The 107321-nt window shown below is 26.1% G+C and overlaps 3 protein-coding genes and 1 long non-coding RNA gene across 4 annotated transcripts; all 4 read right to left on the reverse strand.

Moving 5' to 3' along the window:
- Window positions 1–37409: 37409 nt before the first annotated feature.
- Window positions 37410–38075, reverse strand: LOC122856219 (A disintegrin and metalloproteinase with thrombospondin motifs 5-like). Its single transcript, XM_044157911.1, has 3 exons — window positions 38011–38075; window positions 37792–37926; window positions 37410–37698 (listed from the first exon to the last, which is right to left on the reverse strand). Exons 1-3 carry the CDS (start codon window positions 38073–38075, stop codon window positions 37410–37412), a joined length of 489 nt encoding a protein of 162 aa, XP_044013846.1.
- A 260-nt stretch (window positions 38076–38335) lies between these two features.
- Window positions 38336–39521, reverse strand: LOC122856220. The gene is made up of 4 exons (XM_044157912.1): window positions 39470–39521; window positions 39205–39395; window positions 38999–39094; window positions 38336–38926 (listed from the first exon to the last, which is right to left on the reverse strand). The coding sequence occupies exons 1-4, from the start codon at window positions 39519–39521 to the stop codon at window positions 38336–38338; spliced, it is 930 nt and encodes a 309-aa protein (XP_044013847.1).
- A 679-nt stretch (window positions 39522–40200) lies between these two features.
- Window positions 40201–41433, reverse strand: LOC122856221 (venom metalloproteinase 3-like). The gene is made up of 5 exons (XM_044157913.1): window positions 41153–41433; window positions 41017–41069; window positions 40826–40952; window positions 40608–40745; window positions 40201–40522 (listed from the first exon to the last, which is right to left on the reverse strand). Exons 1-5 carry the CDS (start codon window positions 41431–41433, stop codon window positions 40201–40203), a joined length of 921 nt encoding a protein of 306 aa, XP_044013848.1.
- Window positions 41434–47787: 6354 nt separating this feature from the next.
- LOC122856906 lies at window positions 47788–82136 on the reverse strand. The gene is made up of 3 exons (XR_006374164.1): window positions 82065–82136; window positions 57219–57270; window positions 47788–48280 (listed from the first exon to the last, which is right to left on the reverse strand). It is a non-coding gene; the product is annotated as an uncharacterized LOC122856906 (long non-coding RNA).
- Window positions 82137–107321: the final 25185 nt, after the last annotated feature.

A 107321-nucleotide genomic window follows, 5' to 3' on the forward strand; every position in this document is an offset into this window, starting at 1 on the left:
ACCATTAGCAGCAAATGTGTACAGTGTACTTCAGTCAACTTGTAATTTAACCGATTTGCAGACCGACTCTTGAAACACTACTTCGAAACATTTGAACTTGAACAAAGTCTTGGAATGTTTTTTCATATTATATTTAACAATAAAAAAAAAAAAATTATTTTTTTTATAATTTACCTATTATTTATGATGATTTATTTGTTTATATTTTTATAATTATTTTCATTTATTTTAATAATTAAAAAAATATAACAAAAAAGTCAAAATTATAGTGTGCATTATGATGAAAATAAACTGGCCTTATTAGAAATGAAAATAAAAAAAAATAAAAATGAGGGTTTAATGATGATGGGTAGTATCGTTTCGCATCTCGTTACCAATTGCCTGAAGGCTAGTTGGAGTGTCAAGCAGGATGTTTATTGTTTTCTCAATTTTTGATGGACAATAAAATAATAAAAAAAAAAAAAAATAATCTCGTTTTAATTTATGAAGTGGTGTGCGTCATCATGATATAAGAAATTACTGAGAGAATATTTTCGACTCGCATTGTTAGTATGTCAATTGAAAATATTACTGCTTCAACGTCTGCAACAATCTATTGTTGTTATTTTTTTTTCTATTGCGATAATTATTTTTGTTTTTAAATCTCGTAATTGCTCATTCAGTAGGTGTCACAATTCGCCACCTCTATCATTCTTTTTTTTCTTTTTATTCTTTAGTATCTTTACTAAAAAAAAAAAACAAACAAAAATGGTAAATTGTATGCCATTAAATGACAATAACAAAATTCCCTTGGGCCAAAATTAATATATCAAAAGAAAAAAAAAAAAAAAGAATTATCTAAACTAAATTGAAATTAAGTTACATGATAAATATACACTTTTTTTTCCATTTTAAAAAGATATACATTTTTTTTTTTTTTCATTTATTTATTTATATTTTTTTTCACTCAGATTTTTTTTGATGGAAATACATGTTGAGAGCAACTAAACACGAAAAAGCTTGAGGCCATTATACTCTCAAGTCTCTTTTTTTTTTTACGAATAAAATATTGTAACTACGAGGGGTTGTAAATTTTTTTGTATTTCTCGTACTCTAGATGGTCGATGGTTTTTTAACAAAGTATATAAAACAGCCCCCGGATAATCGACACAAAGTCGAAATCTTCAAACATTTTTACAAAGAGAATTATCATTCATGTTTTTTATTTAATTTTATATATAACTTTTTCTAGCATTAATATAAATACATCATTTTTTTTTTCATAACAAAGATGTTTTTTTTTTACTGCATCATTAGTATAAACTACCCCTAGCCTAATAAATATATATTCATTTGAATTATTAGAAATTTAATAAATTTTATTTGTTAAATTTATTTATATATTTTATGTTAAACAATAAAATTATATTTCAGTCTTGAGTTTAGCAATTTGATACGTGTAATATAATGTAAGATAACGTGTGTATTAATGTGTTTATTGCCCCCGGGGACAGACAGTAGTAGACAACTGATGGTAAAACAGAAAGATACGTGAGATAAGTACCCCATCAGAAATTTCCATAAATGTCCAATTAACTAAATTACCAGATAAATAAAATAAGGGGGATATTTTTTGTTTATTTCAATTTTTTATTATCGATATTAATATACATTGAACTCAATATATTATGTACATCTGCTTGTAATATTTTTATTTTAAATATTCATCACAATCGAAGGTGTATTTAATTTGTATATAATTTATAAATCTATGTATTATTTTACTGGATATACATAGCATATGGTTTCGGTGTCGGAATGATTTACGTGAATTAACACATTTACTTTAAGACCCTAAATTTAATCATCAATCATTTTTTATATATTTTTTTTTAAATTGTAAAAAATTTCTCATACTCAGATCAAAAGTAAATCGAAAAAATATTATAGAAAAATTTAAATATTATTATGTGGTGAACTTGGAAAATCTTTAAAATTATTATGTGATAAAGGTAGTTTGAATTCAAAGTCACTTGACTAAGATCCGATTAGCTGGTAGTTGCAGAAATTGGAAAATGTGGATGATTGTGGTTTTCATTCGTCTTGAAAATCCAAATGCTGCAAATGTTTGATAACGTTGCTTTTGATATTTCATGTTTACGTATATATATATATTTATTTTATCGTATGATCATTGCTATATAATATTTGTGGAAAATTCAATATATTTGTGTCTATATAATCTATAAATTGCATAAAGTTATATTATATATTTCACGGTTATTACATTAATATAATAAAATTTATATATGAATAAAAAATTGAGAGAAAAATAAATGCAATGTAAAAGCAGATGTTTGGAGACACCTGTTCTCTTCGATTGCAGATTTTTTACCTCAAATCGATAAGCAACAACCCGTATTGAATTCAAGTATTTTTCCCAAACTAATTAGTCTTATTTTTTAATAGCCAATAATATATATCAATGACCAAATTTTTGGATTTAATTGATAAAAATTTTGACGTTAATTAGACGTGTAATTTATCATTTATTTATTTTTTTAAAAATAATTTTTGTATTTATTACAATGCTATAGTTGATGTTCATAAATAAATAATAATTAGTTGATGAAATTTTTATTGATTTACGGTGTCAAAATATTATGATGATAATTGATAATTTAATTTATGAAATTAAATAATATGATAGATGTTAAATAATTATATTATAAAATATTCTGTGGATATTGAATCGCACGATTGTTTAACGTACGTTAATTAGTCCAATTAGGAGTGACGTAGATTGTCACTAATTAATTCGGTTATAAAATATATATATAAAAAAAGGTACCTGATCGTGTATGTATCGGTGGAACGATCAACCGGCGGATGTCAGCAACCCGTCTACAGTGTGTATATTTATTAACTCCAACTAAAAGATATTCCTTAAACTTTTGACTTGTATACATCCATTTACTTTGACCATCAGCTATATACTCATTTTATTCTCAACTCATCAGACTTTAAAGAGCTTGCATTTAATAAATTAAAAATATAAATTTATTTATGTAATTTAAAAATTTAAAATAAACGAAAAAATTAAATTTACCTGTTAATTTATTGACTTTAAATTTATCAAATTTTATCTATAAATAAATAAATGAAAATTCTAAAAATTACAAATAATTAAAAGTATTTTTAAACGCTAAAAATTCATTCATCTAATTTTTTTTTAGTATTTAAAACCAATTTGCTGATAGAGATATTTAATTCTTTTATTTTTATGTATTTAAAAAATTTTCTATTTACGTTTTTTTTTTTATAAATTTATCTGGTATTATAAATAATACATACTGGCGATAATAATTACTTATTTTATGATATCTTTATCCTTCATTTTAATGATAAAAAAAATTTATTCCCTCTTTTTTTTTTTTACCAACAATCTAATAACAACTTCGTTATGGTGCTTGTTGTTCATCTCGTTAATTCGATGTATTATGTTATTCAAATTACACGTTAATCATCTGCGACTATTACCATATTAATTTAAAAAACATGTATATGAAAATATTAACTTGTTTTTTCATTTTTTTATACTGATTATTTTTATATAAATATATACAGCATTGTGTACGTGACATGAATATTTTTACAGTACAGTAACAAAGTAATGCATTTTTTTTTTTTTGCAATTATAAATTTATAATTATCTAGTTTATTTACTTATTTTTTTATATGATGTAATAATTGGCACCCGGATAAATTGTCTCATCATCGTATGATTATTATTTTTTTTTATATTTTCATTTTGAGTTTCCAAGTGTCACTCGGTTCGTTGTTGATATCACTGTTTCCATAAGCGAGACACTGACTGAGCTGTCTCAAGGGTAGCCAATACACTGAGGAAAAAATAAAAAAAAACTAAAAGAAACAAGTCAAAAAAAAAATATTTGTATTCTCATATTTATCCAGCGTGTTATTTGAATTTTTTTTTATTTCAATTATTTTTTTTTTGCCTGGGGAAAATCAAGCAAGGCTTTGCTTTGTATTTTATTTTTATATTTCAAACATATTGATCTTTTCTTCTCTGTGTCATTAAAATTTTTAAAAGAGTTTTTTTTTTTTTTTGTTTGTAATTTCATTTTACAAATAAATTAAAAATAAAATAATTATTAGTTGCATAAAAATAATGATTAATTGGAGTCGAACATCATGAGCTTTTGTTATAAAGCTCGTTTGTAAATTTCTAATTGAAAACAGGTGCCTTGTTTTTTATTAAAAAAAAAATATTAAATAAAATAAAAATACATGAAAGTTGTGAATAGAGCTTTTGAAATAAAATTTATGTAGAGTCTGGAGTCAACGTTGTGTCTATGAAATAGCTCTGGGTCGATGAAAAGTCTCGTGAGAGAAGGAGGTATAAGGGTGAAATTTTGTACAGTTACATGCAAACATATGGGCCCTATTGTGTGTGCCCCAATGGGTAACAAACTCAGTTATACAAACTCTGGTTTTGTCATTCATGTTACGATTTTTATATTATTTTTTTTCATAACAAACATATATTTTTTATTTTAATCTACAAATAAATAAACTTTATTTTATTTTAAATTAAAAAAACTACTAAATTTTTCCATCTATATTAATTTAATAATACATAGAACAAAATAAACATCATAAAAAAAATGAGATAACTTATTTCTATTTAAAAAGAAGCAAAAATATTTGAACAAAGTAAAATTAGCTAGTTTAACGGTATCTGAATCGAGAGAAGAAAAATAATAATACACAGTAAAGACAAAAAAAAAATGATATCAAAAAGAAAAATAAATGTATAAAAAAAAATAAAAAAAAGGAGAAGTGATGAAGAAGAGAAGTAACACTATCGCTCATCGCATGATTCCCTGGAGGGTTACAGATAGCCCCAGAATCGTTCGCGGAGACAGGTTTTGCCTTTTTCTGGGCTACCAACCAACACCCTCGTCTTATCACCTACCAAATAATGGAAGCATATTGAATAGATAGGCCTCAACTGATGCCCAATGTATCTGATCCCAACGTCCCTAAGGAATATTAGAAATCGTACCCTCCTCTCTTTCATTCTCTTTTTTTATATATATATATATATTTCTCTCTTACGTTCTTTATTTTACATCAAATAAAAAAAATAGCACACAGCATGTCCACTGTCTGGAAAAAGTGTTTTCAAATAAATCCAACGAACCCTAAGTCAAATATATTTTCTATATACCCTTTAAATTTAAAGCGAAAACTTGAAAAATCTATTGGCATTTGATTTTTTTTATTTTTTTATATTCGTATGCTTTTTTTTTTTATATAATATATATATTATTTTTTTCATTGAAATATTTGTTGATTAATTAAATTATTTGACTGGAGTTTTTATGTTTATTTGATATATATTTTTTTTAATTCCTAATGGTATTAAAAGTAAATTAAAATTTTGTATATATTAAAAAAAAAGCTCTGTTTGCTTGTTTACATATTAATTGACAAATGCAGACACAAAGATAGCTGGAAAAATATTTTATTTGGATAAACAGACAAGAGTAGAATGCAAATATACAAATGCAGTTTATTTACTATGCAGTGGTTGTTTTTTTTTTTTTCATTAGAATTGGTCGTTGTCATATTCCCGAAATAAAAAACTTTATCTAGATTTGTTCTTAACTTCAGCATGTTGGTGCTTTTAATCTTTTAAGTCTCTTGAGGGCTACTGTCACTTCAACTGGTCTTAATATTTAGGGTGCGTATATTCACTTTGACTTTGTCAGGTTCATTAGTATGATTAATCGACGGCAAATATGAAATAATAATTACGGATTGCTCTTGATAAAAGTCAAGATTATTTTACTTGATTAATGTCATTGAAAAGTAGTTTTTAATTTTTAGCGATAAATATTCATTTAAAACGAAATATTTTTATAGCCAAATATCATCTAAAATATAAAATTATGATTATCAATATTTATCTAATCAATTTATTTTATGAAATAATGGAAATCACATCATTGATGAAATTTAAATCTAAATCATTTTCAGACGACCAAACTCTTGTAAATCATTTGTAAATTTTTTAAAATATCATAAAAATAGGTTTTAGATTTTTTTTTTAGCACGAAATAATTTTTTTAGGATGTCTCTCCTCACAGGGGCTGTGAAGGGTGGCAATTTCCAACCCCCTAGATATTTTTAAAATATATGGAATTAATTTTTTAAAATATTTTAAATACCAAATAACTCTGTCCCTCCTTACAGGATTATTCTTATAATTTTATTTGATACAAAAATATAGTTATTTAATATTTAAATTAAAAAAAAAAAAAAAACAAGTATCAATTGACAATTTTTGTAAATGTAATTATGGACCACCCATATAAAACCGTTAATTAAGATCCCAACACAGTTTGTCGTGCTAACGAGAAGCTTATCTTTTCAACGATATATAAACTTCCGCGAATCTTGATACAGATATACCCTCGAAATAAAAAAAAAAAAAAAAATTCAATCATTGATAATTAAGAGTTTTCATTTAATCTCATTATAGATTTATTCTATATTCATCACGTGACAAAATCTTAAGAAATTGAAAATCCTTAAGTGTCGTCAAAATACATATATATATGTCTTTGAAATCAGTGATGAATTGCTTGTACATTTATCGTATTTTATTCTGATCACGTGTATTCGTTGCATTCACTGATATATTTTTTTGCTCTTATTTCTTTCGCTCCCTTAATTTTTTTTTTCAATTTTTTTTTATTTTCGCTTCTCATCTTCTACAACGAGCCTTTGGATGCTCCTCTTCTTAAACCATTATTAAGTTTGATCCAGACATTCCAATGAGACTGGATCTGATCCGAATAATACGCCATGATTTTAGTATATACCCATTGAAATCTCGTCTACCAACTTTCTAAGCCAAATAGCATCTCAAAAAATTCAAAAACAAATCACTTCACTGAATATTTTTTCATATTAAAAATTTATTAATTTTTATTAATAAATTTTATTCAAAAAAAATAAGAAAAACAACTTGAATAAATTCGTATTCATATCTATGATTTTAATTAATGTTATAGTTTTTTAATTTTTTCATTCTGTTGAATGTGTTTTGTTGTCATTTTGTTTTATTTAAATTTTTTGTTCTATTTTTTTTTTTGTTGCTTTGAAACCACTGATGTTTTTATTAACATATATATTTATTTATTCGTTTTCATTTGAGAAAGTAAAATACATATATAGTAATATAATGTCATGAAAACCAACTAAACCATTCGACGATCATCTGAATAATGCAAAGACGCTCAGCTAAGTGCCTCGACGAGATAAGCCTGGCTCGATGGAGAAGCGCACTTAGTGAATCCGATCGTTTTTGCGCCTTCTGCCCCCGATTTACCAACACAAAGTTTCACAATTTCATTTTATACTTTGTGTGTCTCACCAATGCATCTACCTTTAATTGTCCACTTGGCTTTTTTTTTTATTTTTTTTTTCAATTTTGTTTTTTTTTTTTTTTGGCTAAATTCTCATTTTTTATTCATCAAACGAGTCGATTAAAGAAGAAGAAAAAAACAAAATGAATAAGAAATAAAATTAAAAAAAAAAAAATTTAAATAGTTTCGGAAGGAAATATGGTGAATCAAAGGACACCCAATTGAAACTGATTTAGTTTAACTTGTAAACGAGTTAGGAAACGCGAAGCTTGTTCAAAGGTAATTTTTTTTCTAATTTTTTTTTTTTTATTGACCATCGGCTATTTATTTTTTTTTCAACAAAGAAATTCCTCTTTTATTCTTTTTTTTTTTTTTATTATTTACTCTTTCATTCTCACCTTTGGAATTTTAATTACATGATGGAATATTATATAAGGCAAAGCTTTACACGTTTTCAGTTGATTAATTCTTTATAATTTTTAAATTGAATAATTTTTATAAATTAATTAACATTCAACAGATAATATTATTTAAACTGTAAATATTTAACTGAAATAATTTTTAAATATTTATAAAAAACACAAATTGTTTTTATATAAATGAAAAAAATAAAACAAGTTGGTTAACGACAGCTTGATGATGGACTGTTTGATATACTTTTTTTTCTTGTTTTTATTATTTAAAAGTATATTTTTTTCTGTCATCCGTCGAATGAATGACGTGCTTTGAATTTATATGACAATTCTACCATGTTTAAAATTGTCTTTGTCTTTTGATTGTCATCGCATGGTAAACGCGTGTCTCATCGCCTTCTCAATACCTCGAGAATTTTATCGTATCTTATTCGATCGTGTTTTCATTAACATTTAATTTTTCTATATTGTTTTAGCAAAAAAAAAAAAAAAACATTTTGATTTATTGACATGAATTAATAATAAGATTAACAATCTACTTTTATTGTTACAAACAATTTTAAATGTCATTCTGTATATACTGTTCATTTGAAATGTGATTAATTAACTAATTACATTTTCAATCAATTTATCAAGTATTCCATATGTATACTACTCATGTTTATATTTAAATATTTTCATTAATTGCCTGAGAAAAATTTTATTATAAAAAAAAAAATTACTTTCGAGTAATGATATACACACGCAAAGTTATATACTTTTTTTTTTTGCAAGATCTTGAAAATTGATTAGTTGAAAAAATTCATGAATAAACGTTTATGCTGAAAGTCAAGTCATTTTTTTTTTGTTGTGACTTTTAGAATGAGCATTTTGGGTTTCCTAAAATTTGTTAAATTTTTTAAATTTATTTATTTATAAAAATGTATTATTCATACAATGTAATTATCGATTTTAGTAATGTTTTTTGGATGGTTTTTAAGACAAGAGTATAAAGGTTAGTCGTTAAGAAAAAAAAAAAATTACCCTACAATTTTCAACCCATGATATGATAGTTATTAGAATGTATCTATTTATTAAATGATACTATCTTGTTTATTTTTCCTTCTTCAACATTATAGTATTTTTTAAATAATTTTTTCTCAAGTATAAATATTTATTTATCTATATATTTTAGCTTCATATAATGTTCATGAATTCAAACTATTTGAAAATTTTGAAAAAACAATTATAAATACATCTTTTATCAAATCTAAATCTCTCAACATTAATATTGGCTCACGATAAACTAAATTATTGAATAAATAATATTTCCAACAAGTGGCACAGGACGAGGTCCTACAACACCACGTTTACTCCAAAATTCAAATGTTTTTATTGACCACCAATAGCAAAGTATTAATAACATTAAAATACCAATTGTTAATTCCAATATCATGATGATTTATGAACATTTAATTGTCTATTTTTTTAAACTATTATTGTCATTTAATTTAATTACCATTACAGCTTAAAAAATATTATCAAGTCCTGTAATTTTTGTACAAGCAGACTGCTCTTTTATCAAGCTAAAATTAATTTATATATTTATTTAATTGACATGTCATCGTGACTTAAAAAAAAAAACCAAGATAAGATTAAACAAAAAAATTCAGACTTATTATTTTCACAAATAAAATAGGTCATACTAATACAATATTGTTTTGATAAAAATAATGATGAAGATTTAAAAATAATTTAATAAAATAAAATAGACTCAATAAAATAAATTGACATTGTTTTTTTTTTATTAGCAAAATTACATAGTTACAAAATTGTTTTAATATTTTAATTGAATTACAAATGAATTGAAAAATGAGTTGACATTGTTTTTTTTTATTAGCAAAATTACATAGTTATAAGTGTTTTAAAACAACATAACTTCTCAAAGCATTAACAGTTATACTTGTTGAACTCACACCTAATACAACGAGCTTTGGAAAATTAGAAATCAATGAAAAACCAGCATCATCAATAAATCGACAATCGCTGACTTACTGTTAAATTTTTCAAAAAAGTTACATAATTTAGTATACAAGCGTTATTAATTTGAGGTACATTAGATACTTGTAACTCTTTCAACTTTGTTAATTGTTCAAAATGTAAATCTTCATAGAAAAAAATTGCATCAGGTATATCCAATTGTTTTAAACTTTGTCTCAACGTTGGTATTGCAATATTAAAATTATTATTAATTTTTGAATTAAACATATTTAATGTTTGGAGATTTTCAAATCTTTGTATCATCTAAAAAAATAAAAAAATAAATTAAATAAAAATTCACATTGATAAAAATTAAAATAAACTCACCAAAGCAAAATTAGTGGAACAAAAATAATTATTATTTGCACGAATTGACATTTCAAATAATTCAACAGTGTTATTAGCACTTTAAAAAATAGCATCATTAAAATATTTTGGATGATGTATACGTATTGAGAATTTTTTTAATTTTGTCATATTGACAAGCAGCATTGACAAATTGACAAATCATTATTATTTTCACCATAAATATAAATTCGAAGTTGAGTTACATTAATACAATGTGCAGCAATAGCATTAATTGTTCTTGGTGAACATTTATCATCAAATGATAATTTTGATAATGAACGTCCACAACGTATAACAAATGTTTCCAAAATAATACTTTTATCTTGTGGTAATGAATTATCACCGAAATAATAATCATTACTGAGTGCATCAAGTTCCTCAATACATTTCCAGCCACGTGTACTGATGCCCTTCCATTTTTCACACACTAAATAACAAAAATAATTTTAGTAATTAATAAATTAATTTTTAATTATTTAATAATGATTTTTATTAATTAAAATTTTTATATTACCAGCTTCTGCAAGGAGATGTTCTTGAATATTTAAGTATTTAAATATTTCTTTAAGACATTGAATATTGAGATCATCAATTGAAGTTCCTGTTGAATTTACAGTATTTGCATTGACTCCAATGACCTCCATTGGAATTTCCTGAATAAATAATCAATAATTTTTTTGATTATTAAAAATTGATTTAAATTTAAAAAAAAATTGAATGTGTATTTTTTTTTTTTTTTTTTAAATGATAATTTAATAATAAATAATTAATGATGAATAATGGAGTTTTAAAAATTGGTTGATGATATAAAATAAAAATTAAATGATTAATAAATTGTTGAAAAAAATAAACTTACATTTTCTTCATTGAAAAAATTTTCCTCGATATTATTATTCATATCTAATTCAACTGGATCTGCGATATTATTATTCATATCTAATTCAACTGGATCAGCGATATTATTATTCATGTCTATTTCAATGAAATCTTCGTTATTATCGTTAGACATTATTAAATATTCAACTTTTTTTATTATTAATAACAAAATCAATTAATAATAATTAAATATTTTTTTTTCAATAATATCGTTGAGAAAACTTGTGAGTTTATCAAAATATATCACTGAGAATATTCGGTGCGCTTTGCTCGGCTACACTGGTTGGTATAAAAATAATTTTTGATAAATTAAAATATATATTTTCTGTATTTTTAATTTCCTTGCTTTACAACAACGGTGATATTTTAATTTATTATCAGAGTTCCACCTTTGTAATATTTATTTATTTATTTTTTTTCTCACAACTAAGGTATTTATTTTATTTTTAAAAATAACTTGAAGCTTTGTAAACGTTTAGATATTTTGAAAAATACAAAAGACAATTTGATAAAGAATAAAAATAAATATTATTTTCAAAGTAAAGGAAGCATTTCTTTTTTTTTTTTTTTTTTTGCGACACACCAGATTGTAAAACTTAAAATCAAATTCATTAGTTTACTGGTTTTTAAAACGAAAACGTCGTGAATAAAGAAAAAAAAAAAATGTCGCGTCCTGTAGGTGTGTAAAAAAAAAAAAAATTGTGTTTATATTTTTATAATTAATAATAAATTAATTTATTATTAAACGATTATTATTCAATTTATTATTAATAAATTAATAATAAAAAAAATTGAATAATTCTTTTAAAATAAAACACATGTGATTATTGATGTGATTTAAGTTTGTGACAAATTGACATATCACAATAAAAAAAAATATTATCAAGTTTTATTAACGTAAATTTGTTTTAATTTATAATTTTAGAATTAAAATATGACTACTACGATGATGCAGATGGTGATGTTGAAATTAGGAACAACAGATCAGCTGATGCACCACCGGAAGTTATATTCATACCATCAAGTGAATCCTTGGATATTATTAACAATAAGTAAGTTGATGAAGATAATTACCAATATATATATTTTACTTGATATACATATATGATAAATATATAATACTTATGAAGAAAAAATAGTATTTTCACTTTTTCACCGGAGTATTGAAATTTTTTTTAGCTTTATGTTCTAGATATGCATAATCTAGGTAGACAAAATTTTAATTATTATTTTGATATTTATTTTTTTAGAAAATACATGAATGAAAATCCTGATATCATAATTGACTTTCGCGAAATTGTAGAAGATGAAAAGGTCAAGTATCAATGGAAGATAACAAGTCTGGAAACTCCAGAGTTTGATGAATTTGTGACATCTGTTGGGAAGATCTTTGTCAAGTTTTTTCCAAAAGTTCTACCTCAAACAACGTATTATCGGCGAGGAGATGTTAAATTTTTTATTACAGTTAAACCTGATAAAAAATTCACATCTGATATGATGACAAAAAAAATCATCAAAAGCTATGTGTTTTTACATAAAAAAAATAAATTCATGGTTGAAAATATCAGTACGTATAAAATGATTTACATATATATATATATTTTTTTAATTGAATTTATAAGAGCGCATGTTAATTAAATTTTTGTTTTAGAGAGAATTGAAAATTTGATTATAAAAAATCCTGCAATGCCACGTTTGCAATTTGAAACACAATTGCTACAAGAGTTACCATCACTTGCCAATGCCATCTCTGTTGTTACGAATGGCAAAATTTCAACAGTTTTTCTTACATTCAAGGTAATTATTTAAAAAAAAAAAAAAAGTTTATCAAGTATATCGTAATTTTTTATTTCAATGTATACTGAAAAGTAAAAATTAAACGAATTTCTGATATTTTTTCAGGTTCAAACTAACTATTTAGGTGAACCAGTAGATGGCCTTGCTGATGAAGCACAGTTATGGATCTGGTCAATTAAAAGTCAAGCAAAATCAGTATCCGATATAATAAAAGATTCGAAAGTTCTTTTGGAAATTGAAAAAATATTTACCAAAATAACCAATGGACCAAAAGTTCCAATATTTGAAGTTTTACCTTTTAATTACTCAATTTCAACCAATGATCGTCATTGGCAGTCAAAGAAAAAACAGCTTCTTGCAAGCTATAAATCGAGAATAAATGATATATATTTAGCTACCAGTTGAAAAATGTAGACTTTTTTTTTTTTTTTTTTTTTTTTTTTAACAAACACCAGTTGACTAAATGTTTGAAAAAAATTCAAACAAAATTGAACAAACAAATTTTTTAAATTAACAAAAAGAAAAAGGAATCATGTAACATCATCATATACAATCGATTTAGTATTTTTTTTCATCTTTTATTATTAATATTTTTTTCCTTCTTTTTTTTACATTTTTTTTTTTTTTAACATTTTTTCTTTAGTAACTCTTTGAATTATAAATAAAAATTTAGACAAATGATAGATAGAAAAATTAGTGTAACTCCTGTGAATTAATTTGTAACTACAAGTTGTAAGATTAAATTTAAAAAAAAGGAATAACATGATAAATATAAAATTGTCTGAGTCTTTTTGACAAATGACTGAATGATGTGAGCTTGTTGAAAGAATCAGATATTTTACTATGTTAAAATAATATGAGAATTTCTAAAGATTTAAAAAACAATCCATTTATACATAATAAGGTAAATAAAAATTAATTACTTTTAATAAATAATTTTAAAGCTACTGATAAATATTATATTTTATGGATCAATAGTTTTGGAGAAGGACCGAGAAATTGTATTAGTAAGATGATTTAAAATAAATAAATAATGAAAATGACTAGATGATTTGCTTATCAACAATCAAAAGTTGGACTGATTAAAATTTTAGAACGATATCGTGTTGATGTTTGTGATAAAACAGATACACCATATAAAATTAATCCAAAAACTTTTACAACGAATCCACTCAATGACATTTATTTAAAATTGACTAAACTTTAATTTTTTTAATGAGCATTTATTTAATTACATAAAATTATATCTTTGATTTAATTATTAGAAAAACTATCACATTACCTATCACTATTACCTAACACATTAAAAATTGACTTTGATAATTTTAAAATCTAAAAAAATAAAATAAATATTATTAATTTACTATTAATAATACATATACATTTGTTAGTGATTCGCTAGACGTTTCAAATTTGTATATAAATATACTATAAAATATAAATATAATGTATAAGTATACTCGTTTGCATCATTAAAATTAGCATTGATTGTCCAGTCAACATCGTAAATAGCGTAAGAAAATTTTTCAAATTGCAAATAACATAAAAAATATAACGATATTTAAAAATTAATTAATTAATTAAATTAATTTAATAAAGTAAATATAAAGTCAGTATAGCTAAATTTTAACTTCATTACCATTAATCATTATCATTATCAATTGTTTGTGATAATATTTTATTTTTATATCTATAACTTAGTATTTTTATTTGTGAAGATGTTATCATCATCATGTCTAAAAAAAGTATGTATGTAGGGTCACCCAACAATATAAAAGTATCAATCCACACTAATAATAATTGAAAACTTAATACCAATTTAAAGAGTATATCAATCAATATCGTGGAGAAATCCAATGCTTATTGATAGTTTGGGTGGTTTTGTAAAAATCAGTGCGGACGAAGGGAGAACATCATACTTAAAACAGTGCATATTATATAGATTAAAGAAATCTGTCTGTAAAAAACTACGAATAATATTAACAATGAAGGAATGATTTTTTTTTAAATTTATTTATAAACTTACTTGGTATTAGTCTTGTATTTTTTAATAATATTCTTTTCAATTTTATTTTGAAGTTGATAAGATTCACGTATCAATTTTGGAATTAGAGCAAATTTACGTAAAGTTTCTATCAATTAAAAATTTATTTTATTTTAAATTAATACCTCTAAAAATTTTTTCCATAAAGCTCATATTTTAAAAAGTATCATAAGTCCATTTGCCATCATTAGCTTCGTTTGTTTCTTTGATTTCTTGTCTCAATTTATCTTGATAACGCTGATGCTGTTGAAGCTAATTATCAAAATAAAATTAATATTATTATATTTAATTACTTGATGTCAAATACTCACACGAAGTTTCGAAACCAGCCAAAAAAAATATAAACAATTGTGATGCCAAAGAACTATCAGTTAATTTATCATTAGAAATGTTACCTGGATTATCTTCAATCTCCATGAGATATTGAAGAAAATTATTTCTTGTTATTTATTTATTTATTTATTAAGTTAGTAAGCCCAGTGGTAGTGAAACCAATAAAAGGCTACAGGTTGTTACAGTAATTGGTTAAGATTAATAATTAATTGTTATGTTATTTAATCTTCGATAGCTCATTGTTTGTCTCATTGTAGCTTTAGATTCATTGTAGCTTAAAAAATATTACCAAGTGCTGTAATTTTTGTACGAGCTGACTGCTCTTTTATCAAGCTAAAATTAATTTATGTATTTATTTAATTGACATGTCATCGTGACTTAAAAAAAAAAAAAAAACAAAGATAAGATTAAATAAAAAAATTCAGACTCATTTTCATGAATAAAATAGTAATACTGATACAATATTGTTTTGATAAAAATAATGATAAAGATTCAAAAATAATTTAATAAAATAGAATAAAAAGAGACTCGATAAAATAAATTGACATTGTTTTTTTTTTAATTAGCAAAATTACATAGTTACAAAATTATTTTAATATTTTAATTGAATTACAAATGAGTTGAAAAAAAAAATAATAATAATACTTTGACATATATTTATGGGAACAGTAAAATTTTAACTTTGATTGAAAGATTTGTCACGCTTGCTGCAATTTCGAAAAATATTTGATGCTGTAACACCAGTGTGTTCAACATTTAAATATTTAGGTTTTGATGAATTTTCAAGAACATCGACAACGCCAATGTCAGTGACCTTTGTCTCTGAACATATTATTTCTTGCAAGTGTTTTAAAACAACAAAACTCCTCAAAGCATTATCAGTTATATCTGTTAAACTCACATCTAATATAACGAGCTTTGGAAAATTAGAAATCACCGAAAAACCAGCATCATCAATAAAACGACAATCACTGACATTTAATATTGTTAAATTTCTCAAATAAGTTACATAATTTAGTATACAAACGTTATTAATTTGAGGTACATTAGATACTTAAGTACAATTTATTGTAACTCTTCCAACTTTGTTAATTCTTCAAAATGTAAATCTTCATAGAAAAAAATTGCAATGGTAAAAATAAAAAAAAAAAAAAAATGTACCTATATACAACACACAATTTCTCCCTCTAACTGTATGCAAGATCTTAATCTTCGATTGACTCGTGTCACTTATAAATATTTTATGCAAACACTGTGATTTACGGACCACTGGACGATATATTTATTTTATTATAATAGTCATCAGGCTACGCCGAACTTAGTTGTATATCTATTTTGAATTCTTTAAAAAATTAAAAACAAAAAAAATATGTTAAAAAAATTTAATTTCTACATTCTGATAAATCGGAAAACAACATTAGGAACCAATGCATTATTTTTATTCTTTTCTTCTCGATAAAATATATTGTTTGATGAAAAAAACCCAAGAGATGATGAAAAAATTCAATATCTACATCCTGGTGAACCAGAAACCAAAATTACAAACTAAAGGAATATTAATCTCTCTTTTTTGAAAAAAAATATATTGAATAATAAGAAAAACCCTGAAGATAATTGGAAAAATCATTTTGACCTCCCGGTGATCGTATGAGGTAACTTGGGTAATTTTTTCGTGGACTTAAACCCTCCTGAGCTCAAACTAAATAACTATGTTAAGTTTTATGTAAATCAGGCCAATAGTTTACGTAAAACTGCCTTTCCAAGGATCCGGCCACATCTTCTTATTATATAGATCAATTAGCGAATCAGAGCAATTCTGCTAAGCAAAGGGACAAAAAAAAAAAGTGAGAAAAAAAAGCTCTGGACGTTGGTCGTGACTCGTGAGTATCACTACTACGACGAAAGTTTCCAATGAACATTTTGTAAATGGGGTAAATGGATCCTTTTCCCCAACTCAAAAGCTTGCTGAAGGTTTTCTTATTCTTCCTCAATAAATTTATAGCTATTATTTCAAGTCTACTTGCATCTAAACATTTTCATAAATAATTATGATATCACTGCAGTTTTCGATTGACTCTATACAAAAAGCCGAACCTAGATATTGCAACAACTCATGAAAACAGCCTTATGTTACGAGAAAGTAGGGTAGGGTCATGTGACATGCGCAAAGCTGTGTTTTGTGGACCACCTGAATCAGCTGGGCTGATCTGGGCTATCTGGATCATCTGGATGCTAGATCTGCTAGACGCATATACGTGCTGTACATGGTTGCAACAGGTTGGAATTTAACTTTACAACATATAAATATTTATTTTTGTTGATCAAGTTGGTGCAAAGGTAACAAACCGCATTTTATTTACGTACATTTGAAAACACCGTATATTATCAAGTACTTTCAAGCAAGTTTTTAAAATTTAGTATTTGACATTAGAATTATTCACCGGATTCTTGACTGAAAATAAAAAATGGAGAGTAATCCAAGTGATCAGATGAAAATGGAGACTGAAATCGACGAGCAAAAATCAACATGGTCCTGTTATGACGATGTAAGTTTTAAATTATATATTATATCAAGATTAAGTAAATAGTCGCAAATTAATTAAGTTTTTAGCTTATGTAATTGTTTATTGTTGATTATAATTCATAAACAACAATAAAAAGTCAAATTAATACTTCAATTCATCAATACATCAGTATTAAATTTTAATATTAGGAGTTTTCGAAATTTTTTTTTATAGCACTTGGAAAAGTATGATATAGTCTATATACATCAGAATTGTATATATGATATGTATAAATTTTATATAATATAATACATATATGTACTAACATACTATAGTTTTGGGTATACTCTAAATAATTTATACGTAATCTAAATCAAATTTTATATACAAAAAAATAATTTTTTTTGAATTTTATGCATGTAAAGCGACCCCGCGCCCTCGACGAGTGTTTGAATATATTATTGTGTAATTTAATTATAAACGATTTTATTCATCATAACTATAATTGTTATCAATCACTTTTCTTATTTTTTATTTTCATATGAATAAAAATATATCATCATAAGACATGTTGATGAAATATTTTTTGAATAATATTTGTTGATAAACGTAGTAACCACACGTAGCAACCCACACAAACTTTTCTTTATTGATAATATTTATATTTCTATTAATAAATATAATTACATGTATAGATAATTTTTAGAAATCAACAATACATAACAGGAGTCTGAAAGTATGACACTAGGGTAGAAATTAGAAAAGTAATACATACAAAAAGTAAGCACACACACAAAATACTCTTTACCCATAAAAAAAGATTACAGCAATTTTAAAAAACTCTATTTGTATATTTTTTTTTTAAGCCATATCAAAAATACAATGAAAAACAAATTAATATTAAGAATGCAGATTCAACAAATGCATAATTCATCTCTATCATGACAAAGTAGGAAGTTGATATAAAATAGTTACCAAAAATAAACATTATAGCAACTATACAACAACACATGTTAAAAAATTTTGACCAATCACATTACGAATAGAATGCAGTTAAGTGTCTTTTTTGCAATAGAAAAAAATTTGGTAAATTAGCAAGTTCGTTAATTTTAATAATAAAAAGTATATATGTAGTTTAATAAAAAAAATATTTATTGAATATAGAAAATATAGTTTTTCAGATAGAAAATACATATTTATAATTATATACATATATATAATTTCAAATACAAATTTATTTTTCGAAATTATTTTGAACAAAATATAGCTTTAAAAGTATAAGCTATAAAAATTTTTATTTTAATTACTTACCAGAATGATTGCATCAATCATTTTATATATTAGATCATTTAAATGAATACGTACTCCCTTTTTTTATTATTTATCAAATTTACATTTAAAAAAATAATAACAAAAATGTATAAATTAAATAATAAAAAATTTTTTTTCTTATAGCTTCAAGATGAATTCAATAAAAATAGGAGCAATTGGGTAGAAGTTGGTAATGATCAGATGCGTTGTTATACTTGTGACGATGAAACTAAAGATACTTTAAATAATAATAATTATTATAATTGCAAGATAATGAGTTTGCATAAAGCACTGAAATTGCCTTGTTTTTCTGTGTATAACATGAGAAAACTAATAACTAGAGATCCACGACTCGAAAAAAGTAAGAAAATAACAACACCGTAATTTTTAATGATAAAAACCAAATTTTGTAATATATATTATAAATACTAATGATGATATTTAATTAATTTTTCAGTATGCACAGATGAGCTGAATAATTTCGTCTATTCACGCTATAAAACATATACATTCAATAAGGGTAAAGCTCGTTCAGACAATGAATTACATGAAAAAGAAAATGATTTTAAATACGTAATTAATCTTTGTGGATTTCATTTGAAGACTCTAAATGTAGAATATTCTTTTTCTAAAATAATGCCATTGATCAATACTAATTGTCCTAATCTTAATGAACTTATATTACAATTCAAAGAAATTAAAGATCAAAATTTTGAAAATTCTTTTTTTAATATGTCTCATCTTGAAGTACTAAAGATTAATTGGCAATGTGAAAATTCAAGTTTACCATTGACTTTAGTCAAGTCATTAGAACAAGTTGGTGGAACCTTGAAAGAGTTATGTCTTTCACGTGATCAAAATAAAAAATATCTCTGCTTACCAGATTCATTGGCTTCCGTAAGTTTTTAAATATTATATTACTATAAAAAAATTTTATCTAATTTTTAATAAATAAATTATTCATTTTTCAGGCATTTCCTCAGTTAATAATTTTGGAGAAGTTAAATATAATTAATTTTGAGCCAAGCCAATCATTACTCCAGTCGATAAGTGAAATAAAAAGTTTAGTTCATCTGAGACTCATGTGTTCTTGGCTGAACAATGATCCAGTATTTGATAAACAAATTGATATGTATCCAATTGGGAATCTACAAAATCTTGAGACGTTATTTATTAATTATGATTGTGGCGTTGCAGATGAATTTTTGATTAATCTTTGTAATAATGCTAAAAAATTAAGGCATTTAGATATAATTGGTAAAAATATAACAGATAATGGTATGATTGCACTTAATAATTTAAAAGAGTTGGAATCGCTCAAATTTAATTTGAATGAATCAGAAAATAATGAGTTTATAACTGATCAATCAATTCAATGTTTAGTTTATGAAAAATTGAAATATTTGTATTTATCCAATTGCACTAAAATTACTAATAGATCGATAGTTAAACTTTTCAAAAACTTGCCAAATTTAAATATTTTATATGTCAGAAATACAAACGTTACTTTTGAAGTTGCCGGAGAATTGTTAGAAATGTTCGAATTAACAAAACATCATAAAAAACCAATATTTGTTTATGTATCTTTTGAAGATCGTGATGATATGTTCAAATTATTAGCACTATCAGATGTTTTTATTAAGTCTAATTTTAATACTCGCAAGTACATCGATATACTGTTTTAGATATTTATTTTAATTGAAAAATTAAAAAAAAAATGATAATTCAACGTATACTGACTTATTAACACACTTGATGTGTGTTTATATATCTACAATTATTTTGAAGAAAATAAACAAGCTACTTAAAAAAGAAATTTATTAATTTTTGTTTGCTCATTCTATGTTTCTAATACGGTCTTGTCTTTTTCAAAAAAAAAAAAATACATAGGCAAATACCATTATATTTACATTATAAAATACCTTTTTGCCCATCCGATGCCCATCCTATGTTCCTGATACGAACTTGTCTTTTGAAAATTAAAAAAAAAAAAGACAAGTTCGTATCAGGAATATAGAATGAGCAAATAAGTATTTTTTTTTATGGAAAAATTACTTTCTTTATTTTATAATACTTATAAGTTAATTATATACGAATAAAATGTATGATTATTATTTATTTATTTTGTAATGAAATATAAATTCAACTAAAATATTTTAAATTTAATTAAAACTTGAATAATCATTTTTTTTTCTCTCATTAATTATCGATTTTAGTAAATATTTTTTTGAATGATTTTTAAGACAGGAATAAAAAGGTTAGTCGTTAAGGAAAAAAAAAACTTACCCTACAATTTTAACCCATGAAATGATAGTTATTAGAATGCCCGTCTATTATTAAATGAAACAAAGAGTCAAGAGCAAAAAATTCTCAACAATGTTTTAGGTGATTGACTCAATTTTTATAAATTTATTCTCAAAGAGACCGACTGTTGTGCTCCGAGTAGAAATTAAAATAAATAAAAAATTGAAAATACGATTTATTTTTTTTCGCGATAAATAATTCTTAGCCAACGATGAAAATTTTTCTCCAAATAGTTGATACTTGTCTTTATTTACCTGCAAAATTTTAGAAAAATCTATCGATGCATTTTCTCAGAAAAAATTTGTCTATAGAAATCTAAAAAAAAAATTGTTCTGGTATATAAAAAATTGCGATAATATTAAATAATGTCAATTTCAAAATAAAAAAATGGATAAATAAATGAAATAAAATATCAGTTACATTACTAGATATTTCAGTGGGTGTATATCGGTATACAAGACCCAGAATGAGCATTATCCAAACGATCCAAGATTATCGAGTCACGAGAAGAATCGCAAAAGCCAAAGAATTTAAGTTGACTTCTGCTGCAAAAGGCATATCTCGTTTATGTTTCTTCTGTGTTTCGGCTCTTTGTGCATAAATATATAACATATTTTATTTTATACTTAAAACATAGTATTATTATTTTATTTATTTTTCTATTTTTATACTCTCTTGTTTATTTTTCCTTCTTCAACATTATATAGTTTTTTAAATAATTTTTTCTCAAGTATAAATATTTATTTATCTATATATATTTTTGCTTCATATGTTCATGAATTTAAACGTGCTTGTAAATTCTGACGTTATCGTTAGTTAAAATACAAACGAGACAGATCAACCACGACAATTTCCCAATGAGATTTTGACATTTTTAATAAAGATAAAAATTTTATTATTTGTTTTAAAAAATACTACGCGTATTTTAAAAAGTAATTTTTTTTTTCATTTTGTTGGGTAAAAAAAAGGTAATGATTTTACACCTCTGGGCATGAAGCCATCTGTTTAACAGCCATTTTTATGTTTTTTTTATCAAATATGATCTTTACATGAAAATATAAGGTATTAGGTTTTTTTTTATTACAAGTATATAATAATATCGAGAAACCGATACAATTTTATTTTATTTTTTGGATCTTGTCTTTAGCCAGGGGTCAATACCAATCGTTTTATCGCTCATGTGAATTTATTGTGATAAAAATGAAGAAGAAAAATATGTGAAAGATCAAAATAAAAAATAAAAAAAATGTTATTATTTTCTTTATATATATTTTTTTGGTATAATAAAGTAAGGGGTCGTTATTATACTGGTACCAGACAGTGGTCTCGGACTCTTGGTTGATGTCGTATATACAAGCGTGTCCAACCGGTTGCCTGTTTCTCGATTAACTCCCTCATTTTTGTATATACTTATCGATAAATATAATACCTTGTAACCCGCGCCATTTCCGTATTTACGCAGATGTTTTTACAACACCTATATTTTTTTTTTCCATCTAAATATTTTTTAAAATTTTAATTTTCTATTTTTTATTATTTTTCAATTGGACAGTCTCTCTTTTTCTCTCCTCGTGTCTCATATTAATACAAATTTATAAATTGATTAAGATTACCATTTATCTTTTTGTTAATAATATTAATTTTGTTTTTATCCTGTTTGATTTATTTAAAGTCCTCTTTTTGTAGAATTAAAAGGTATTTATTTATTTTTTTTTTGTTTTATTTTAAATGAAATAATATTATATACATTGAGATGATTTAATGAAAATAAAAATTGATAAAATCACTGACAATTGCCATGGACATGTCCATGTGAATTGGACAAGCTGCAAGTGAACCAAACTGACACGTTCTAATACCCGTTGTGAATTACTAATCCTTTAAACGGATTATCAATTAAACATGTCGTACTCGAGACACTAAGAGTAAAATATATAAACTGAATTGGAGATGTATTTGGTTTCTCCTTTCAGATAATACTTAATATTGCATTACAAATTTAAAAATAATAATCATAATATTCTTACAACATATTAATTGTAATATAACAATGATTTTTATATTTTATTATCAATTTTTTATTGTGTTTATTATTAAAAGTGTTATTATTTTTTTTTACACTTTTTTTTCGCTTCGAAGTTATTCTATATATGATATTTTTTTTGAATAAAATTTGACAATAAATTTACGAGTAGTAGTGCAAAGAAAAAAAAAGAAAAATATGTCAATCATGTTGAATTCATGCTCCGATTGGTACTAATGCATTATGTTGGTATATATTGTTTTGGAGAGGGACAGGAGAATCAAAAGTAAATGCATCTGTTGAGATACACTGGAATCCCCTTAACAAGATACATGTCAAACGGGTGTCAGACAGAAGTGTATATATATGTATCAACTAAGAGATTAGAGTACGAAAATCAATTTTATCATCTGTCTAAAAATTATGTTATAACAAATTTTTATTTTTCAATTATTTCATAATAACCATGAATATATTTTAAATACTTTTGATGAACTTTTAAAAGCTTGAAAATATCTTGATTTTTTTGTATTTTTATTCATTTATTTATTTTTTATTTAAATATATTTTGATATTTATCGTCGTGTTTAGACTTTAGTTATATGTAGTATTTGTACTTTTTTCACTACAGCTTTTGTAAAAATATTTTTCTGAATTTTCTTCGCGATTACTTTGAATTTCTCCGTGACTACTCTGATTTTTTCCCGTGTTGACCCATGCGGAGAAATGAGGAGAGAATTTTTTTCTCCGAAAATTACTAACGTGGTGAAATGTAAAAAGAAATATTCTTAAACTTGATAAAAAACTTAAAAAATATAGTTGAAATGTAGTAAATAGTGTAGTCATCATATTTTGTCGGTGTAGTCATTGTAGTTATGTATATTTTTTATTTATTTTGAATTAGTTTTCATAATTTTCATCAGTCTGATCATAGTGCTATTTTAAACTTGACATTTGTAATAGTAAAAAACTTTCATTGATAACTGGAAGTTTTAACGTGATTAAGTTTAAAATCGTTTTTTTTTATTTTGAGAATAATTTAATTTTTAAATTAAATTATTCTCACAATAAAAAAAAACTGTATCAAATTAATTTATATATATATTTATTGAGATATTTGACTTGATTGTCAAGCAAATTTTTAAATAATATAATTTATATTTTATAATTCTTTAACAAGAATAATATACAAATGAAAATTTGATCTAAAGAGAATGAGTAAATGGAGTGAGCATCACCGAGCAACCAACCAAACCAACCCCCAATGTTGGTTGGCTGGATTCATTAAGACTTTTATCGTGAAAACACAGCTGCCCGTCTATGTACCAATTCACTTAACGTAACCAATCTAAAAATGCTCATCAGCAATTTAAAGTGAATGGGTAAAAAAGAAGAAAGTATAAAAGAGGATAGTAGAGAAAACATCGAGGTTGGATCAGTGAAAAAAAAAAAAAGGCAACTTGCGTGGGTTTGAAGAAATAAAAAAATAAAATAAATATGTATAAAAGATAGAAAAAAGAAAAGGGTAGAGTAAAAAAAGATGTAAAAAAAAAAACATAGTAAACTAGACAAGAGAGAAGGGATGAGACTTGTCGCGCACCAGTATTACCAGGGTGGAACGGCTGGCGGTGAACCACGGTGGTGGTTGTGGCGTATTTTTTTTTTGTTAGTCGTGTATTGACGGAGAATGAGAAAACCTTCAGCGAGCTTTTGAGTCGGGGAAAAGGATCCATTTACAAAATGTTCATTGGAGACTTTCGTCGTCGTAGTGATACTCACGACCAACGTCCGGAGCTTTTTTTTTTTTATTTCTTTCTCATTTTTTTTTTTGTCCCTTTGCTGAGCAGGATTACTCTGATTCGCTTTGGCTTGCAGATTTTACTGGCTTCTTCACGATCCGCCTGTTTTTTTTTTGTTAACCAAGCCATCAGAGTTTTTTTTTTATTTTTTTTTCTCTCCGTCAAGCTCGAGGCAATGTTAGATTACATTTTCACTACATGGCCCTTTTACAATCAATCATCATATTACTGTTGATTTTTTAAACAAAATATTAAATTCAAATTTATATTATAAAAAAAACTAACAATAATTAACATTAGTTGATTAATTGATTTAAAAAAAAAACATAATCTTTATCCTATGTATTTTTTTAATGCACCGAGACCTAAACAAACAATGTGATAAGAAATTTGAATGAAAAAAGAAAAAAAAAATTAAGATGTAGTGCAGTGCGAAACGATATAATTAGTCAAATGATTTTATATATATATATATTTTTTTTTTCGATGGAAAAATGCTGATAAAAGGATTAACTTTATCTCACACTGTACGTACATCCCAATGAGATGACTATTATAATAGGGAAAATAAATATATCGTCCAGTGGTCCGTAAATCACAGTGTTTGCATAAAATATTAATAAGTGACACGAGTCAATCCAGGATTAAGATCTTGCATACAGTTAGAGGGAGAAATTGTGTGTTGTATATACATCTTTTTTTTTTTACCCTTGAGCATTTGTATTCTTTACATGATACATATATAAAATATTATATACAAAAATACATGTATGTGTGGTAGTGTGATCAGCCACTTTATCTATTTCAATTTTATATTGTTTGTATTGGCTTTTCCCACGAAAATATATACAGCTCCCTCATTCATCTATCTACTTTTCGTATTTCGTCTGTCTATCAGTAAATAGCAATAATGCCAATTGACACGTGCCACAGTGTCACACCAATACAAACATTTCAAAAAATAAAATTAAAAAAATCATAATATAATATTTAAATTATTTAAAAAATCAAAATTAATTTAATAAAATTTTAAACTTTATATAAATATTATTTAATTAATTAAAAAATAATTTTTTAATTTTTTAAATTATATATTAATAAAATTAACCAGAATTTTTAAAATGAAAATTTTATTAATTTAAGTAAAGCTATTTTTTTAAATAGATGAATAAATTTTTTTTTTTTAATTTTTTTTCATATAATTATTCAAGTTTAAAATTAATTATTTATGTCATTATTATTAAATAATTTTTTTTATGAAATATTATGACTATATCAGTGGACCACCAGTCTAAAAATGACACGTGTCATTTTCTTGATGTATCTACGTTCAATGTTATAAGCTCACTGTATGTATATCATCCCTAATAATATATCCTTCTTATGGCTCTATATTTTTGTGTTATAAATGTTAAAAGTATAGGGAGAGTTAGTGAATCTCATGGGAGCACGCGTTTGTCAATGTTTGCGAGTGTCGACACCCAGCTACTTATGCAAATCATTTAATTTAACCCCAGGATCACGATTGTATCTTGCAAACCTATTCGTATTCATTGCTTTTGAGTTTAGAGTGGGGTCGAGTATACATCTAGATGTACATTCATATATAAAAAAAAAAAGTACCAAACGAGAGACCAGAGAGAAATTGTTCAAAAGAAAAAAAAAAGCATATAAAAAGATTGTATATTGAAACAGACTTTATATTCATTTCAAGACAATAAAATACATGATATAAACTGGATGATTGACTCTGTAATGAAATATAAATTCAACTAAAATATTTTAAATTTAATTAAAACATGAATAATCAATTTTTTTTCTCCTCATTATTTAATGATAATAATTATCATGATGATAGTATTAATATCTACATTTAAATATAAATATCATTAAACAAAAAAAAAAAAAAAGAAGAAGCCACTTGAATATTAATTAAAAATATCTTTTTTTTATAAATTCTTTTTTTAGTAAAGCCATGATCTAATAAATAATTTACCAAGCAATTTATTTTTTGATTGATAATAAAAGAAAAAAAAAAAATGTTTTATTTATTCATTGATAAATATTTTATTCAGCTAGTTTAAATTTAATATACTAAAAGTAACACTTATGTTAAATCTACTGTCCAATGTTATACAATTTTATTTGATCAATTTGAATTGCTGTAAAATGGTCTGTTTAAATGATGTATCGATCCAAGTACATATATGATTTACATAAAACATTTAACAGGTATATAAAAAAATAATAATAAATAAAAATTGAGTTTATTTAGCTCATCATACACATAACACATTAAATGAAAAAAAAAATAAAAGAATTTTCCACCCTATATTTTTTCATGAGTGTTGGTATTTTACCACACTCGTGCAAATTGCAATACATGTATCGATTTATCATGCCATTAAATAACACACATATCGAGATTGATATTAACATGTATGTATATTTTTTTTAACACAGTGTTAGTCACATTCATTCAGTTGGAAATTAACACAATTGTTAATGCAATAATCAAGTGTGTTTCAATGTTCAATGATTTTATATTATTTTTGTGTGAATGACTAGAAAAAGAGAGGTGTTTAAATCAACCTCAACAATAAACCTGTTAATTTTTTTATTTATTTTTTTTTTAAACTAGTCATTGCTATGACTCTATCAACTCTACTTGACTATTAATAATTAAATACAACTATGTATTTATTATCATTTGCAAAAAAAAAAAAGAATATAATTTATTATCTTTTTTTTTTTTTTTTTATATTTTAACTTTAATTTTTGTTATCGTCAGAAAACAAGGTATTCATGTTGGTGACTTGTTCAACTTGTTCATTTGTCACTGGTCATACAATATATATTTTTTTTTTTTTAAATTTTTTTTATTATCGTTGTTTTTGTCGTTGAATTTTATCTTTTATTTTGCGTTCAGGTTTTTATTTATTTTTTGTTTGTTTTACAATTTTTTTTTGTATCATATACAAAAGCAAATGAAAAAGTTCAGGTTTTATTTTTTTAATTTTTTTGCATGAACATGGTGATAGGCTGGGAGAGGGATGATAGTGGTATATATTCATTTTTTGTCTAGGCCGTTTGTCAAACTCTTTATTGCCGTCGTCAGGGGCTATATATTCATAGCAAAACTCGAATGTTTTGTTAAAAGTGCGACGTTTTAGTTTTATGATGTGACCTCATGAGTCAGTACAACATTTTGTGCTGTTTATTGTATTCATGGTGAATGTATGTATGTGAAAAATATGCTTTTGGCATGGTTGACAAGCACATTGCTACTCACCTGTAAACGACGTCACTGACGACCACAAATAAAAAATATATATTCATCTTTTATTTTTTCATATTTGTATAATTTTTTTTTTTTTTTCAAGCTTTTATCTTCTAAATATTTTTATGCATTTTTTATTATTTTATTTATCTAGCATAAATGTCAAATAAAACAGAAAAAAAAAAAAAAACCAAGTAATGATCCTTGAATTAAATGTAAACTAAAATTTGGAAAATAAAAAAAAATTTTATTTTCATTTTTTTTCATTTTAAATATATGGAAGTGAGACTTGACTTTCATATAAAGCATTTCAACAAATAGAACAGAATGAACTACTGACATTTATGAAAATTTTAAAAAAAAAAAAAAAATTATTATGACAAGTTTTTAAAGTCTTTCTGGTTATGACATTTTCATTTATGTTTTATATATATTTTTTTTTTCATTTGAAGGCATTTAAATTTTAATTAGTATTCAATTTATTTATAATAATTTTTTAAACTTTTTCATAAATTTAAATATTTAAAAAAGCAAGTTAATAATTTTTTAAATTAATTTTTCGTTTAAAAAATTAACTAATTTACTTTGAATTGCTCTAGTTCATTTACGTGTATTTTTATTAATACAAAAAGCTGCTCTTTTTTATAAATTGACATTTTAGCAAAACAAAATTTCATGTGATGAAAATAATCACACAGACTCTCCCTTCTCCCTGAATGAATGAAGCACTAAATTGATCCAGAGAAATCTTTTTTTTCTTTCTTCACTTATATGATTTGGCAGAAAAAAATAAAACAATGTTGGAGTGTTTCTAACGTATTGAATAGCCCCAACATATAAAAGTCCCATGTACTTACTTATGTATATTACGAAACGTTCGAAATGAAATTGTCTCGCATCATGCGGGATAATGGCCATATACTTTATAGGGATTTGAGTCAATGTGCAATGTGAGCTACTCATATACAGACCACACGCCCTAATGGTAGCTTCTTTACGAGTTGATTTATTTATCGAGACTCAAGCCAACACCAGGACGAATGTGTTGTTGTTGTTTCTTTTTTTTTTTTTTTCTATTTTATCTCTCTTTTACTCTTGTATTATATTCAGTGACAAGGCCACCGCAGTATTACCGTTCAATGGAAAGGCAATGCTATAGCTATAGGGGAGGTTAAATTCACCCCAAAAACATTGATGCAATATAACACTTTGTTTATATGTGTGTGTATTTTTCTCGTCAGCAAAAAAGAGCTACGTAAATCCACATACGTCAATCTATGAATTTATTTACTTACTTATATTATAACAACCCTCTATCACTATATATACATACTTATACAATTCAAAATATATATTAATGTATATCATTTTTATTGACACAAAGTTTTGCCCTACTTGCGAATTATTATTGGTAATCGTAGTGTAAATAAATATAAGGTTTAATTTACACGGTGTTATTTATGTTTTTGTAAATTCGTGGGAATTTTCTTTTTTTCATTTTTAAATATATATTTAAAATTATAATTTTCTAAATGGAAATTAATATAGTTTAGATTTTTTATCAATGGAAATTTGTAAATATTTTTTTTTTTTTTCGTTTTATAATTGTTCATTGATGATATAAATATTTACCCTTTGACATTGGTTTTTATTTTTCCTTGGGAATATCATTGTCTTTTAACAAACAAAAATATTTAACTCATCAAAGATGGATAACCCGAGTAAATGTATCTAAAATATCTTGACAAGCGAAGAAAAAAATAAATAAAATGATGAATCTGTTACGGAAGCACTTATGACATACGACGACCTGAGTCGTTGGCCGTGTGATGAAGGGTGTCCCAGTTGTCCAAGTAAGAACATCCAAACGACAGGATAAAAAAAAAAAAAGTTATAAAACTGTGTGCTATACAAACGAATGAGATTTTTTTTTTTGGGCGGAGGTTAAATCATGGCACAACCCCGTGCTTTGTTTTCCGCATGAGTGCCAACATCCGGGGTGATCATCTATGAAATTAACTTGCGCTCACCTCTCATTTTATCCCCCTTCTTTTTTATTTTTTATTCACGACATTTCCATTACACAGACCAACCAGAAAAATGTCAAAAGTAACTTGGTTGCTGCATAGTTGATGATAAAGCGATCCTCTCAAGAAAAAAAAAGATTATCTTTATCCAGTCGACTCATATACCAAAAGATCGTTAACTTAACGACTCAAATTTTCATATTTATTTTATTATATATATATTCTTTTTTCATCATGTTAAACTGTGCTAGGAACTAACATCTTTTTGTAATATTAGCAATGTTTGAAGTATGTTTAATAAGAGGGTCAAAGAGAAGGAAAAAAAATATAAATACGTCAAGGATCCACTCGATCATCTCTCGTCATACTGACGGCTGTATAAATATCTTCTCTCCCTTCTTTTTCCTTTTTTTTTTGTTTCTGGTCATAAAAGATATCGACAATGTAATTACTACGAATCGTGCATCAAACACGTACAAGAAATATTCCATCAATTTTCAATGTGAAAATACGAATCGTCAATATATCATATCATCAAAATTCTTCGAAAATACATATGTCACGTGTTGAGGATTTTGTGGTTTCATTTTTGACTGATAAATCCGTTTATTCTTCAGTTTATCACGTATTTTTAATATTTTATTAATACTATCATATTACTTAAATTTGGTAATTCAAAATTTAGCAATTAACATTTTTTTTCAGTCCAACAATTTTTGCATACATCTCAAAAAATTATAAACATTTTTTTTTCTATTTGGCTCGAACACACACGCAGTATATTATTTAATTTTTTTTTTTTTTTTAGCCATACAGCTGTATATGAATTATTTTTTTTAACTTTCATTATCATTTTTTATTTACTTAACATTATTTTTATGAGTTTATTTTCATTCTTATTCTCATTAGTGTCACCCTTTTATTATTATTTTATTTATTTTTTCGTTGAGATCGGTTTAACGATGTTGAATAATATAAAAAAAAAAAAAAGATATGTGCGGTGACGTATGTAAGTAGACGGATGAAAAGTTTGACGAGGCGTGCATGCGTTTTTTTTTTTTTTTTAGTATGTGCGTGCTCGTTGGTGCGATGAAAGTCAGGGATTATTTCGCGTGACGTGGAGTCTTATATTATACTTGCAGTATAAGCAAAAGGTGATGTGACAGAATATTCTTTGCCATTGCAGCTGCTCTCTTGGGTATCGTGGGGAAGTTCAGATTTTTTTTTTTTTTATTTATTGTAACATTTACTTGATTTTTTTTTCCTTTTGAAAAATATGATTTTAAAAACTTCTATATAAAGTTCTTCATCTTTGATGGGCACAATATCAATTGAATGTCTTATTTATCTTTTGCTCAACTACTTTGAATCATAAAACTATCAAAAAGTTATTTTACAAAAATGTTTATTAATATATTAAAATTTTAAAAATATTTTTAAGATAAATTTTTTTTTTATTTGCTTTATCACAAATAATTTTATGAATAATTTTTCAATATATTTAATGTATTTTCTATATTGTATTTTATTTGACTTTTTAAATTTTCTATTTATCGTAGAATATTTTTTTTTTTTCAATTTTGTTATGATAAAAAATAATTGATATAGTAAAAAAAAAAAAAAAAATATTAGTAGACTTAGTGAGGTCAGTTGTTCATGTTTTCCACGTTGAGTATATGATCATGTATAATTGTATATTCAGGTAACATTGTATGACGTCAGTTTAAGTAGAAATGTAAGTGGTTGTAGACAAGTTGCACGTCCGGGACTATTGGATATCATAAGCAACACCCGTTACCTAATGAAACTACAAATCTCTTGGCCTTTAAAGGCAACAGCTGTTTTCATTTTAACTACTAGGCACTATGTTTGCCACAAAACATTAGCCTTTTTAATAATCAAAATATATACACCTTCAACAACATCACAATAAAATTTAATAATCAATTTTTTTTACTTTTATTATCGCAGTTTTTAATTTACTTGACTATAATATCATCAAATAATTATTTCCACCGACACAGTTATTTTTATTTCGTCAAAAACTCTTTAAAAATTATAGATAAATTAATAATTATTTCCTACTTTTACAAATTAATAATTCACTTGTGTTACGTTATTATTTCTCCTCGAAAAATTAATAATTTTTGGTGCAATTTTAAACAATAATAAATTTAAAAATAAATATAAATAATTAAAAAAAAAATTAGTATTGTAAAACAATTATCCGCGAATGTCATATACCTCATATAAATAGCATGTATATTGTAAAATCAATGAATCGTAAATTCCATTGTCATTGGCACTACAATTTTGCATGTCATGATTATTGTTTTGTAGCTGTGTATGTACAATACATTTAGGGGGTAACCATAAATGACATTATTTTGTACATAGAACAATAAAAAAAAAAAAAAATAAAAAACAAAATTGAATAGTTGAAATGAAGAAATAAATATTTGGTATTTGCATTGGCATACAGACGTGCTTGATATTGTCTTTTTCACTTGTTAAAATAACACGAACAATTGTTTGTTAACTCGGTTGAATTCAGTGCCAAATTTTATCTCCATGGTATTCATCAATACCAATACCCAGGAAGACCCAGTGGTCAAAATAAAATATTATTTTTACGTGGTATTTGGTATAGCCTGGTTTTTCCTGTATATTTTTATTTATTTTTTTTTTTCTATTTTTATTTGCACATATGTAATACAATATACAGAAACCTCACAAAAGTTTTATGGATTTTCATCGTGGTCTTGGATCGAAGTGCAGCATGACTTGATTATCTAATTTGAAAATATACGTATTGCCTCGTAAAATCATTAATTCAATAAATTTTACTTTTACCATGTTTATGATTGCCAAAGAGTAATAAAAGTTTGTTTGTTCATCTAGACTCAATGTGGGTCTTCATTATGGGCGCCACACGTTTTTAAGATGTCTTTAATTCAATCATCATAATATATCCTAATGACTTTCTTTTCTTGACTTTATTTTTTGTCCTTTTTTTTTTTGTTCTTTTATTTGTAAATGTTCCAAACAATTCTTTCGCATACAATCGTTAAAATAAAACCTTGAAATTTTTATAACATTTTCATTTTTATAATAAATATATAAAAATTTATTTATTATTATTATTACAACATTTTATTAATTTAAATTGAAAAAATTATTTAATTTTTATTATTTTTTAAATGTATGAAAATGAGACTACAATTTTTTGATTTTTTAAATTTTAAAATTGTGTATTTTGATGTGTATTGTTTATAATTATACAGTATATTTAAAAAATTATTTATTGCATGCATGTATTTTGGAATAATAATTGATGTTAAAGGGTAAGAAATAATGAGAGAATTTAACAGACATGTGTTGGCAAAGTCTGCACAAAGGCCCTAAATGGAAACGTCACAGTCTGTTGTAAGTGGCTTGTCTAACATTTTGATTAACACGTCTTGTCGGTCGGATGAATTTCAAGGTATTAGCAATATATACACATATACATTTGTCTGTGTTAAAATCAACGGTTTTGGGTATATATATATTTGCACGAAAGGTGCTTATATATCCTCTAAAGTAGGTATTAATACGTCGAGAGACTACAACTTTATCGAAACTTTCAAACTTGTAATAAAAACAAATCAAAAAAAATATTTAACAATATCAAAAAAAAAAAAAACTAAGCTATATTCAACATGACTAGATAAATAATTTTTTAAAAAACATGTTTACAAGAAACTTTGCATGCAACATACACTTGAAAAAAAAAACAATAAAAATAAAAATAAAAAAATGAATTTATATCCAATATAATAGATGAATAAAAATGATCAATATTGACAACAAATATATTTATGTCTTCAAGTACATGTACTTGTTGTAAATATTGTGAAAATAATATATATATATTTAGTAGTAGACATAGTAAATTATATTGTAGGTACACACTTTACACGAGGGAAATCTTGCTTGATATAACTAGTTGAACTTTTCGACAATGACACGACAAGTTGTTTGATATTCTCGTATATATTCGTATCGTTGTTAGCAATACTTGAAAAAAGGGGAGAGACACAAATAAGGGTAGTTTATAATCGTAACCCTCTTGCCCTTTTACTTATACCAATGAAAATATAGTTATGACTTTCATAGGATATATAAATTCTTCAAAAGAGAAATATAATATTGAAAATTAAATATTATAAAAGATATAAACAACAAAATTTTTTATGTAATAAAAGCCTTAAAGGGTTTCTAGTATTATTACTTGACTCTTGTATTTTATTTTACATATATATATGATTTTATTTTATAATATACATCTCTGTTTCTTAGACCCCTTATTTTGACAAAGATTCGTTGTTAAAGTGGGTCATTTTGATGATGACTATCAAGTTGAGTATTTATACGAAACATTTAGAGGGTAAATTTGTGAATATTTTTCGTAAATTACCTATCATTTTGCAGGTCGTATAACATGGTATTTTTATTAATGACATGTACAGAAATAAAATGAATGACAAATAAAATCATTTTGAAAATTTAATTTTACACAAATATTTTAATATAAATTTTGAAAATAAATTATTTTATTACATTAAAATAAGAAGTATTTTTAATTGATATTTAAATTTTCTAAATGTTAAATTGTAAAAAGAAAATAATTTATAATGTTGATAATCAATTTTCTATAGTCAAAATATTATGGGTAGTTGTAAAAACATGTTGAATTGAATGAAAGACCAATTATGTGGCTAAGTTGACGTGTGAATGAACTGAGTGGAATGGACGATGGTCACGATCGTTATACAGCTCGTCCAGCTTCAACTGGCGCGTTAACGAGCGATAAATTGCTAGGGTTGGATGCCCAGAAATTCAATGCCATTTTATCGTTCACCAAATGTAAACATACAATTGATTTTTCATGTTCATTGTGAATTATTTAATGGCAGAGAAAAAAAAAACAAAACAAAAGTTCTTCATCATAAGAAATAAATAAGTATACAGCAAACAGATCGTAAAAAAAAAAAAAGAAAAAAAAGGGAAATGTGAAATGAAAAAAGTTCAGGTTGAGTAGTTAGATGAAACTCTTTTGCATGGTTATAAAATCTTCATTGAAAAAGTTTATCTGAATATCTTCAATGTCTAGTGTATTTACCAATTCAAGGTAAAAGGAATCATATATTATTTAGATAAAAAAAAAATAAGAAAATTATATTTACAACTTTCAATGTTTTCTTTTTAATTTTTTTTTTTAATAAATATTTTCATTCAATCAATATGTATTTATATTGAAAAATAAATGAAAAAAATAATTTTATAAATTTTTTTATTATTAAATATTTCAACAGCCAGATGTAATAAAAAAAAAAAAAAGGCAATGTCAAAGAGGGTGTCTCTTTCAATAGCTGATTATACTACATGATTGACAGCCCGTATATTTGAATTGGAGTGCTTGACTAATAGTCAGACTTGATGCCCTTCCGCATTTCACCGATTTTCAGTGGTAAAGTATAGTTGTATCAGTAGGTTGTATATTGCACAACAACTAAAACGCGTGCAATTTGCATTTTGCATGTCGACAAAGAGTCAGACAGAGTGGGTGAAAGACAGAGAAAGAAAACTCAATGATTTTAAGGGGGAAGCAGGTGCATATATATGTGCGAATAGGGGATGACATCGAGACTAACCCCACTCGTATATATATTTATATATACAGGCAGTTAAATGGCTCGTCGAATAATATATAAGAGTTTAAAATTGTCCAAGGGAGTTTAAATCCCACCCTCTTTAAATTTTCTACAACTAACCTATCTTATTTTATAACATTTCAATATCATTTTAAAATGGTTATAAATTCGATGAAAAAGGTCTTTTTGAATACTCCCCCTCTTGAATTCTTACGACTTACGATATTTAATAATTCGCTTGACGCCACCAACATCTGACGCTGTTTCATTTACAACCCTTTTCTAAAACTTTTTACTCACAGTTTGTATATATATGCATATTATGTCTCGTTCACAATTTTCTTCTTGACAACTAAACACCCCGACAATCTGACACATTCAATTGTTTAATTAATCATTTTTTATTAATAGTTAAGGCGTAAAACCCTCGAGTTACTTTCGTCCACAATTGAATTTGCTCATACGAATTTCATTTAAATTTTATTTTATATATACATATATATATAATATATATATATTTATAAAATGAAATATTTAATATTAATACTTGTCAAATTATTATAATTTTCAAAGTATTATTTTACAAATTTTATATTGACATTGATAAGAAAATAAGCTATATCCAACTGGTTATGTATTTTTTTTTTCACTGTTTAACAACAGTGACGATATATGGATATAATTAAAAGTATCATGCAAGTATAGTGAAAAGATAACTGTCATGAATTGACCCATTTTTGACACGCAAATGTCAACGACGTTATAACTTTTTGATTATTATCATTCTTATTATTATTTTTTTTTTAATCTGAATCATATTTATGCTCAACCGAAAACATTCAGTATTTTAAATCTTGATTTTTCATGATATTTTTAGTCACGCAAGATTTTTATTGAGGAAGTTTTTCATTTGAAGTATTTTTTCTTCTTTTAGATTAATTCCAATCTCTCTTTACCTTTTCAAATATAAATTATAATTATAAATTTTTAAAGATTGATTATCGAAGCAAGCCATAAATAAATAAAATTGTTGTTTCTATTTGTTTAGGAAAATACAAAAATAAATTTAAATGGATATAATTTGATTTTAAAAATAAATAATCTTTTCACTAAAAAAGATTTTGATGGCCCATATTTATATTTTCAACAATTAATAAACAAAGTGCTGATTTATTTAATTTTTAGTATTAAAAGGCTCAAAGATTAGCGTTAATACATCGATTATGAAGACATATTTTTCCACCACCGCAAGGTGTGCCTTCTGCTGCGTAACCTCCGGTCATGAAAGATGTTCGTGTACCTCTGTCTGTTTTTTCGATTTTCGTAATGCAGGTCAGTGATTCACATATTGTTGCATTAATTGTTCGAGCATCATGTCCATAAAGTTTTTGACATTGCTGATTTGCATCCATTTGACGTCCTGGAAGGTATCTTGGCAATGGTCTTCCTGGAGTTGGTTTATTGTACAAACAGTCGGGATTATTACTGAAAAAAATTTAAAAGTAAATTTTGTATTTACTAATAAAATTGTAAGAAAAAACTAATACAATTTTATATAAAAAATACTACTAAACTTACGAAAGAAATTTAGTAAAATCATTTGCTGAACAGTGTGACCAGTCTGAAGCATTTTTTCCTGAACTTGAACTAGGCCACATAATACGACCTTTCTCGCCACTACATTCAGAACGATCATCGTGATGTGCTCCAAGTCTAAAAATATTTGCAATGTTTAATCCATTGCTTTACAAAAAATACCAGTTTGATTTTTCTATGAATTTTTCGAACTGTACTTACGCATGGCCCAGCTCATGTGTTGCTGTTTCAACATTTGAAAATACACCATTGTCATGGACAATCATTTTGCCCCCCAGAGTTTTTAATTGCTTGTAAACCGTACAAGTAGCTCCAACTGTAGCTAGACCTAAAATGATAAATAAAAATTTTGTTCAATGCTTATTTTTATCATTTTGTATACTATATAATTACCAACTATAGCGCAAGTGTTTTGGTTTCCATTTCTGTCACACAAAGTATGGCTATATTCCAAGAGTTGACATTTAAAAAAAATTAAATTATTATGAAAGAAAAAAATTAAAAAAATTTTTAAATTGCAAATTTCTTACGTTGTCATTGTAACAACTACATCATATGAACTTGTAGATAATGGATTCTGATTGTTATACCAAAATTCTCCTTCACCATCCAAAGCTTTGTTGACATTTAATTCAGTCGCAGAGTACATATTATTTGCCATATAAGACAAAACACGACTGTCATCTGCATAAACGAATGCAGCAATGTTCAAACGAATTTTTGGATTCTCAATGGTTCGGTACATAAGATCAACACCATTCCAAAAACTTAAAAGATATGGCATCATTCCTATGATATTACTTCCAAGCTTTTTAAAATAATCGTTATGAATAACAACTAAAATTTGTGGATAAATGACACTTGGTACTGCACGTTTATCCCTGTGTGATTCTGGTCTATCAAATGCAGTTTTAAATTCTGAAGAATTTTTTGTAAATTCTGGGATCTTTGTGATAATATGATATTGAACATCTGGCTCTAATGTTGAATCGGTTGTATGGTTTGCTTCGTGTTCAGCCAAATCATCGACTTCTGTAACGCTATATTTTTCGATTCCATTTTGAAGACGATCAGGGATAGGATGAATTGCTATAGCATCATCCAGAATAACACCACGCTGTAAATTTTTAAATTATCTTAATATAAATCCTTTGAAAAAAAAATTAAAATTCATAGTCAAATTTTTTACAAGATTAGCCCGGTTGTCTGTTTCGCTTTCAGTAAACACTACAGATGCAAATTTTTTAGAATCTTCCTGCATTTGAGCTGACATTTGTTCATATACCTGTATTGATCATAATAAAAACAGTGTAAATAAAATCCTTTTATCTGGATTGAGAGAACATTATAAAATTTCGATGAAATTCATGGCAATAATTTTGAAAAATATCTTACTTTGACTAATCTGACCCATTTTGGTTTTGGAGATCCACTGCTAATTTTATAAATTGGTGTTTCATATCCAGCCAAAATTCCTTCAGTTGGATTCAAGTATAACTTTATGTCTTTGCCAAAAGCCTTGAGTGTTACTTGAGTTCCAGCTGCTCTCTTTGTTATTTTTACTGGTACCACCTCATAAGATGGAACTAAACAATTCGTAGATTTTTAATTAACTAATTATTGTCATGCCCATTTAAAAAAAAAAATGAATAAAACGTACCATTTTCAATTTCTGCTGTATGAAAAGTTAATAATCTTTCGCTCTCTGTCATATGGTGATGAATTGCATTGGAAGGAAAAATTCCTCCAAGACAAATCAAACCTATCAGTATGAACATAATCATTTGAAAATTTTATGATCAACTCAATGGTTCAGTTGACAAATTACTATGTCTAAGACTATAAAGAATTTGAACTATATATACAAAGCCAATGAGGTTTTTATTATTTACATATCTATATATTTTATCCTCATCAATTTTTATAACTATAATTTACTTTATTATCCAACTTGTGTGTGAATCTTATCTACAGGAAAAAAAAAAAATTATATACCACGCAATACAATATTGATTCATGAACAATATGATTTTTTTAATAATCGATAATACATTGTAAAGTTTTACATTATTTTTTCAAATATTTTTATAAAAAAATTAACAACACGTGCATAAACACGATTTTCAACTTAGTTGTTTAAAAACAAGACACTGATTGCATAAATTACTTTTATCGTTTTCCTACGAAATCGTGCATTTTGTTACTTCCTGAATAATAATTGTAGGAATCAATTATAACGGTCTACACGTGTCTATCAGTATAATTAACATTTACAACTATATAATTATTTTCAAAAGAGTTGGTGATTTTATTTCCTGTTATATACAAATGCTTAATATATTAATTGCACTCTAGACTCTTTGTATAACGAGTGCATTTTGTCAAAAAATATTATTTAGTTTTTTCTTCTTCAATACACTGGTTATGCAGGCAAATTTTTTTATCATCACAAGCTGTTCCTTCAGCAGCAACACCTTCAGCCGTATACCACCATTTTGTAAGCATATAATCACTTCCATTCTCGACTACAGGTACGTCTTCAAATCTTAATATACATTTTAGTGATTCACAAATTTCTGGACCATTTTGAACTGCTTCAATATAACCCATAGCTTTGCATTGTTCATCAGCGCTCATGGTTTTTCCAGGAAGATATTTTGGTAATGCTTTTCCTGAATTTGGTTTGTTTTGCAAGCAAACAGAGACGTTAGAACTAAAGTAAATAGAGATTACAAAAATTATTATTACTACAAATTAAAATTTTGTATACATTACAAAAATAAAAGTTAATAACTTACGACAAAAATTTACTGAAATCTTTCAGTGAACAGTCTGACCAATCTAAACTTGATGCACCGTCAGCACGAGTTGGTGACATTAGATTAACTCCATTTCCATGAGGACAATGCTCTCGATCATCGTGTTTTACTCCAAATCTGAGGATATGCAATTTTTTTTAGAAGACAAATTTCTACAAGTATCGTAATATAGTTTAATACATCATAAAATTACGTACGAATGACCAAGCTCATGAGCAGCAATTGCAACACCCCCATACCCATAATTGTCTTTAATAATCGATACTCCTAAAAACAATGGATATTTTGTAGAAACTTGACAAGCTCCTCCAATAAATGACAAACCTAAAATTATATGCATTGTTATAAAATTTTATTTTCATTTAAAGAACTTAGTTTGTTGATTTACCTAAAGTAGTGCAGTTTTCTTTAGTCGCAATACCATAACTGCACAGTTCATCACTATGATAAAATATAATTTTTTAATTACACACAATTTTTCAAGTTACAAGATAAAAATAATTAAAAATAAAAAAAAAAATTACCCAGTCATTGTTGTGACAACATCATAACTCTCAAGTGGAATATCCCATCTTCTTTGATACCAAAACAAACTCATATCGAAGAGGGCATTTCCTACGTCTGAAAAATTTTGTTTCAAACTATTCTTAGCCATATATTCTAATGCTTTGTTATCTTTTGCAAAAACAAATCCAGCAATATTGAGACGAAACTTTGGGCTCTCAAGACCACGATATCTTAAATCTACACCATTCCAAAAATTCAATAAGTATGGAAGTGCCTTGGCAATATTATTGCCCAACATTTTGAAATATTCGTTGTCAACGACAACTAAAATTTGAGGATATACTATATCAAGCACTGAACGTTTTGATCTCGGTGATGTTTTGAATTGAGATCTTGAAAAGTTGAAATTTACAGGTTCATGATTTTTATAGACAATATGGTAATCACCCTTACTGTCATTGCTAAATAAATTTTTTTCTGTCGTATTTTTAGCCGTAGATAATAGATACTGCAGTCGTTCAGGAACGTCATGAATTGCTAGATTATTTTCAAAATTAAATCCTCGCTAATCGATTAACAAGCATACATAAAAATAAATTAAATATTTATCCAGTCAATGCTTTAAAAGTTGTAAAAAATAAAAAGAAACGAAAAATTATACTCACGATATTCAGACCTTCATCGGGTTTTTTTTCTACGACAACTGAAGCACCTGTTTTTGAATCCTCAAGCAGGTGAAATTTAACCCTTTTAAATGCCTGTAATGAGCCATTTAATAAAGATTTATATAAATACTAAATTATTAAAAATTATATTATAAATTTTCAGCTATGTAATATGCTTCAAAAAAAATTTTAACTTAGTATTTTACATTTTTATCTCGCTTCAAAGTAGGACCATATCGTCCACTTTTGATTTTCCAAATCGGCGTATCATATCCAGCCAAAACTCCTTCAGTCGGATTTAAATACAATGTTATATTTTCTCCAAATGCCTTTAGTTTAACTTCTACACTAGCCAATGGACTATTCGTATTAACACTTGTTTTAACCACCTCGTATTCAGGTACTATAATAGTGTAATGAAAAATTAAAAAATATAAAATAATTGAATTTAAAAAATTTTTTGATTCAACTCACTTTCATTGGAATTGTCTGTCTTAAAAATAGCGACTTGCTCTTCAAGTGTCATATGATGATGAATCGCATTTGCCGGAATCAATCCAACTATGCAGAGTAATAAAACTTTGAAAAACATTTTTAAATTATATTTTAATTCAGTGTATTCGTTGTGTTTCAATTGTTAATCGCATTGTGATTACAAACTTGTCGTAAACCATCATAAATACCGAACACTTCACACTAAAATTTTGGCAGGTATAAACATCTAACAATAATGATAATTAAATACAGTCTAGGTTGTTCGGTATTTTGTCCGTTAAGGAATTTATTTATACCTAGTTCGTAAGCTTAGAAAGGATATGTTATTTTATGATTATTATTTAAAACACTTTATTAAATTTCGATCAAGTTGTTGTTTTATTTTATTATTTATTATTTTAAAATATTAATTTATTATTTGAATTTATAACATTTGTTGAAATTTAACTTTGTAAAACGAAGTGACGAGAGAGGTGTTAATATTGCCGAGATGTCAATGCAACTGATTTTAACCGAAGGCTCAAGGTACATTGGCACCTGCGAAAATATAAAAATGAGAAAATCTAGGAAGATCCACAATGATGCCTGACAGTTTTCAAAGGCTTGTTGTGGTTCTGAGAAATTTTAATATTTTATTTTATTTTATGTTTTCCCCAATGTGCAGACTGAAGGGCTACTACATTGTGAAAAACAGACAGCAAAAACCGGTCACCTCGGTGCGTGCCGACACGGTGCATACCAATTAGTACTTAACACGCAGTTCCTAGGTTGTAGGTTTTGCCTACACTTTATATTTTATTTTATTTTTTTCAACTTTCTATACTTCTTCCATGTAAATTTACGAGAATATATTTGCAAAATTCCATTGGTGATCTTTTTTGTTGTGAATGACTATAAAAATACATAATTAAAAATTTAATACAAATACAAAATACCTCTTTGCTTATCCTATGTTCCTGATTCTTACTTGTCTTTTCTAAAAAAATACATAGTCGAAATTTTTTTTTTTCAGGGTATTATAAATTGAAAGAGGAATTTTTTCCACAAATAAAATACCTCTTTGCTCATTCTATGTTCCTGATACCAACTTGTCTTTTCTAAAAAATACATAGTCGAATTTTTTTTTTTTCAGGGTATTATAAATTAAAAGAGGTATATTTTCCACAAAAAAAAAAATACTTCTTTGCCTATCCTATGTTCCTGATACGAACTTTTATTTTCTTTAAAAATTACATAGTTGAAATTTTATAATATTAGGGTATTATAAATTAAAAGAGTCAATTTTTCCACAAAAATTTTTTTCTCATCTAATTTTTTCATCTTATATATTTGAGGCTTCATTTTTCGTTTTATTTAATACGAGAAGCCTAAATCATTCGATTTCATGAAAATAAATTTCAATTTATCTTACAACTTATTTATACACTACAATCATAACTCCTTAATAATATTGAAAGTAAAAAAAAAATTAAAATCAATCAAATCAGACTAACCTTTATTTTCAATATTAAAATTTATTTGTACCATGTAAATTAATTAATCTTATCATTTTTATTATTATTAGATATTTTTTTTTCGTATACATTATTAAATAACTTTTTATCGATATTAATTAATTGGACATGTTATGCTAAATTTTTTTTATTTTTGTAGTTAACCGATGTACATATAAATTTGCATAATAAAAATATTTCTATTAAAACATTCACCAATTTTACTATGATGTAATTCAGAATGATAAAAATGGTCAATTTATGTTTGAATATGTTGAAATTAAAAAAGATAAAAAAATAAATAAAAAATCCAAGTAGAAATAGTCCATCAAGACACAGTGTACAAGTTTAAGTAGTACAAATTTTGTTGTGATATCACATTTATTCGTTAGGGTGCGCCACAATGATCATCAAAGTATTTTCAAAGCTTTGAAATCCATAGGCGCCGTCGCGCTAGTTTCAACATAACAAACACGTTTTTGTATGGAGGTGGAGCATGAAACGGCCGCACCTTGAACTCCGCCTACCATGAAATGTTTGTTACACATAGTAACTACAAGTTTCAGTCTTAATCTTATGTCTCTTTTCATCTTAAAATACTAGTCATCATTAATAAACACATAGTACATTATTTTACTCTTTCTACTTGTTAATAAACTACAAATTCTAAATCACTAATTTCAACTTTTCTTTATCCCAAAATATCTCAAAATAAAATATTACAACAAAATTTAAATTCTTACAAATAGTATTAATCTTAAAACACATTATCATTTAAATATTTTCATTATGTTATTATTTATCATTAAAATTATATGAAAAAAAATTTTCCAAACTTACATATTTTTTTCAATACAATATTATATTCTTTTATAATAATAAAAAAATAAAATAAATAAGTTTACATAACTATATTTTTATATCTATAAACCAGAAAAAAATAAAATAAAAATTTTTTTTATAAAAAAGCAAGTATTGCTAGAAGAAAATACATAATAAAAAAAAAAAAGAAGACAAAGAAAAAAAAGGTGCATTGAAAGTACATGCAAAGGCCGTCAAGTTTATTCAGTCTTTCAAACTTTGTAGTACAGCATGTACCAGTTGCCATAGGGCAAATGTATATCAGCAGTAGTAGTAATAGTAGAGTAGTAGTAGTAAAAGGATAGTCTAGATATTTGAGGCTGCCTTTGAACAAGAGGTAGAAAACCGGAACTAAAATACCCGGATACATAATATATATGTATACATATACCGTCGGGTTCTGAGTCGACTATACATGGTTCTCGCTTTGTCCAGTCTTCTTGGACGCAATTAGGGTGGGTCTCAGTCACCGTTAACCCCTCACAAGAGACCAAGGGTAAAAGGGTAAAAGAGAGAGGTATTAAATACAAGGGGGTATGAGAGAAATGAAACAGTAAAGGTAGTTTGTGACAGAGGGAGAAAAGTAAGACCGACGTGGGTTAAGTAGAAAATCGTGTAGTCAACCCTCTTGGCCAAAGGAAAAACACTGGACAATTGTATACATGCATGTAAGTATTTTTGTATTAGTGTGTCGTTATGTTTATGTGTATGTTTGAGTAAACTACTACTACTCTCTTTGCTGTACCAAATGAACCAATCTGACAGCAGCTGACCTCCGCTTCTATATATACTTTTTTTTGTACAGTCCTTTTTTTCTTTAACTATACTTTGTTTTTAGCCAAAACAATCAATCAATCAATCAATTTAAATAAAAAACAAATTTGTTATTTTATTTTTTATATTATTATTTTTTAATAAAAGCTATGTAAATTTACTGATATATATTTTATTTTAATTATACATATTCGCGTGAATTTGAGGGATTATAAAAAGGTCTGAGTATTTTAATTTGATAAGCCAGTTTTTGATACAAATCGCAAGGGGCTCATTTAATATATTTAACAACCCTCTACTCACTTATTTAACACAGCCATACTAACCTTTATGTTTTTTTTTTTTTCATTATAACTGTGTATACATACGTTTTGCTTGTAAATATATGTTACTTCTTATTATACAATTTTTTTTTTTTTTTTCTTTTTCATACTAGAAATATAAATTATGAATAATGCTGATTATATTATAAAAATACGCTACGTTATTATAGTCATTGTGATTACGATGTGATACGAGGCACTGGTGGCATACTCATGTAATCTGTATGCTCATAAAAGTATATATTTTTTTTACTTAAAAATCCTTGAGAATTTTTTCTAGACATTGTGTTTTATAAATACAAAAAATTTAAATTCATGTGAAGAATTAAGACTGTTTTATTTTTAAATAAAAATAAAAATCAATTGACATAATAGAAATAAATGTAAAACATTTGTTGTCCAAGTTATTCATTTTAATTTTTTTTAATCTCAAATTTTGTGTTTATAAATTGTTGAGTACATACATGAACTAAAGCTACACAAAATTGATATTCATAATCACGTTATTCACGATAGTATGTTAAATATATGTTGATAAAAAACAGTTTTGATTACATTGTCAACGAGTTTATTATCTATTTCTATATAAAAAAAAAAAAAAAATGATGATGATATAAACGAAATAATATTAATCGTTGATTCTGCGATGTAATACGAAGATATAGTTGATTGGCCGCACTAGGGATTTTCAAATGAAGGTATATATGCCAGTTATATGAGAAGGATGAGTTGAATAGTCGATGTTTGGTTCATTCGCATGTGGCCAGTGTGTGCCTGGCTACTGCTGATACGGTCAGCCCCCGGATAAAGTAGATATTAACACGAGATGATCCGTTAATGAAGCGTATGTTCTCCGCGTCGATGCTAACCTACCACCTATTACCCACAGCCTTTTCTGTTATCTTATGCGTACACCGTTTCCCGCCATTTCAAACCAACCGCAAATTATTTTACTTTTCTCTCTCGCTCTCTTTCTGTCCACCTTCTCTACTGTTTTATCCTCATCAACATCATCATCACCTCTAATCACAACCCTTTTCCACAATTTTACCTAAAACATTTTCATTCTATCGAAAATACTAATTATCTACTATCAATATTAAACATCATTCAACAAATAAAGCTTTTTTTTTTTATAATTTAATCATAAATTTGTCAGACATGCATCCTCAACGACAAATTATAAATAATATACATTATACAAAACATGAAAAAATATATTTAAAAATTTCTCAGTTGCACGTGTTAGATATGCGTGTATATAAATTTACATGTTTATTGTGTATATGTATATATATAACACAACTGTTTGTCTTGTTTTAAAACTATTAATAAAGTTGAATGTGTCTCGCAAAAATAAAAAAAGTATATAAAAAACAAGATGATCAAGTGGAGAGTTGAAAAGCAAGTTGGTAACGAGGCGTTGGGTAATAAAAAAAGAATTTTTTTTAAAACTTTTTTTTCGGGTTAATATATAGTATAACATGCGTGTGTGCATGCAAGTTTTGCTGTTGGTTAAAATGTAACTTATTAGTTGTTGAACGATGACATACTTGTGTGAAAATTTACAAAAACATGAGTTTTGAAAATACCAGTTGTGTACAAACGTTAATTTAAACAAAAAAAAAATTAATATGATGTATAGTTTTGTGTATGATTAATTTAGATAAATTTAGTTTAAAAATAAAAATTAAATAAGGATAAATAGGGGTAGTTAAAAGTGATAAATATAGTCAACAATAGAAATAATTATTGACTAAATCTTTAACCCACCACAACTACTCGATCTCGGGATAAATATATTTTATATTTGATAATAATAATAAATCGAGTAACGAGCATTCATTACAGTAATTAATCGGTTAATAAAATTTTTATTGAACTGTGTATATAAATTTGAGTGGGTGCAGGATAAAGCAACACTTTATTTTACCTCTCTTGGTTTTTTTCCACATACACAATTCGATGTGAAACAAAAAGAAAATAAACTAGAATTATTTTTATAAATAAATTTTTAAAAAGATGTATGGAAAGATTAAATAAATAATAATGATGAAAAAAATAAATATAAATAAACGAAAAATTGGTTAAAGAATTGAAAAAATAAAATGAAAAAAAAAAAAAAGGATATATACGAGAAAGAAACATAGTGAACAAGCCCCGTCGCGTGTTCTCGTTACGAACGTGTAAAACGATGTGCACTGGTGGCCCCCCCAATTTGACTGGGGTGGAGGAGAATTCAGACCGTGTCGAAAGGATGCTGAAACGAGCAAGTTTTATATAAATGTATATGTGTTTTTATTGTGTATATATATGGGTGTATGATATGTTGTGCACCACAGGACTCAAACGTTTTTAGTTCATATCAATGTGGTCATCTTTCGACGGCGCCAAGAACTTAGTTAACGAGATCCTCACTCTGTCTCGCCATTGAGTTTTTCAACTTTTCGTTCACCAAAAAGGTGTATATATATACATAGCAATAACTATATTCCTCCCCTCAGCACTCCTTGCCTCCTTCATCGTCTTCTCATCTGAAAAAAATAAAATTTCATTCATTTTTATATATATTTTTTTTTTTAATGGAGTGTAGAGATAAAAATAAAAAATTTCATGTTATGAAAAACAAAGTGGATTCTTAAATTTTATTGTTCTTAATTTGAATGACAACTTATATTGACATTATAAGTTTTTATTATTTTTAACATATAAAAAAGATTTTTTTTTTTTTTCAATAATTTTTGGCTTAACATTTTGAAAAAAAATATCTTTGATCAGTGAGACACGGTGCGTGTCTAGTTCTGCCAAGGGTTCGAGTGACGTGTTGCTGAAATCAGATAATATAAAAATAAAAATAAAAAAAAAGCTTGGAAACAGTAAAAGAAGAGGATAGTGAAAAAAAAAAATATATAAAAAGATATATAGTAAGAAGAAAGAGTAAACAGAAGGAAAGTAAAAAAATTTGAAAGAATAAAAAAAAAAAAATTAAATAAAACGAGAGAAACCATTCACGCATGTCGGGTAGTTTTTCGAAAACGTTCACTAATGATATGCCCCGGACCATTCTCAATGGACCTTTCGAGAATTCTCCGACGGTTTCGAAGAATTAGGAATTCCGAGGTCGCGCCTTACAGTGGTTTCTCTCAACTCTCAGCCAAAATGTCTCACACAACTTGCAATCATATATATAAAGAAACCACAAAAAACAGGAACCGCAAAAGATTGTTGAAAAAATACATATATATTTTCAGTACGTGAATATATATAAGAACTTCGATAGGTACCTACCACCAAGTTGCGAATTTTTTTTATTTAGTTTATTTTAAAAAAAAAATAATTTTTTTTTTCCAAACACATACAAACAAAATTGCGAATCGTATATTTTTATTCTTTTTTTTCTTTTTCTTTTTCATTTATACAGCACACCTCGATTTCCTTTCATTTTTTTTTATTATTCCCACCTATTTTTTTTATTTTTTTATTCGCTTCTTCGTTCTCATCGTCGCATCCACACACACCGCGAGATTTATAAGCGCGAACGATTCTTTTCAACGACCCGCCACGGTTCATCTTCGAATGGGAACAATTTGGCGTGTAAGCAGCGTTCACTAGAGCTGACTTTTTTTATTTTTTTTTTCATTTTGACAAAAGCCAAAGAATCATTGAGGTGGGATAAAATAAAATACCAATTCAAAGCCCACACAAAATTGAACAATTTATTTTTTCACTTTTGTATTCATCATTTCCGGAGGTAAAATTGCGCTAACAAAACAATTATTTGAATTTTGTTTTTTTTTTTTACTTTTTCGCATATTTAAATAGAGATAATATAGATTATAATATTTTTAATTTAAAAGAAAATATATATAAATTTTTAAAAATAATTTTAATTAATTTTTTTTTAGAGTTTCTGGCACTCATTAGTCGCGAGATAATTACTCAACGGTTTTGGATTCGGTGAATGAAAGCGTACGCATATAATGCCGGAAAAAGAGAAGTGAAGTTATTTATTAGTGGACTTATCTTCTTGGCATGTGTGTGTGCGTAATTTTTTTTTTTTTTTTATTAAATGACAACGACTGGCGACGGCAAAGCTTTTTTTATTTTTTCGTCTTATTTTTGTTAGCTTGTTACGAACTGAACAGGTTTACGGCTTTCATGGTGCCAAGCGCGTATGTCAATTGTTTTATGGTATATACGTATTTGTGCTCTCTTCTTTTGTGTTTTATATATATTATACAAAGCGACTTGTCTTTTCAAATTTGAAAAACCCTGTGAGGCGCCACTGCACTTGGTACAACCACGACTTCGGCATTTGCTTTGTAAATTTTTTTTTTTGTTTTATATTATTTAAAAAAAAAATAATTTTTTTATTATATATTTATATTCACATGACTGAGTGAGAATAAAATAATTAAAAAAAAAAAAAAATAATTAATATAAATATACAAAAATTTTTATTTTAATTTGCATTTTATCAATAATTAATTTGTTTTTTAAATTTTATTTTTCACTTAAAAAAGCAATTTATAAATAATTAATAAAAATTAATTTAATTTTTGATAATTTTTTATTTTCAAAATTAACTGATGCTTTTTATATGAATTTTTTTTTTCAATTTTAATTATTTTTTTTTGTTGATAATTTGACACATACCAAGATTGAAAATATACTCTAAATAGATTTTAAATAATTTAACATTTAATTAAACCTGATAAAATAGCTATATACTAAAATAAAATTCAAAAAATATTTTATTTATTTTAATTTAAGAATTTAAAAATAAAAATAAAATAAATAAAAATCAATAAAACATTTGGAATTTTATTGAACGCCAATATAAAGTGCATTTGTATGGTTAAATTCCAACTTGGGTATGTCATACCTTTGGCACAGTATGGCTGCCAAACATGATACTGTGTACCAAAACAGATGTACCGGTTATTCGTTTTATTCTTGCTACCTCAGAGTGTACTTACAAGTCATTGAAAGTCATTTTCTTGGTGTATTTTTCAACACGCCCAATTGATGTTCATACATGCGTGTGCTTTTAAATCAAAGAAAAGCTGTCGCAAATATTTTATAAAATGAAAAAAAAATAAATAAAAAAAATTGTAGAAAAATAAATAAGTTTAAAAATTTCTTTGTGACGACGTGCTTGAGGTAAGTTAAGGCGGTAACGCATGTATGTAGAACGTTGATCGAGCATGCGACGCATGTGGTTGGGTTACGCCCAACCAACAAATCATCGACATGCACTCTGGGGTTTATATACTCTCACTTGCAAGATGTCTAGGCGTCGCTTGGAATAGTATCGACGCCGTCACACATTGTTTGCTATTTTATTTATTTTTTTTATTTTTTATTGTACCAACAATCACCAGACAAAGTGGAATGCCATGTGATAGCTTGTCGTTGAAATTTATTTCAAAATTTTTAACTCATGTTTTCATTTTATTTAAATAAAATTTATAATAATTTTTTTATTAAAATAATATTGTAAAATTAAATTTTTTAATTTTATTTTTGTACTTAAAAAATGTAAAATTTATAAAATTATTATTTCAATTTTATTAATGCATTTTTGTCTCGAAATTGAATGACATTTAGATTAAGAGTACATTTCAAGTGAAATATAAATATAGAAATTTTTTTTTTATTTACAAAAATACAATTACAATGTGAATTATTTAAATGGATTACCATTTTCGTTTGTCTGTGCAATACTGTTATTATTATGGTATACAGTTAAAAGTTTTAGTAAAATCTAGCTGATCCGTTCTTAAAATTTAGATGGATTATAAACGAGAATATAAATATATATAGATGACATTTTTAAATATATATATAGGGTAATATAAGCAAGTGAAGCTTGGTACTTACTTATTATACTCAAGAAATAAGGGTTGGTTTGTCAGTTTGGGTATATATAAAAATAAGAAAGGCAATGTTCAAGAGAAGAAATGTCTTTTTCTTAAGAAAAGGGAAAACTAACAAAGAAGGATTGGCCAATGTTTAATGCTGTGGAAAGTAACGTAAGGGGGGTAATTAATATCCATTATCCTTTTTGCTTGCGTCATCTAATTAGCCTTCTTGAAAATATCATAAGAAAAATATACTCAAGATGCATGACTATTTTTTTTATGTCAAAACATTACTTTTTTTCCTCCTAAATATATTTATCAAACTACTAAAAATATATCTACATTAAAAAAATATTTAATAATTTTTTTTTTTTCATAATTTAAATCAATGTTTTATTGGACTAAAAATTTATATCATCTTCACATTAAGTACAGTGAATAAATGCTTTAAAATAAGAGATTTATTTAGCTTAACTTTGATTGAGAAAAATAGTGAATCTAGTGGTGTTTCATACTCATGTTGATGCTGTTAAACTTGCGCCTGATACGCGCCCGAGAACGTCATCGTTAATTTGCATACAAGTTGGTTATATAGCAGCAGCATCAGCTGGCACGCCCGTATAAACGATTATGGTTCAAACAGATGTAGGCGTATGTGAATGCGAATGCAAATATACCAATGTATGAAATACATATATACGATTAATTCTACTTTTTTTATTTCGTATCATTTTTTTTTTTTTTTTTCAAGTTTTCTGATGGGGGAATTATGCTGAATTCTCCTTTTATGTGACTCATATGAAATTGGCTATGTATGTGTGTATATTTGTGAGCTTTTGTTATCAAAATATCATCAAAAATAATCATGCTAATGGCACTGTTAAATTTACGATTTCATTAAGAGTTTGTATATACACAAGTATACAATTATGCATACACAACTACTAATTTATTTTTATTTATTTTTTTTTAAATTCAATTGATAAAAAAATATATTGCAATATTATTATTTATAATTCATGATGATGATTACATGTGTATTTAATTTATAACAGAATAAATTTAAAAAAAAAAATGCATAATATGATCTGATGCGTAAAAAAAGTAATTAAAGAAACTATTATTAGTTATTTTTATTTTTTTGAATCATTATCATTTAAAGATAATTAATTGAGCTACAAAAACTTTGATGATTAATAGTATTTTTTATTTATTTTAATATAATATTCTGTTGGCCAAATATGGCTATGAACAGAATCAACAATTATTTTAAATAATACACTTCAGTATAAATTCATGTTGTTTATAATGATGTGTGCTTAATCTATGTTACGTATATTTATTTCATTGTTCAGATATATATCGATGAAACATTGTTGAATTAAAAATACTTTTTTTATGTAGAAAATTTATACGGGATCCTGACGAGGTACGTGTTAAGTTAGAACAGGCATAATGGCACAATTGCATTTGTTTTTTTTTTAATTTTATAAATTTATTTTCTTTTTGTTGCAAAAATATGAGTTTTAATGGGTCAAGCTGACAACAATAATAATATAAAATTTTGGTCATCAACTGCAGTTATCCTAGGGTAGTTTTAGAATTTTTTTTAAAATAATTTTTCGACGACGAAACTTTTTTGTATCGTTTAAAGTATTTACTGCAGAACATGTCATTCAATTTTTTTTTTCTCGCACTGTTTCATGTACAGCTGTTAAGGGTAGTTTTAATTAATTTTTTTTAACCATGAAACAATGTTTAAAATTATTTATAAATTAATTGATGATTTTATTATTCCCAGTGAATTGTTAAAATAAATTTTTATTCGATGAGTTAAAAAGAAATATGACCCGTTGCTATTTGGCATACCTGATGGTATTTTTGAACTCATCAAAGAGTATAGCTCTGAGTTGAGAAGGAGCTATATTGAGTGAGTGAATGTCTTCGAGAAAACATTGATCGAAGTCGGCACATCATTAAGCTCACAGTCCTTGTCGTGTCGACTAGGTTCCGGTTATTTTATTTTCTCATTTCGAAATAAAAAAAATTAAAAAAATCCTAGTCACCATTTGATGTTTTAAAATATTCTATTTTAATATTATATATATATTTTTATATTTTGTGAATGAACTAGACATCTAAACTAATTTAAAAGACAACGAATGATGATGATGATTGTAATGAAAAAAAAAATCTAGATATATTGAAGACAGGGAGAGACAAAGGGGGAATTATAAATTTAGTAGATGCTTTGATTGTCATTCGAGAGGAAGATGGTATAAGAATTTTTAAAAATTGTGAATGAGGATAACATTGGTGTAAAAGAGTATAGTATAGTGGATGATGGTGAAGCAGACATAGAATGGCGTTTTACTTTGATGTTAGCCGCCGCCACTTGTTGGTCAATTCTGGCGGCACTCATTCAACTTTGCCACCAACTTTGTTTTCTCTTAAACTAAAAACCCTTTTTTTTTTTATTTATTCCCTTCCACCTTATTTTTATCACTTGTTTTTTTTTTTTTTGCATCAATTTATTCACGTATAATACGAGGCGCCCCTTTTAAGGTACAAGATGCTCATTCTCGTTTGCTTCATCAGCTACGTATTACATTTTATGAGGTTCAAGCTATAAATTGGTGATAAATCGTCTTGACTTTAAGCGTCTTTCCATGACATTTTATATTTTTTTAAAATCTAATTCTTTTATATATACAAAAAAACTAACATTATCGTATTTTGCAAAATATTATAATTTAGTTTTTTAATTTTACTTAATTTTACCTTTACCTGTTGGTTTTTTTTTTCAATGAATTTACATATATAACTTTTAAATTAAATATTTTTTTATTCTGTAATATATTTATTTTCTTTGAATTTCATATCTTATAATGGGAATATATTTTTTTTTTTTCAGAAGCTACTTGGGACTATCTGGATGTGTTTATGTACTTGATAGTGTTGTATAACAAAGTACACTGAACAGGTTAACCCTAAAACTTGTTGTGGGTAGAAAAAAAAAGAAGAGGGTTTTATCAGTTGGGCACGTAATCTTGAAATGAAATAAAATTTAAAAAAAAAAAATGATAATAAAAAATTAAGAAAATAAAATGATTGTTGTATTGAAAATTGTTTGACAATTGAGGGAGGAAAAGAAAGAAAAAAAAAGGGGGAAAAAGACTTAGTGTTAACACATGAGACAGCCATGTTGAATGAGGTGGTGGTGGAGGTGGTGAAGAGAATAAAGGGGGGAAATGAGGCACTGTTGTGTCCACTGTGTGTTAGCCTTTGGCCACTGGTTGCGGTTTGTGGTGAACGCGAGTGAGCTCCATCTTGTTAACAGCCGAGTTTTTTCCCATCAGCGTCGACGCCGATAGGCCTGTGTCGACCACAGTGGGCGTTCTTTCTCTTATTTCTATTTTGTCCACTCTTACAATTGCTCCGCCTCATATATTTCAATAATTATTAATTTTTTTAATTTCTTAATTATAATTTATATTCAATTTTTCGAATAACCGCAATTTTGAATTGTCGTTGTACTTGAAAATTTATTTATATATACTCTGCAAAGTATTTACATATTTTTACATTGTAAAGCTCAATATTTTGATAATAATTTTCAAGTAGATAATTAATTAAATATAACTAATAATATTTTAATTTATTTATATGTATAATTTTGTTTGAATTTTATTTACAAATTAAAGCTACAAAAAAGAAATAAAAAAAAAAAGTATATATATTTTTTTCATTAGCCACAGGATGAGCCTTAAAGACCATAAAGAACGCGAGTCTAAGCTAATAACTAAAACCACAGTAGCACAAAAGGGAAAGAGAAAATAACGAATAAACGAATGAGGGTGGAAAGATACACATCCATTACCATCAGCATGCAAATTAGATCGGGGGATTAGTGAAAATCCTTTCGTAACAATTCTGAAATACCACTGAGTTGAAGTATAGCCAGTAGACGTGATAGTATGCTTCTCATTCTTTTTTTTTTCTTTTCTTTATAACGATGAAAATAAAATAATAAAAAAAAAACCATAAAAGTGTATATAAATTGGAATAGAATGAAGATGAAATAAAAGTAAAATAGATTGACTTAGACAGTGGAAAGACAGTAGTAAGATAAAGCGATGGTCCAGTTGGTATTTTGTCAAAGTAAAAAGTAAAAATTTTAATTCACAATCTTTCCAATTATTATTACCTTTGAAGTTTATTCTAATTTTTTTTTAAATCATTTAATTAAAAAAAAAAGTATTAAATCAATTTTCAAATTTATTACAATCAAATTGAATCAATAATTTAATTATTACACTGATTAATTAATTTTATATAAAAATTTAATTATAAAAATTTTATTTATGAATTTATCAATTATATATTTTAAACATATTTATTTATTATCAGTAATATGAGTAATAGATAAAATTTTAATATTCAGCTAACAACAGACCTCGCATTGATTTAATATTTTTTTTTTTATCTCCATGTAGTTTTAACGACATACCAGAGAGATCAACTTGGAAATTAAATAAACAGAATGATCAATGAATATTAAATAAGAATTCATTCATTCATCTAACGCCTTTTTCATTCACATATCATTTTTTTTTTCTTTTTTATATTTAATATATATTTTTTATATTATCATTATCAAATTATTATCATCAAGTTTTTTTTTTCTTTCTTTTTTTTTCAATTCGATATCTAAAATATATATTTTTTCATCTTGTTCATAGCTGGCTTTTTATCTTTAAGGTTTACGATTATCGTTATTGCTGACGTGCACTAAACAGACCTGAACGATGTGCTCAACTAAAATCGTCATCAACGAGACCAAATAAAAAAAAAAAAGATAAAATAAACAGGAATGAAAGAGTGTAAAATAAGTTAAAAGAAACGTCCAAGAGGAATTATATCATTTACAGCACCCGGGCCTACAAAGATAAGCTCGAGACTCGTATAGTTAAATTTTTTTTTTTTATTTTTTATTTCTTGGTCAAGTCAAGGAATGATATCCCTCGCATTTACGATTGCCTGATGGGCGTAAGGGCGTTATCTGGCACTTGAGTACAGGGTTGTTTGATATATACAAAAAAAAAAAAATACACATATAAATTTAAAATAAAAAAAAAATTAAATTAAAAAAAACAACCAAGTCAACACTTATACAAAAAAGAAAGCTTTTTTTTTTTATTTAAATGAAAATAAAATTCTCTCGGGTCAAAGACAATAAAGCGTTTGAAAAATCAAGTTTGAATGAAAACGAGGCCATCAAAAAAAAAGTTGCTATTGGAATCGTTCCAGGTTTTATTTTTTTTTTTAATACTCATTTGTTAACAAAATTGAAATTTATTTTTTTTTGGCTATCAGATATTGACCAGTTTTTTTTTGTAATAATCATTTATAAAATTTCTGCTTTTTTATATGAAAGAATATTGTAATGAAATTGTTTATATAATATTTTTATTTTTAGTATTGAGATTGTATATTGCAATAAAAAATTATATTACTCGATTACGATGAAAGACATCCCACATACATTCTATATACATTTGTCAAACTATATATTATTTTTGTAAACATATTAATGATTTATATTTACCATGAGTTTCATCATCCGGTAATAAAGTCACTCACTTATCATCAAGTGTGCTCTGAAACAAAATACAACACTATGTATATAATATATATATTTATAATGATGAATATTTTTAATTATACCTAATAGAAATATATAATTTTTATCATGATTCTTTTTAATGCTACAAAGTTCATTTGAATATGTTTTAAATTTATGAGCAAGTAGTAAATATGATAGTCATTAAATACTTTACATTAATTTAAATATACGTATCATTTCCTATTTTTGTTTTCAAATTTGATATTCAATAATAGCAACATTGTCATAATCGAATGAGTACAACATTAATATTTGATGAATAAAAAAATTATCTATTCAATAATTCAAATTACAAAGTAATATAAAAATTGAAATCACTGAAATTTAAATTTTCTGATTCATTTTGAACTAAATATACTAATAAATAATATTTTTCAAAAAAAAAAAACTCTTTTCTTTTTAAAAAAAAATCAAACAAAATAAAATACTATATTACTTTTGTTTTTTAAAAATAAAATTCATATCCTTTCAATTAAAATTTATCATTTAATTTACTTTTACATGAAAAAAAAAATCATTTATTTTGTAAAAGTAATATTTTTTATGTCAAATAATTTCTACCAAATAAATTTACATTTATTAAAATAATATTTTCACAATATTACATGAAATTTTTAAATTAAAAAAACCAATTGATGCGTCAATGATTGAATTATTCACAGTCAATAAATAATTACCATTAACTCAAATACATATTTTCTTTTTCAAATTTAAATTTTAAAAATTTCAACATTGTTATATGAAAATGATTCATAATTAATTGAGCAACATAATAATATAATCAATGAATAGAAAAAATGAAAAATGAATATTCTACACAATGTACATTGTGTATAAAATAATTTTCGTAATTTAAATTGACCAGCTTTGACCTCTACAGTGTATATAACCAAACATCTAATTATTCGATGATAATTAAGCACATTTTAGACACGGATGTACATTGTGTATGGCAACATTGTATGCTGTGGTTACACTTGCCATCTTCATATACATATTTATATATACAATGAGAAAGTGCACGGTATCCAATATGACAATGCCAAGTAATTGTGTATGTATATTAGAATATATATACAATGCAAATGTACTGCTACGACTATTATTAAGCTTGTCTTACCTTGGCTTGATTAAAAGCCCCAGAAATGCATGTACATATACATAAACTTGTCTTGTTGCATATCAAAGGTATCACAATTAAATATTATTATTAATTTTAATTATATATATTTATATTAATTTTAAAAAACAATTTAAATATTTAAAAATATATTTATTTATAAATTTATTTGTATTATTGAAAATAAAAAAATTAAATTAAAACGATATAATAATAGTGGTTTGAATTTTACCTCATGCAATTGACCAAAATGTTATTTATCGAGTTGATGCCAATTGGTGATAATTATTCGACGATTGTGGTTGGTGATAATTTAAATTTCTCTCACATTGTACTGTACCAACAATTCGTATATAACACGAACATTAACATTACGCCTTTATGCATTTTCAAATGTATATATATACTCGAGTTTGTGTATGTATTTTGCTCAAACTACTTGACCATTTACATATATCGATTTCTCGTAAATTATAATATGTTAACGTACAATGTTATTCATATTCCCGAGCTATATGATAAATACACTGGTATAATATCCTCATTTTATCATTGATTTTCAAATTGAATATATACACGATAATTAATTAATTAAGCTGTTTTTTTTTTAAATTTATAAAATCACGTTAAAATATTATTAGGCTATGTAAAATTAAATTTATATAGATATTATTTATTTTTTTATTTTATTTTTTATAATAATATTTTTGTTTCATATATATTTATTTATTTTTGTCGAGTGCATTGGCACTTGATGTTTATGAAACCTTTAAAATTCAAAATATCAGTATGTTTAAATAAATATATAAAAATAAATAAAATAAATGTAAAAAAGAAACCGTGCAAGTGTTTGTTTGAGCTTTGATAAATCAGCACAACGGCCACGTGTGTCTTCTGTCTGCTAATCAGTTGTGCTTCAAGGTATTAAAGTTAATGCTATAATTAACGATGGCTTGAATTGGCATGCACGTTACGAGAGTATATGCCTCAGTAATTACAGCATTAATCGTCTTTTTTTTATTCTGTATACTTTATATATGATTTTTTTTTTTAACTCTGCCTTTGATCTATTTAACTATGAAAAATTTCATGACATTTTAAAACCAATGATCTTTTGAAATTATCAAAATTTTCATGTAAGGATAAGTCAAAATTAAATGAATGAAAAAAACAAATTTCCATCATTATTTTTAGTCATAAAAATCTCTTGTTTTTATCATTTTGTCAAACAAGTATTTCAAGTAGTATAAAAAATAATTTAAAATATAAATTTTTACTAAAATTTTATTCTAATATTTATATTTATAAATCATAAGTTTTTATTTTTTATATTTATTTCAAAATTATATATATTGTTGAGTAATTTATTTACATTTCAAGTTTTTTATTTGTTTTTTAATTTTTTTTTCTAACATATATTTTTTTTCGTAATAAAAATTTAATTATCATAAAAACATGGGTTAAATAATTAAATTTGATATTTTTTTTTTCGTTTAAATATATCTGGATGTATTGCGAGATAGTTTACAGTCTCAAGTTAACGAGATGAGTGCAAGATATAAGTTAAAAGTGGCATTGGGCGTTGACAGAAACTTAACATACTTTCCTCACAAATGTTTTAGTCTAGTATTGTTTTTTTATATTATTTTTTTACTGTGTGTGTGTCACATTTATGAGGTTTTCTCTTGGGCCAGAAATATGACCGTTAACAAGAGAAAAGAAAAGAAATATATTAAAATGAAAATGACACGATGAGATGGCTGTAAACATGATCATACGGATATGACTTTATAATACGTATTTGAGTGCTTTGACGTGTTACGAAAATAAAAACATAAATTTTAAAATAATAATAATCAATCTATATTTACTACATTTTTTTTTTTTAAATATATTTTATCGACTATATATTTTTAATAAAAATAAATATGAAAAAAAATTTTTTACAATTGTATAATATTTTTTATAAATATCAAATAACATGACAAGTTGTTTATTTTATTTTTTTTAATTTCTAAAAATAAATAAAAATATATATACTAATTTAAAAATAAATAAATAAAATTTTTTTAGAATATTATTTTACAAAGTTAAATGAGTAATAATTTAAATATATTTAATTTTATATCGGTCACTCTAAAAGTGACACAAAATTTTATTGCTAAAAATTTATTTAAACAAAATTATCTTTAAATTTAAAATTTAATAAAAAAAGAAAAACAATAAACCAAACGAATGAATATTATTATTTTTATATGAAAATAATTTTTAAATATATTTCTATAATATATTTTAAATGTCAAATATTTTATTTTATATATTATTAATATTATCTATCATATTTAAATTTATTTTGCAATAATAAATAATAATAATTCATGTACAAGTTAAAATTATAAAAAACAAAAAATTCTACAATCACGATACATTAATAAAAAATATTAAATAGATATAATAAAATAATTTCAAAAGAAAATCTTGCTAGACACTGACTGAATGATCATATCATTATCAATTATGGTGGACGTATAATATTATTATTTCTCGACAAATATCATTGAATATATAGCCGACTATGTGACACGCGAATAATCAAAGGTGATCTTACATCACGCTTGGTAATAAATAAACTCGACAATAGGCTTTTAATATATATCTTGGCAAACAAAAACTAAAACTATAAATATACACACTAATACATGTGTACAATCATATCAGTCGAGATTTTTTTGACAAAACTTATGAGCCAGAATAACGACTCACGCAATAAACCAATTTACCTTGAAAATAACAACGAAAAAAAAAAAATATAATTAAATAAGAATGAAACAAAAATACAAAAACAAACTTCACGAGACATTAATGTTTTTTAATTATTGTTAATATATATATAAAGATTGCATTTATGTGAAGATGGTAGTATAAAAAAAAAAGCAAATAAATAAAAATAAGAAAGAGAGCACCGCTGGGTCTACAAGCTGTCGGGTTGCGATAGCATCGACTATCGGGACCTAGGATCGCTCGAAGAGGTTTTCCATGTTCTTCTTCGTTATACGATCTTGTACGCGTTCGTACGAGGGTGTGCAGGTAACAAACACTCCCCAATTATGTCAGACTGAATTACTACTGCCCAAGCTATTTCAAGCCGCCTCTGAATGTCTTGAAAATATATATATATAAAATGTATAAGTGTGTATATACAGTGTATACTTTTAACAGTGTCACCGGAAAACCATTTTTCATTTTTCAAACACTACTAATAACGTATCCGGTAGCTAATACTCGTATATACCATTATAATCATTTATCATTCAGGTAAAGATATTTTTTAACATCTTTTTATTTTTTTGTCGTTGTTATTATTATTATATTTTAATTACCAAGACAAATTCTTTAATTTTAAAAAATAAAAAACGAAACATTTTATTTTTATTGTCTATGTTAGATATTTTTATTGTTTTTTTTTTTTATTTTTTTTTTTAACAATGAAAGATGACAATAAAGATGTCCCTTGACTTGATTAAAAATTTTTTTTTTTAAATTAAAAATTATTATATATTTTTGTGTTAGCTTTATGTAAAAAAGTAAAATTGAATAAATTGAAATATTTTCACAGCTGGAAAATTGGATATAGTTATATTGTTGGACAATCAATTGGTCAAGGTGGTCATTTTGTAACCTGCTGGGCTTTTTGCATTATCTATTCACATTTTTTTATATATAGATTTATTTTTTTTTTTTTTCTATGGAAGGGGAGAAAGAGGATACTCAAGACTGACTCAACCTCAGCCACTTTCGTATTACATAACTAACAATTTTTTGTCGCAGGTATAGACCAACTTTCATCCGAAATCTTTTATCCAAAAAATAAAAAAAAAAAAAAAATAAGATAAACACAAAAAAAAATACAGTATGCTGGTCATCAGTTCTCGGTTTTCACTAACTTGGTCGGGATCTTTTCTTAGGCGAGACAAGATAAGCTTGTGAACATACATAATACTTTTTTTTTTTTTGTCTATAGTATTTGAACAAACGAACCAATAGTAAAAAAGAATAAATAAATAGAAAAAAAAAAAAAATGTATATATATCACAGGGAAAATAGCAACGACAGGTAACTAGAACGAAAAAAGCATTTTCATGTTCTCATGTCAATCGATTTGTAATAACAAAACCAAATACGACATGACTAAAATAATAATAATAAAATAAATTATTATCGTATTAAATGTAAAACTTTAAAATGTTAAAAATCACATTTTTAAATAATTCAAAGGATTCTTAATTTAGCTTTTTTTTATTTTTAACAAAAGAAAAGGAGTGATAACAGCTGAAAAAAAAAACCCAATGAAAGCAAAGAATTACCAAGAGTCAAAGTGGAATTAAAACGTTCAAGAAACTCACTGGTCGTTGAAATAAATGGCAAAAAAAGTTATGGTGGGAACGTTGTAAACAAATCGTAAAAAGATTGAAAGACTTTTTTTTTATTTTTGCCTCACTATGAAGCTACAAAATAAACGGGGGTGGCTTATATAAAAAAAGCACTATTTTCTTTTTTTTTTTTTTTTAAACAATTTTATTTTTCGTTTTTCACATTCTTAAGACCCCTCATCTAAAATCACTCTTTTTATTATTATATTTCTTTTTCATTTCTTATAAATGTATATAGCTCTGGTGATTGTTACAGTCGTTAGCCAAAGTGTTGAACTAAAGAATTTTAGTACTCGTTTATATGAACAGACGGTTTTATTAATTCACCAATAAATATAATAAAAATATAATAATATTAAAGACATTGTTAATAAGAGAGGGAAAATAATAAAGAAGAAATAATTATTGTTATTTTTCTTGAGAGTAAAATCGTGACTAAAACACCCAATTCAAGGCTCTATCATCAAAACAAACAAATATTTAATATTATCGACCCTCTGCTTGTGCACTGATAATTAAAGTTAAATATGTACAGATTGGTTTGTTTCAACACAGAAAAAAAATAAAAAAAAAATTAAACGAGACACAGTGTCTCATTGGTTGGATAATGAATCTTCGTGCTACCCACTGCTTTCTGAGAGATTAATTTTTTTTTGTTTTTTATATCCAAGTAAATATTTAAATCTACTAATGACAATTTCATCAAAATCATTATCCAACTTTATCGCATTGAAAATATATTTACATCAAAAGGACAATTATACAGTAATCAAAAAGAAAAAAAACTTGTGATGCTAATCAATTATACAGACTGACTTTAGTTGTTGTTCAATTCATAAAAGATTTTTTTTTTGTGTGAATTAAAAATGGACATAATGGTGTCTGAATGTATGTTACATGGATAATAAGATATGTATATTTTTGTGATGTATATATGTATTAAATATATATGCCAACGTGTAAAAGACACTAAGAGCAAAAACAGGCCACCCGGGACGAAAATATATATTTCTCAGGAGCATCAAAACACACACATACATTTTATTCAAGACTTGTTCTGAGAATGAGCGTTCTTCTTCTTCATTCACAGCTTTGGTGCTGTACTATATGTCCAAGCATCATATGCATGTATTTTGCCCTCCGGGGCTACCTGTTCTGTTCCTTATATCTTGGCCTCTTTTTTTTTTTATATATATATTTATATTTATATTATTTCTTTTATTCTATTTGGCTTGAGATCATCAGTCATTCTCTGAACGCTTTTCACGCAGTCCATACGTAGACCTTTCGTTCAACAACCCAGGAGGCCCACCAGTGCCACTATTATTCGTCATTACATGCTCACTCATGAAAACATTTCACTTCTCATTCATTTTTTTTTTATTTATATTTTTCTATTATATCCTTTCTCTCGCTCTTTTTTTTTTTCTACATCTTATAGCCCCCCTGCTCTATTTATCCAACAACTTTTTAAACTAAATATATTTATTTACGGTTTACCATTGTGACCAAAATACAACACTCCCCCACTCTTGATTTATACAATTGTCTATTTTTTTTTTCTTCAACAAAATTGTGGTGTGTCATGTCAATATTTGGATTTGACATCAATCATCTATATTCTTTCATTTTGTATATATATATTTTTTTTGGATTCTTTTCTAATCAATAATTCGCGTATGTAATTTTATTTTTTGTATTTAATGTATAAATTTTATTGATATTTTTGTTGATTAATCGATGAGTCATTATGAGAAAAAATTAAGTACGTGAGTAGCTGGTGACAATGACACTTGGTTATACGAGATAATAAAGAAACAAATATATATAATATTATTAAGTATGTGTACGTGTGTGTGTTTTAACATTATCACAAGTCATTGGTTAATATAATAGTATACCAAAGTAAAAGTATATAATTGAATCAGGGTGTTGTCTGAAGAAGAATATAGTGAGATAAACGAATTGTGTGAGATAAAAATATAGAAGAATAAAAATATCTCGATTCGTTCAACTATTAGGATTATATCCCAATGGAGTTGATGAAACTAGTCTCAAGTCTAATCACAACTTTGTATATAGAATTTAAGTGATGATGTGTTCATTAAATCTATCTCTACGTTGTCTGCATTTTGATGATCATTGAGTAGAAAAATTCAATCTCTATTATATATATATTCTACATTTTATCATATAAAAAAAATACTTTAATCATCGACCTAAAACTTAGTCATATGAATTTTATTTTTTTTCATTTATTTATTTTTTTTTCAAAAATATTTTTAGTCACGTATATATACACTGACCCATCGCGTTTGTTTTTTTTTTATTTTTTTCCATCATGGCAATTAGTGAAACTCTTTGAACACTAATGGTCAATTAATGTTTATCGTAACTAGATAATTCCTGAGAAATTTTATTGCCGACAAAGAAACTCAATGTGAGTCCCTGGATGATACTATATGGCCTATTGGTATTTTATTGGTAATATATATTTTTTTTTTATAAAATGTGGATAGTGTATGTCGATGAGTTGCTTGGCATTGTGAACATGAGATAAATGATTATTGATTATTTAAATTATTAATAGTTTAATGATTATTTAGTTGACAGACATGCTGATTATTTCAACACAATTAATTGAAATATATTTACTTTTTTTTTTTCAATTTTTATTTTATTTTATAATAAAGATAGTTTGGTTTTTTTTTTTTTAATTTAATTGTGTATATAAGAAATTTTATTCATCAGGTTTTTAAGAGATACTGTTGTTGTATTAAAATTAAATTACCAAGTTGAGAAAAAAAAAAAAATAACTTTGTAATTTTAATAATTTTTTTTTTAAGTAGAAAAAATCGGCTTTAGTCAGACAAATTTATTTATTGATAAATTAACTTTTTAAAATTATTTTTATTAATGTTTATTATCATATAAACACAATAAAAATTGTTTAATATTTATTAAATTATTTTAAACTTGAAATATATATTTTATTAATTTTTTAAATTAAAAATTTTGTATTTTAAAAATTATTGTTTAATTTAAATATTAATCTTTTTTATGTTTATCAAATATTCAATTTAATTATACATACAAAAATATGTGTTGATATTGATAGTATATCCAACAGGTCGTATAATACCAATTGACATTCGATAACAATCAACCATTTGTTTCATATTTCATACACAAATTCAATTTGTCAAATTTTCAATATGACAAAGTCATTCGTAAACTCTCTATCATTTCAGCACATGTCTCTTGTTTCAATCATCAGTCAAATTTTAACAAATCCTGTGTATATAATTGCTTTTATTTTTTTATTATTATTATTTATTTATCAATTTAAAATATTTAAAATCTTTCTATCAAAATAACACAATTAAAACTAATTTAAAAAAAAAATACAACCAGACGAATTTCTATTTTATTATTATTTTCTTTATCATCAATGTTTGAATAATTCCATCCAAAGTGAATTTACAGTGACAGAATCAAGAACAAAATAAAAAAAAAATTTATTTTTCACTATTGAAAGAATATAGAGCTTTTTTATTTTTTAAATATATAAAGTGGTGATGCACATGAGAGTAAAATGGTAAAAACGAATGGCTGGACTAATGGCAAACTGGACAATCAGACGAACGAGCAAGCACCCGTCTGTTAGAATAAATAATTCGCAAGTACAGTGTGCTCATTCTCGTTGAAATCATATATGAGAATAATAAAAAAAAAAAAAAAGAAGGTTACATAGTACTGAAGGTAAAGTTAAAATTCTGAATTGTTTTGATGTGCTCTCTCTGAGGGGTATGGTAAGGGGTTTGATAGGCTAGTTGCAGTTAAAATCTACCTATATAGCAATATCATTGCAAGCACACACAGAGTGAGTGGCGTTTGACCGACGTGTGATATGCACCGTCACACAAAAGCACCAGACTTCCTCTCAACTCGAGACGAAGCGAAAGCATTTTTCTTTTTTTTCATTTTTTTTCCAGAGAGGGTTGATTTGACGCATCACACTTTTTATCCCTATATATATTTTCTATTTTTTTTTTTTATATATACAGTATACCTGTTTTACCTCTCTCACTTTTATCCATGCACATGCACAAAAAAAAAATATATCAAGCAGACAAATACATTGGACTTTGAAACGGCAAATGCAATATTCAGCACCTCTTGGTATGGCTCGCTCGTCAGTGTGGCATGCAGAGAGATCGTCAATATAGACAGCCAGTGACGATGTTGAAAGTATTGTGTATGTGTGAGTGGGTGGGTGGGTGGGTGTGCAAATGATGCAAAAAGGGGGTTGAGTCAGGAGGTAAAGATTCAAGGGGAGACTATAGGACAATCAACGAGAGGATGCATCAGAGAGTACATCAGGGGAATTAAAAAAATAACAAAAAAAAATATATAAAAATTCGGGAAAAATGGTGGATAAAAAACAATATATAAAAAAAGGTGAGGGGAATCACGTGGGCGATGCCTTGGACCGTCAAATTGGCGCCGCTGTCCATCACCAATGTGCCACACAGAGACTACTTTTGCTCCTGCTGCTGATGATGTTGCTGCTGTTACCGCCGCTTATTCGCGCATCGTTCTTCTCTCATTGGTGATGGACGTCGATTCATCCAAGCGCATCGTAAAGCATCAGAGGATGTCTACCCTTTTTTCATCCTCTTTTATTTCAACACCGTGCGAATCGTCCAATTGCATTCGAATTTCTCATGCAAGCACAATATATTTTTTTTTTATTTTTGTTTTTGTATACAAGGTAGTTTTTATAGTTTATATACTACTTTATTAATTTAATGATTTTGTGAGTTTTAAATATAGTAGTAGTACATTTGAAGATTTAATTTTTACAACATCAGAGTTTAATAAAATATAAAAATATATAGCGCAAAAACACAGGTGTGACATAACCACATTGAAGTTGAATAAAAATAATAAAAATAATTCAACACTTGGTTATAATAAAGTCCACTAAAAATTTCCCTTCGTCTGTGTTTAAAAAATTTTTTACTTATTTTTCTCTTTTCAATCTTTTTTTTCCATATTTCTCATTCTAATCTTTATTTTTTTTTTTGTTTTTTTTGTGACTATATAAGTATACATACCCCACTTTTACCTTCTATATATATATTTTTTTTTTTTCTTCATTGCGGCATTATGCTATTCAACTTACTTTGTTCCTCAACTTTATTAATTTTTCCCTCGGTCTTGGGGGAACAACTTGGGCGCCTGTCTGTTTAATATATAGTTATATACATGATATTCAGCACGTCTTTTTGCTAGCAAGAAAAAAAAATATAAAAAAAAAAAAACAGCGTCAAGCTCAAAGAGTGAGGGTAAAACACAAAGACCAAAGTAAAGGGGTAGTTCAATGTACAAAAATAAAAAAAAAAAAAAAAGGGTGGCAATGGTGGTACGCGGCTTGTGACGGGAAATTTTAAAATCTGTCTACTCGTTGTCGAACCACTGAAGAAAACTTTATTATTAGTGGAGTCGAGGGTGACAAACGGGAGTTTTTATATATATAAATATATGTAAGTATATAAAACGTTCTGAGATATTGCCTTTATAAACTCATTTGCAGCCGCGACAAGTAAAGAGAGCGAAAAAAATAAAAGAAGAGCCAAAAAAAAAAAAAAGCACGAAAGACAACCCCTATTCTCATTTTTCTTTTACCCTTCTTTTTCTTATTATTATTATAATTCTTTTCCGTTTTTTTTTTTTTTCGTCTTTTTCGATTCATTTCAAACTTTTATAACCGCCATTTTGAAAAAAAAAGTCTGATCTTTTACCACCAGCAAAGCAAAGTGACATAGCTGATTGATGCTCATTTGCTACCGCCTCTATAACTTGCCCTCTCATGTCCCTCATTCTCTTAACTTGTTAAAAACTTGATTTAGATAAAAAAAAGAAAATTCATATAACAATAATTATTATATAAAGATTAATATTTAAAAAAAAAATAATAAAAATAAAAATAAAAATAATAGTATAATATACATAGTTGTATATATATAGTTTTGTTGATTTTAAAATTAAATAACATGCTTTTAAATAAACATCTTTAGCTTTTGTGGTTGAGGGAATATTTAAGACGTGTATACAACTCAATGCTATTCCCAAAAATCCGATTGTTACAACATCATGAACCGATTAACGTAGCCACTTGGTCGTTTCATTTCACACATATATAAATATTTTTTTTATTTATTTATTTTTTTCGTCATTCTCCACCTTCACACGTAGCATAAATATTTACGACTCATTCACGTAGCTAATATAAATGCGATTTGGGCATTTGCTCTTTTTAGTGCATGCTCTAATCGGATTACAGTGTATAGAGAATAAGGTAAAGTGGGGTGAGTTGAGAAAAAAAAAAAATAAAAATTGGGAGGTAAGGGGCATGAATTTTCACATTGACAATAGCTAGAGTATTTTTTTTTTTTTTGGCTGTATTGTGTTTGACGTCGAAAAGCCCACCTTATATTCTAGAAAGGGGTCTTGCCCTTTTTTTTTTTTTTTTTACTCCCTGGTATTTTTAACATGTATTTCTGATGATTTGGTGACGCGGATTTAGTCGCTTTACAGCTCTCAACCATGATTGAAATAAGTACGCTTGGTTCTCTTGATGTTCATACATATATAGACCAATAGTCTGACCCTATATATATTATATACATAAACTTTTGTATCGAGAAGCATCAACTTAGGGGAAATATGTCGTGGGCATTGTTGGCCCTGTTGGATTAACCGCTTGCCACCCTATATTGGACTATAAGCACGAGAAAGTATCCCTCACATAGTCACATTCTATATATGCCTACGAAAAATGTCAAAAACGTGCAGGAAATACTAAATTTTCTTGATTCTTATATATTATTATTTATATATATTTTTTTTTCCTGTTTTCACTCTCACACTATTTTTATTTTCATTTTTTTTTTTTATGGAATTTTTAATATTTTTTATTTAATATTGAATTTAAAAAATTTATCATTTTTAATTATTTAAAATTTAAAATTAGATGATATGATGATGCTAATTGAATGGCATTAAAATACAATGACTCTGTGAATTATATTAATTAAAATTGATTTTTTCTAATTTTTTTTTAGATTATTAAATGTATTATCAGAGTGACAGAAGAAACGAATTTCTTTCCTGTTCAATTCAGATGTCAGAATGAAAGTTGTAGGTTAAATTTATTAATATCATTTTTTATGTGTTAATAATAATTATGATTATTACAATATTATTTATTTTTCAATGCGTTGGTACTTTTGTGGATATAAGTCAGTTGTAGAGCAGTGGCTATGTCATTTTTATCGCCTCCCTCTGTATTAAGAAGGTGGAGTCGTACTCTCCAACATTGCATTAAAATATATACCATCCCTGCAGTCTTTTATACCACTCGTTTGTTCTTTTATTTTTTTTAATTCTCTAGCTAAAATATATATATGAATCAAAAAAAAAATAATCTTTTTTATTTAACATTTCAATAGATCTCGAGAAAAATCAAAATAAAACCTACAAAGTTTTCATTTTACCCTATTTATCATTAATGAAAAAAAATAGCAAATGAAACTACATATAGCTGAGAAAAACTTTTAGTATTTTATTTAAAAAAAAAAAATAAAAAAACAAAGAAAATGTAGCTAAGAAAAATAAGAAGAAAAAAAATTAAACCAACAAGACTAGAGTGTCAATGACAATTTGACAAGCGTGTTTTGGAGCTAGAAGGTAAGAGGGTAAAACTTTAGTCTAGTATATATTTATATATATTCAAGTATATGAGGATCTTCCAAGCAATGGTAAAGGGCTTGGAGGTCACTGATGTCCGGTGGTTTCAGCGTCTTACAACGATCTCCACTTCGCCTCAAGCTCAATAATGGAGAGAAGCAAACTGTCGTATTCTACTTTTCTTTATATAGGTACTATATAATACATATGTGTATGTATTCTTATCTAACTTTTTCACAGTATATTTTTCTTCATCTTGTCTTGTCTGTTTTCTTTTTTTTTTTTTCTTTTTAATACTCTCTCACTCGTGTCTTCTTGGGGGCCACCACGAAGACAGCACGACCGCGTGTCCAAGCAATGTTCCGGTGGACATTGGCCATCGGGTCGTAAGGCCAGGGGCTGCTAAGCTTCTTTTTTTTTTTTTACTTTATATAATATATTTTTCTCTTTCTTTATTTTTTGTTCATCTTTTTTATCTACTGCTGCTGCTGCTATTCTACTTAAATATATATGTATATATCTCGTCGATATCAGCCGCCAAGACTGTGTAAGACGCGGACATACACAAAGATCTGTTCTGTGTTTTCTTTCATGTCTATCCTTTTACTTCTTCTTCTTATATGTTCAATGTTTTTCTTTTTTTTTATTTTATTTCACTGGGTTTTCTTGGGGTGTATGTGTATCCCTTCGATATACCTCTACTATCTTCAAGCCATATCGCGAGAAAGGATCCAATAACATATTTGACATGGCGTCAGGATGGACCCGTGAAATCGGATTGACCAGCTTTTATATATTTGGCTTTAACTGAATCTTCAAATTTATCTCTATCAACATATTTATATTTTATAAATATAATTTTTTTAATTAATGTCTTTTTAACTTGACTAGCACATTGGCGCGCTACGCGCGCCTGTATCTATACCTTCTAAAAGGTTCATTGTTCATTGATTTTATAAACACAAGTATTATCATAAAAAAAAAAAAGAATGAATAAATTGACGAAAAATTTTTTAAATTTATTTATTTACACATAAATCACACATAATTCACACGTAATTTTTAGTCTAATAACATCAAGATTGAATGTTTACTGAAAAAGTTGTGCTAGCTTAATATGTCAATTTTTTAAACAAATATAAAAAATATTTAAAAAAATTTTGTTTTTGAATTATTTCTTCACACATAAAAAACACATAATTCGCACAAAATTTTGAGCCCAATTGCATTAAGATCCGATGATTATTGAGAAAGTTGTGCTAGCTTAATATTTGAATTTTTTAAAAAAATATAGAAAATATGTAAAAAAATAAAAAAAAAATTTTCTTTCAAATTTATTTCTTCACAAATAAAAAACACATAATTCGCACAAAATTTTAAACCCAATTGCATCGAGATCCGATGAATATTGAAAGTTGTGCTAGCTTAATATTTGAATTTTTTAAAAAAATATAGAAAATATGTAAAAAATAAAAAAAAAAATTTCTTTCAAATTTATTTTTTTACACATAAAAAACACATAATTCGCACAAAATTTTAAGCCCAATTGCATCGAGATCCGATGATTATTGAAAAAGTTGTGCTAGCTTAATATTTGAATTTTTTAAAAAAATGTAAAAAATAAAAATATGTAAAAAATAAAAAAAAAATTTTCTTTCAAATTTATTTTTTTACACATAAAAAACACATAATTCGCACAGAATTTTGAGCCCAATTGCATTAAGATCCGATGATTATTGAAAAAGTTGTGCTAGCTTAATATGTCAATTTTTTAAACAAATATAAAAAATATTTAAAAAAATTTTCTTTCAAATTTATTTCTTCACACATGAAAAACACATAATTCGCACAAAATTTTAAGCCCAATTGCATCGAGATCCGATGATTATTGAGAAAGTTGTGCTAGCTTAATATTTGAATTTTTTAAAAAAATATAGAAAATATGTAAAAAATAAAAAAAAAATTTTCTTTTAAATTTATTTCTTCACACATAAAAAACACATAATTCGCACAAAATTTTGAGCCCAATTGCATCGAGATCCGATGATTATTGAAAAAGTTGTGCTAGCTTAATATTTGAATTTTTTAAAAAAATGTAAAAAATAAAAAAAAAATTTTCTTTCAAATTTATTTCTTTACACATAAAAAACACATAATTCGCACAAAATTTTAAGCCCAATTGCATCGAGATCCGATGATTATTAAAAAAGTTGTGCTAGCTTAATATGTCAATTTTAAAAAAAAAAATATAAAAAATATCAAAAAAAATTTTGTTTACTCGCTTTTTTTTGTTGTTTTTTCGTTGCTAACGAAATAAATAAAAAAATAATAGAAAAAGGCAAACAGAAAGAAATTTGTATGAGAGTAAGTGAGAAAAAAACAATGACCAATCAAATGTCCGGAAGACCGATGATGTTTGTCCTTTTTATATTAGGAATTAAAAATTAAATTAAAAAAAAAATTTATCAAACTTTCTTGTATGTTTTTTTTTTTAATTTTATTTTTTTAATTATTGTTCTTGAATAATGATCAAATAGAATATAAAGAATACAAGATTCTTGGTAGTCAAGAATATCCACCATTGTCACTAGTGAAGAAGTAAAATTGTCGCAAGGGAGAATAAATTGATTTCGTTGAGTCAACCAGCCGTGACGCCTCCACAGTATCATATCAACCCTAAGCTTTCAGTTATCTTTATATTTATTTATTATATTTTTTTGCTTTCAAGGACTTTGGATTATATATACCAAGCTCGTCATCATCCTGTTCAGATAGCAAACTCGACGATATACTTTTTATTCGAAAAAAAAAAAAAACTTTTTTTAAATACACTTTCAACGAAAATTAAAATTAAATATGCGCGTTTTATTTTAAAACCATAATGATAAAAAATAATAAAAAAAAAAAATAAATATAAACACACTCATGCTATAACGTCTCAAGTTTGTTATCGTTTTTATTACATCACTCATGGTTGAGGAAACACAATGCTCCCTCTGTTATTTTATTTTATATTTTCTCTCTATCTAGTGTAATAAACCACTGAAATATGTGATATTATTTTTTCTATACTTGTATATATTTTTACTAATAAAGTAAATTATTATATTCATCAAAATAATCATGTTAATTAAAATAAAAAAAAAAACTACAAGACTCATTGTTTATTCGAATGATTTTCTTGAAATATATTAAGTACTTGAAAACATTTGTCAAAGATATTAATTTTGATGATATTTATTTGTGGATATATGTACATAGTGATGGAATTTAATGGGGTGTGTGTTTGGTATTTAACGATCAAAACTATAAAATTATATTAAAGAAAACTGGACAAAGTCATCGTTATATATACACAGAGTATTTAGACCATGTCCATTATTCGATTGTATATAGTTTTTGGTTGACAATTCAACAACCATCATATAACTATCCCATGTCCTTTTAATGTTCACACGTTTTATTATAATTACTCATCATTGTGCGTGTAAATAATATGACACGTGCAAATAACGATCTATAGAAAACTCATTGTCAGATTATATTACTCATAATTTATAATCAGACCCTGTTAACTCATATATATGTTTACAGAAAAAAATTGTGTATATATAAAAAACAAATTATTATTATTTAAAAAAAATAAAAATATTAATTTTTCTGAAATAATTCATAATTAAACTCAAGGGGCTATTCATGGCCAAATTTAGAATGTAGTCAAAAAACACGAGTATTGACCTTCTGTATTTATTTATTTAACAACAAACGTTTCGGTTGAAAATTCATAATAAGGATAATATTAAGGAGGTTTTGATATATCAATTCACAAATTTTTAGAAGCGTTTGTTGTTAAATAAATAAATAAGAAAATACAAAAATATGCTCATCAGCTTTTTATTTAATGACTCGTTTTGCATGTGGCCTAGATTGTGACCTCATAATTTTCTTCAGTGTAACTACAAATGACAACATATTATAATAATTTATAAATCATGTTTTTCATAATTAATATATGTTTATAAATAGTAAATGAATGAATGCAAAGCATAAGGTTTAAAGTAGTCTATTCAGTTATTACAAGTCGTATTAGAAAAGATGTATGGTGGCTTAGTTTTGGGTCACTATATTTAATCTCCAAGTGTATTGTGGTTACGTTGACGTGATAAAGCATCACTTTAATTAATTGTTTATATACAAGATGTAACCCTTTATATACTTTTTTTTTTTTCTTTCTCAAACATATTTAACCACCCACACACAGAGATACTTTAACATCCACAAGTCGTTAAATTTTGTCTTACTATATACTTATAATATTTTATCATTTATTTCTTTCATTTTTATGATAATATTTCATAATGGTCTTTATATTTTTATTTTCTTTCACTTAAATATATAAATCATCGACGAAAAAAAAAAAAAAAAAACAATTTGATTGTAACATATAACTGGTGTCAGTGACAATAAACGATGACAGAAGTGACCACGACAATAACACACTGTAACATCAGACAAATGATGATTCAAAGTGAACATAAAACTTTTTGCTTTTGAAAATAGTTTATTGATAATAGTTGAAAGACTTTTAAAATAAATATATGTATGTGTGTTGTTAAAATAATGATATAAATGATAGTAAGGGAGCGTGTGGATGAATATAATAAAAATGATGTTTGTTATATGTACACCCACTCGTTATGCATCAACACTTTGAATCGAAATAATAAAAAAAAAAAATACCAAAGAGATATAATGTGCATTAGGCATACATGACAAAGAAACACATGGACACACGACATCGAAATATTATTAATACAATAAAAGGGTGTATTCATTTCTCAAATTGTCAACTGCAATGTGTGTTTATGAAATTTTTTTTTTTAAATAAATCTCTTTAACATATACAAAATTTTTTAAATTTAAACAATGAAGAAAAAAAAAATCATCAATACGTTAAATGTTATTTATTTATATTCTTTTGAAATAAATTTTTAAATGTTTTTATTTGTAAATTTTTAGATGATTGTCTTCATCGAGTTGAGATAAATTTTTAATTATGAAAACTAATTTTAATGATAAATTGAAACACGAGAGTTGATTAATTTAAAAAATTTTAAAACAACATGTTCATGATCATAATGAGATATTGATAAATCCACTCATGTACATAAAAAAAAAAATTATATTAAAGGATTTGCATCATAGTCTCATGTGACTCGTGAAAAACTCTGTTAAAATAAGATTATATAGTTTTTAGGGGTTTAGTTGGATACAGGGGTTGACAAGTTGAAGTAGGCGTGTTGAAAAAAAAAATATATATATAAAAAATAAAGCAAAACACATTTTATATTAAGATTATTTATATATTAAGTAATAGAATTGTATGAAAATTAGCCACATCTGCATGCGTCAGGGGGTTGTTTACCCTCTAATCTTGACACACGTTAATTTTATTGCAATGGCAATTTGCTTATTAACTCACAGTTTGTCGAGTTTGTGCGTCAATTAATTAATCGCCAGATGGAGACCCAGATGCATAAAGTATCCTGTATATATATTTGTATATACTCTATAGCATCATCTAAAATTTTAACTATATTATATTATCAAACCATCCGTAAATTTATGAAATATATATATACAAAGAGAGATGACATGAGTGTATATATTTTAAGGTGTACTTGTTCATTCGAATTTGCTGTTTCAGAGAAGACTTAATTTTACCATTCAAACACAAAATGTTTGAAAAGTTTTAACTCTGTGTTTGCGAATATATAAAGACACATGAAAATAGGTGTCTCATGTTGGATGTTGGATGTTGCTTTTTCAATTTTTCTTTGTCTCTCTGTGTATATATACATCTCTGTTTTATTTTATATAAAGTATGTACTACCCCTTGAGGCTTTTCCTGATATTCTATATGTATATATCAAATACTTTGTTGTATAGTGGTAAAATTCAGCGACATCCACGACAAGATAAATTCAACGAGAAAACGAAATACTCACACACATACATAACCAGTGTGCTTTTGTCGTCAAAGTTACCAAAGCATAGTGGGTTAAAATTTCACATTTAGACGCCATTTTATGTTAAATATATTTTCTCTTTTTTTACTTTGTTTAAATTTATTTACATAAATTTTATAACTCGAATATTTATATTGACTTTTAATATTGGCTTATTTTCATTTATATTTTAAATTTTTTTAATGATTATTTTTAGCAATTATAAAATATATTTTGGGACTAAATATCATGGTCAAGATATTCATGATAATAAAATGAAAAAAAAAAAATTTAAAATGGGTTTAATTTTTTGTTTATCTGAAGCAACAATGTAGCCAGTATTTCTTAAGTAACATTTATGGATAAAAAATAAAATAGACTCAGTAGTTTTTATACAACTTGCTCAGTGTCTAATGTCTATCTAAAAACAATCAGCAATTTAATGTGGCAAAATAACGATCTCTTAGTTTAACTTGGTTCTATGTTGTGTGTGTGTAAATGACGATCATCACTTTGACTTGAGTAATCTACCATCAAAAGTTTATGTTCAACCATATAAGACTCGTCCATATACTTGAAAATCTTATATAGACAATTCGCTTTTTATATCATTACTTTTTTTTTTTGATTACTCATTTTTTTTTTACGTTATGACTGCAGTTGTTGATTTAAATAATTAGTATACTGCCTAACATAATTTTTAATTAATCTATCAATTGTTTAAAAATTTATTAATAAACTTAGAGTGTAAAAATAAATAAATATAATCGATGTTATAAATGTTTATCTAAATTTTTTATTTACAAATAAATTGGCTATAAATATATATTCAAAAGTGAATATTGAAATTTATATTTTTTATTGATTTGAACCTGTTGTCTTGGACGATAGGTTCAAATCAATATAGATTTTCCTTCAAAATGTATAGGGGAATATTTCAAATATCCGTTGAGCCATCTTCTCACCCCACAAACAATTCAACTTTTTCCTTTTTTTTTTTTTTGTTTTCGATTATTATTATTTGTATTTTATTTTTTTTTTTTCATCTTGTTGCCTTCTTTTATCAACGTCCGAACCGTTGCTTACTCCACTTATTCGTATTTTTATTATCCAATAGTGTGAAACAGTTTTTATCGACTGGTTCAATACGTTGAAGACAAGAATCGTAAATTTTTTTAGATTTTATACCATCATATAGATATACATGTCCATCAATAAAATAACTAAAATTTAATATATATATTTTTTTTTTTATTTCTTTAACTGGCAATAAGTCAAAAGCAGATGCTTCACTATATTTTTATTTGTCAAATAATAACTTTTGCATATATAAAAACTTGAAATGATAAAAAAATTTAAAATTCATAAGCTATATATTGTAGCAATAATAATATAAATAGCATTAAATTAGTAATAAAAAAAAAAAAATTGATAATAAAACTGATTCATACTGTCTGACTAAAAAGAGAAGAGAAAAAAAAAATGTAAAATAATTATTTTTCATTGAATGGATGAAACGTCAAATGATTATTTTAATCTCAAGGGAAAATAAAATACGAAGAGTAAAAGAGGTTCAGGGAGTGTCCAACATTGGCTCTGTTACGTCCATCAGAAAGTAATTGAATATCTCTTGGCGTGTCAAAGAAGGGTTTTCACAACTTCAACACATATACTCTTGGTTCATCAGTATCACGGGATTACATTTTGGACTATGTATGTATAAAAGTGGTTGGCTATCGTGACCGAGTATATGTGGTATATGTATCTAACTTAGAATTGTATATGTGAATACTTTTTGAAGTGATATAGTTTGGAGCTTGGACAAGCAACTGCTAGTGTCTATATATTTCTTGATACCCCGGGGATGCGCGGGACATTTGTCAACGAGATGAGCGCTGAGTGGAGCAGACCTTCAACCTTCTCATCCTCATCACAATCCAACAACCCCTCATTCTACTTTTACACATTTTCTCTTTCCTATTTTTTATCTTTTATATCACTTTCTTTCCCTCGGTATTTCAATACACATGCATGTATACCCAGTGGACAATATTGTCGCACATACACATTTATTCAACAAATATTTATTATATTACATAAACAAAATATTTTTATTTATTTAATTTTAAATAATCTATGCTTGTAAATTTTATTTCAATCTATTTTTTTTCTCTACAATTTTCTGAAATATCACATTTAAACTGAGAGAGAATTTAACCAATTGTATTCATGTTACAAAATCAACACAAATCCAAAGAAATAAAAAAAAAAATAAATATCTATAGCAAAAAAAAAAAGGGAAAAAAAATTGTACTCGAATGAGAGTTGAGTACGTTTACGGTGGAGGTGTGTCACTGACAAGGAACAGGCGGATTCAGAACATTGAATTGAGCTGAGCTAGCTGACTTTAGTTTCATTTTATCAATTCTGTATTATCATTTTACCAAATTCACTATCAATATCTTATTTTATTACCAACAATTGGTATACATGATTTACCATCTAAATGATCAACAATAAATTTAAATTGTATATTGACTTTACTATTTTTTTTATACATTGTTGCAATAATATTTTTTTTTTTTTTTATATTGTATAAATTTTTTTTTAGTTATAATATATGTATACATTTGGTCCCGGTTGGCTGACTTAATAAATGGAACCACTGTTAAGCAAGTAAGAGGTAAAATTTTCATTCCCCGTTTTTGCCTGAGTTTGTTATGAATTTAATGTATATAAACACTAGCTCTAACAGATGAAGCATTAGACATCGTAATGTTGCCATTTCCCAGTGGGTAACAGGGAGGTAAACACAATAGGGAATTTACGTGGTAAATGTTTATTTGTATATGTATTTTATACACATATATAAATATCATAAAAATATGTGTATCTACTGCAAAAGGGGATGTTCGATTATTTCTACAAATCATTATTTTTAATTCACTCGTTTATCAAGACAAATGTTTTTATATTTTTGTTCAATTTTTTTTTTTTTTTTTTCATCAAAATATATCAATATAAATTTTGAGGGTTGATTTTTGTATAGAAATATTTAAAAGTTAATTTTTTTTTTTGAAAAATATTGGGGACAAAAGAATGTGCGATTAGTAACATCTTCATATAGGCTTTTATGAAAAAAAAAAAAAATTGTTTTATTTTTTTTTTTTTTTCAGGTGTCACTTGCATTACTAGGATACAAACAAGAAAATTTATAAACACATGATGTAGAATTCCTTCCGTATATGGTTTAAAAGCAGCTGGCTTCACCGCGGGTAGTCTATCGCGCGCGCCGGTGGGTATACGCTATAATTTTGTTATTTTTTTTTTTTTTATATATTATTTCTATATAGTCGTTCTATCTTTCACTAATATATAAGATGGGACGGACTTAGTTGGGGGCTTACAGACAACACAACACAATAATTTTTCATGAGGCAACACAACATATTTATATATATAAGAGATAAAAGGGGAGTATGCCATTCATTAGCTCTGGTTCGGTTGGTTCACACGTTGTTGTTGGTACGTTGACTGTGACACCTCAATATAAACTGTTAAAACCACCCAGTAAGACCCTGTTTGACCAATAAAAAATATATATCTATCATCTAACAATGTGTATATATTTTTTTTATTATAAAAAGTTCAATGTCATACAGACCATTCGTCTTTCTTTTGTGTAATATAATTTTTTTAAATAACTATTTTATTATATCTAAATAAATCAATTATAAATTATTTTTAATTATTATAAATACTGCTAAATTAAAAATTAATTTTAAATAAAAAATACAGTTTTTTAAATTATAAACTTGACTGGAAATAATCAAGCCATCAATTGACCTCAAATGAATGAAATATTTTGCAAAACATCTTGTTTAAAATATAAAAAGTTGATAAAATAATAATAAATATTAAAAATTAATTGTATGAATTGCGGGGTTGTAGAGTATTCTTATTGCAAAGTGCATATATGAATATACAAGTCATGAATATATATATCCCGCAGTGTACCATCCGGTAACTCGACACCATCGTTTGTACAAAAAAGTGAATATGGCCATAACATTTAACTTCTCATACAAGTTACGTATGCATGCAACATAGATTTAACATGAAAGAAAAAATAAGATAGTAAGATATCGTTCACAAAAAACATACGCATGAATAAACCTATATGACAATGGGCCAACGTTTTAACATTTAACAACAACAGTTATATATATATATATAAAAGATGAATAAGAGAAAAGAGTCTTTTTGATATTTGTTATAATACACCCTATGGTTGTTGAATGTGTGGGTATAAATATAATAATGTTTGTTGGCCAACAAAAAAAATATAAATAAAAATACTTTACCAGTGTGACATTAGATACTATTTAAGGATTAATATAGCCATAAATAAAATTGACTCTTGGTGGTATATGACTGCATGCTGTTTAAATCTATACAATTATTGTATTTTCAGGATTCACATAATGACGAGTCATCTGATCTGCAGTTGAAACGTAAGCAGTTTTATTCTTTACGTTAGATAAATAAATAAAAAAATATGATTCAAGCCATCAGCTTGAATTTTATAATTAATTACTTTGTTATAATCTGTCGAGCTTGATTCCATATGATGGATTTATCATAATACAAATAAAAAAAATTTCAAAAAATATAGTTTATGATTTTTAGCAATAAATAATGCTTGGTCTGGGATGAGAATTTTTTTTGAAAGTAGTTTGAGTCAGTCTGAATTTTTATAAACTCAAAGAAATATTTTTAGGAGATTTATTCAAAATAATTATATGATTTTTAATTTTACTTAAACTTTAACTTTATAAAAGACTGTTGTTAAATATTAAAAAAAAGACGTGAATGACCAGAGGACTAATCACATAATCAGCATCAGGGAGGTCTAAGTGAAACACAGTTTACCAAACGATAAAATACGTATATACATTTTAAACATGAAATGATGGTTTGTTTGTTGGTGGGCGTGCAATGTGTGGTAGTATAGTGCTTATTTTGTTGTCTGCATGGTGAAATACACAATTGGTATTAATGCATGCTTTGAACGACCCTGGCAAGAATGAGATAAATGATCGTCTTTCATTCTTTTCGTTATTCATTTTCTCATTCAAATGGAAAATTGATATTAATGGATATAATGGCAAAATGGTCAGTATGATGGCCTCATCAGACACCCATGAATGAATAGAGAAAAAAAAAAAAACAAAATCTCGGGATCATGATTTTGGTTCTGAAACGCAATTTGTCAAGATATAGTTTTTTTTTTTTTTAAATCATTAAATTGATAAATAAACATTTTTTTTTCAAGAGAGACCATTGACTTTCGGTAAATAAATTTATTTTAAATATTATTTGCAAATTTGACAGGAAATACTTGGTCATGTAAAAATCAAAATAAAAAAATTGATAAAAATATTTATAAGCTTACCCTTATGGCAATTGATGATGGAAATTTTAGATTAATATTTTCGGCTTGTTCAATTGGAATTTGATCATCATCTGCAACAATAATAAAAATATAAAATTGTATTATTAAAAACACTAGAGTAAATAGTATTTTTAGTCCAAGTTATTTTGGAAAAATTAATTTTTTCTTTTATCCCACGCACCCCTATGTATAATATGTATTTAATCTTTATTTTTTAGATAAAAGTATGCAGAAGTCATTGGATATCGTGTTTGATACTAATAAAAATAAATAAAAGATTGTATAAACATCAAGGATTGCATGTCAGGATGCAAAAGTCGTTGGCCATAAGCAAAACGGTCAAATCACCAGTCATCATTGAAAAATCTCACGCCAGTTTGATCCACGTGCTAAAAAAATACCTGCTAAAGTCAACTGTAACTATGAAAAATTTATACACAAACACAAACTGAACATGCACATACCAAGCTACATAAAACTCAAAGTGTTGATCATGCAAGACCTCTGATTTTTTCCATATACTTATAAATTGAAAAAAAAATAAAAAAAGACATAAATAAAATTCCTTTTTCACAATACACATATGTACAATATCATTATATATAAATTGTACACAACTTAGTATTTTAAAGAATGTAAAATTTTATAATTTCTTTGCAACATAATTCATTATAATTTCACAATAATAAATTTATATATAAGCTGTTAAAATTACGAGCTGACTCATCAAATAATAATTGATTTTAGTATAAATAAATAAAATAAATTCATTGATAAATGATTATAAATATGTACAGTGAAAGAATCAAACAAAACAATAAATCAATTGTATAAATTTATAAAATGAAAATTGAATTTGATGATTCGATATTATCTGATTGACTTGATCTCAGTTAATAAAATATTCATGGTGTTATACTGATTATAACGAGATCAGTGACAGGATAAATACAAAATCATTTCAACAAACTGAAACATTGACAAACACATGGGATACATTAAAATATATTTTTTCTATATCTGTGTCTGTATAAAATTACAACCGTATGGTAAAATGACCGCAGGCGTAAAGTCGTTTGTCGTGTTTCTGCCATCAGGCACTCGATTTCATAGATTACACTTTGTTAGACTGATATACTAAAAACGACTGACAGATAGATATTTTGAAATGGATACAAGCAACCCCTGAATAAAAATAAAATAAAAAAAAAGGGAGTCTGTTATTCAGAGTGCATTTTCATTGTTAGATTGCACACACGTTTATCTGTCGAATTAAATCCAGATGGCCAATTATGCTGAGCAATAAATAAATGGTTTTTATTTTGTTAAATATTTATTATCGTTAAACGTTTATTTTAATTTGTGATATTCAGATAATTTAATATACTCGTCTATAGATAATGAATTAATTATTAATTTAACGAAAATATAAAGTCAATTTTAATTATGCTCATGAATTTTTTAATAAATTAATTTTTCATGCTTTATTTTTTTGGCAATTTTAATAATGAAAAAATTTAATTAATATATTTTTTTTTTTTACGCTTTTTTAAATCTTGATATCGATGGATGATAAGATCAATGACACAAATAGATTAAGTCGTATTTATTTTTTAAAAAACAATTTCAAGATTTCAGTGTCAATCAGATGATTTTGATTAGAAAAATTATGAAATATTTTATACATAATTAGAGTAGGGATAAAAGTATTTAAGCAAATTGCTTGAAGAAAAAAAATTCAGATAAATTATTAACAATGTCTTTTAAAGTAACAATTATTATTCTAATTTTTGTTGGTACACTGTACGCAAAGCCAATTGAAAATGAAGATAAAATCTTTAAATTTATTGGTGATTCGACAATAATGGCTGAAAAAAATAATCAAGAGAGAAATGGTGTTTCAACAAGTTGCAATGATAATGGCTGCAACACAGTTGTTTCTTCTTTTGACTCAAAAAGTCAACTTCATATTTTTAGTAACAATAATGAGTACATTGTTTATGGAACTGATAGTCATGGGAATAAACTTGACATGAGTTTTGGACAAGTTAAATTTTTTATAAATCATCATTGGTATGTTTTAAAATTTAAAATAATCATTAACCGTTAATTATTTGATATATTTATTAATGTATTATTTATAAATAATTATATATAATTAATTATTTATATTTAAAATAAATTGCTTTTTTATATTTATTCATTTATTTTTCATTTACATTTGTTATATATTGTGATTGGTTTTTCATGACTCATGACATTGTTTATATTCATGTTGCAGAATGACAATTGGTAGTGCATAACTGCATATACAGTGGTATACGGAATCATTCGCCTATCTGACTCTCACACCACACAAGTCTATTCGACCTCGTTTTACAATGCCAACACCGAATAATCCTCGACCCGTTTGCAATACAACACGTCGACACTTTAATGTCCTGTTTTATACACATATATATATTTGTGTAAAATATTTATGTATCCACCATTGCAGTTTACCGAATAAATAAATAAATAAAATAAAAAAAAAAAAAAAACAGAATAGTTGGTAAAAATGCTTCACTCTTATTATTTTATTTTTTTTTTTGATTCAACACCATAAACGTAAATTTATAGAAACATGCTTTTTTTAAAAATATATTTATTTAAACTTCTTGAATTTTACTTCAGCTAAAATGAGAATAAAAAAAATTCTTTTCCTTGTTCTTATGCAAATCTGATTGTAGAAAAAAAAATATATAAACAACTGGAACGTTGTATTTTTTAGTGATGAAGGTAAAGAAATAATAAAATTAATATATAAAAAAAAAAATGAAATTGTTTTTTCACTTGTTTTCAGTGTATTTTAATTATTCAAGCGACAACTTTTCGCAATGAAATTAGTGCCTGGGCAGGTCACATTGAGAAGTTGTAGTAGTAGTAGTATGACTTCTTGGCGACAAGTGTTTTGCTGACAGTCTTGGGGCAAGCCCTTCGGGGCCAATAATATCCCAGAACTAAATGCACAACAGTATAATAATATATATCTATAAAGAGCAAAGAGAATTTCAAATGAACAAACGGCACTCCAGAGAGTGAGACTCATAAAAGAAGAAAAAATCATATTTTTAAATTTATAAATAAAATTTAAAAAATTAAATAATCAAAAAAAAAACATAAATTTATTATTTTATATTTATTTTAAGATGTAAATTTTGTTTATAATCAAATCAAGTTGTCATGTGATTATTGTGTTGATTTAAAAATTATTATTTATGAATTTTTTTTATAATCTTGAAGTTAAATAAATAAATAAATAATTTGTGTAGTTATTTGAGAGTAACAATAACAATTGTGCCATACTGAGCATACAGAGAATCATGTTTGGCGCCGCGTTGTATGAATGAAATTATTCGCTTCTGGGAATATATCCAAAGGGTCGAGACCCGGAGGTGTTGATTGCCAAGGCAGCAGCTGTGTTTTATGCGGCAATGTAGTATATTGTATGAAATGTAGTATAAAGGTATGAAATCGAGAATAAGTTTTATTTTTTTATTTTTTTATTTTTTACACTGTGCTTTCTTCCTCAACAGCTTTTCTTATATTGCGTATATATTATTGGCTTGTTGAATCCAATAATCTGTGGGAATTTAACAGGATATTATATTCGATCGAGTATATTTTTTGTTTTATATTTTTTATTTATAAATTCACCTGATTTAAAATTTATTTATAGTTTATATTTTATATTTTTTTCAGTGACATAAAAAGTGTATTAATCACTTAAAAAAAAAAAAAATGAATAAATAAAAAAGACAATAAGATTAAAATAAATATACTGAGTTAAATTTTTCATGTAAAAATTAAAATAAATTATAAATTATAATTTAGTAATTTATATTTATGCATATTTTAAAAAAATTAATAATTAAGTTTAAAAATATGTATTTTTATAAATTTGAAAAAAAAAAGAAAAAATGAATTAATAATAATTTTAAAAACAAAATCAATTGAATAATTAATTACTTAATTAACTATAAAAATTAAAGAACGATTTAATAAGTAATATTTCATGATAATATACTTTTGTTAATATTTTTAAATAAAAATTATTCAATAAAACTGAATATGATATTTAATAAAGTCTTGATAAAATATATATGAATGTGATAAATGTTGTACAAGCTCGGTTTGTCTCTACAAGTAGTGAGTGTTAAATGCATATTCTCATTCCACATCATAAGATCACCACCCTGTGGTTCGCACACTATATATACCATCAGTCTCATCACCAATGATTAAGTGCTCCCAAGTGACCAGTATTATCTTCTCAGTTGGTTCAACACAAACATACACACCCATTATTATTATTATATATACACACACACACACAGTGAAACACAATATGTAATTATGTTTATATGTCTGCCTATCAAATTGCTATGCGTAAAATTATTATTATTAAATTAACGATGAACATCAACGAATCATCCCCATACTCCTGTCATGTACAGCAATTTTTTTTTCTTCTTCTTCTTTTATATATATTTTTTATTTATTTATTTTTCTTTTGTACTTGATCTAAAAGTTTTACTGAAGAAGCGAATGGTGTTACATTGAGGGGATGCTTATGCCAAAAGGGGTCGCAAAATTAAATATCAGATGCTGACAAATTGCAAAGAGGCGTTGCTACAACGGATATTAATGGCGTCGCGGTATAAAAAGCATCACTTTTTTTTTTTTTTATAATACAATTCATCTTTTCTTTTTTACGTTCTGTTCAATGTTTTTGTTTTTCTCTTCATCTTTTCTTTTTATTTACTTTTTTCATATATATTCTTTTTTTTTTTTTTTGTTATTTCTGATGCTTTCAACTGGCGGATGAAGAGTAACGACGTGCCTCTGACGAGTCCAAGGATATATACACAACTATAATACCATGATTCTTTTATCTTTTCTCACTGGTAACTTGTTGGTTCTTTTCTTGGGCTATACGTATATATATTGCCGCGTTTCTTGACAATTCACACATAAACAAACTTTTGTATACATGTATATATATTTTTAATACAATCAAATAAAATCGGCAAGTTCCAAAGAACATTGGAATGCACCAAGAATCGCGGCGTGAAACAGTAAAAGGTGAATTTTGTCTTCAATCGAGTCATGAATCACTCTTAATCCGCACTTTAATTGTTCTCATTTAATTCAATAATGTATATATTTATTTTTCTTGTTTTATTATTTTCATTGTTTTATTTAATTTTTTTTTTATTTCATTTTCAGGAATGACAGCACATCAATGTCTATCCAAGAATCATTAACATAAATATATATTTTTTCTTTTAACCAGTTAAAAATGTAAAATAAAAAACATGCAATTACTTTATTCCAAAATGACTTTATATATATAAAATATAAAAAATAAAATATAAATACTGAGAATATATTTTTTCTGGTGTTTGAAAAATAAAAAAAAATTCATTTCTAAGTTATAAAGTAATTTATTTTATTTAAATAAATATAAATAAATCAATTATTAGACTAGAAAAAATTTAGATTTATTTATTTGATATTGCAATTTTATCGAAGTTAAATTACCATTGGTTTGAAAAATAATTTATAAAAATTAAAATTAAGCAATTACAGCTGAGAAATTAATTTTTTTTTTAAATAATAAAAATTATTTGTACAAAAATTCATCAAATGAAATTAAAAATATTTAAACTAGAGCTTTTTTTTGAGCTTTTTTTATTATTTGTAGTATCTGTCACAATCATTCGTGAATTAACAAAAAAAAAATAAAATAAGTAAAAAAAAATTTGCTATATTCAAGACGATGGCATAGTCTGCGGTTCGTGTGACACCCGTTTATACCAAGCTTGAATTTATCGGCTAGAAGCACTGATAGAGACTCATGAATAGATCTACGCTTTTCACAAGGTTGATAATACATATATATATTATCTACCTCTATAAACCTCTGTATATATACGTATATTCTCAAACCAAAAAGAAAAAAACCAACGATAGATAAAAAAAAAAAAAATTCTAAAAAGTATTTTGCATTGAGGGTGCGGTGTAGGTATAATATTTTTCCTATTCGTCGTACACACCAGTAGAAGCAAGGACACCAATTTTTATTTCTTTTTTTTTTTTCCCAACAGCGATATGTTCTTGACGACGTTTTCGCATATGCATATAGAAAGAAAACCAACCGAGCTTTTCTCTTTCAAGGGAGTAGGTAAAAAAAGAGTAAACGAAAAAAAAAAAAAAAAGAGGAGAAAGATAAAAGTAGGTGGCACGACCATGAATATTTCGCCACCGCACTTATTTATGCAATACTTTGTGCTGGCAGCTTTACGGCTGGGCTCCCTTGGGCGTCCGTTGGATTGTTAAAGGCATGCGCCAAGGATAAATACACAAGTCGCTTCTGTGCAAAAATGTAGACACCAATATATTTATTTATTTTAAAACTATTTTTCTCTTATATACGTATATTTACTCGAAATACAAACATACACATTTTCTTTTTTCCACCCTATCGCTTTACGCTATACATATATATTTTCGAAAAAAAAAAAAAAATTTGAAAGCACAACCAAAGCTAGAGAAAAAAAAATAGAATAAAATAAAAAAAAGTAAATAAAATAGTATTTTATGTAATATATTAGATTCGAGGATTTTAGATGGATACAGTTTGGATTTTGGAAGGGGGTGGTAAAGTAGGAGGCGAAATCCAAAACAGTGCAAGATATTGCCAGTAAAAACGGCATTTAGCTATATTCTATCAATATTTTTTTTGTTTTACCCATGTGGGTAATGTATATTTTTTTTTCTATTCTAGATTTTACAAGTTAACTTTATTTTATTTTTTTTAGAATATACATAGCAGTTTCTCATTCTACAATTTAACCCTATACCATCCTTCTATCGACCAACTCACAAATGGTCGTGCAATAGTTTCCAAATAAATCCCCGATTTTCAAATGGTACTATATATGGTATACTCTTTTGCTTAAATTTAACCGCCCCATATCAGTTGTATATGTGCTTGTGTAATACATTGTGCAAAATACTTGAAAACTAAATGTCTATATATTCATTATATATTACTCCAAAATTTATATGTAAAATACAAGACATTTGGGTGCTATTATTTTCTAAAAATATTTATACATGTGAATGTTGTCTTATAATTTGTTTGAAAAGTTAATTTAATTTATATATTACATAGTTAAGAATACTATTGTTATTTCACAATTGTCCCAAACATTTTCACACAACTTATTTATCATCAATGTACAGATTAATGTGTGGGTGTATATTACTTTATTTTTTTTTTTACATAAATAATAAACTTTGTTTTGGTCTATTATATTTTTAAAATAATTTTAGTTCAATAAGATCAATAATTTTCCATCTATTTGTTGATATATTAATGTTATATAAAATATAAATATAATAAAAATAAATAAATTTATTTTCCATTGCAATATGTGTATGTGTGTGCGTAAATTTTTTTATTTTTATTTTTTTCATCTATTTCATCCCTCTGTGTGTAATTTTTTTTTGTTATATAAAAAAAAAACGAGAATAATAAATAAATAACTAAAATGAACGAGAGATAGAATAGATGAAAAAAATTGGCGTGTATTTTTTGGCGTAATAGGAGGGTTGAAGAGTTGAGAGAATGAGGTGGACAGAGGAGATGATGAGAGTGGCCGTTGTGATTGACAGGAGGCAATATGACAGTATACGAAAATTTTCCCTTTTACTATGTGTATTTCCATAGAGCGCGTTACGCAAGCTGTTGCACCCGCATCTGCGCATTCATGCAAAGTCAAAATCGTCCATCCAAACTATTGCTCTATCTCACCCTCTAACCCCCCTTTTTTTTCAAACCACCCTAAACCCTCTTTTCAACGATTTTCTTTCGTATATATATATTCCTCATTCCATTCAATCTCCGATAAACTCATTTTCTTTTTTTTTTTTTTATTTATTTATACCACCCCCCATCATACTCGTTTTTCGCTAATAAAAAAAAGCCAATAAAATCGGATTTTTCTTTTATTTTTTTTTATTATTTTATATATATATTTTATTTTATTTTTGCAGTGGATGCCAGACCGCGTGGTGCAGTATTATTTTTTTAAAATTCGTCGATCCGGAAGTGATACAAAGGCAGATGTCCTAAAAGTGTGAAAAATGCAGATGAAAAAAAAAAAAAAAAGAAAATAAATAAAAAAGAAAATGAATAAATAAAAGAAAAGAGGATAAAGAAAATAAAAATTTTACAGGCCTGCAATTTTCACCTTTATAACAAGCTGGAACTAATAATATTTGATGAGGGAGAAATTTTTTTTTTTTCTCATTTTCAAGTTGTTATATGAAAAGATATAATTGTGACATGGTTTTGATGATTGACATGTCAATGGTGATACAATTTAATGGAAATGACATCTTGTAATATTCAACGGTCTTCAAAATAATAATTTAAAGATGAAAAAAAATAACAGCCATTGAGCCGTTTAATCAATGAATAATTTTTTTATAATTTATTGTAAGTGAAAATAATTCCAGTGGTTTTTTTTTTTGGATATTTAAAAATGATATTGATAATAAATAATTTATCAATTTTCTCAGTCATTAAGTGGTAATGATTGGTTGATAAATGAAATATAAAATGAGATGTTACAGCAGGAAATAAAAAAGCAGGTGGTATAAATGGTCGATGGGGTCAACAATCAACTATACAATTTATTTTTTTGAATATATATATTTCAATCTTTTTTTATTAAATTGACATTTCACTTTCCCACTGAGTGACTCTATTATATAGCCAGGACATCGTGTGGTGGTGGTCTTCTTATAATTTTTTTTTTATTTCTCAATGAAAATGTTTGCTCTGCTTATATACATTCTAAAATTTATACACCAACAATCATATATTGCTTCAACACAATAACTGTATTTCTATTTATACTTGAACAATATGATACTAGTATTTTTTTTTTGTTGTTTTCTTGGTCAACACACAGGATCCAATAAATCTTGATACTCAGGGTGGTCAAAATCTTTCTATTTCATCATGAAAGTATTTTTTTTTTTTTTTTTTGAGATCTCATTCGCAGTTGGATATCACACTGTTATACATAACCAAAACTTGGATTTTAGCTTGTAGATGATGAAGAAAGAAAAAAAATAGAAAATAAAATGTCATCATGATCTTTTAGTGACTTTAACCAATACAAAATATATAAATATATATTTTTTTTTTGTTGTTAAATGTAACACAGATGTCCCTGGGGTTTTTTTTATAAATATTATTAAATTGAAATTGAATATAATATATATTTTCTGCAGATCATATGAAAAATTACAACTTTATTCTATTCATAAATTTTCTATGAAAGAAAAATAAAATACTGTATCATAAATAATTAATTTTAGCAGTAAAAAAAAATCATATGCTATTATTGATAATAAATATTTATAAATACCAATAATACATCTTTATTTTCCATCAAATTTTATGGAAAAAAAACTAAAAAAAATAAAAATCTTCATGGTATTTTTAAAAGACACAAGTTAAAAATAAAAAAAATCATAAATAACCAAGTGGTTTCGCAGAATAAAAATGATCCTACACGAATCAGTGTAGATAAATAAAAAAAAAAACAACTGTTAATTGTCTTGTATCATATATATTGATGAAAATTCAAAATGAAAAAATTGACAAGAAATGTGGTCGACAAATGTGTACAAGTCAATGGTGTGGCAAACGACCACCCGTAAATTTCTTGGTACAGCCAAATTATAATAAAGAAAAAATATTCACATATGTATCATTTTGTATAACTCAGTTATATATTTATATATATATCACAGTATTAAAAAATAGCCTAGAGTGTTAGTCGACCCCCTCACGATGTTTAGGACACATTTAGTGGCTCTTTCATTTCCACTAACGTTCTCATTGTGGCTCTGATCACAACAGAGTTTCATGGTGTCCATAGTGTCCCGCTGTTTGTCATTTGACTCAGAGAGCAGGAAGCACAAGGCAATTACTCTATTCCATCTTTCATTTTTTTTACTTCATACAAGAGATATATATATAAACATATGCTCTCGAGGGATCCTCATATATAGAGATACAGTTATAAGTAAAAGAAATAAAAATATAAAAAAAGGAGCAAAAGATGTTGAAGAAAGGAATAATAAAAATATCTTTATATACAGATTTATGAAATGTTTAAAATTGAAAAATTCACATGTGTTGTGGGTGTTGTATTTGTGTTGTTATTGAAAGCATATACCTGGACGATAAAATAAGTGAAAAAAATATATGCTTCCGTTTAATGTAAAAATTTCTTATACGTATATGTATCTCCAATACTATTATTATTATTTGTATTTTTAAATATAGAAGCTTTTTTTTTGGAACGCACACGCACAAGTATCACCAGGGGGGCGATTGAGGGGGCCACCAACACCATAGCCCATCTGTCAAAAAGTCAAAATATACGAAAGGGGCGTCATTGTCAATGAATCCTGTGGGATCGCTACTTAGTGCAAACGTATATTTTCATTTTTATTTACGTTTACAATCTCGACGTGATGCTGTGTTTTGTAGGACATCTGTATCTCGCGTTATGCACAATCCTGGATGGCTTTTTTTTTTTTTTTTTCTTATTTTGCTAGGGTTATTATAACATGTACACGTTATACCTTGATATATATACATATTGGTATTAATATAAACATGTATGTGTGTGACACCCTCAGCTTTTATACGCTGATAGAACATGAATTCAACAGCAAGACCAAAAAGGATCAGGATTATACCATTGACGTTGATTTTGGACTCTTATTTCTGCTCTTCTATAATACAATTTTTTTTTTTTCCGTTTTGGGAATAATGTTTAACAATAGTCTTAGTTCAATGTGCTCTACATTTCATTTTAGCTTTCATGGATTTTTTTTTTTTCTTTTTTTTCTATTGAAAATTGACTTGTTGAAAATGTATTTTTTTTTTTTTCAAAAATAAATATTTTGTATATATGTATAAATGAATTATTTGAAATTTTTATTTTTTTTTTTGATGATTAATTATTATGTATTTTGGTATTTTTTTTTTTATATTTGTAATGATAAATTGTAAATTGTTAAATGTAGATAACAAAAGGATCAAACAATTCACTATTCGTTGTAAAATTTTCATCGATATTCAACATTAAATTTGCATTGTACAAACGCTTGTGCGTCACACACAGTGAAATTCACGAAAGCGTTGACTGTCTACTCAGATTTGAGCCCGCGGGAGGATGAATTGAAAAGTGGGTGGTTTGGGTAAAACAATCACGCAGGGCTCATGCATGTTAATGCGTTGTTAGGATGATGGAAATACGTTTGGAGGGTGAAAGAGGTAAAAAAATTGAGAGAGAGAAACAAAGAGATAAAGAGAGATAAAATGAGGGTTTAACAGAATTGAATGCGCAATATCAACGAATATATATATACACCCATACCCAGTATCACTTTTTTGTCTCTTTTATCTTTTTTTACACGACAATTTCATCGATTAAATTTTTTTCAAAAGCTCTCTTAACTAAAAAATTTCTATGAAATAAAAAATCTAAAAAATAGATATATACTTCAACAAATTCACAAATTCAATTTTGGAATATTGGCGCTACGCGCGCCTGTATCTATACCTTCTAAAAGGTTCATTGTTCATTGATTTTATAAACACAAGTATTATCATAAAAAAAAAAAGAATGAATAAATTGACGAAAAATTTTTTTAATTTATTTATTTACACATAAATCACACATAATTCACACGTAATTTTTAGTCTAATAACATCAAGATTGAATGTTTACTGAAAAAGTTGTGCTACCTTAATATGTCAGTTTTTAAAAAAAATATAAAAAATATTTAAAAAAATTTTGTTTTTAAATTATTTCTTCACACATGAAAAACACATAATTCGCACAAAATTTTAAGCTTGATTGCATCAAGATCCGATAATTATTGAGAAAGTTGTGCTAGCTTAATATGTCAATTTTTAAAAAAAATATAAAAAATATTTTAAAAAATTTTCTTTCAAATTTATTTCTTCACACATAAAAAACACATAATTCGCACAAAATTTTAAGCCCAATTGCATCGAGATCCGATGATTATTGAGAAAGTTGTGCTAGCTTAATATTTGAATTTTAAAGAAAAATGTAAAAAATAAAAAAAAAAATTTTCTTTCAAATTTATTTCTTCACACATAAAAAACACATAATTCGCACAAAATTTTAAGCCCAATTGCATCAAGATCCGATGATTATTGAGAAAGTTGTGCTAGCTTAATATTTGAATTTTTTTAAAAAATGTAAAAAATATTTTAAAAAATTTTCTTTTAAATTTATTTCTTCACACATAAAAAACACATAATTCGCACAAAATTTCAGTTTCTCCAATTGCATCGAGATCCGATGATTATTGAGAAAGTTGTGCTAGCTTAATATTTGAATTTTTAAAAAAAATGTAAAAAATAAAAAAAAAATTTTCTTTCAAATTTATTTCTTCACACATAAAAAACACATAATTTGCACAAAATTTTAAGCCCAATTGCATCGAGATCCGATGATTATTGAAAAAGTTGTGCTAGCTTAATATTTGAATTTTTTAAAAAAATGTAAAAAAAAATTAAAAAATATTAAAAAAAATTTTCTTTCAAATTTATTTCTTCACACATAAAAAACACATAATTCGCACAAAATTTTAAGCCCAATTGCATCGAGATCCGATGATTATTGAGAAAGTTGTGCTAGCTTAATATTTGAATTTTTAAAAAAAATATAAAAAATATTTTAAAAAATTTTCTTTCAAATTTATTTCTTCACACATAAAAAACACATAATTCGCACAAAATTTTAAGCCCAATTGCATCGAGATCCGATGATTATTGAGAAAGTTGTGCTAGCTTAATATAACAATTTTTTTTAAAAAATGTAAAAAATAAAAAAAAAATTTTCTTTCAAATTTATTTCTTCACACATAAAAAACACATAATTCGCACAAAATTTTAAGCCTAATTGCATTAAGATTTAATAATTATTAAAAAAGTTGTGCTAGCTTAATATGTCAATTTAAAAAAAAAAAATATAAAAAATATTTAAAAAAATTTTGTTTACTCGCTTTTTTTTGTTGTTTTTTCATTGCTAACGAAATAAATAAAAAAATAATAGAAAAAGGCAAACAGAAAGAAATTTGTATGAGAGTAAGTGAGAAAAAAACAATGACCAATCAAATGTCCGGAAGACCGATGATGTTTGTCCTTTTTATATTAGGATTTATTATTGACAAGAAAAAATATTCAGAAAAGCTCAAAGCAAAATCAAGCTCTCAAATATATTTATATAAGCAAAAGAAATATTTTAAAAAATTAATTTTTTATATTGTTTTATTGTTTAATGAAAATTAATTAAAAAAACAATTGTCTTGTGTATATGTCTTGTCAAAGATATGCAAATTATTGAATAAAATTTTTAAAGTTTGAGAATGCTTTCATCAGTTAACAAGAAGTTATATAGGTAAATTGTCGACAGTCAAGTGGTATCATTTTATCAAACCAACACGATGATGCAACCAATTTCAATATACATCAAAGACCCTCACTCAAACTGATAGGGTTTTATATATAATATATATATGTAGATATTTATATACGAAGGATCCTCATCTTGCCTACAATACCCATACATAATCATGGACTATAGTTTCTCTCTGTCCCACGAAATTGATTTATTATTCAAAGTGACGCGTGTTTCACAATGTGTATTTACCACAGTTACTTAAAACTTATACTATAAATACATTCGTCACTATTTAACACAAGTAAATATAATAAATATTTTCAATAAAACCCCATTAACTATTTTACAATTAAAAAATTTATTTTAATTTTTTTTCATTTGTTTTATTTTATATTTTTGATGAATTAGTTTTTTTTTTTTTTTTTCTCTTTTTTTCTCAATATAAATAACAAAATTAATCGAGGTGAGAAAAAAAAAAAGGTCTCTTTTTATTTATATATATTTTATTTATTTTGTAATCTTTCTTTGGCTTGATTTTTTTTTTCTCTTGGTGCTGCACGTTCTCATCGAAAAAAAATATTGACGAAAAAACAAGCTTGGAGAGTTAATTAAAGTTGGCAAAAACCCGTTTCTGGTTGTTGCTACCATACCCTGTTACTTTTTCACATATTCAACATCTCGAGTGGTAATTTCCTGATAACATGCGGCCAACCAAACGAGATGGACAAACATGCTATATACGAAATATCCACATTTTTCTCATCGTTGTTTTGTTTTTCCCTGGCCAACTAAAAATTTTGTCTCTGATACTCAAACAAGAATATTAAACACAAGTCAAAATAAAAATATATAAATAAATAAATATGTATAAACCTATATCAACACACTGAATCACACATGTATTTTTTTTTCATTGACATTTTATTATTTAATTAATTATTTGAGATTTTATATTTTATTTATCAATTTATTTTTTTTCAAATTGACCTTTTGATTTGATAATTTTTTAAATAAAATAAAAATAATTGTAATTTGTTTTTTATTATTATATATAATTATTTTAGATATCTAGACGGCGTCAATGTTCTTGTATGTCTGTTAACCATTATGGTCATGGTAATAACTTGGTTCAATCTTGTTCTAATATCCGTCGTATGAGTGTTTAGTAAATGGTCTTTGTTAAATTTGTACCCCAAGGGTCTAGCTCCTAGATGTCATAGTTGAAATTCCAAGTGACGCCAGTCGGTGAATTCATTTCAACATTAAAATGTATATATTACATGCGGTTTATCTCAACAACAATTTTACAAATATCTCCATTATTTAATAGTAAATTTTCATTAAAAAAAAACTATGAAAATAATATTTATCAAATCAATAAACCCATGTTACTAAATATGGTTTTATTTTTTTGAAAAAGCTCATAGAAAAATAATTATAATTTGTTTAAAATTCTTCCTTGATAAATCATATTATTATATATATTTTTTTTTGATTTGAGATTTATGTTTAACCACTAGACAACACTGGACACTCTGTCACGTGAATTTTTATTATTCCCCTTATACACATTGACACTCAGCTGGCCTCATATAATCCTGAGATATGAGCACACATTATATGAAATTGTATGTCGTGAGACTGACTACTCAGGGGGTCTATACCACCACACCTAAAACCATCAGAAATTGGTGTGAACTCCCTGTAGTCCACAAATGGACATAAATATATTTTCATCTATATATACACACAGATGAATACATGTATATTCAAACCACCCAAGAAATATGAATTCTTAAAGATATAAATCAGGATCAACATCATCAAAATACACTCGTATATATATATAATATTATTTTAATTTTTAGCAGGTATAATAAAAATTAAATAACCAAAAAAAAATATATAAACATACAACATTGAATATAAATAAAAAATAAATTTACAACATAATTATAAATAAAATCAAAATTAAATAAAACTTGTGTTATACAATATTGTAATATACATGAAATTACTGATTTGTGTTTGTCTGTCTGTCTGTATTTATATAAATATAAAAAGAGGGAAAAAAAAAAAAACAGAAGCAGTATGAATAATTATGGCAATAAATTCATGTTGATAAAGAGATAATAATAATTTTATGTATTTTAAAAACGTTGGTGGGCGATTATTGCAACAAAGCAAAATGAGAATAATATATAAATAAATGAATAAAAAAATAATATATGAAGATGGAAATAAGAGAAAAAAAAAAAAACGTATAAATAAATAAAATAAAGGAAAAGAAGGAAAAAAAGGATCAATTCTAAATAAAAGGCAGTCTTGATCCGTCGCGGAGGCAGATGATGGGTCAGATAAAAGAATCCTTGCTACCGTGCTGCGCAGTCAAGACCACCCCGTAACAACTCATCTAGGATTTCAACTTTATGTGGTGTGTGCAAGAAAAAGATCGAGATTATATATGATTTTTTTTTTACTCTATACATATGTATGTATAAAAGAAGAGAAATAATAATATTGTGGATAAAAAAGTGTGAGAAAGAGAGATGAGAAATAATATACAAAAAAAAAAAATATATGAGAAAAATATTTAACACTCAAATCTTCTGGGCTATATCACGTGTAACTGGAATTATTGTTACACAATAGCACGCCTACAAATTTAAGATACTCTTGGCATGTGCGTGTGTTGCATTTTGTAAGAATAAATATATAATTTTTTATATATATGTATATGTTTCTTGTGATGTCCTTGTGTTTGTTCCAGAATATGAGACTTTCATGGGTATAAAAAAAATAAAAGACAGAATAAAAAAAGGATTTCTAAGCTTTTTATATTTCCTTTGACTAGAGTTCTCAGCCAGAAAAGAACAACAATGAGACTCGTATCAAATGGGGATCAACTGAGTAGAGAGGGGTATACATCAAAACTCATATAATTCATAAGTCGACCAGGCTAAAATTCTAAATCCATATATAACTTGGGTATTTCTAGATCTAAAGAAGAAAAAAAAATAGTCACGCCACTAAAAAATTTTATTTTCTTTCAAGTGTCTCGTTTTCTTGTATTTTTTTTTTCTGTGTATTGTCAAAATTATGGTAATTGTTGTATGTGATTTTGAAGCGACATTGACAACTTAATTGAAAAAAAAAAAAAATATTAAAATTGAATTAAAAATTAACTGTTAATAATTATTGTTAAAATTATAAATAATAATTTGTAAATTTTAATAAATTCTTTTGATTGTTTTTTTATACATTGTGATACTCAATTAGAACAATAGAAATTGCTGTTTAAAATTTTTTCACAAACGACAATGCTTGAATTCTCATACAAGGAAAAGAATGAAATAAAAAAAAAAAAATAAAATATATATTACGAGACAGAGGGAAGAGGTTAAATTGTTAAGTACCTAAAAATTTTTCGAGGTACTCGTGACGAGAAGCCGAGACAAGGGCGGCTCGATTACACACTGAATTTGGCGATCGTTGTTTTCGTCGGTATAAGAAAATGAATAAAGATAAAAATAAAAAAAAAATAAAAATCGGTTCTTTTGCCGGTCTGTGACTATGTTGTGTTGTCCTGGGGGGTTGCAACAGGGATAATCAGAAAGAATCTTTTACTGCAGTGTAAGACAAAAAAAGACAAAGAAAAAGAATGAAAAAAAAAAAAATAAGAAAAATGTCAAATGTATCAGTAAAAAGAAGCTGGTGTATATTGTGTTTGTATTTGCAGTAAAATTCTCATATAGGTGGTTATACTCCTTCTGGCCGATGTCTTCCATCGTCGTGTCTTTTGTGACCCATGAGCCCGCCGGGTTAGATTCCTACGTAAAATGTATACAATGCGAGTTATTGCAGCAACATACAAGATGTGGCCTGGCGCCACTCGCGCAAGCTCGCATAAATCCCCCTTGGGCTTTTTTTTTTTTAATAAAAACACAATAAATATACCTTTATATAAAAATGGAATGAAAATATGAGTTACTACAAGAAGCACTTTGAACTTGAAAATAATAATCATAAATTTATAAATATAAATATAAAAATTTATTTTCTTGCTTATTATATTGAGAGCATGTATATTAATTAAATTAATATTTAATTTGCCATTAAAAATAAATTTTTTTTATGTAGTTTTTTAAGGTATATTTTTTATTAAAAATATATTCAAATAGTATATATAGTGACACAAAATGAAAATAATGCAAAATAAAAATGATAAAAATAGTCGTATATTGTTAGTAAATGAAAAATAAAAAAAAATAAATATATACCCAAGGTGAAATAATAAATATATGTTGTGCAAGTGTAAATTATGTCCCGAGGGTAAATGTCAAGAAAGAGGATTATATTGTGAATAAAAGACACAAGTATATAATGACAAAATGAGATGATAAGAATTTGCATTGGTTGTAAAATATTTTGATGAAAATAAAAAGGTATATGTGTTATGTATATTTAAAAATAAAATAATATAAATATATGCCGACATGTTTTAAAGATTGAAAATCATGTTTGACGACGTCTGTCTGTCGCGACGTGCAAAAGAAAACACTATAGTTTGGATATATGTATATATATAAATTTATGTTCATATCATTTGAAATCTTTAGCCCTGTATCCCTGGCAAACTGGCGTCAGATAATCAGGTAACGCACCCTCAACCTGCCACATCCAAGCACTGTCTCTATCTCTCTTTCTCTGTCTAACTTACGACCGGAAGTATTATCTCTATTCTGACATCACATTGTTTTCATCCTTTGAGCATTAGACCAGCTTTAAATAACTTTGTAAATTGTTCAAAATTTCTATATATCCTCTTGTTTTTTTTTTTATTTTTATTCTCTTGTATTTCTTAAAAGTTTGTTAAAACAGTATCCTTACAATCTTGCAGATTAATGTGGTCATAAAAAAAAGAAAAAATATGTTACACCAAAAAAAGAAAAAAAAAAAAAGATAACCCAGATTACAATGTCGTAAAATGGAACAAAAAAAAGATATAAAACTAAAAATAAAGGTAAAAAAAAATTTACTTTTATGATTATTGGTCACTCCAAGCGTGACAGAAAATAGAAGGTTTTTTAAAAAAAATAGTAAAAGAAACTTTTTGGTAGCAGAAATAATATAATTTTTGTTTAAATTTGCAGTTTGTCAAATTAACAAGTGCCAGAAATAATTATAAAAAGCACTAGGTGGCAAAATTATTGAAAAAAAAAAAATGATAATCTTGAAATCTATTTTCGGTGTAAATAGTTTTTGATGAAGCTTTCTACAAATGCACTATATATTTTATACAGTATTTATTTATAAAAAATATTCAGTCAAAGTGTCTACCATAATTATAAAAAAGCCCACAAGTAACAGAGTATTCAATCACTCTTAAAAAAAATAAATAGCAAATAGTAAAAACGTGAAAAATAATGGCCAGTGATAGTTTAACGAACGTAAGTAATATAATGTACATGGTCACGGGTAACGATAGATCTTTTTAAATAAATCCCGATGGGCCAAACTCAGTATATATTTTTTTTTTATTTTTCAACTCCGTATCAGGTACGTTTTATACATTATCAGCGGCTATGTACAATCGAGTGATACATGCGCGCACATTGTGAAACCGGACATTTCATGCCACTCTAAAGCTGTACCTCTAAAAAACTTCCATCGAGTTTTTTATAAGGGTAGAAAGTACACCAAGCTTTAAATAAACTAAATAAAAAAAAAAAAAAATAGAAATAGAAAAATTGGATACAATGAAAGACAAAACAAAAAAATATATTTAAAATAAAAAAAAAAAAAAGATGGACAGTAAAAGTGTGCTGCAAACTGTTAGTGAATTTATGGTTGGTTCAGGACAGTTTAATTCGGATTAAACTTATACTGTAAAGAACGTATTAAAAGGATTTGCGATGGACACGTTTATAGATTCTGTGAGCCAATGATGTAGCTATTGATGTTGGTTTATAAATACCAGCAAGTCGTTGTATATAGGATTTTTAAAACCAGTCAATTTGATCTATACCACCCATGGAAATAAAACATGTAAAATAAAATTTAAAAAAGACGAAGAAAAAAGTGAGGGAAATAAAAAAAAAGTAAAGAAGGAAGGAAAATGGTTAGACAAAACAAGAAAATCTGCTTTTCTTACAAACAAATATAATGGAATGTTTGAGGTCGGCTGTCAAATGTTAAACTCTTTGATTCAGGTGTGTGGCCCAAAAGCAAAAAATTACACCAATGATATTTTTAACACTAACCTCGCGTCAATTTTTTGTTTGAGAGATCGCGTTAACAACGAAACCAATGACCCAAAAATTTTTGAAGGCGTGTGTTCAGCGAAGATCAGCCGGATTAGAGACACGTCCGTTTTTTTTTTTTTTTTTTATTTTTGAATGAATGAATGGATGGATGAATGAATGACGGATTATATGAAAAAGAAAAAAAATAGTACTGGCAAACTTAAACTGCTTTTTTTTTTTTTTTATGAAAACTGACTGATTTGTTAGTCTTTTTAAAAAATTTCAATATTGGTTGATGCAAAGTTCTTTGTAAAAATTTGGAGGTTTAAAATATTATTTTGAGGTTTATTTTATTATTTTGCAGTCAGTTAAATAAATGAAACCATCATGGATTTAAACTGTCATTTTATTTTTAAAATAACGATAATAAAAGTCAAATTGAAAGCTGAGATTTAAATTTGTTCGTTGACATGTTCTGGATGTTGTCTAGATATATTTTCTATACCCCTTTTTTTCTTTTTTCTGTATTTTTCATTTATTTTATTGCCACCTTTTTCTGAAGAGAATGAATGTCATTTCAAAGACATGCATTTGGAAGCATGCATCTAAAAGACATATGTTGGATTTTTATGTCAGAATGAATTTGGAATTTTAACAACAAGTTTTTACATGTTAGTGGAAAATTTTTTGAAAAGCTCTTTTACAAGATAATATTAATATCAACATGATTTTGTGATGGTGAATGAAAAAAGCATGTCATTAATCTGCCAAAATATTATTTTGTTCAATTTATTTTTAGTTTTTAAAATTAATGTCTGACTAAATCTTTTTTTGAATCCCTAAAATAACAGAAAATTTTTAACCATTAAATATTAAAACTGAATGACAAAAAAAAAAAAAAAAATAGAATTGAACTTTTTACTGAATTTGACTTTTCATTTTTCAATTAATTTAAATTCTTTTTATATATAAAAAATTTATACTAATTAATTATTTTTTAAAATGCCAATTTATTCTATTTGAAGTATATTTTTATCAATAAAAAGCTCTATTTTTGGGTAATTTTAACTAATCAATTTAACTTCAATCAAACTTCAATATATTTTCAATCAAATATACTTCAGACTCAATGTAAAAATAAACAAAAATCAAAAAATATCTACGTTTGAAAAATAAACTTTATTATATAAATATAGAAGTTATATTTATATTTGCAAAAATAAATTGAAAATATAATAAAAAAAAAAAAAACTAATTTTTACTGCTCAAATAAAGTTTGAGTGAAGAATTTTACCGTTTCGTTTGACGTATATTGAAGCACTTGGAAGTATCATATACGCAAGAGTATAAATAATTTTTTTTTTGGTAGAATTCTCGTTGAATATTGCCATGAGCAGTGTATTGAGAGAAAGAGATAGACACGACAGAGAATAAAAAAACCGAAACGAATGAAATGAAAAGCTCAATATCGGTGATTGCTGTGGCAAGACGATGCTTCGAAGCACACAGTGAGTGAGTTGCCGAGCCGGAAAAGCGAGCCATAATGTTGACTCTGTGGTGCTTTCATTGAGGGATGCTTTTCTCAACTTTCATAGAGATGCATCCTAATATATCCGCTTGGCTTGCTCGCGCTTGTGTTTGACGAGTATACTTGGACCCAAGTATATTATCTACGGAGAAGGAAACCTCGCCTCAAACTGTAGAAACTCACCTCCTCAATATACTACTTCTTGCATTTATATCATTGCTATCATCTTTCTTTTTTTTTTTTTTTTTATTTTAACTCTAAACCCCTCCTCCTCTTCCTTGGAAGCTCTCAATTGCCGTTGCGACCCTTATTCCATTCTACTTTTTTATACTCAAGAATCACTCGAATACGATTTCCGAGCGAAAATTGTGAAGAGGAATGAATTATGCGCACCATCGAGACGATTCTTATAACGACGGACGGAACTCAAGCTCGAAAATGCGAAAAGCGGATGGTTGAGGGTTAGTTTTCATCGTTCTTGAAAATTGAGAAAAAGTAAAAATAAAAAAAAAAGCCTTGTTTTTTCTCTTGATATATGTATATTGTTTTTTTTTTTTTTCCTAGATTGAAGTAACATTTTTCAATTTCACTAATATAGACTCAAAATTCAAAGTCTTTTTGTGATTTTCTTGACTCATTTTTCATTATTATTTTCTTTGAAATAATTTTCAAAACGATTTTATCATTCAAATTATATTAATAAAATTAATTTCAATTATTCAAGTTGTAATAATATAATAATATAAAAACTTTTGTATATGTATTATATATTTAAAAAAAAAAATTATTATAAATAACACAGGCGTTTACAAAACCATGATGACAATCATCATGATAATGATAAGCGTAGTGCGTATAAAATGGGATTGTCAAACAACGCGTGGCATTAGTGAATGTATTTAATGAGGGGCACGCGTGCGCTCGCGGCTACTTTGACACAGTAGTGAACGTGCAGTACAAACCCATTTAATAAATATATATGTGGGGTTGATGGTCACAACTACCCTCCTCTTTCTCCTCCTCTTACCCCTAATGTCAAATATCCCACATTCATATACACAAACTGAAATTAAACATCATCACACACATGTATAAATTTTTAAAGCTTTGTGTATTTTATGATCCTGAACATTACGTTATGATTATTCACGGTACACTGTGTTTTATTGTGTTGGCACATGTATATTGAAACCGTGACGAGAGAGTACTCAAACAAATATAAAAATCTTTTTTTTTTTTTACTTTCTTTCTTTCATTCATTCATTTATATATGTTTTTTCTTTTTTTTTCTTTTTCCTTGTATATTTATCTCTCAGCCTTTTTTTTTTCCTTCATTCAATCCGGATATAATTTCAAGGGGCTAAAATACAGTTGATACATTACAGATTTATATTTGTGGGCGTGATATTTTTAAGATTTTTCTGTAACTAATTCTTGCTTATTTCATGTTTCAGTTGGTTTTGACTCTCACGATTATATCATGCAAGATAATACATAACATAAAGATCATTAGTTATCGGATTTCATCATTATATACAGGGGTGAAAATATAAAAAATAAAAATATGTATTTTTATAGAAATATAAAATGAAAGAGAGTGAAAGAGAGAAAATAAAGTTGGATGAGTAAATATAGAAGGAATGAAAAATATTAACGGATGTTTGTGGAGGACAAAACGATGTGGGACAGAATATTGGTATCATATATAGCATTGGTACAAGCAATAATATCGTTGAGTAAAGGGCGGGGGTGGATTGTGAGCACAGTCTATCAGCTTGGCTTTTGTGTTAATATACAGATATGTATATATAGATGAAGAGTACATTGAAAGAGAGAAAAGGAAAATGAACAAAAAAAAAAAAAGAAAATATGGACAGAAAGTCCAGCGTGCCGAGGCTCATTCATCGCATATCGACAATGTCCGGCTATTTTCGATATGAGATATCGTTCAAATGCGATAATCCACATAATTCACTTGCGTTATATTGCTGCCATACCTCACGTGACTCTACTGACATACCATCTGACAAACCCACCCTATTAACTGTCATACAAATATTTTACTTTATTTATATTTATTTGTTTTTTAAATATTATCATGTTATGTAGAAATTAATTTCATTTGATGCATTCAATCTTGACTCAAAATATATATGAAAAAACAAGAGTACTAATATCAAAAGCATATTAACATGAAGTCAATGTCATTGAAAGTTTATCAAATATAAATAAACATAATATCAAGTGATCTCATCAACTCCTTGATATATATGATCAATCAATTCATTTATTGACCATATATACTATTCAATATATATTATGTACCAATTATTAACAAACAAAATTCATCAATTTAATTCATTATATTTAGATATAAATAATAATATCAGCCTAATTAAATATGCAATAATATACTTAATAAACAAGTATATTAACTATTAGTAATTTAATGTTAATATAATATGATGTAAATTATCTACAATTTGTTTATGCATATGTTAACATTAAACAATATACCGCCCTTAACTTTATTATAGAAAGCAATTATCAATTGAAGTGCTTGTCAAATATATCCAAAATAATCATCAAAAGTGATCTCATCAACTCCTTGATATATATGATCAATCAATTCATTTATTCATTGCCAAAATATTATGCCAATTATTTACATTGACAACAAAATTCATCAATTTAATATTAAGTTAAATAAATCATCAAAATGCATAATATATATTTAAAAAAAAAGTAGAATTAATGTACGACTAAAATTAAAATTGGTAAATATTTTCATTCACCACAACTTTTGAAATACCGCTTATGTTCATTTTAATTTACATTCTCTGCCATACAACATATATATAATACAAAAATAAATAAAAACAAACCAGAATGAAAATAAAATTTCAAAAAATAATACATTTTAATATACATTTATATACAGACACAAAATAATTGCCTTTCAAGGCTCGATCATTTCGACAATTAGATCCCAACGATTGTGTTTTTATACGATACTTCCTTCTGTTGATCCCCCCTATTTTTCTTCTCAAAAACAAACACACACACGATAAAAGAAAAAAAAAAAATTAACTACTCAAGAGGGGTTTTGTTTCTTTCGCACTTGGCCAAGCAAAGAAAGTTGATGAAAGAAAAAAAAAATAAATGAAATAAGACAAGAAATAAAAATAGTGATGGTGGCATTGCAATGTTGTTGTTGTTGGTGGTGGTGGTGGTAGTAGTGATGGTAGCGGCGCTTAGTGAACGCGAATGTTTATAGGGAGTTTTGAGGGTGAGAGAGAAAAGTAAAAAGAAGTTAAGGGTATGGGATAACATGGACACAGGCGAGCCAAAAGTCACGTCTCCACCTTTTTATTGTGAGAGCGCCAGTGGCAGTAGTTATATATATAAATGAGAGAGATCACTATGTGATGATACTCATGAGTGAGATAAAAAATATACATGTACATTTTTAGGTGAAAGAGAGTGTTGTGTTCTCTTTATCTTTTTTATTTTTGTGTATGTGTTATGTGTATTTGTGAAAAAGAAATTTAAAAGAAGTAAAAATATATATTATTCAAGTACTGCAGGAGACTCTTGTGCTTGCACACTTATATTCGTTTTAAAACGGGTGCCAGATTTGCCTTTATTTATTGGTGGTTGGTAGTTGAGTGGCGCTAGTGCGGCATTTTAATTGCACTCTTATATACCACCAACAGAGAAAATAACACAGGCCTTCACGAAGGCGGTACAGACTGGTGTTATATTTTCAAATGATCTCCACCTACCTATATATATATAATATAATATACCCAACCCTATATCTACCTATCTACCTACCTACCTAACTAACTTAGCTATCAACCCCTTTTTGTTTAATACTCTAAACAAATTTATCTACAATTTTAGT

This window comes from Aphidius gifuensis, linkage group LG5 (genome assembly GCF_014905175.1).
Source record: "Aphidius gifuensis isolate YNYX2018 linkage group LG5, ASM1490517v1, whole genome shotgun sequence".
Classification (NCBI taxonomy): Eukaryota; Metazoa; Arthropoda; class Insecta; order Hymenoptera; family Braconidae; genus Aphidius; species Aphidius gifuensis.

Excerpts from the sequence above, each read along its gene's own strand:
- LOC122856219 (XM_044157911.1), bottom strand. The coding sequence starts at position 38,075 with ATGATTGTCCATGACAATGGTGTATTTTCAAATGTTGAAACAGCAACA. Across the intron at positions 37,927-38,010 it reads ACACATGAGCTGGGCCATGC|ACTTGGAGCACATCACGATG; the intron begins GTAAGTACAGTT and ends AAATATTTTTAG. Across the intron at positions 37,699-37,791 it reads GATTTTACTAAATTTCTTTC|TAATAATCCCGACTGTTTGT; the intron begins GTAAGTTTAGTA and ends AATTTTTTTCAG.
- LOC122856220 (XM_044157912.1), bottom strand. The coding sequence starts at position 39,521 with ATGACAGAGAGCGAAAGATTATTAACTTTTCATACAGCAGAAATTGAA. Across the intron at positions 39,396-39,469 it reads TACAGCAGAAATTGAAAATG|TTCCATCTTATGAGGTGGTA; the intron begins GTACGTTTTATT and ends CGAATTGTTTAG. Across the intron at positions 39,095-39,204 it reads AATGGGTCAGATTAGTCAAA|GTATATGAACAAATGTCAGC; the intron begins GTAAGATATTTT and ends TGATCAATACAG.
- LOC122856221 (XM_044157913.1), bottom strand. The coding sequence starts at position 41,433 with ATGTTGGGCAATAATATTGCCAAGGCACTTCCATACTTATTGAATTTT. Across the intron at positions 41,070-41,152 it reads GTTGTCACAACAATGACTGG|TGATGAACTGTGCAGTTATG; the intron begins GTAATTTTTTTT and ends ATTTTATCATAG. Across the intron at positions 40,746-40,825 it reads GCTCATGAGCTTGGTCATTC|ATTTGGAGTAAAACACGATG; the intron begins GTACGTAATTTT and ends GCATATCCTCAG.